The sequence below is a fragment of the Danio aesculapii genome, chromosome 10 (assembly GCF_903798145.1).
Source record: "Danio aesculapii chromosome 10, fDanAes4.1, whole genome shotgun sequence".
NCBI classification, from domain to species: Eukaryota; Metazoa; Chordata; class Actinopteri; order Cypriniformes; family Danionidae; genus Danio; species Danio aesculapii.
In genome coordinates, this window is record NC_079444.1 from 10,148,622 (window position 1) to 10,283,498 (window position 134,877).

Sequence of the window (134,877 nt, forward strand, 5' to 3'; positions counted from 1 at the left end):
GTTGTTAGCATGATAGATAGATAGATAGATAGATAGATAGATAGATAGATAGATAGATAGATAGATAGATAGATAGATAGATAGATAGATAGATAGATAGATAGATAGATAGACAGACAGACAGATAGATAGATAGATAGATAGATAGATAGATAGATAGATAGATAGATAGATAGATAGATAGATAGATAGATAGATAGATAGATAGATAGATAGATAGATAGATAAAAACTGTTGATAGATAGATAGATAGATAGATAGATAGATAGATAGATAGATAGATAGATAGATAGATAGATAGATAGATAGATAGATAGATAGATAGATAGATAGATAGATAGATAGATAGATAGATAGATAGATAGATAGATAGATAGATAAAAACAGTTTATAGATAGATAGATAGATAGATAGATAGATAGATAGATAGATAGATAGATAGATAGATAGATAGATAGATAGACAGACAGACAGACAGACAGACAGACAGACAGACAGACAGACAGACAGACAGACAGACAGACAGACAGACAGACAGACAGACAGACAGACAGACAGATAGATAGATAGATAGATAGATAGATAGATAGATAGATAGATAGATAGATAGATAGATAGATAGATAGATAGATAGATAGAGCTCACCCATAAGTATGACAGTCTGATGGAGAGCTATGAAGTCACAAAGTTTGATCTAATGTTAAGTCAATGACAGTCTTTTGCAATGGAAGTCTGTGGGACAGTTGTTGCTAGGGTGCAGTATCTGGTAGTTAGGGTGTGGCTAGAAAGTTAAAAGCTCATCAGTGATTGGCAGTTTGGTAGTCTGAGTTAAATGAGCTTAGCCATTAGTCTGTATGACAGTCTGATGCAGAGTTTTGAGCTCTCAGAGTTTGATTCAATGTTAAGTCAATGGCAGTCTTTTGCAATGGAAGTCTATGGGACAGTTTCTAGGGTCCAAAAGTGGTTGCTAGGGTGTGGCTAGAAAGTTTAGAGGTGATCAGTCATTGGCAGATTGATAATCTGAGTTAAATGAGCCCAGTTAGAAGTCTGTGCGACAGTCTGACGCAGAGTTATGAGCTCACAAAGTTTGATCCTATGTTAAGTCTATGGGATTTTTTCGGTGGTCCCGGGACGTTTTTCGGAAAACCGAAAGTCGGATCAGTCGGAAAAGATATAGCAACGCGAGTCAGAATAGTTTGGAGGTCTGGTGCGAGTTTGGTGGTCATAGCTCGAAAGCTCTAGGAGGAGATAGTCTTGCAAATTTAGTCTCAGAAGAATAAAAAAAAAAATAATAATAAGTTTAGAAAGGATAACAGTAGGTTGGCTTTGACAAGCCAGCCTAATAATAAGTTTAAGATAGAAAACAGTATGCTGGCTTTTCAAGCCACCATAATTATGCCTCATATGTTTATTTGACAGTCTTATTGACCTCTAAGATATGATTGACTTGGATTTAAGTTGCTTCGATTTAAACATAAAAATTGCAAAAATAGCTTAGATGTAGCTAAGCTACTTTTGCCATGTAGCTTTTAGCTTAGCTTGCTACATTTCCCAGGGGGTAGCTTTTAGTGTAGGTAAGCTACATTTTAAGTAGAGTAGCTAATAGCTTAGCTCACTACATTTTTCAAGTAGCTGGCCCAACATTGACAATGTCATAGCAGATTAGTGTATGGTCCATTCAGCTGTTTTCATTTATGTCAGCTTTGCCTTTTATTAAATAATTAATAAACTATTACAGCTCAGAACAAAGGCTATATTGTACATTAAGCAATGGCTTTATACCACTTTTTACATGGCTACATATCACAAAACAAAGAAAATAGACACAACTTTGTTTGGCTGACAAGCCTGTCTGGCTTTATTCTGCGATAACAACCTACTGAATGTACTTTATCCCTCACTTAAATGCACTTCACAAAGGCAACCACCCTTTTTTTCGTCAAAAATCAAGCCATCGTTATCTCGTACTTAGTTTAACAAGTAGAAATTATTGATTTTAGCTAAAACAATTTGCTTAAAAAAATTGTTAAAAAATTTAATGATCAGCAAGTCATGACAACATTTGATTTAATGTTCATTTAACTTAAAGATGACTTGTTTAAATATTAAACTTTACTTCTTTAAGACATACTAACTGATTTAATTCAGTTTAATGCAATTCATTCATTCATTTTCCTTCGGCTTAGTCTCTGATTTATCAGAGATCGCCACAGTGGAATGAACCCCCAATTATTCCGGCATATGTTTTACACAGCAGATGCTCTTCCAGTCGCAACCCAGTACTGGGAAGCAGCTTAATGCAATGTATAAGTAAAAAAAAATGAAGTTGTTCAATTGATTCAATCATTTAGGACAACTACTGATTTATTTATTTTTACAGTGATGAAGGCAAACAGCATGTTAGCTCATGCACGCTGTAAAAAATCTTGGTTGATACACTCAGTCTGTTGTTTTAAGTGTTTATAAATCATTATTAAAACCAGAGAGGTTTGACTGAGATGGCCCTGTATGGAAAACGCACGCTTATTAATGTGCTTTTGCCTTTTCAGAAATGTTCTCTATTAGCGGCCATATAAATTTGGTTTGAATTTTAACAAGGAAATGGAATGCACGGAGCCATCAAAAGAGGCGTACGTCTCCTCTAGGCTTCACTTCAATGCGCCGACAGCCAACCGTATTTGAGTCGAATCTGCTGTTCAAAACAATCAGCAATTAAACCGTGGCTTTGAAAGCAGATCACAGAGAGCCGCTATAAGAGATCTTCATTGTTAATACTAAGATTTTTTGTTTGTTTTTTCTCACTGGCTGATGGTGAAAGTGTCCCAAATGAGCATGCATGCCTCGTTACCCCAGACGGGCTTGTTTTGATGTGCCGGTTTTGTACAGAGGGGAATGTACATTTTGTCCTTACATTTGACCTTTGTGTTGCAATACAATGAGAAATGGCATTCACTAATGGAGGCAATGCACTCATTATAATCATTCATGGGAATGTGCTTGTGGAGGTACGATGGCAATAGGAATTGCATATTTCTCATGTGCATAAAAGAGAAGCAGGGAAAAATCCAATGCAAAAGTATTGCTGCTACTGGGTGTAAAAATTAAGGCCTATTTAAGTAAAACTTTAATGGCAGTTTTGGGATTCTTTAGTTTCATTGTGGCTGATTATATTCGCCGCATCATGAATGTTGTAAAAGCAAAATTGTTTTGTTTTGAGCTATTTGGGTTTTCATAACATGTCATTTCATATTAGTGGATAGAAAACACTCAAAATGCATTTCAAGTTTATTTTGTTCTACTTTTGCATCTGTGTTTGTAGATTTAGATATATTTAAAAGTTGTTTCATCAAACTGTTTTTTTGGATGCAGTTTCCTGTTGATATTCTAGGGGGTTATCATTATTATAACTCACATGATTTTATACAATATTTTATTCCTAAAATCAAGTTGTTGTTTTTTGAATGTTGAAAATATTTTTGAAAGCTTGTTTCTGAAACAGAAATTAAATAAATGATAGTTCAAACATTGGCTTTCTCCTTTAAACAGTAAGAAAGAAGTCAGAACTGTAAGATTTAACCTTAAAACTCCAAAAAACGCAGACAGAATGGGGTATATGCTAGTGTTTTTCAGTCAAAGATATTTTCAATTTCATAAGGTTCCTTTTACACAGATGTTGTATTGTAACTATAATACATTCAGTTAAATAGACTTCAGCATTCATTTAGTTGTACAAGAGTAAAACGAGATGAAAGACAATCTAGCACCATCAAGATCAGCAGGTGAGCACAGAAATTCCATTGAAAATACTGAGGGAAAAGTAAACTTACACATTTTAAAGACATGGCGGGGGGAAATGGAATTTAATGCAGTGTTTCTTGTCCGGTCTGAGACCTATTTTATATTGTATATTTATCAGGCAGTGAAGATCACTGATTTTTAAAGAAATCAGACCTTAAACATGGCAATTTTATAATGGAAAGACAGTTCACCCGAAGTGCTGAGGATGGCTGGCTGAAATTAAAAGTCTGTGTTTATATACCCAATTGTCAGAAAAAGCCAATTAAATGTGAAAATAAAAACATCTGAATTCTGAGAAATAAAAGTCAGAATTGTGAGATATAAACTCAGAATTTGTACGTTGTTTGTACAAATTTGAATTTACAGAATGTTACAATTTAGATTTTTTTCCCTTTCAAATCGTAAGAATAAATCTGAATTGCAAAAAAACCCACAAAATTTTAGTTTTGAGGTAAAAATCTGAAATGTAGGATATAAAAGTTTAATTTTCACAATTTTACATTAAGCTTACATTATATCTAGTAAATCTACGTTGTTTATTTCACAATTCTGGCTTTTCCCACCAAAATTTTAAGAAAAAATGTCAGAATTGTGAGAAATAAATAGCTAACAAAGAATCTAACAAGCAACATTTGACAACAAATAATCTAATTATCTACAAATAATCTAATTATCAACAAATAATCTAATTTACTATAGTATAATTTACTAATTTACTATAGTATACTATACACACCTGAAACTTGTCTATAGCACTTGTTCACTGCTGCTCTTATAGTTGTGTAAATTGCTTCCTTGTCCTCATTTGTAAGTCGCTTTGGATAAAAGCGTCTGCTAAATGACTAAATGTAAATGTAAATGTCTATAGCCTATAAACTATAAAAATGCATGAAACAAATTCTCCCATTTACTCTATATGAACTCAAACCTTCAAGAAACTTAAAAGGGCACCTATGATGAAAATCCTCTTTTGTAAGCTGTTTGGACAGAACTGTGTGTCGGTATAGTGTGTCCACATTCATTTTGGGATGATATAAAGACAATAAGTCTCTTTTCTAAAATTTCCTGGTGTCAAAATAGGATCCTCCCATTTTGAGGCCCACCGCAATGTGATGTAGGAGTGCGGTTTCCTCGCCCACCGAATTGATTGACAGCCCCATTTTAACATGTCTCTGTAGTAAAATGCTTAATCATATCAACAAGACAGGACATGCCCAAAGCAACCAGGATTAAAAGATCTGTTCAGCTCTCTGTGATAATCAATCATCATCAAATGTGATCAGGAAAGAGTTTTACAAGTTTAAAACGTTTTTAAAACAGTGCATGTTTGTAATAAAATAAGTTAAAAAATTCATCATCACAGCCGTATGGCAGTACAATTATAAAAAAAGACGCTTCAATGCCGGTTTGTGGATGTTAAATCAGGTTTATATACACTAATACGCTTTCGTTTTAAAATGCATAAGTTTTGCAACGGTTACGCCTTTCGTACACACTACCCCGGAGTTTTTGAGCGCTGAAAAGTTAGCTTTTTGGAAAGGCTGAAGAGGCCGTTTTAGTCTTAAAACGCTGCTGCTCCGTCTCAGTGTGGATGGGGAAAAACGGATTGGGGCATTTCCCAATATTAAGTAGCCTACACAAAGTTCAGTCTTGCATCCTCTCCTTGTAAGTTCAGACTTCGAAAGTTTGATATGGAAAACAAACACCCGAGGACACGTCAGATAAATCTTCATAGGGAACAGTGTAGGCTAGTTTATAACCTCATTCGCATCACCCTGGCTATGTTATTTCACTATCTCAACAATAAAATTAAAACATGAGAGATTTTTATTTTGATATTAACAACTTAACAGAAAAAATGTTAAGGAGTTGTGTAGCTGCATATTTATATACGAGCGTCATCTTTACTGTATGCATATTTATAACAAAACGCTGAATATGCTGAATATCAGTTTTAATAATCAATAATGGCCATTATAAAAGTATAACAGACAATAAGTCTACATGATAGGAAATAGGGCTGCACGATTCTGGAAAAAACATGAATCACGATTTTTTTTTTCTTAAAATCGAGATCAAGATTTTCTCACGATTTTATAAATGTAGAATAAAGGTTAATATGATTAGCCTATTATTATTGTTAATTGTCAAACATATGGTAAAACAACAATAATAATATTAGGCTTATGTGTAGGTCTATACTGTTGCTTAAAATGGAAAATTTTGTACAGTCATTATGGTGGACTTGAACAGACTTTCAATATATCCTGTTTGCTAATTCACAGTATGACATCAGAATATAACTATTCATAATTATAAAGTTAATTTATTATGTTTAAGAAATGTGCTTGTCATCTGTCATTGACAACATTATTAGACCATTATATTTCCATTATATATAAGCTAGAGTTGTTATATTGACACAGTAAACATTTATTTTCATCCACAACACTGTGTTTGCTATGAAAGAAAAAAACATATCAAACGGTTGTCGTCGTCATCATAACTGTAAAATCCAATATGATCATTTAAATGATTTATGCATCGGTTTCACTTTCACTGTGAGAAAAAACACACACATGCAACTCAAACCTCCCGCACGGCCCTCAAACGATCACTCTGTGCAACAAACTGAATGTTATTTACGACTTCATTACCTGTTATTCACAGCCTATGCAGGTTCTGTTCACTAAAGTAGGCGTCATTGGACGTGCATGCGCGCATTCTCTGTAGTAAACAAACAGCTGGCGGTCAGCTCACATGTTATTTTGTGGATACATCATTACATGAAGACAGAAATGACATTTTTGGGTGAATTATACCCTATAAATGCAGTTTGTGACACTTTTGACATTATTTGAAGGTGTCACTGTTGCTGTGAAGACTTGTGCGACTGCCTTGCTTCTCTCCTGACCTTGAAAATATAATTGGCTGTATCGTAGAAAAGCTGGATTAAAATCGTTTAGGGTCGAATTGAGATCGTGATCTTTTTTCGATTAATCATGCAGCCGTAATAAGAAATAAAGTTAGATGTGCAAAATCAGTGTATGTGGTTACATAAATAATATATTAATTTATCTTTGCGCTTAGCCAAAACACGTTACCTGAGAACAATAGATTCAAAGACCAAAGTCGGGACAACAAGATGAATTAAATAACACGTTTAACAAATATAGTGAGATTAGATTCAGCGTTAGATTCTTGATGAACCATCTGACATGCACAGCTGTGAGAGTTTCTGTGCTCAAAGCACCCGCTGACTGCCTGGAGCTCGATGCATGCGGGATGTGCAATGTCAACGATGTAGTGTGGACGTGGATCATTTTCATTCTAAAACACCATTTTAAAACTAAAATATATAAGTGTAAACAGAGCCTGAGGCACACTCTGACAGACACGTGGGAACGGTGGGCGGGGAGAACTAGCATTAAAGGCACAGGCCACGAAAACAGCTAAGAGTGTTCAGAGCAGAAAATTCTAGAAAGGTCTAATAAATAATATGATGGGTGTTTTGAGCTGAAACTTTACAGACACATTCTGGAGACACAAAAGACTCATCTTAAATCTTGAAAGCAGGGTAAAATAGGTGCCCTTTTTTACATTTTGTGTTGGAAATATGCTTCCATAATCTTTTATTTAATAGAAAAAATTGACAATCAACAATATTTTTTTACAGTTCTGCTTTTTTATGTAAATGTGTGTTTAATAAATAAGTTAATGCCTTATTTGACTATTTAAAGTGACAGTTTGAAATTAAAGCCTGCCACCATTAACTTAAGTTATTAGCCCCTTTCACACAGTGATACAGGTAAATATCTAGAAATTTACGGCACGACTTTATCGGTAAATTAAAAAAAGCGCTGTTCGCACAGGCGAGGACGTTACGGAATTTTTCAGTAAATTCTGACATCAACCAGAAATGGCTGGGCCTGAATTTGTAAACATTTGACTACATTGCAAAATCTGTGGATGGATCAGCATAGTGAACAACTTCTATGAAAACATATAGAGCAACACTTTTGCATGTCGAGATGTAGATGATGTGTGTGTGCTGGCGCTCACCGGCTGCTTCACGGGCACACGCGACTCGTCAAGCATCTGAAGGAAGCAGAGCTTGAAGGTAAACAAACAACGGCTTATCATAAGCATCTTATCGATAATTATTTACACTGTTGGCATTAAGATGAACATATAAACGTTATCTGACAAACTTCTAGAAGTTAAATGTGTCTGGGAAAATATTTAAAGGCTTTTATTTCCATAAATCGCGCGGACGTGAATGGGTCTGAGTGTTCTGATTGGCTAAATCAGACGTCTCACGTCAGCACGTTCTAGACGTGCACGCGCTCTTTCCGGCAATCTTCCTTTTGCGTTCACACAGCGCAGCGTTCCGGCAAATTACCGGTAATGTTACAACTTCTCTTTCCGGAAAATAGCCGGAACGAAATTACCGGTATTTCCAAAAAGGGTCTGTCACACATAAAGACCTTTCCGGTAAATTACCGGCAATTTTCCGGAAAGGTCTGTATGTGTAAAAGGAGCTTTTGACTTTCATTGTATGGACAAACATTCATCAGAACATGTACTTTGGTGCACTGACAAAAAAAAATATTCTTCAAAACGGTTGCAAACAATTTACATGGGTTGAATTTAAGCAAACAAATGAAATTTAGCAATGTTCAACTTAATTTGTTTGTTTAAAATCACTTATAACTTAGGTAAAAAAAATAAAAATAAATAAATAAAAGCGTAAATGCAAGGAATCACATTTGAATAATTTTTTCATTGTGTTCTGCAGACGAAAGTTTGTCAAACAGACCTGGAACAACATTTGTGGATGAAAACATCCTTTCAAGAGCTCTAAAAGTAACTCCTAATACCTGCGTTTAAGAAACTTTCTGAATCTCTGCCATTGCACAGGTGTGATAGAGAGCAGAGACGCTTTAAGAAGATTAACATAAGGCTGTCAGACAGACTGGCACTGGGGGGTGGGGGGGAAACACTGAAAGTTTGTCTCGCAGACAGCTTTGTGAAGTTCTTCAGACACGGTTAAAGTTTAAAGATTAATCCCAAGTGTTCCTCTGTCTGCATACTAATATTCGTCTGGGACAGCGCGAGTGAGCAATTTTAAAATGGTCTCAGGTTATTTTAGATAATGTCTCCTCGCCAGACGCAATCGCTATTACCAAAAGATGGATTTTTTTTTTCTTTCAGCAAACCTCATTTACATTTCACTCTGTCAAAACAGGATTTGTCAGTGAGATCTGAAAATCGAAGGAATAATTTTCTGTCTGGCCCCAGAAAAGTGAAGTCGCAGACCATTTTATTGTTGTGCGTAGAGATTATTAGCTGATTAACGGTGCGAGAAGAGCTGCTTTTTACTTAAGCTGTCCTGCAGCTGAAGACAAGCTAGACAAGGATGATTAATATGTTTTTGCGGTCAAGCAAAACTAAAAGAAACTTTCTTTAATATTCAGTCGAAGGATGAAAAAGTGATTGTGCTCCAGCTTGCCTCAATAATAAGGATTAGAGAAGAATGAAAGATTCACATTTGGAAATAGAAATATGACAAAAACACCAAACACTATTCATATTTCCATGGACAACATAATAATTATGTACAGTGAAACAAAAATGTTATATCTGTTTGTATTTAACCACTGAATAAATGGACAGTTCACACAAAAATGAAAATTTAATCACTGTTTATTCACAATCAAGTGGTCTTAAACCTGAGTTTCTTTCTTCTGTTATACACAAAAGAAGATATTTTGAAGAATGTTAAAAAACTGTGAGAATCAACTACTATAAAAGGAAAAACTAATACTACGCAAGTCAGTAGATGCTGTTTTTTAGCATTCTTCAAAATATCTTCTTTTCTGTTTAACCAACACAATCTCACGGCAGTTCATAAGGGAGAGCGGGGACGAAAGTACTTTTTTTTTTTTTTTTACTTTATTTTAAAAGATGATGTCTTAAGCATAACTATATATTTTTTGCGGTGGTTACTAGCTCACATGAGTGGTCTATCAAAATCAGGTGTTATTTTGTATCAGTGTAGAAAAACTTCAATATAACTTCACAAACAAAAGTTGCACATTATTACTTTTGACCCTGTCAGTAGGAACGAAAGTAACACACAGGTGGCTCAAAAGTAACAATATTTGGTAAATTTACTGGGTAAATCTGGTTTATTTTAAATATATCTGACTGTGAACTTGTTAATGTTAACTGTAAACATATTCTGTCCTTTTTTTTGCAAAAGTTATTAAACAGAATTTTCATTTTAAATTTCAGTTTCATCAAATGTTTCAAAAGCAACCCAACAATGCAACATGTTACAATATTCTATAATTTTTTATTTATTTTTTTATTGGCAATATGCATTAATTTCAAAGCACTGCAAACTCTAATGTGGAAGTAAAAAAATAAGGTTTGTCTATCAACAGTGAAACATAAATAACTGTGTTACTGTCGTCCCTGCAGAACCTCTTGCCATTTAAACCTGATTTACTTTTAAACTGAAAACTCAGACATTGCAAACTCAAGGGTGTGTTACTGCACTAAATAACCTGTAGATTGATCATTAGTGTGACATGAAAAGAGAGGCACAACTTGTAATAAGGAAAAAAGAACCGCTACAATAGTTTTCTTTTTGCACTTAGGGTGCTTTCACATCTGTGGTTCGGTTCATTTGGTTCGGACCAAGTGCAACAAATGATACAGTGTAGCATTTTTCTGCCGTTTTTGGGTCCTTTTCACACCACAATGATTGCTTTGGTCCGAACCAGTTGAAAAGAACCAAAATGCAGTCATGTGACAAAATCCACATCCCTCATTGGCCAGATGTTATTGAACGTATTTCCTGCTTGTCGATTGGTCAGAATTTACATGCGGGAAAATGCCAATGGAACTCCCGCAAGTAAAAAAACCAGCAGACACAAAATGTGGCTTTTTACTATGGAGGAACGACTGCGCTAGCTGATTGTATCCCTGGTCATAGTATACTATATAGTTTGTACACATCACTTTAGACAAACTATACATTTCGAGAATGAAGCACGGCTGCGGCTGGAAAACAATGTTTTACTGCATTGTAAACGGCGAAGGCGCATCGCAACTCACTTCAGGAGAAGGAAATCTTCCAGAAATATTACCAATGATGCATTAGGTAATGTTTTTTCCCTCTCTCTTTTTAAAATTGTTGATAAAGCGCTGTCAACAAATATTTTTCCTCCACATCCCATAAGATGGGACAGCAGCTGGATTTGTTCAAAAAGGCACAGTACTTTTTGCGGTTGGGTCTTTTAGTTCGGATCATGTTCTCACCACAAACTAACCGTTCCAGGGTTAGTTTGAAAGCGTACCGAGACCCCCTCTTCAAGGTGGTCTCAGTACGTTTTTTTGTTGCGCTTTTGGTGTGCACTCGAGTGCGATTGTTACATTCACACCTGCCCCAACGAACCACACCAAGAGGGACAGCAAACTCTAGTGTGATTCAACTTAACTAAATAAGGCAGGTGTGAAAACACCCTTAAAAACTAAAATGCAGGACATGATCCCGAAATCAGCTGATATTTGGCAGCTCCATCAAGAGTTCCATGCTGAATGTGCTGTTATAGCCTGGAAAGCAAACGTTGTCAGGACTTAGAGAAAATCACTTTGTTCCTTTCATCCCTGTTCTCCCCTATGAGTTTGTGCAATCTCATTTGTACAATTTAGTTTAAGATTTGCTCATCCCCCAATGACAGTTGGGTTTAGGGGCGGGGTTTGGTGCCGCACCTTCTTTTTAAAGGGCACATAGTTGACCTCTTTTTTATGATTTAATATTAATATTATGGTTCTTCTGAGTGTGCCAGTTTAGGTTCAGTTTAAAACACAATTCAGATTTTTTTATTATAATGTGGTAAAAAGTGTCATGTTGGGGGCGTGTCCACAGTCCAATGTAACAAGGGGGCGGGGCCATGAGCTCACCCGCTCTGCGTTTGCAACAGAGTCTGACAGGCAGACTGCGAGAAGGAGCAGGAGTGAGAGGATCCGCATTCAGTCGTACATGTACGACTCGGACACAGACCAAGCAGTGAGTACAAAATCATACGCGTCTTAGTACAGTTTTACAGATAACTGTGTGCTAGTTTTAAGTGCTGAGCTTGTACACAGAAACTAATAACCACGCACACTGAATTAACTTTGACTGAGGCACCGGATGCGGCGCTCGAAGCCGCGACACGGCACACCAGACACTCTCTGTGGTGCGGCAGAAACATAAAGTGTCCCGAATCGTCACGCCACGCATTTTAGAATTCTAAACATAGGTTTCTGCAGCGGTCCGTGGCGCCCAGCCATCGAATTGAGTGTACCCTGATAGAAACCTATGTTTAGAATTGTAAAAACGCATGCTAGTTAAGATCACAGGGAGCTTCTGGGATCACGAGAAATGCAACGGCTGAAGTATAAGGTAGACTCAATGAGAAGTACACATGTTTGCAAACCTACCTAAAGATACAACCAATAATTCAGATTAGAGCGATAATGTGGAGAATATTGATCTTGTGTTGAGCCCAATGAGCCTTGCATCTAAAAATAGAGCAAGGGTGTTCTTTTAGTGATATCGCTTCGACTCACGCTGAAAATGGCGGACATGAATCAACAATCAATATTGGTGGGCGGGGGGACCGCACTCCTACGTAAAGTTGCGGTCGGTTTGAAAACCGCTCCAATTGGTCCACTGTTTTTTATGTTGTTAAATTGAAAAAAAAAAAAAGCACTGGGTGTGCTTATATCACCCCAATATGACAGTCTATACACCATAAATGCACATATGTCTGTCCAAACAGCTTGAAAAGTAGATTTTTTACCATAGGTGCCCTTTAAAATCGTACAACAAATTAGCCACTTAACAAAGATCAGGCTGGTTCAACAGAATAAAGATACTCTTAAAGGTTTGAAACAAGAGATAGGTGAGTAAATGATAGAATGTTCATTTTAGGGTGAACAACCCATTTAAAGTTCTGTAATTATAAATGTGGAAATAATAAATATTTCCTTTGGACAATCCCAAATTAGTGTGATTATTTATATATTTCATGTGTTCACAGGGCCTCTGCAGGTTTCATCAAGTCAAATTCAAGACTATTTGAGACACTCTTAAGAGCATCATGAATGAAACTTTAGACTTATACAGGGCTAAACACTAATGATTATTTCTAATGGCCTGGTTGGGCTATTGGGATTTTCTTTTCCTTGCCATAAAAAAAATCCTAAATGCAATTATTTCTTAGCGACATACTTTAATTGGTCAAAACAAGAAAACTAGCTGTATACACTTTTTTCAACATAATATTTCTTTGTTTTTAAATGACAAGTTTAACATTGTTAAAAGAACATTTATTGTGGAGGCAATTACATAAATAATCAAAAACATATTTTTGTACACTGTAAAAATTATATCATCAATTAGTCATGATGTTTTTAGTTTATTGTAACTTATTAAACTTAAAGTTAATCAAGTGTGTTACTCAAGTTACTCAAGCTGTTTTAAGTCAGTTTAACATAATAAGTTCAATGGACTCATAGGGGTTATTTCAGGCAACCAGGTTTTTATTTTTTTTTTAACAATGTATGCTCTTGGTCCCAATGGGGTATATATACACAGACTTTTAATGTCAGTCAGTCAGCCCCAGGGCTTCTGGTTAATTGTCGTCTCATTCAAAATAGTTGCGTTTAAGATCTGATTTCTTTATAAAATGAGATACGATATAAAGTGGTTATCAAACCAAACAAGAAGCACTGCATTAAATTATATTTTTCCGTGCCATGTCTTTAAAATATTGAATTTAATTTAACCCCAGTATTTTAAATGGAATTTCTGCGCTTGCCTGTGGCTAATGACGGCACCTGCATTCACAGTCTTTCGTCTCTTTTCATGATTTAATAACCAAATGAATGCTAAAGTCTATTTAACTGATTGTTATTTAATTACATCACAACATCGATTCTGTAAAAGGAACCTTATTAAATTGAAAATAGTCACATAAACCTTTTACCAGAAGTTCATCATTGGCTGAAAAACACTAGCTGTGCATATGTGTACCATATTTGTATAACTTCTATTCAACCTAATGTGTTTCTGATATAACATTTTAAGTTTCATGCCTATTCATAAATATTGTGTCTATTCCCCCATACTTCTGTAAAGTTTCTGTATGAATGGAAGATAACATAATGGGATATATTCTTATGTTATTATAATGAGGAACTGTGTAATTGTGGAGATGGATTGTTAGTGATTGGATGGATGTCAGCCCGATTGGGTAGCTTTATTTGGACAGAGGAAAATTAAGATGTGTTTAAAGTGATTTAAGACACACAATACAATATTTCAGTGCATTTAAAACATTTTAAGACCCCATGGACACCCTGGTTTAATTTTTAAATAACTTTTTTTTTTCCAAGTACCCATAATGGTTTCAGTTTTATACATTTAGTTAACTATAATGAACTTGTCACTAACTTTGATTTTGGTTTTATTAATATTATAACACATATCATAAAAGGTATTTTAATATGCTGTTCTTATACTTGCTATAGCTTTACATTCATTAGAACAAGAATAAAATCAGCTTGGTGTGCACGATCTATCTATCTATTGTTAAAAACTAATGGTTATCTATTAGTACTGAAAAAGATTGACCATATTTCAGGACACATATAATGAAAACATCCTTTCCATACACATTTTTTTCAGTCCCAAAAAGAAGACACGTACTGGAAATAGAAGGCGTATGGTCACCCTATATGGAGGCTTTATGCAGAATGTGAAAAATGTACTTCTTGCAAAAAAAAAATAATAAATGGTGCTTATAAGAATTGATCACTGACAGGTTCTATTGTGAAACATTATGGTACTTTCGTGATGTTGGGATTTACAGTTGTTGTTCTCACTCAGTTTGGTTTTGTTTTGACATCCTCAGAATCTATAAACGTGTCATCTGGCTATTGAGCTCTAGATCTGGTTTTGTTATGCTCATATACAGAGCCACGGCTTTATTGGATTCATGGATACATTAACTTCAGAGTCTGGTTTATGGGAATCACCACCAGCCAATGAAAAGAAGCGGCCGCCATCTATTAGTTTCGAAGGTTATAAGGACAGCTGGAAACCATGACTAACTCATATACAGGGAAACACGATGACTAACTGTGATTGGTCTGATGACACACAGAGACACTGACGTTCCTCACGCTTTAGTCAGAGAAGGTCAAAGTCATCAACATAACTGAAGCTGCACAATTAGCACAAAAAAGACAGAAACACTTATTGTTAAATGGGTCAATGACATCATGATCTTATGTCTGGACCTAAGATTACGTTTACGATACTAAGGTTACATTTGTGTGTGTCTGTGTGGGTGTATACACTCACCAGCCACTTTAGTTACACCTTATTAGTACCGGGTTGGACCCCATTTTGCCTTCAGAACTGCCTTAATCCTTCATGGAGTAGGTTCGACAAGGTTCTGGAAATATTACTTAGAGATCTTGGTCCATACTGTCATGATAGCATCTCGCAATTGCTGCAGATTTGTCAGCTGCACATCCATGAAGCGAATCTCTCATTCCATCGCATCCCAAAGATGTTTTATTGAATTGAGCTCTGGTGACTGTGGAGGCCATTTGAGTACAGTGAACTCATTGTTATGAGCAATTGCATTATCCTGCTGGAAGTAGCCATCAGAAGATGGGTACCCTGTGGTCATAAAGGGATGGACAGGGTCTGCACTTATGAAGACTTATGTAGGCTGTGGCAGTGACGCAATGCTCAATGAGTACTAATGTATCAATAAGTACTAAAATATCACCCACAACATTACACCACCACCACCATTTTCTCTTGTTCGGACCATTATCTGTTAACCCGAGATGGTTGTGCATGAAGATTCCAGTAGATCAGCAGTATCTGAAATACTTAAACAACATCCATGCCTTGGCTTAGACTTTTTCTGATCCACTTAAAATAAACTACACCATATAACTATATTATATATATATATATATATATATATATATATATATATATATATATATATATATATAAATATATAGCTGTTCGCTTGCTAAATATAATCAAGTACTGATTGTATGTTATATAATTTATGTATAATCTAATATGTTATATTTCTAATATTTCTTAGATCTAATATTTCGTGAGATCAGGCTGAATTATCTGAAAATGTGCACTAAACATGCTGAGTTTTTCTAACCCAACATCAGGTGAAATATGGAAAACCCAACAGTTGGGTTAAAAAGTGTCACATGAAATAAATATATCAAAATTTATATATTCTTTTTCCTGTTCACTTTCTCTCTCTCTGAATATATATATATTCAGAGAGAGAGAGAGAGAGAGAGAGAGAGAGAGAGAGAGAGAGAGAGAGAGAGAGAGAGAGAGAGAGAGAGAGAGAGAGAGAGAGAGAGAGAGAGTGAGAGAGAGAGTGAGAGAGAGAGAGAGAGAGAGAGAGAGAGAGAGAGAGAGAGAGAGAGAGAGAGAGAGAGAGAGAGAGTGAGTGAGTGAACAGGAAAAAGAATATATAAATATATATAATTGTCCGATATAAATCAGAAAATCGGATTTGGACTGACAGTAAGAACACATGAAAATTCATTAAAGAAAATAAAAAAAATAATAAATAAATAAATAAATAAATACAATGAATCGAAAACACAATTTGTGATGTTTGTTTAATTACTGAAATTTAAAATGTGCATAATTGAAAAAAAAAACTGTTTCAATAATTAAATGGTTGCAAAACATTTTTTGGGGGTTTATCATTAATTACTCACTCTCATGTCATTCCAATACAAAAGGCCTTCTTCACAACACAAATGCACTACCCGACAAAAGTCTTGTCAGGTAAAAAAGTGTTTAGGAACAACAAATAATAACTTCATCATTTGGTATCAGAAGTGGCTTATATGAAAGGCAAAGGCCTCTAGATTACGCTTATTTTACCAAAATACAATATGATCATGCCTTGATTTCAAATTATTTAATTAAGACAGTAAGATCTGACTTTGCTTAGACAAGTCTTGTCATTTAACAGAAATAATGTACAGTATAGAATATAAAGTCATGGTGCAGAGGAAAAAGAATGAATATTTTGTATGACTCCCATGAGCTTGGAGGACTGCATCCACACATCTCTGCAATGACTCAAATAACTGACTCAAAGAAAGCGTTCTTGCAGGACTCCCAGAGTTCATCAAGATTGTTTGGATTCATCTTGAATGCCTCCTCCATCTTACACCAGACATGCTCAATAATGTTCATGTCACTGGGCTGGCCAATCCTAGAGCACCTTGACCTTCTTTGCTCTGAGGAACTTTAATGTGTAGGCTGAAGTATGAGAAGGAGCGCTATCCTGCTGAAGAATTTGCCCTCTCCTGTGGTTTGTAATGTAATGGGCAGCACAATTGTCTTGATACCTCAGGCTGTTGATGTTGCCATCCACTGTGCAGATCTCTCGCACGTGCCCATACTGAATGTAAGCCCAAACCATATTTTTTTTCCTCACCAAACTTGACTGATACTGTGAGAATCTTGGGTCCATGCGGGTTACAATAGGTCTTCTGCAGTATTTGTGATGATTGGGGTGCAGTTCAACGGATCATTCATCAAAAAAAATCTACCTTCTGCCACTGTTCCAAATGATCAACAAGAAGTCAAGTTATTATTTGTTGCTCTTACAACTGGGATTGACGACAAGACTTTTGTCAGGTAGTGTACACTTTTGTGCACCAAACAAACTGCAAAAATGGATTTAACTATAACAGAATTCTATAGCACTATGTATTATGAATGAACTGAAAACCCAAAAACTCTATTCATGGTACAAAAGTGAACAAAATAACGAAACCCCAACACATTTCTCCTTCTCCAGCCTTTATTTTCCATGTTGCTCAGTGGAAATTATGCATAAACACACATAAACACTGACAAACATGTGAATGACGCAACGCCACCATGGTAAACTGCTAAAAGTCCATCTAGACTTTTATTTCTTTCTTTCCATGTCTTTCCCAGAGACTAATCTGTAACAAATGTACAAATATCTAAATTACAAAAAGGCAGCTGAATCGGTTCGGAGGGTATAAAATCGAAGTAGATATAAATAAAACACAAGATGTTGCCCAAGTTTGACGATGATTATGCATTCGAGGTGGATTTCAAAGGATATTTGCATTTGGAAGTGATGTGGCACATGAAGGATTTGGTTAACTGTACTCTTGCTTTAGCTTCCTCCTCCATTTACATGTCTACAAACTCACCTAAATGGGATTTTGAGACTTGAGGAGGGGTGCGTATATGCAAAAAGAGAGTGTTTTACATTCAGGGCCAGCAGAAATACAAAAAACTCATCCAAACAAGCACATGGCGAGTACATCATGCATACAAAAAAATCGAAGGCTCTGTCACGATTCATTTAGAAGGATTGAATGTGATTTTAGTGTCTTTGGTGAAAAGACAAAGTCAAACCGGGTGTCATATTTTCAGTAGGGCTTCGTCAACCATTATCATCCGAAATAAAAAAGCTAGATGAGCTTTAAAATAATACTAGACCAAGTTATCAAAACATCTCCCTTCCTCATTGATCCAAAATCCAACAAAACAAGTGTTCAAAGCTTCCAATCGAGTGCGGCTCCATGCAGTTCAGAGATATTACATGACGAATTTTTTACTTTTAAGACTCCACTTTTCACTTCACAGCCACAGATATTCAAGACGGCCTATTGGAAATACATCTAAAGACGGTTTAATGTCGTGAGAACACATTGAGACGTTTGTTTTAAAAATACATTAGCACTCACTTTAAGGCTTTAAAAGTACAAACTGACATCTCTCTCTCGCAAACTCGCATTCACACAAGCACAACCGCACTCTAAGAAAACAAACTATACACTACATGACTTCCAGTTACCCTACGTGACCAAGCGCATGATTACATCATCTATTTAGTAGCGATGTGCAACTAGATCTGTGTGAAAAAGGACAGATATTACCATTTGACTGGTAACTGTGTGTCGAACGCTTGTTCTGGGTTAATAAGTGTGGTTTGAAAGAAGGTATCAAACTTCAGGGCTGAGGTACCTTCTTTTTTTCTGCAGATATGAATCCTTACGTGAGGATCTTTTTACGAAAGTCACATGATTTTGATTTCTCCATCGCTCATTTGGTTTCACCACAGTAACAGAGTTAAAGTAATGGTGACGGCCATGTGAAACCGGGATGTGCTGGCCTGTGGTGAGTTGGTGAGTGGTAGTGTCTGAAGGGGCATGTGGGATTTTTCTCAGGTCATATCCTGCCTGTCTCCTGGTCCTTCTCCTCGAGCAGATGAATGAGTTGAGCAAAGCTCTCCTTTACCGCGGTCATGTTGTCTACTGTGCTTCCCTCCAGAATCCAGCTCTTTCCTCGTGCCAGAGGCTCCAGCTCAAAGTATTTCTTTATCTGTGTGTGAAACAAGGAGATGAAGAAAGAAATTAGGCTCGATTAGGTGCAGACTTAATGCACTATTAACCTGAAATGAAAAAAAGAGCGGGGAAAAAACAACATATACAAAACAATGCAAAATCACCACCTTAAAATTGAAGTTTAATCTAGCTGCAACCTCCAGGTCTCTAAAACTGCAATTCAACGACTGGCCACTAGAGACATGCTCCAAAAGGGAGCCAAACCAATAGACTTCAAACTTCCCAAGTTACAGCCTGGTAAAAAAAAATTGTTTGTTTATATTGCTAATTTTGCCCTTCATGAATGTTGTTGGATTTTATAACCTACCCATATAAATTTTATTAAAGAAACACTCCACTTTTTTTTGGAAATATGCTAATTTTACAAGTCACCTATAACTTAAACCAAGGTAAATATCATAGGTAAACCATAGGTAAAAATCTTGAATCCATTCAGCTGATTTCACGATCTGGCGGGAGCACTTTTAACTTAACTTAGCATAGATCATTGAATCGGATTAGACCATTAGCATCTCGTTCAAAAAAATGAATGAATAGTTGAGTTTTTAATATTTTTGAATAATTTCAGCCGAACTCCCAGTCTGGCAGGAGCACTTTTAGCTTAGCTTAGCATAGATCATTGAAGCGGATTAGACCATTAGCATCTCGTTCAAAAAAAATAATGAATAGTTGAGTTTTTATCATATTTGAATCCATTTAGCTGATCTCCCGGTCTGATGGGAGCACCTTTAACTTATCTTAGCATAGACCATTGAATCGGATTAGACCATTAGCATCTCACTCAAAAAAAAAAAATTGTTGAGTTTTTATCATTTTTGAATCTATTCAGTGATCTCCTGGTCTGGTGGGAGCACTTTTAGCTTAGCTTAGCATAAATCATTGAATCGGATTAGACCATTAGCATCTCACTCAAAAAAAAAATAGTTGAGTTTTATAATTTTTGAATAGATTTAGCCAATCTCCCGGTCTGGCGGGAACACTTTTAGATTAGCATAGATCATTAAATCGGATTAGACCATTAGCATTAGGCATGGGCCAGAACACAATTCTGATGGTATGATAACCTTGGATAAAAATATCAATTTATGTTTACTGCTCTAAAATATATTCTTTTTAAATGTCTGGGTAAAAACAAAAAAAAAAAACTATTTCCCCATTGAAAACAATATATTTTATTTTTTTTGAAAGATTTAAATTTATTTTAGATTTATTTTAGAGCAGTAAACATGTCAGGCAAAATAATGAAAATGAATCACTGACTTCTGCTGTCTTTATTGTTTCAAAAACACAGATTTCTTTACAATTTAAAATGGAATCTTTGGATTTAGCATCTTTTCAGCAGGAGATACTGTTGTCCAAAAAAAAAAAAAAAAAAAAAAAGTTAATAAAAAAATCTCACACATACCTTAGGAACGGTATTACAGAGAATTTTGGCGGTTTTAAAACCTTGACTTTTCTAAACCGCGGTATACCTTGAAAACGGTTATCGTCCCATCCCTAATTAGCATCTAGCTCAAAAAATAATAATAACAATAAATTCCTTTTTTTTTTTTTCTAATTTTTATCTATTTATCCCCCTAGCTTGGGATTTGATTATCAAAAAATATTATTCATTTAAAATATAGTACAAATATATGACATTCTAATTTCTTTTTAATTGATTAAATATAACTCTTTATTTATAATTTACTTCTGAAAACTACTGCACTACAGAATGAAATAGTCTCAAACATTGTCATATAGCATTAAACCTGCATTTCATGAACAGCCTAGCATTTACTAACACAGATTATGGTGGATGTAATTACTCATTAAAGGTTTTCCTCAGTAAAACAGTTATAACACTTAATGTGGCTTAATACATTAAATCAGTGTTTTTACAAGACCAAACTCAGCAAACACATTATCATATGCATACAGCCAAGCACTAGTGCCCAGGATACAAACGCAAAGTGTTTAATATCACTCATATCCTAAACAACCATATATTTAACAGCATTTCACCCATTTAAAAACAATGGGGGAAAAAACGCAGCCAGGAATCTCTAGCTCAGTGGTCTCAAACTCCATTCCTAGAGGGCCACAGCTCTGCACAGTTTAGCTCCAACCACCTCCAACTCACATCTGCTTAATAGTCTCTAGTAGTCTTGAACACCTTAGATCAGCTGTGCTTGATTAGGGTTAAAGCACAACTGTGCAGAGCTGCACCCCTCCAGGAATTGAGTTTGAGACCTATGCGTAGCTGCACGCATGTGCCCAGTTTCGATAATATGAAGGTGGCGTGTGTGTGGACATGGTGCAAAGATGACGACAGCCGGCTCCGCTCACAACGAGGTTCAAAAATGTGCTTCACAAACCTTCAGGTGATTTCACCGACACTACTACTCCATTTCTTTTAGTCTATGGGTTTTATTTGCATTCTGATTGATTTTGAGATATTGAGCTTTTCAGTTTTTGTATTTAGTATAGCATATCATTTTTGGAGGATCAAACTTTCTAAATTAAGTTTGAAAATGTTTGTGAAACTTTACAATGTAAATAAATTACAAGTCTGATAAGACAGAGAATATGTGAATAACAAAATTTTCTGGCACAAATGTCAGATACAACCTAAATAAATTTGACAAAATGAAAAATAATTGACAAAAAGAAAATAGACATGTTGACATCAAAGGTGGTGCATCCAATCAGCAAATTTACTGGTCACTTGTCAGATTAAACAGATGTCAACATAATTATGTTGCTCACACCACAAAATAACTGTTCACATTAGCAGATAACACTGTTCTGTTATAACTGTTACTTTAAATGCTCAACCTCTTTAAATCAGGATAAATTCAGATTGATTATCAATGTTTTTATGGATCGTCAACTGAAAAATCTTTCTGAATCCGAATCAGAAAGAGCTTTATTGCCAGGTACGTTCACACAAACAAGGAATTTGTTTTCATGACAGAGTTTCTACAGTGCAACAGAATTACAGAGACAGGACAAAAAACATAATAAATATATTTTAAAAATAGAAGTAAGTATAGTGAATGTAAATATACAGATTGAGAAGTGTATGTACAGGTACAGTATATTACTATATACAACATAATATGTGCAAATTCTGAAAGTGATTCTATTCACAATCAATTGTTTCTCTATGGTATTATTGATATAGTTGAGATTTGGTCTCATTGATTGATATTTAACAAGAAAATCCGAAGTATACCCATGTATCATTACAGTTATCCTCCTTTGTATGAATGGACCTTCACAATGACTGACTAATTAAAAACAATAACAGCATTACACTAGCACTATATTAAAATCCCCTTTCAGGCCTGTAAAAATAAAACAACATGTTTTAACAAACGTTTGGCTAGGTGGTCATTTTGGAAAAAAAATTTCCCTCTTGACCAATAAGAATGCACAATAAATTGTATCCGTAAATATCCAGTCTGCAAATGAGTTCCAAATAAAAACAACAAGATCTTTATTCTACTGAAGTTAGAAATTATGCAGCATCAGCCAAGAAATTCCAATGTATCAGCCAGGGGAATATGAGGACAAATTTGTAGTACAAGCGCCAATCCTTTTCAACAGGGCAGAAACAGGAGGGGAGGCAGGAATGCTTGCACTCTAGTGATCGGTGTTCACTATGGTACGTGATGAGGAGGAAAATTTTAGGGAAAAAAAATCGTTATTTATTTACAGCAAACATGACAAGCTCAGAGACAGTAATGTCAGAGGATTGATCCCAGTGTCGTACGAGATATTAAAGGATGCTTCTTCTGGTTATATGCAGATCTGTGCTTTCAGAATTTCCAAGGCAACAATAGAAAGCAAACAAACAAAAATATTTCAACATAAGCTATTTCCATGCTTGAAGCCTTCAGGAAAGATCTACAGCCATCTTTATAGTGATTTACAACCAGGTGCTTTATACGATGGCTCCAAATGGGATTTGGATGCATTTGAACAGAACACTTTAAAATGTCACTGCATTACACTGAACTAGGTAACATGATGCAGGAATCTTTATTGAGCTATTTCTGCATGACTACAGGTGTAATTCTTCACTTCAACATATCATATTACCAAGTGACCCCTAATATTAAAAAGCAGTTTTGTTTAGCAATTTTCTCTTTGAAATGAATTCAGTTTTGCACAGTGTTTTATGTCTTGCAATGAAATTAAAAACATTAATTTGGGTATTTAATTACTTAAGTCACATTTAAATTTATTTACTGCGATCATAAAATGTGTTTACACAATATGATACGGTTGATGTATTTACTAGCATTTATTGAAACCTTATTATTAAGTGTGACCAAATACAAATGCTAGCAGGAAAAAAAAAATTAGACAAATGACGAATTCTGTCAGTGACTGCGTTTACATGGACACCAATAATTCGATTTTTATGCGATTAAGACAATACTCTGATTAACTGTGCGTTTACACCGAAAGCGGTGAGAGCGTCCAAGGTCACTCTGGATGCCTTGGCGACAACGCTGTCTGCCTTCAGCTCCGGCGGCGAGAGCGTCAAAATTCGCTACATTGATCTCGTATTTAAAGGAGCCGTTGCAGCACATAAGTTACATTCCTGCATAAAACATGCTTTCTAGCGTGAAAATGTTGCGCATTTCTTATCAAATTCATTCAACAATGGAAGATCAAGTTGCATGTGGTGTGGCTTTGCTCCACTTAATTATCCAATGTGTCCCTGAAGCAGCAATACTGTTCTGTACTGTCGCATGAGATTCCCACTTTTTTAAAGATAAATATATATAACATTAATGCACATCATTTGCACATCAGTATGCACATCAGTAACTCGCCAGTATCTTATTTAATGCATGTTCCTGTAAGAAAACATTGTAAATAATTGAAAATCCGGCGACTGCTATCATCAAACCCCTGGAAACAACTGTGGTCGAAAACAAAGTTCACAGGTATATGTTCTCTGAACTCCTCTCAAGCGGTGGACATCTTCATTTCAAATGATTGCTGCCGAACCGCGTCAAAGCTCATTACCATAAAGTTGACTTGATTTCAACTCTCCTCGAAGCCCACACCGGCGAAGATGCGCCGGGCTGTTCCTTACCGCTTATCACCGCCGGCTCTCATTGAAAATTAATGATTTCCAGCTACTTTGACGCTCTCGCGAACAGAATAAGAGTGCTCGACCCGAGAAAAAAACTCAAGCCGAGAACAACATATAAGACAAGACAGAACTAGTATCTGGAATCTGCCACCAAAACAAGAATTAACAAGACCCAAGTGGCAGAATCCTGTCAAATTCATTGACCAGCATCAAATAATTTGCCAAAATTATTAAAATCAAATTATTAAAGGTCGCGTGAAACACTTTGAAATATGCATTTTTTAATCGATGTTTGACGTAACCTCAACTGAAAAAATAAAGAGAGGGCGGGACATAGGGTAGCTCCTCCCCTTTAAAAAAACAGCCAATAGCTTTTTGTTTTATCACAGCTCTGCCAGTGAGAATGGTTGAGCTCAAGCACATCAAACGAAAAGCAAATGAGAAGTGTTTTGAAAGGGGTAAGGCATGTCAAATACTAGAGAGCGTTTGATTGGTCAAGATTTGATGAGAAACAAGTATGTATAAAAGACTGTTGATCCTAGAGCAGGGCGATAAAATCAGTATCGATATTTATTGACCAAACACCATTGTCAATAACGATGAAAAATTAACGATAAAAAAGTTCAGTATGAAGTTTCGGTATGAAGGCTATAGTTTTACTAAAATGTGGCTGCTGAGTGCGTGCCTTGGAAGCAATGTCAATAAGCTTAGGGTGTCAGTTTTTCATTTCCAATGGAGGCAAACGACATGGTGTGCAAGCAGCGGACACGTGATGCACGCACATTTTCTAGGTAGAACTAACCAATCTGCTTCACACTTTGTATTGAATGTACACATTTCAGTAATAACGGCAGACTAATTACCCCAGACAAACACAGCGCACCCAAACACTGCAGTGCTTTTTACTTTTCTCCATAAACTTGCCTCGGAGTTGCAGCAATGGTTTATCCATTTGTCATCCTGAGAAAATGATTGATGGTTGTCTAGTTACGAGAGACGCCATGGTGGTGAAGAAAATCACACGCTCGCGCTTGTCACATCAGGCCAGAATAACAACACACATGAAAATGAGTGCTGTATAGCAACAGTGAGGACATTGTAAATAAAAAAAAATGATGCAAGTATGTCGCCAGAGTGGCTTTTTGGTTTCTTTTCTTGTGCATCCCATCCACTAGCACCCCATCTGAAACATTTTTTTAGCATAGGGGTAATGTAGTCTGTCAACTTCACAATTTGTAATGTTGCATTATGTATTTGAATAATTATGGTTAGTTCCTTTTGATTATCATAATTTGTTTTGTTTACAGAGTTTGACGTTTATGTATCATTATTATTCACACCCTAAAGACGTTGATCTACCTTTAACATTGCACACACTTTGTAACATTTTATTTATCAAGTTTAAGTCTCTTTAACACTTATGTTTATTTTATTATAAAGATATCATATATTTTGTTTAAATATTTTTTGTTTTTGACTATTAAAACTATTTGCCCTATTAATGTTGGTAAATTAAAATAAAGTGGTTAAATAATTTTTAAAAATCCTAATATTCTTAAAAATGTAAAATATTCAATAATTATTGATATCGAATGATATGAAACATGACATCGTTATAATTATTTTGCAATATCGCCCAGCCCTATTTGATCCATTTAGGAGTAAGTGACAAACTACAAGCCTTACATGTTTATATCAGTTTTGCATCTTCTAAACACAAATTTTGTACCACAGCAACTCAAAGATATCCTAGAAGACTAACATACTGATACTACCATTAAAAAAACTTATTTTACTTCACTGGACCTTTAACACTTAAACATTAAGAAAGCACTTAGAATATCTCAATTTCTCTGGAGTTGGAATTTAATGTTTGAGTAATATACACACACACATACACGCACTTGCACACAGGACCCCATTAATAGACAACACAGAGACAAATGTAAAACATCTTGTTGTAACTCCCACAGGAAAAAAAATAAAGAAAACTACAAGTCACAACATCATGAGCATAAGTAAATGATGATAAAAATGATCCTTTATGTTGAAATATTCCTTTAGTAATCTAAAATAACAGCATGACGCCAGCAAAACCTTGACCTTCACTTGAACAACAACAGCAGCTAAACATCCAAAAATGTCCCTGTCAAAGTGAGTTCTTCCCTCCAGCTTCTAATTTATGTTTCCACCCAAATCGTTGACCTCTGACCTCGGGAAACTTAAAGACGCCCAGAATAAATAGAGAGCAAGCCACTGGCACAGGTGTGAAAAGTGAAGGCTGGGATGCTAAATCACTTCCAGGGCCGCGCTCACATCACGCCTGACACAAAAGAAACACACTATATTTTGCTCTTGTTTTGGCTGTGTTTCTGGAAGCCGTCCCGTCTCATCACCTGATTGGCTCAGGCCCAAACCTCCCTGTTGTGAAGAAAGACCACCCCAATGGGAGCACTTCATCAGGCTTGGCCTCCGATTCCACGTTTAAACTGAAATATATGGCATCAGTGTCATATCTACGAAAACACTAAGCTTAACTGACAGCCAGCAGGAAGGGGCCAACAAAGCTGTTGGAATTTTTCACTTCCCTTTGAGAGTGCAATGAAAGGGGGAAAAAAATAAATTAAATAATCAAACAAAACATCCTTTCAGCCAAAGCTTTCCTATTATGCCAAGAATGTTGATTAAGATTTCCCTGTGTGGGATTTCATAGCTACAAAATTACACAATCCTGCTGCTTCGAAGAGAAGAACAAACTTGAAACTCCAAGCCATATTTGTCTATTGTTTCTCAGTGAAACATATCCAGACCTAAAAAAGCAAATGTAACATTTACAAAAGACAGAATGGGCTGCCTGTGACGTTCATGAAAAATACTTCAAAAAAGATGATACAGATTGAAAAAGAGTGCTGGTATGTCTGACGAAAGCTGATGCAGCAGATTTGCAGCATCTGCACCCTGCGCAGTAGCCAAAAACATTAGGCAGAAGAGAAAGGTCAAGAGGGTTCGCTTTCATTGGTACGTAAGACTCATCAACATGTATAAGAACAATGGTAAAAAAAAGCAATTTTAATTGCTTTTTAAAAATGATTAATGCCTATTTTAACAGCAATAGTACAACAACACAAACAGTTTAAATGCTGTTACACAACCCAGCCAGTAGTAACTTTAAGAGAGAACTTTGGGATTGACTGTTAAATGTAATGTAATGTGTGTATTTATATAATGAATTTATCGTGTATGGCCATACTCCCAAAGTGCTTCACAATCATGAGGGGGGTCTCTCCTCACCACCACCAGTGTGCAGCATCCAATTGGATGATACGACGGCAGCCACAGGACAACAGCGCCAGTGCAATCACCACACACCAGGTATAGGTGGAATGAAGAGTAGGGTTGGGTGATGTTAACTAATTTGGCATAGTACAATGTCTAATGTGAAATATCGCGATTGACGATGGCATTGTCATCGTAGGCATGGTGAATTATTTATTTATGAATAATTAATTAATTTATAACAAATTAATTATTTGTAGCCTACCGTTTCAACTACCTGACCTGCATGGTCTTTGTTTTACCCATAACCAAATCATAAAGGTGCACAAACAACAGGAACCAACCAACAGTATCTGAGGTTTTCGCTAAAAACACTAAGTACAAGCGTGAAAGCGAAAGATTGAAGCGGTGTACTGATACTGTGACACGTTTCCTGATAGATTCAAAAGACCGAAAAGTCATTAGATAGAGACAAGATTTATTAAATATCATGTTTAACAACTAAAGTGAGACGCGATCCAGCGGTACATCCTTGATAGACTGTCTGATATGCACTGCTCTCTAGGGTTTTGTGTTCAAATCACCCACTGACAGCCTGGAGCTCAGACGTGGGCATATGCTGCAGCGCATGCCAGAGAGAGAGAGAGTGTGTGTGTGTGTGTGTGTGTGTGTGTGTGTGTATGTGTGTGTGTGTGTGGGGGGGGGGGGGGGTCACGTCATTTTCAGTGGTATAGTGTGGACAGAGATCTTTTCATAAATGCTACATGAAATGCCAGTGTGGATGTGAATCGTTTGTGTTCTAATATGCCATTTTAAAACTAAGATGTATTAGTGTAAACGAGGCCTAAGTGTGTATTTTTTGTAAAAGGGTTGCTGCTGCGACAGGTGCGGGTGGAGGATCGGGATGCTGGCTCAGCATTGTAATGTCTATCGGCCATCGACCCAACCCTTGTGGAGAGATAGTGAAAGGGCCAATTCGGTGGACGGGGATGATTGGGAGGCCATGATGGGTAAGGGCCAGTGGGATTTTTAATGACCACAGAGAGTCAGGACCTCATTTTAACGAGGAAAGACGGTGCTCACTGACAGTATAGTGTCCCCTTCACTTTACTGGGACATTAGGACTCACACAGACCACGGGTTGAGTGCCCCCTGCTGGCCTCACTAACACCACTTTCAACAGCAACCTATTTTTCCCAAGTGGTCTCCTATCCAGATACTGACCAGGTTCAGCCCTGCTTAGCTTCAGTGAGTAACCAGTCTTGGGCTGCAGGGTGATATGGCTGTGGCATGTGGTATGTATATGTACAGTATACCCTTAAACATTAGTAGTAACCACAGAAACCCAGTGACTCAGGCAGAGCCTTCAATGCTCTGTGTAATCCCAAAGACACATTCTTCACCTGGGAAAAAATACATTTGCAGAGGTAGCAAACACATGTTACTATGAGCTATTAGATATGCTCATGTCATTTACACGCACACAGACAATCTCGCTCTCTATGTCTGCATGTGAAAAAACAGCCTACTAGATCTAACATCTTATAACGAATGTAAATTCAGTCAAACATTGCACTCCAAAGATTAAAACTAGTTTTCACTTGTTTATAACTAGGCAAAAGACCACGGCATAAGCAGAATAATCAACAGATTTCTGTGCTTTAAAGGATTTGTAAATGTACCTCATAAAATGATGTACAAAAAACACAAATAAAAAGCTAAATCACTAAACAGTTTCAGCAGATGTTCTCAGAAATCAGATACTGGTATTGGCATGCAAATTTGCTTTCACTAATATAATTGTGCATCCCTATCGAAAAACCTTAGGCAAGCCCAGGATGAAGCGAACCTTATGTGTAAGGCTCACATGGCGCCAACTAAATCTGCACGAACTCCAAACACGGTTGGCTTTTATACCTGGTTTACTGCGGATCTTTCCCTTTCTGGCATGTTTGGATATGAAGCCTTTCCGGTGTTAGTGGGATAAAGCCTTACTGGAGACAAGCCGTGACTAAATCACTTTGTCAGAGACCTGACTACCGATGCCCCTGCGCAAAGTCAGAAGCTCACAAGTTCCAGGTCAGGGGCCGTGAACAAACCTCTTGGCCTGTGTGCTTTCATAGTCTGTTTGCCTGGTCATAGAGCAGATTTACAGTAACTCGATTTGGGTAAGCATTGGCAGTTCACATCTGGACTTGCAACACGATAAAACAGAGCTGGGATTGAGATAATTAACTGCAGCATATGAAGGATTGCAAGGGCTCTTATTGGTCAAACTATACAACCACCAATCAGTTGTCCTTTTGCCCTGTGCATTTGTGTGGACTGACCTTCACTTGAAGAACTCACCCACTGAGAAAGAACATGCACGCACCCCCTCAGGCATAGACAGGTGACCTGCTGGCAAGCTCACATCAACAAACCCGCTCAAACTATGATCAACAAATCCATCTGATCTTCATCAAACTCTGAACTTTGAATACTTAACCACACACACACACAGACCCACCTGCAACTCTGCTCCCCAAAAAGGGAGAAACTTCCCAACGGAAGACCTAATTTTTTTGAGCATACTGCAAATGTTACCAACGGGAGAGTAATTTCGGGGATCATATCACCACGAATTTCTAAAGATAGGAATGCGTAAGCTTCATGACATTCATCAGTTTTGAAGAGAATAACATGAAAAGGTTTTCGGGCCAAAGATGGAGATGAAGCTAAGAAAATGGTGGGGAGCACACCTCCCCAATAGCTGTGACTCTGTCCAGTTGTTTTGCAAAGCTCTAGTTTCTGTTATTCATGTGTTAAATCAGGCTCATTCCACTGCAAACCACAGCAGTTCCATGGGCCCCCTCTATTCACATGCTGGAGGGCTGCACTCCCTTTCTGAAGAGATTTCCTCATATTAATAAATGGAACAGTATTTCATGCAGGGCAATGAAGGCCCTGTCACTGGGGATTCCTCAGTGAAGAAACATTCCTGACAAAGTAGCTCAGAACAAGAGCTTCGGCCAAAATCGTGTTCAAGTTTCAAAACAAAAAGTGCTGGCCAAGCAATACGGGTATACATGTGCATGTATTCGAGGTGTATACACATGCGTTGTGTATTGCTCAATCTTTCTTGACAGAAATGTCTTTGCGAATCTAAAACAAGAACAAAGAGAGAAAACTGCAACAGACAGATAGTTTACACTGTTAACTTAGGTGCATGGTGAGATCCAGTGAATGAGATGCATTTTGTTCTGTACCAGAGATGAAAAAGCACCATCTGCTCTGATGCCATGTCTCCCCCAAACAACATAACTTCCTGTCGTCATGACTAGTGCTGGTAGGCTCTTATGTAAGCATGTGTTTGAGTTACGGTGGTGAGTGAAGAGTAGTTCGAAGTTCTCATAACTCAAGGAGTCTGGCTCCAGAACATTGGAAACATATTAAAAGGAGTTGAACCTGCCCCCTGGATATCTTCAACAGCACTTTACCCAAACATAATCCCAACCGGGAGCCCCAGGCCATATCAGCAGTGATTCATAGACAAAGATCTAAACCTTCATAACAACCCAGCAGACAGTCAGCCATATGCTATTTCCTTACCCATGCTATTTCCTTTTCCTTATCATGTGTTCACACCCTGCTAGTGTGACACACTCAAATGCATATGTTAAGCAAGGTCTGCTGTTCAGACACATGGGACTGCAAATCAAATTGGTTAAAATACCTGATTGTAACAGTTGCTGCTCATGACAAAACTGACTTAATTAGAGTCAAAGTTGCAGGTCAAACAGGGTCTGCAGAGATAAAAATAGTCTATTACGTGAAGTGCAAGCCTCCCTTTTCCATTTCTTGCTTGCTCTTGGGCAGGTGCCCATTCTCAAACCAATACCGATTAAAAACTGTCCCTAAAAGCTTGTAAGTCTTGAATCAGGAGCCATCAATATCAAGTTTTCCAAACCACAATGGCTGGCTAGCTACCACATTAGCATTTGGGTTAGAGTTGTTTTAAACAAAATCTATACAAGTACAAGTTCATAGAACCTTTCCCTAACAAGCTGATAATCTTACTCAGGCTTGTTAAGTGAGGTACTGGATCCCAAGAATCATGCCTGACAACCATTGCTTTACGGAGTTTGAAAAAAAATTGAACTTGACTGAACTTGAGATTAATGAAGAGATGCGTCAAGAAAGGCCCAATGTCAACAATAATCTTTCAGTCAGACATTAGCACTCAGTGTACTAGTCATTAGAAATGCAGGCAGCTTGCAATAAGGCTACCAGATACCACCGGCCAAGAACCAGCACCATCTCTGAATAAAACCAGTATGGGGTAATATTTGGGGTTCGTCCTACAAGATGATTTGTGGCACAACTGAATGTAAAATGCGTCACACACATGCCCTGAAGCTCATCATCCGTCAATGCTTGGGTCTGGCCTATTGCAAAACTGTCTTGCTTCTACAGTCTGTCCTATACAGACGGTGGGCATCAACTGCCAGACAGCAAGTGACATGTCTGCTTAGAACGCAAAGGAAAGAATACTAATTGCCATCATGAAACCATAAAAGATGTTCCAGCACATGATGCTACCCTGTAATATACTTTGTACACCACAATAAATGATCTGCCGTGATTTTTATGAAAACATGCCATTTGGTTTGCATGCTAAAATCTCAATACGGTACATCATCCAAAAACCGCACAATTGGACTGCAAGAATTTGGATACTTCAAATGCACCATCCTTCCAAGATCCATGACCATATGGTCCACAAGCAGACGGCTGCTGGTCATTCGGACATCGGTCACTGCCACCAGACAGAAGTACTCCATGTGGCAGCACCGGTGACCCCTCTCAGCAGAATGCCCTGAATCAGGCTGCCAGCCGAGCTACACAATAACGTCTGGCCAGCATGTTTCTTTCAAGGCCAGACAGAATACAGAGTCCACCCAGCCAGACAGTTCTACCACAGTTCAGCCTCCTTCAGGCACACAAGATGGCCTTTGTCTCCATGTCTCAAACAAATCTTTCAGGACGAGGAAAAAATTCCTCTCCCAAAAAAACATTCAATTGATGGCGCCTGATGGCAATGAGGACTTCTCTAAGATTTTCTTCGCCTCTTTTCTCCCATGTTTTTCAGGGATTCACAACAAACCACTCAGGACCACTTACACAAAGTGGCGTAAGGTATGTTGTACATCTTATTGCTCAATGTTGATCAACATGTTTAGATTCAATTCCATTGTGTAGCTAAATTAAGTTAACAAAAACCAATGTCCAGGAATGAGAGTATTCTTGAGCAAACATGGTGTGAGTAGCAAAAAGGAGAAAAGGGTCAAGGAGGGCAGTGAGGACATGAGGAGAGCAGATAAGTCCAAGAACAAATGTATTTGCTTTCCCGCTTTCTGTATGAAAAGTGATGCAAAATGGTACCTCTATGCTTTAATGGAAATACTATCATTTTAAACTGGCCCAGTGGTCTGAGTGTATCTCCCACTCATGTTGGTTCTGTGTAGATCTATCTCCATCAGTCATAACTTTATTACAGCCAGATGTTACGGGTGCCCTGTCAACTTCCAGATCTGTGGTAATTTTATTATTACTCTAAATCACAAGCCAGTGAGATCAGCCGCAGGAGAAGGGGAGGGGGTGTAGGTCATGCAGGGGAAAATCAGGCGGTTCTTTTAAAGGTAAGACATTGACCCCTTCCATTACAGCATGGGGGGAGCTGCTTCCAAAGAGCAGATGGGGAGACGGGGGCAGTAAATTACAATGGTGACTGTGACTGGGTAGAGTTTCAACTCTGCCAAGCCCTTAAAGCTATAGGGCTATAACATATATCAAAGACATACATACACATATAAATATATATAAATATATATATATATATATATATATAAATATATATATATATATATATATATATATATATATATATATATATATATATATATATATATATATATATATATATATATATATATATATATATATATGAAGAGTGCAGATGCAAGAGCCGCTAAATGCCACTTGCCTTTGACAGCAAAAGACGCATTATCCCAATGAGGACAACCAATCAGAAGACGCGAATCGAATTATATGTTTTCAATGTAGCATCATGCTGATACGTCAGCTTTTATGATGTTTTATTCCACTTTCGATTTTAAAAGACAGAGTTTGAACTGGATGAGCCTGTCTGACTGTCAGTGAATGGCAAATGAAAACGTCCCTTACCTCAAAACTCTGTGCATTATAAGAAAAAGAAAACACACCGTTCAGTCGGAAATGTAGCATACATTCATAATGTTTTTTGCAAAGATATTTTATTTTCTAGCTAATAACCTTATCATTACATATAAAATGAAACTTCTGAACCTAATCAGTGGAGCCTGATAGAAAATATATATATATATGGAAGGGATTTAAACGTACATGCACACCTGTAATGTAATGGTCAAAAGAACCTTAATTAGATTTTTCCCAAGTCGCTAATTAGACAGCTATCAATATAGACACTAGTGGGACATTTCCTGATTCTCCATTAATTAATCCCTAGGATGGTCCCCCAAACTAAGTTTCATGATTCTGGAGCTGAAATGTAGACATCAATTGGAAAGAGCAAGTGAAACAACTGCAGAGCTAAAGGAAGAGCACAACACTGTGTAAAATGTATGCTATTCATTTAGCCAATCACAGTATGCCTGTGTCACCGATTGTTCTTATTGTGCTATGTTAGATCCTACTAAAAAGTAGAAAGCAGTTTAGTTACCCCCGAAACAAAATAATTTTAGCTCCTGTAGTGCAAACCTTTAACTTGTTAGGTCCACCAATAGTTACAGGAACTATTAATGACTTTTACTATTACTGCTTACTGATTGTACATTAAGTCTCAGGCAATGGACTTTGCAAAAGTCACCATTTTAAATGGCGTTTACATTTTGTTCTGTGCACACTGGCCAACCACAACAAAACACTCAAAATATAATGATTATCTCCCAAAACCTAGCGAGGAGGCAGTCTGTTCCTGCTCATAATATAAAGAGAACCTTGTTGGGTTTTTCTCTGAAATATTAATAAATTATCGTTAAAACATTTAAGTGTTTGATTTTATGGACATTTCTGTTTACTTTTGCACAAGAAACTATTTTGGCATTGTGCTGGATTGCCATCTAATGTCAACCTGAATCTTGAATCTAGTCAACAGCCATTGGTCTAAACCATGGGGTTCATTAGACTCCAGCATCTTTGCATAATTAAAATGAAAGAGAGAGAGGGACAACAAGAGCAAAAAAAATGAACAGCACAAATCTTTCCCACAGCAAGTAACATGAGAGAGCGAGGAAGGGGTGTAAAGCCAGACAGACACCCAGACAGTGGAGTGAGTGCGTGTGCGCATGCAGTATGAGGGAGAATGGTGTTTCTCCTGCTGATCAGACATTGGCCTTGGCACCCAGCACTGAAAACCATGCCAATGTCGGCTGAGCAAATTCCAAGCCCCCAGTGGAAAACAACAAACGGGTCTCTTGTTCGGACCCAGATTGCTGTGTGACCATGAAGGACATAGATTCCAATTTTGCACCGACTGAACCGAGCTGGTCTCTCACATCACTTCTTGGATCTAGTCTTTTGTTAACGTACAAGCTGAATGGTACAAACTGCATAACTGGCTTTTCTCTTTTAGCTCTTCATTAATTTTGTCACAACTTCTCCCTCTCAGTTTGGCTCTGAAGTTTCAACAGTCCAAAGATATGCTTACCGATTTCCATAACTGTAAGAAAAGAAATTCTGTTTAAATTTCAATCATCAAAATTGGCTTTAGCTTGTTACATCTGTCTCCTTAAGCAACCTTAATTGCAGCCTTTGGTTAACTTGGCAAAATTTCACACACAAGAAGCAGAGAATTAAGCATTATTTTCATATGGTTGTTGAGATGGTTTGAGTTGTGCGTTGGTTTATTCAGTTTCAGTACAATAGATCCCCGCTGCCACATTTTTAACCACTTGTATTATTCCCACATTTAAACATCTCAACAGATCCTAAATTTACTTCTGTCTCATCTTCACAAAGGCAAGAAGAAAACACTATAAATCTAGTAGTCAAACCAAATGGATTCTCTTGAAATTCTCATTTACAGGCATACAAATCACAACCCTTTCCTCCTGCATCATATTTCGTAATAAAGACTTTTTACTCTTCTTGACCAGTTTCTTTTTACTCTAGTCCAATCCAAACACTGTTGAGAGCTGAGTCCTTATAAGCTGAACAAAAATATTCTCAAGTTTGACTAGTTTTTGGGTTGGCTGATTTGTCACTAATTAAGATCAGTACAACTTGGATAAACATGAGCAACAATATTAAGCTATTTTAAATAATTTCCTCATTTTGTTTTTTATTTTCTCTTAATATATCATGACCTTTTTTTGTGCGTCGTGCATGAATAAATTTCAAAACTTATTTTTTAAATTTCTTTTTCAAAACTTTAAGGGCTCTATTTTAATGATCAAGGCTAAATCACATGATGCAAAAGCATTAAGGGCATGTGCGCATCAACTTTTGCTATTTTAAGGATGGAAAAATACGCTTTGCGCCATGACGCATGGTCTAACAGGGTTATGCTTATTCTCTTAATGAGTTATGGGTGTGTTTTGAGCAGAACCTGCATTAAATTATTCAGAGTCTCATCTCCCATTCCCTTTAGGAGTTGTGTTGTGCCTTGGCGCATTTGCTATTTACATGGCGGACTTTGTAAGTAGAAAAACTGAAAGCTGCACTAGCGAGAAAACAGTTAAACAGACCATTTGCAGCGAGAGGATAAATAATGAGCCTTCTCAGTTTGGCCTCTTTACTTACTCTTACTCTTTACTTTACTCCTTTACCTTTGTGGATAAGGAAACAGCGTTGTACGCACTTCACTGAAGACATCCAATTGCCTACATAATTAATTTTGTTTGTTAAGCGCAAAGATTTGTTTCAAAACTATTTCTAATTTTCAACAAATGAATAAACGAACAATAATAATGAAGTGTGGTAAAAAAAACTAAGATATATCAAAACACACGTCCTATTCTTATGCCCCATATAATGATGCATACGTCTCCAAACCTGACAAACTAGTTTTTATTAAAACAAATATAAATATTTGAAAATAATATTTTTTGTAAGATTTTACTCCTTTAGTTTTTTCATATGTAAAGATATTTGTGTATAGCTGTACATCCTGTGTGTATTAAGCAATGTGTACATGTTTTGAACCTGCATAGGTGCACAACTAACACGCTCTGGCTGGACTTTAGACCAGTTTTCAGTTGGTCAATGGCGCGGCCTACTTCAATTCCTCAAAATAGCAAATACCTCCTTTTTAGACCAGAACACCCATGAGTCCACAAAGTGGCACAAATGGATTTGCTATTTAAACAATGTGGCACAAAACATGAAAATTAGGGCTACACTGGTCTGAAAGTAACAACAAATCGCGCTAAACGCATCTTGCGACTTATTGCGCCGGGTGTGTGATAGGACCCTAAATTAAGATAAACTTGCACATCACGGTAAGCAACAAAACAGTTAAAGTAAGGCTAGACAATCATCCTACTCAACCATAAAACATAAAAAAAAAAAAACATGCTCAATAGTGTGTTGTTATTCCAATGACACACTTATGAGTTCACATTTCTGCATCCAGGACACCAGATGGTCAGATCACTGCACATGGGCTCAAAGGGTGCCTTTCATTTTCAATTAATCTTGTTACCTGCTGTACTGTAAATCAAAGTGTTTATGTGCAAATGTACACTGAGACGCTCAATATAACAGAAAAACAAAAACCACCTAAATGTCCTGTGACCAATCTATAAACTCTTAATCAAGAACAAAGATGCTTGGATTGATACTTGCTGTTCAGAAGAAGTGAACCAGGTGTTATAACAAGTCATCGCCATCGGGCAACCTGTGGCAAACAATCACGCTAGACTTATTCAAATCTAATGCACCCTTGATTGAGTTCAGTGCTCAATAAATGGAGATTAAAAATGTTGATAAAACAAGCACAACATGAAAAAATACATAACATGATTATTAAACATTAAAATTATTAAAGCTGTTAAATATTATAATGTGAAATCACTAAATATTAAAGGTGCCATAGAACGAATTAATGCAATATGTTAAATTGATCTCTAATATCTAAAATAGAAGATATTTTTTGAATGGTAGGGACTTGCCCTAATATGATATGATTGGTTTGGACATATTTGGAAGGATCACGAATATCAATGAGCTCTGCTCTGATGCTCCAGCAATTCATGTCAGTTACTTTGGTGTGGTTTGAATGTTTTTGAAACCTCCACATAAACAGATGGGTTTTTAAAGTTTATTGGCACCCTTTCACTCCAGAAAAATGGTCATACTTTACAATAAGGTTTCTTTAGCTCATATATTTACTAACATGAACTAATTAAGAATAATACTTGTAAAGCATTTATTAATCTTAGTTCAACATTTACCAATTTATTATTAAGCTCCAAATTCTGGCTTGTCAAAATTAGTTATATTCGGTTCGTTTAACGGTTTTTGGTTTCATTTGGTTTTTATTGTAAAAATCCCCTATTTTAACACTTAGACATGCCATACTGTAATAAATGTATTGTTGTACTGTAATTGCATCAAGTAACATTCCCTAAAACAACCTTATTGTAAAGTGTTATCAGAGAAATCAAGAGCTATGTGATATGACATGATGCATAAATGTTCATTAAACACTTATATTCAGCCATTTAAATGTGTTAGTTGCCTCACTACAAACATGTGTGTCAAATTACATATAACACACACTATATACACATTAAACATAGCAAAAAAAAAACATTCAAACAACTTATGCTAAACTTTCCTGCATTTTGCATACTGAGTGACCAGCAACTTTGTGTTGTGCAAGGCTGTCTGCTTCACAGAACTGCTTAAGCCTGTATCAAATCAATCCTAATAAATAGTACTTTAGTAAGCAATACTGCATTTGCTACTAACAGTATAAATGAGTCTACATGAAAATATGCCTGTATTTTACCAAAGAGGTTCTTCGCAAGCTGGGGGTCCCTGGCAATAACATGTTTTAAACCCTTAACGAAGGAAGATTACTTAGTACCCTTAGAAATATCGACATGTTTACTGGATTCAAATGCATTGTGAAACTGGCAAGACAGATGATCCATCACAGTTCACACCCTGAAATATAAAACAAAACAGGTTGATGCTTGCGTGAAGGGACACTTCCATGCAAACTAGAATGCAAAGCAGACCGCCATATGATATGAGCAATTTATATCCGGCAAAAATGAATAATGATCTGACACATCTCCACAGACTAGCATGCGCAGATGAAGTGGTATAGAGGGACGATTGTATTTCAAGACAACATTTAACAGCAAGACGGTTTTGAAGTGTTGAGAAAAAAAAACGTATGGACCACATATCCAGCAAATGCAGCCCTCCGAAAATGTTATATACTACTAACTGCCCACTTTATTAGATACATCTTGCTAGACCCCCCCCTTCTTTAAGAACTGCCTTAATTGGTTAAGGCAATGATTCAACAAGGTACTAGAAACATTTCACATATACCATTTTGACAAAATAACATCATGCGGTTTCTGTAGATTGTTAAGCTATACATCACTGATGTGAATCTCCTAATCCAGCCCATTCCAAAGGTGCTCTACTGATTTGACATCTGGTGACCGTGGAGGTCATTTGAATTAAGTAAAGTCATTATGTAATTTTAAGGAACCAGTTTGAGAGCAATTGAACTTTGTGACATTGTGTGTTAACCTGCTGTAGGCATCACAAGATAAAGGAATGGACAAGTCAGCATCTATTTTCAGGTAGGCTGTGGATTTTGGCCAGCCTGGGCATTTTAAGGTCTACCTTGTTCTAAAGCTGTAATCTACGCTTCCTGAACAAGGCAAAATGTAAAACGGGTCACACACTGGTCAAGATGAACTGGATCAAATCGCAAAATGCAAAGCCAATTATGGTCAATTCTTTTTTTTTCCCCTACAATTTTTATTTTCTTCAAACTCAGCAAGATTCATCATACAACTTTAATCACAGATGACTGAATAATGATAAAATGATTGATAACATGTACTGTATATGCACATACTCCACAACCCAACATACAGCAACTCTAAAACAAACACACAAACGCCATGGTCATGCAAATGAATTTGCACAATGATATCACAGGTATACAAAATATTATTCAAGATGAAGTCAATTATTAATCTAAACTTATTAGAAAAGTATTACTTCCAGAGGAGCAATATTTTCAGTATTTTAGAAACATTTCACTTGAAATAAACTAGAAGAGGACCACAAGTTTTATGGAAATCACTAAAAATTCCTTTTATTGCCTGTCTGATTTTATTCTAGACCAGAGATGCTCAAACTAGAAAGTTGGCCCATGGTAACATATGATTTGGTCCAACATCCCATCTGAGAAGAGAGGAAGAATACTGGTGAAGGTTGGGGTAAATGCCTTCAACAGAGATCGTCATTTCTAATTTAACATAACCTTATGTTTGTTTCAATGTTTCAATTAAATGTTGTGAATTAATCAGATTTTTTTAAAGGATCATAAAAGTCCTAAACACATTTTTAAGATGTTAACATATACAATATATCGTTGCTAAAACCACACTTATAGGACACATATATTTCACTATCAAGTGAAAAATGTTAATTTTTGTAAATAAAAAAAGCATCGAACACTATTGTGTTATAAATAAGATTATTTATGGTTTTATAGTATTATAAGTAGAGTATTGAAAAAAAAAATTCTATTTATTTTTAAATATTATTAAATTAGGAAGTTACCATAACAAATAATGTAATACAGTTTAGTATATTTAGCTTTGGTCCACTATCGTCAATCAAAAGAAAAGATTTTGGCACCTCTGTTCTAGACAAAAAATGGTGTAGGGAATTTCTAATTTAGTAAAACTGAAAGTCTGTGATGGATTGATAAGGTATTGGAGTTATTAAATATTGAACTGGTGTGTCTAAGATATGTTGTGGTGTGTTCTGTGAGTGTATAAATCGATATTATAGCAGGCAAATGTGATGTCTTGAGGGTACATTTTCACAAACAAAAAAGTTAATTATACCATAAGAATTTGAGAAATGATTTTAGTTGGCAGAAGAAAATGCTGAAATTATATTTATTTAATTGTTTTACTAAAAAACTGCACACAACAACACATATTAAGCACACATTAACATTGACAATGATATTATTTAATATTTATTTTCAGTTATTCTTCTTCAGTTGCTCAGTGATTAGCACTGTCGCCTCACAGCAAATAGGTCGCTGGTTCAAGTCCTGGCTGGGTCAGCTGGCATTTCTGTGTGGAGTTTGCATGTTCTCCCCGTGTTCGTGTTAGTTTCTCCCGGGTGCTCCTGTTTCCCCCACAGTCCAAAGACTGCGCTATAGGTGAATTGAATAAACGAAATTGTCCATAGTCTACGAGTTTGTGTGTGTGTGAATGAGTGTGTATGGATGTTTGCCAATACTGGGTTGCAGCTGGAAGGGCATCCGCTGCATAAGACATATGCGGGAATAATTAGTGGTTCATTCCGCTGTGGCGACCTCTGAAATAGAGACTTAGCCAAAGGAAAATGAATGAATGAATGAATGTTCTCCTTTGTACCTGACACAATATGCAAAATCTACATCAAAATATCATCCCTTCTTAAAAATGAAAACAAAAATTCATTGCCAGATTCAATAAAAAAAAAAAAACATTAATGGCTGCAACCTCATCTCATCCATTATAATGACCAAAAATATTTGACCAGTTCTGTTTTCTTGCACTGTGGATCTTTTCTTTCAACAAAATGCCCATAGGAGGTCCAAGAGATCTGATCCAGTTTGAAATCGATTGAGAGCAATTTAATGGAAAACAAGCTGGTCAGGTCCGATCTTGTGTAACCCAAGTTGTATCTCCAGCAAGGAGAGCGAGCGTCGCTGCCAACTGAAAAGCCCCGTTTTGACACACATCAGTGAACTGGGATGTGTTATTCTCCAAAGGCAGATATTTACTGCTCACTCAGGACCACTTCTTGGCCAGTTAATTAGCGCTCTGTGCATTGGGTGATACCCTGCAGCTCGCGGACCGATTTCTCCACTCGGAGCAGATGTGCGCGCATGCATGCTAACACATGGACACACAAACCAACGCGCATGCGATCAGCCAAATAACACACAGACACCAAATCATTCAGGAAAAAAAACGCACAGGCTGAGTAACTCAATCCTCCAAACATAAAAGTGACAAGGGGACCATTAAAATAGAAATGTGACAGCAGAGACATGCCACACATTCCAACTGTTTGCCATTACTAACAGCAGTCAGCAATTCGTCTTAATTTTGATGCCACTCGCTTTTGAAATGATTTTTGAATGAATCTCAAACGCAGTGATCAGTAAAATGAATACACTCTTATGAGATGGGACAACAGCTGTAGTGTTTCTCCACACCACCAGTATTTTTGGGCTCCCAACAACACAAAGACTTATTGTCAGGAAAGCCTGAGAAAGTGGGTAAGCTGGGTGCTGCAGATCTGTGGGAGAATGTCTTGTGGCCTGTCAGTGTTTGCAAACAACAAGCATATCCTCCAAGAATAAAAAACTGCAGCCGCTCAACACCACCTCCTCAACTGAAGCATTGTACGCTGGCGTTATTGTTTAACATCTACATTCTCAAAGTAGATATGTGCGATTTTGACCAAACATATAATATGCTTTTTTTTTTTGCATAATGAAATCTTAGCTGACTGTTTTTTTTATATAAATAATTATGGTACTAAAACTGCTAGTAGCTGAAAGCACATCTGTTTTATTGAGTGATTCAATGAAATATTAAAATAAATGATTTGTCTGAAACATTTTCATTTAAGAAAGAAACACTGAAGTGTTGAGACACAAATGATCAATGAGACAAATGTTCTCTCTGAAAAATAAATTAATAAAAAAATATATAATTATATATATATATTTGTTAAAAAAAACTATTCTGTGAAAAGTGTTGCACTCTTGAATAAAATCACCTTTGCAATTGTTCTCATGTAGTAATATTTAAAGAACACTCTACTTTTTTGGACTTAGAGGTACCCTAGACCCTAGAGGTAAACAGTTGAGTATTACCAGTTTTAAATCCATTCAGCTGCTCTGCGGGTCATGTCGGGTGCACTTTTAGCTTTGCATAGATGAGGAGCAATGATATTATGCAGCACCAGAAAATAGTCCCCAGCTTGGTAACTTCCAATGTGACTGGTAACAGGTTTATGTAATTACTGAGTTGATGGAAGTTAACCGATTTTGAGGTGTTCTGTAATATCATTGCGCCAGCTGCAGCTTTGTTACGGAAGCAAAGTTCAGAATGAGTATAGTTCCTAGCCACATCGACATAAATATTAACAATCATTTTCCGTCTGTCTTAGTACACCATGCAGCAAAAGAAGAGTTAAGCTTTAAATAGGAAAATGGTGGTCTGATCTGATTCAATGATCTATGCCAAGTGCTCCCGTCAGACTCAGAGATCAACTGAATAGTTTGAAAAATGGTAAAACACAATTGTTTAATTCTAGGAGAGTTGTTTTCAGGAGAGATATTTTCAAAATAGGCAAGTGTTAGTTTCAGGAAACCAGAAGGTGTGTGTTATATTACTTAATTAGTCATTCTAACTGCCTTCTAATAGACTTCATCATTAAAGAGCCTCTATTACGGGTGAAAATGATCTTCAATGCAGTGTGTAACACAGCACTAAGTGAATGAAAGCGTCCAGCTGAGGTTTAAATCTGAAAGTGCACCGCGTTTAAAACTATTGATTCTTTAACGAAATAGTCGACTCAGAGTTGAGTTGGGTTCGGATCTTTTGCTTGAGCGCATCGACGTTGATATCGTAATTAACTAAATATAAAGTGCTGGATCCTGTAAAATGTGAATGCACTTTGCCTTCAGACACTAGTGGAGTGTGGGTGATCACGGGACTGATCATGACACGAAGATGATGATCACTTACAGATGGAGATTTGGCTGTGGGCAATAAAGGGTTAAAGTTCATTTTCACAACAACGCCACAGTATAGCCAACCTAGTGCTGTGTTTGTTCCTGTAATTTTTCTGATGTTTGATAGCTTAACTTATGCTGCAACATGTGATTTGTCGGCTGTTTGCTATTGAAGGAGCAGCAGAAACTATTATGTTTGGGACTTTGTCAGTAACTGTTACTGTTCATATGGACCAGTTTCTTCTCCCTCCGGATCATAACATGTAAGTGTAATTAAAGTTTCTGCTTCGTTTTGCGTAGTTTGCAAAATATGTGTTTAATTGTGTGTTATAAAACCATGTTGAAAAAAGCGGCGCATCCTTCTTCCTTTACCAATTTAAATGGGTTTCTGAACTCGCGATCCTCAGCCATTTGTCTTTGCTATGGCCACCATCAGCTGTTCCTCACGCGGCACGGTCAATTCTCAAAATAGCTTAACTTTTGCCACTGTGTGGATTAATACTGAATGTGTGTCGTTGTTATTACTTGGGGTTAGGGTTAAGAGTGGAGTAATATGCTGGAGTTTAACTGCATTGCTTTAATGCATTCTTGCATTGGGCTCTCACATACTCTCTGGCTGCTACTTCATAGCCGTGGTGGGCATTTCTCTCTGTCTCACGCTGAACAATCAATCAGAACAGTCAATCAAAACACAATGGGTCATTGGTCCAATTAGCGCAGATTAGCTTCATGCTAAAGAGGGGTTTGGGAACAAATAAATCACTGAATGAATCATGTGGGAGTCAATGGGATAATTAGGTAAAAAAAAATCATATTATAAGACAATGAAAGTGTTTTGTTGACCTTGCATGCATATCAGCCTGTTGTTGGAGACCCCCAAAACCAAACTATGACCTTTTATAATGCAAAATAGGGGCTCTTTAAGTGAATGATTTTGAACTGCAAAAACGTGTTTTATAAGCAATAACAATATTATTCTTTAACAAGTTTTTCGATTTCTGTCATAGTTTATTGTTGCTGAGCATGTATGGGCTAAATCCAGTAATTTCAGTTCTGAGTAATTTGAATTTTGCATGAGAGTAAAAGATTTTCAAATTTCACACACTGGCCACACAAATTTGCTATATTAAGCAGCAAGAAGCTGTTTGATTTTAAAGAGGCTTTCATTTGAGGTGTGCTTAATTCATCGCTGTACTCCATTTATAGTACTATTGTTATGAGACAACAATAGTATATACAGTTGAAGTCAGAATTATTAGCCCCTCTGAATTATTAGCCCCCGTTTATTTTTTTCCCCCAATTTCTGTTTAACGGAGAGCAGATTTCTTCAACACATTTCTAAACATAATAGTTTTAATAACTCATTTCTAATAACTGATTTATTTTATCCTTGCCATGATAACAGTTCATTATATTTGACAAGATATTTATCAAGACACTTCTATATAGCTTAAAGTGACATTTAAAGGCTTAACTAGGTTAATTAGGTTAACTTGGCAGGTTAGGCTAATTAGGCAACTTATTGTATAAGGATGGTTGTTCTGTAGAATATCGGGGAAAAAAATAGCTTAAAGGGGCTAATAATTTTGTTCCTAAAATGTTTTTTAAAAAATTAAAAACGGCTTTTATTCTAGCCGTAATAAAATAAATAAGACTTTCTCCAGAAGAAAAAATATTATCCAACATACTGTGAAAATTTATTTGCTCTGTTAAACATAATTTGGGAAATATTTAAAAAAGAAAAAAACTCAAAGGCGGGCTAATAATTCTGACTTCAACTGTAGATACACAGTATAACAGTAAAGATATTTTTACTTAGAGCTGTCAAACTGAAAATTTTGTTCTGTCCAATAAGACCTGACATACCAAAATCATTGACTGTCAGCTGGCTTTTTGCAGTGCAGATCCTACATTAATTGGACCCCTTTGGGTAATTATTGGAAAACTGAGTATGTTGAATAAGCATCTGTTAGTGAGAGAGAATACTGCTCATTTTATGTTCACTTTAGCAAACAAGTAAGTGCACAATAATAAAAAGCCACAGTGATGAAAGCAAGCAAAGAGTTCATGAACGAAAGTAAATTCTGCTAAATTCATTCATGCAAAATGTAATTCCAAACCTGTATTTATTTCACTGGAAAACAAAAGCAAAACAAAATTCAGTGTACTTTTAAAAAAGCTATCAATCTTTGGGACTCTGCTATGAAGGTTTGAAATGACATAAGAGTCACTAATATTTGAGAGAACCACAGCATGACATTGTGGTAGTTAAAATCTAAATGATAATGCGATACACAAAGTGAGTATTAAGTTAGCTCATGCACCAATTGGGCCGCAGACTTGTCCTAGTGTTTGAGCAGTTTGACGATGGGAAGTATTAGGAGAGTATTAAGTGAGTGCAAAGTTACTGCTTGTACAGAGCTGGCGGCAGGTTTGTTTTGGCGTTTGGCCAGGGTGAGGAAGAGAAGTGTTAAGCGAGTATTAGGTTACCTCTTGTACAGAGCGGGCAGCAGGTTTGTCCTGGTGGTTAGCCAGAATGAGGAAGGGAAGCGTGCAGAGTTGCGGATGCTGCAAGGCCGAGTGGAGCTCTGTACGCGCCACCTCCAGATCCTCCTCCGACGAAGCGCTGTCCAAAACAAACACCACCCCCTGAGAGCCCTGGTAGTACCGGCTCCAGTACTTCTTAATTGAGTCTGCTCCTGCAACACAAAACACATAAATTCACACCGTCACGATCGCAGCGAGGAAGTCATAACATTTAATACACACATTAACCCCTTCACCGAAAAAAAGGTGGTTTTCCTGCAGGACATAAATCAGATGGTGCCCATGGCGAAAACAACTACAAAAAAAAAAGGACAAGGAGAGGTTCAAGAAAACGTTTGGCAACTACGTGAGAAGCGTGTTTCGACACAGTATCAGTTCGAACATTGCTGGAATGCATTTGGTGAGGACCCCGACCTCCTTTCAAAAATCATTGCGGATATTGCATTATGTATTTTTATGACTTCAAGAGCGCATGCCAACTTGCACTCCCGCTCAGGGAGGCCTGTGGGAAAAGCCGTGTCCAAATGAAGAGCGTTCAACGCAACTGCGTTTCTTTAAAGTCGACCCTGAGAGCATATTAAAATGGTTTCTTCTGATGGCCAGTCTACAGCACAGTTCAAATGGGCCCACTTTTACAGTGAACATATGGTTTCTCTTGTGCACAGCAATTTGGGGGTACAAAAATGTGGCCACCAAGACACACAAGCGCAGCATGGCTTTGGTTAAAGTGAGTCACTGCGGGGCCTGTACCCTAACCGTGAAAAAACAGAGCCCGGTTTGTCTATACCTCATGCGCCTGTGAGTTTTCTGAATGGAATTCGCATATTTATTACCAGAGCGCTGCGTGTGCATCATCTCCTGTGATGACAAGCCCAGAAAAAGTAGCTCTGATTGCATCTCAAAGCGTGAAATATTAAAATCAATGCTATTTGAAAAGGTGGCATCTTAAATCAATGCCAGACAGTAATCGACAGCTTTATTCGAAGCTCTTGAAGTTCAGCCAAGACGTATAAGCTGTTTGCCTGACACTAAGCAGCTGTGCGATCCCCTCGCTAAACACACTGGACGTGAGTTTAATGGTTCCACTTCCAAACTTCTGAGCCTTTGTCACACCACAAATTGAGCTCTTAGTCATGCCTCGCCAAATTATCGACGCTGAAACTTGTTCTAGAGGTCTCGGTTCAGGCTCCACCTATCAGATTGAGTTTCAGAGCTCGACGATATCATCGCTGTGTCTGAATGTACAATGTAATGCTTCCAGTTCTCATTAGGTATTATCCACTGCGGTATTCAGCAACAGCTTTCCAACCGCTGACATGCGAGCCTGACAGCAACAGCAAACACACTTTGCGATAGCCGGCCAAAGAAATAATAATGTTTTCCGCAGATGTTTAGACAATTTGTGACTCACAATAAATATTTAGGATCCTCACAGACAGGCCATGTCCGAGGCTGACTCATCTAATTAACCAGCGTTTGATCTGTTGTTGCCATTTGAGCAAGCATTATTAAATATTAATGCACAATGGTTTAGCTTGATATTTCTTTCCTATATGGCCTGGCTTTTCCAAAACACAACAGTCATTAATGTGCGTCAACACTGTTATTAGCTCAAAGTCTCCATCTACTGGCTGTGAAAATACCAAAATCAAAACACTGGGAGGTCTGGGGGAGCTTTGAAAAGCAGCGGTGTACTTTCATTTCGACTGCGTAAACATGTGGATTAAGACCAAAACAATGTGACGGAACAAAACAGCATTTATCAGTAACGGGCCGGTGCATTACAATCTCATGTGATAATGCAAGTAAAGCACATTTTCGCAGAAATCATTACATCATGGCTGGGGTCCAGAGAAACAAAGAGAGAGAGTGTGCTAAGTGCTTTCAGATGGCCGAAGCGAGATGGTGAATGTGAGCATGTGGGGCTCCCTTCTCTTGGTGCGCCTGGCAGATCGCACAGAGTGTCATCGTGACACTGACGGGAAACGCACACAGACAGCGCGGCGCTTTGAACGTCTTCCTGAGATCACTCACGCAGACCCAAAACACGGGCCAGACGGGCAGACCAACCAATAACATACGAGAGGAAAAAAAGGTAAACCGTCTCAATGGCTGTGGCGGAAACGATGGGAGAGCCGGTGTGTCAAGCCGGCATACAACCTCCATCAATAAAGTGTGACATGAGCCTTTGCGTCAGGTTCAAGGTTAATGTCCCAGCCGTAACCCTACACTGATGTTTTGGGGGAAAAAGCGGTCGCGCTCCGCAGGCCCCTGACACCGAGCTGAACTCGTCTGAGGTCTGGAGGAAAGGTTTCCAAAGTGCTTAAAAGGAAAATAGGGCATAATTAAACCGGTTTTCAAGGTGATTTCAGAGGTTCATCAATTTTAAGACAACTTTCCAATGTGGGCTGTTTCTCACCTAAAACCGAGTCCTAGTCTTAAGGTCTGTTCACACCAAGCACGAAAACTTTAAAGATAAGGATAATGATAAGGTTTTAAAAATGGTTTTGAATATAAAACAACAAGAGTTAATAAATGCTAAAATGCTGACAGCCAGCCAGCTAAAATCCACAGAAAAATCTTTTAAAAAGCTTGTGGAATTTAAAGCTACACACAACATTTTGGAATCTAGAAAACAATTTGTTATATATCATAGGAAAGAATGATAAAAAAAACACACAGCAGTTATACAAGCCAGGCTATCAAATCGAAGTATAATAGCCTGTTTCCACTTAGTGGTACTTTACTGTACCACTTTTTCGGGAAAACACGAGAAAGGGTGCGAAGAGGCGGAGCTAGACACGCAGCTGAACGCTATTGGTTTACAGATATACGTTACTCTCTCACGCAACAAGCCAGAATGAAAACAAAGGCACCGCCATGTTTTAAATACACAGCTGAGAGATTACAGTGGAATTATATATACATATAATAACGAGCCATGGTCGACCCGGGCTCAAACAAACCTTGTCGTCGTCTTAATGAACAGCCACAAAGCCAAGAAGAAGAGCAGAGTCTACCCTGTGCCCCGTAGTTTTTTTAAGAGCCAGTCTGAAGCGCGAGCAATTTCGCTTTCTTGCTTGCGCTCGCCGCGCGTCTATATTTGAAATAACAAACTTCTTGAGCTCATGATAATAACCGTGCTTTTGATGTGCTTTTGAAACCCGATCCTGTCAGAAACTGACAAAGGAGAAGCCGGAAAAAAAATTTGCACATTTTTTCAGCAAACGTGAACAAACTGCCATCTTTAACTATTATCATCACCTTTTGGACTATTATGAACTTGGAATGATGGAATTATTCTCCAACAAGAGGTTACATGGTAGACACAGATGAGAGGTCTGCTCTGACTGTAGGCTATATTTCATGCTGTTTTTGAACCTAAATAAGGACTAAATGTATACTGTGTGTAGTTTTCTGTAGTTGGTAACATATCGGAGACTGTAATGGGGCTGTATGTGTTCATATACAGTATGTTGCATTTATTTATTTATAATTACAGACGTAACAGTAGGTTATTTTGCTGCCTTTTATTTTTGTCTGATCTGCAGTTATAATAACTCATGTTCATACAAAAGTTAGTAATAAACATTTATACACAATTTTTATGTGTTTAAAGCATCTGTTTTGTGAGAAGTGCTTCTCATATGATAAGTGAATGACCTGTACAGCTTTACTGTTCTCGAGCGAAAATGACGTTGACTGAAACATTGTCGTACACCACGCCCACCAAAAGATTACCATTGGTACCCTTTTAGCAGTGGAAACGCAAGCCTGATAAAGGTGACCCGTACCGTACTGTACCAGTCAGTGGAAACGAGCCATAAAATTAAAAGTACTTGTATTTGTATTGCCTGCTTGAAAAATATGAGTGAAAATTTGCTTTTTATTCCAATACACCGACTGCATTCGCTAAATTCGTTTGATTAGATTAATATTATTTGATTAGATATATTACAAGAGCTGGATTCAATGGTCAGATGTGCTAGTAGCACACTGAGGACATCTGCTGGTTACAATGGCATAATGGCAAATAAAAAGCATAAACTAAAATCAAAAATTTTTATATTGTGCATCAGTGTGGACACAAATATATTTAGTGTTATATTCATAGCTATCGTGCTTGGTGTTAACAAATATCCTTTATGATGCATGAAGTGAAACTTAAATGAAAAACTTTTTTTATCTGCAAAAGCCTATAGACAGATTTTTAGGTAAAAGCCCTTTTTTTGCTGGAAAAATTAAAAGGATATGATGTTTACAAGCGCTTTTTATACATTCAGCTAAATTCAATGTGAAAGTTGTTTGGATGTTTGAGAGTTTATCTTTTGTGTTTAAGTTTTTCTAACTTCTTTTTATTTCTAGACAAACAGCAAAAAAAGAGGGTCAGACTTTATCTTGATGGTCCATTTGTTGAATTTAAGTTACATTGCATCTACATGCTAACTAATTCTCATTAGATTATAAGCAGACTGTTATTTTGGGTTGGGGTTAGGGTTAGTGTAAATTTACATGTACATTGCAAAGTTTTCTTTTTCTCCTGTTGAAGGAGCAGTATCAACAGATATTAAGCAGACAGTCTACTAATACTCAAATGGACCATCAAAATAAAGTGTTACCAAAAAGATACTTCAATAAGAACAGTACATCAGGCTCTGCATCACATTCAGTCACTTGAATGCTACTTGTGTACAAAGTATGCTGTTGTCCGGTGCCACTAGTGTTTCTGAATTCTTTATAAAGCATGCGATTGCAAATGCTATACATCTTTACCTTACAGCCTCCCTCTCATCGGTCAAATTCAGTATGGTTGTGCATTTGCAACTGGATCTGCAGGTGTTCATGATCACTATACTGCACATGCAGACTTTGACTCAAAATATAAAGTATGAGGCAAGGACATTTTGAGTGCATTATTTTTAGGTGGAATCTAGTTTTTACTATGAAATACAATTAAGTTTTTTATTCCACAAAAAACAATTAGGAGACCACTTAACAACGGTTGTCAGTATATCTTTTTTGCATAAAAAGGTGCCATGATCTCACATGTTTTTACTCATTTTAAGACACCCATACCAATGTTTTAACTTTAAAGGGGTTAATAAATCAATACACAGCAAAAAAATGCTTTTCTTACTTAGATTTTTTGTCTTGTTTCTAGTCTTAATATCTAAATATTCATGTTATTAATATCTAATATTATCAATATCTAAATAATCAAGAAGCGTTTTTTAGACAAGCAAAACTTATTGTCTTGGTTTAAGAAATAATGTGCCAATATTAAGTGAGTTTTTCCTTAAAACAAGCAAAATAATCTTATTTTAAGTAAAAAAAAAAGATTATTTTGCTTACCCCATTGGCAGATTATTTTGCTTGTTTTAAGGAAAAACTCACTTAATATTGGCACATTATTTCTCAAAATAACACAATATTTTTTACTTGTCTAGAAAATGCTTCTTGATTTAAAGATTTGCAGATGTTTGGACTAGAAACAAGACAAAACCTCTAGGTAAGAAAATAATTTTTTTGCAGTGTGTTTGGTGGGATATACCTGATTTTCATCAACAACTAATGAAAACATTAATTATTCTGACTAATTGTATTTTTATTTTTATTTTAAGGCCTCTACATGGCAGTATTTTTATATGAAATTCAAAAGAAATGCTTTCACATCTTTATAAAATAAAACAAATGTTAACACTGAACTAATATTTACATTTTCGATAAACTATCCATTATAAAAAAGTGGCATATACTTTTCTTTAACTTCATGTTTCAATACACATGGCAAAGGTGGAAACAGCCCCCTATGAGAACCTCATCTCCAGGAGTTATGAATCCAGCATTTTCGGTTTCTCCTTACCCACCTATGCCTCCCTTCCCCTAGGATTCCCAGCATCCCCAACACCCTCTTGTTCTCGTCATCACTCACTCATTTTAAAGACATATTCAAAGCTGCAGCCCATCACTCATACGAAAAGGGGAAACGAGGGCCAACATGGTTCTGGGTTCATTGAGCGAGTGACATCTGAAACATTTCCTTTGCGTGCCGCATCCAAGCACTGGTGTTTCCTGGGGTTTCAATTTACCTTGAAGAAAAAACTATTAGTCATCAAAGAAATGAGCTTGTATCCTTTCTGGTGGGGTCCTCGTGTAACATCTGTGTCAAATAACATTTATCTTCTTCGTGCTGTGTCAGATGATGCATTGCCACAGTTTGCTTTTTAAAAGATCACATGTGAAACAATGGTTTGAAATGCAGCTACAGATGTGTTCGCAGATATTCGATAATGGGTCAATGACATAATGCTCAACTTTTTTGGCTGGATCTATTCATTTATTCATTCGTACAGTAACTTGAATGCACTTCTTGCATTACAAAAGTCTGGTATCAGATGGACTTTTACTCCATAAACACATATTAATTTGATCGAAAGTGACAGCAAAAACATTAATAATTCATAATAATAATAATAAATTTATATAGCGCTTTTCTGGACACTCAAAGCACTTTGCACATTATTAGGGGGGAACTCCTTATCTACCACCAGTGTGCAGCATCCACCTGGATGATACGACGGCAGCCATATTGCGCCAAACCGCACACCACACACCAGCTGATTGGTAGAGAGGAGACAGAGTGATGAAGCATCTGATATAGGGATGGTTAGGAGGCCCGTTAGGATGGTTCCATGATGGACAGAGGCCCGTGGGCAAATTTGGCCAGGATACCGGGGTTAAACCCCTACTCTTTTTCGAAGGACATCCCGGTATTTTTAATGACCACAGAGAGTGCGGACCTTGGTTAAAATCTCATCCAAAAGACGGCACTCACTGAGCAGTATATAGTCCCCATTAATATACTGGGGCGTTGGGACCCACATCAAACACAGGTTGTACGCCCCCTGCTGGTCTCACTAACACTACGTCTGGCAACAACCTAGCTTTTCCATGTGGTCTCCCATTCAGGTACTGACCAGACGCAGCCTGAGTTGCAGAAAGCTAGCTGCCGGATAGCTAACATGTGCAATATTACTAAAGACTTGAACTTCAAAAAAAATGCCGGTTTATTTGTATCTGAAAAACCTGCATAGTTTCCAAAGAACATTAAGATGCATTGTGAATAATTGTGATAATAATAGCAACAAATTCTAGAGCCCATAATATTAGAATGATTTTTGAATGACAAATACAGTTTCAATTTTAAAATTTATTGAAATAGAAAATATTTACATTGCAACAACATTACTGTTTTTAGAGAAAATTAATGAATCCTTGGTAAACATAAGATACTGACACTAGAGCTGCACAATATTGGAAAAATTTGACATTACGATATTTTTTCTCTCTGTGATATATATATATATATATATATATATATATATATATATATATATATATATATATATATATATATATATATATATATATATATATATTGCAATATATAAATAGTATAATACATTGCAATATAATTTAACCAGACTTAACTTTAGATTGATTGGGATGATTTTACATGGCAGTGAAATATAAATAAATATAATATATTTTTATGTCATTTATTATATACATATAATAAACATAATACATTTATTATATACATAAATAAACACAATGGAGCAAATATTTAAAAAAATAAACAGTAATTTATGGTTTTCTGGGGAGGGTCTAACAGTATTCGGTTACAGAAACTGAATAATCAAATGTAAATTAACAATACATAGCCTTCATCATAAAAATTGTTCAATAAAATTGATCTTTATGCTCTACTAAAATGCTTTGAACTCTCTTAAAATGCTTACATAGACTTAAAAACACATGTGGACAAGTAACTTTCACTCTATTATGCTTAAATTCTGCAGTCTCCACAATACTCATGTGTTTTGACCTGTCGTTCTTGGTCATCTATAATCCGCACTCAACATTGCATATCTTGCAATGTGACTATTGCGGAGGCACATAGCAATATCGATGCTCAAATGATATATTGTGCAGCCCTAACTGACAAGTATGAGATTTTTAAAATCATAACGAATCCATAATTTGAAATGGCAGTGTAGATGATAAAATATTTTAACAAAACTTTCGTCCAACTATAATTTTACATTAGCAAAAAAAATAATAATAATTAGTTCAGGTTGTAAACATATATGTTTTGTTATGTTACTCCCACCAATAATACATTTATATTATAAATTATATTTAAATATTTTTTTATTAAATATATTTTTAATAAAGTTATATAGTTATAGTCGTAAAATAGTTAAATATGTACTGATATTTTATAAAGAAAATGTTTTATTACTTTTACTTAAGAGTTATACTACATGACAAGTTTTTATTAAGGTTCAAATTCATTGTTTTCCATCTTCTTTACTGTGCACATTATTTTTGTCATTGACCCATTAATAATAATAAAAAAAAAATTAATAGTATTCTCATTAACAACAGAGAGCATTTACCTCCGAGTTCCTTGACATTTAAAATGGCATTCTGGAACGGGACAGCTTTAATGCTAAAACCTGTGAATAAAAGTTGAACAAGATTAGCAATCGCAGCTTTGAATATTTCACAAAAGGAAGTCATTAAAACACCTACATTGCTACACACAGACAGAGATTTAATCAAATACCCTTTACAAACAATCACAAGGCAAAATCTAAGGGGAAGGGGGGGGGGGGGGGGGGGGGGGTTTGGTTAGAGTGTTAGAGTGTTTGGCAAGGAAAAAGTGCAAAGATCTGTGTTTGTGTTTGCAGGACATGTCTGGTATTGCTCTATTATGGTGGGCTGACCTGTGGTAGGGATGATGTTGTCTGTTGCCTCACTGCAAAGTCTGGAGAGCAGGCTGGTCTTCCCAGAACCCGTCAGACCGATGCAAACTACGTCATATTCTGGTCTGGGCGGAGGAGGTCCTTTACAGCACAACGTCCTGAAACACTGAAAGACGTGACAAAGATGGAAAGGGGAAAAGGGGGGGAGAAAGGCCAGTTAGAAAGGTTATAACAATTTAGACTAAAAACTTTCCACTCGTGTTTGTGTTTACGCAATTTTTTCGCGATTCTCCAAGAGAAATGCTGTGGGTGTATGCGTGTGTCACTCTAGAAACAGAAACACATCTCAAAGCCATCTGACATCTGTTGACACCATCTGGTTGAGAAAAAGTTACTGCGAACGAAAAAAACAAGTCTACCGCACAGTGCCTCCATTGAAATCATATGGGCCGAAAGTCACCACAGTGTTCTGGGATATAAGCAAGCACCCCAATATATTTCCTCCAAAACAGCCCTGTTCTCTGTAAGCTGCTGTCAGAGCCCTTCGGTTGACGTCATGACATTGAGTGATAAAAGCAAATAAAAAATTGGCCAATAAATTTCAACAGAGCCGAATGGGACTAACCGCCAAAGCACACACGCATAAAGAAAGACAATAATACTGCTTAAACCAATCGCGTCGCTTCACAGATCAAATGCTTCCTACTTTACAGTCTACGCGAGGAAGATCAAAGCATGTTTGACATTGCTTCACTTTACATTAGAATGGTACGGGTAATACGGTTAGGCCCCTTCTGAGTAAAAACAAACCTAGCGACAGTGGGTGCAATATTCTGCATTAAATTTTTCTCATCCTGTCTGCCTTTTTTGAGTTACAAAGCACATTTCACATCTGAAGGTCTTTATTTGGTTGGCTGCGCGTAGCTGTGTCTTTACACAGGAACTCTTAAGCTCTGTTGCAAAACTTTCTACTGCCTACACAGCATCCTGACCCAAACGGACCCTAAAAAGCAGCTGATTTATGGCACTGTACAGAGGCCAGAATAACTTGTTATTAAAGGACTTTGACATTAGCGTGTTGCTATGCTAATAAAGTGAAACCCTACCAAGTGTATCGTAACATATAAAGTAAGACAATGCATTTAATTTAAGTGTTGACAATACTTTTTCATATGAAACATTTACAATCAAGACTGCACTTGGCTTTTTTTGCTGAGCTTGTCACAGCTTCTTTTGCAAGTTGCTAGTTCGTCTCTTGAGGCCAGAGGAGTGACAGCTTATACTAGTTGGCCTCTCTTAATGCTGACTTAAGGCTGATTTATACTTCTGAGCCAAGCACACGTGTATACTCCGGCGCAGCCTTCACGTGGTTGCATAGCCCTTGCCCCGGATGTCACCTCTCAAAAAACGTAACTACACGTCGCGACGATGCGTAGCGCAAGCTCTGTGATTGGCCGGCTTGGTAGCGCTGACGAGTGTGGGTGGGACTGAGAGCCGCGCAAACTCGTTGGAATGAGTGTTTACAAGTGTCGAGTCCCGTGAAGGAGCTCCAGAATAAAACTTTTGTTTTGTGTTTACCTTATGATTAAAGTTGTTGCACGTCCACCGGTTCCTGCATCAGAATGAGTGAGTTTGATCTACTTGTAAATTAAGGTAGCTTTCAGAAAAAACAAAACACCAGCGAAGAAACTCGACACAGAGGAATATAAAAACCTACTGCCAGCTAGCGTTTCGGAAGTGTTATGGCAGAGCAATACAAACAGCACGCAGAAGTATAAATGCATGGCTATGTGCAAGGCATGGGCCGTCACAGACACCTCGCCGTAGCTTACGCTGACCTCCGCGCACCTCTCAAAAAATATAACAACACATTGCAATGACGCCCAGCGCAAGCTCTGTGATTGGTTGGCTTGGTAGCGCTGACAACTGTGAGCGGCGCTGAGAGCTGCGAGCCCGATGGAGCGAGTGTATAGAGGAACTCATCACTCGATACAGAGGAACATAAAAACCTCACTGCCAGCTAGCATTTCGGAAATGCTATTGCAGAGCAACAGAAACAGCATGAAGAATTATAAATGCACGGCAATGCGCAAGGCAGACACCGTGGGTCACACAGATCACTCGACGCAGAAGTATAAACCAGGCTTTACACTCACCTCCCTAAATAAGAATCCCAATCAGGTCAAGCCACCTCTGTACCCCCACCGGTCCGGAGTTTGAACCAGCATCTCTGGCATGAGAGACAAGTATTGTAACAAGGATGTTACAGACCTCTAAAATCAATAGAACATTTTAAGAGGTTTACTCTCACTATCTGGCCTTTATTACAACCATCACCCCTAAACCTCACTCAAATCAGGGTAACAGCGCCAATTTAACCTCAAACTGTTGAAGTGAGACTCCAAAGACTGCTTCCAGCATAGAGACAGGTAAACTAAGGATAATCAAGACTGTTAACGTCAGTCGATAGCATGTCTCACTAAAATAGTCAACTACCCAAACGTCCATTCAATCCTGCTCACGACACCAGTATAACCTCTCCAGTTCTACTCACCTTGCTTCGAGCAGGATTGTAAACCAGCATCTCTGGCATAGGGAACAAGCGCATAAACAAGGATGACAAACTTTTACATGCACCTTGAGGTCAGAGAAGTGAAGTGTTCTCACACTGTTTGCATTAGCTGGTCTCCTTTACGCTCACACTTCCTAAAACTCAATGATATTCAGCTCCAGTTCTACTAAAACCCTTCCAAATGGGATTTCAACCAATGTCTCGGGACAGTGTCCAACAGCATGAAAGGCAAGTGTTCTAACAAAGATGGTAATGAAAGACCCCAGTCTCTAGTGTCAATCAAAAATACGAAGAGTTGGGTAAAAAAGTAACAATCTTACTCTTTAAAAATAAAATGCAAAGATAGCATGACAGACACTTTCACATTCCTTTCCTTTAAAAGTAACTAACAAGTTTAGTTTCTTTTTAAACAAGTGACTTAAGATTTTAATAGATTACATTTTCCCAACACTGCTAGCATCTCCCTTGAGCCTTTCATGTCAGTCACACGGGCACCTTTAGTAATGTTTCACCTTCTCTAAATCTCACTCACATCTGGTTCATGGCACCAATGTACCCCCTACAGTTCTACTCGTCTGGCTCTGACCATCTTTTGGCCCTGTGTCTTCAGCATGGGAGGCAAGTACTCTTAAAAAGAGCGCTGAACTCAGCAACCTCTACTGTCAATCACTAGTCCAACTCTAGAAGTCAGGTGAGGTGGTTGGTTGCACATTTCCTACTAACTGTCCTCCAGTACACTCAGACCCATCCAGGTCACGACACCAATCTCTTCAGAGGAGTGAGGTTTACTCACAAAAGGTTTTACTAGCTCACCCCTCAGATGTATTCACCTAGCTCTAAGTGAAAAAGTAGGTTTCAATTAACATCATAAGTGTTGAGTGCAAAAATTGATTGAAAAATTGTTGAGACATTTGGTGGTCCTCAACCACGGGCCGTGGATCAACAAGAAATCATTAATTATTTCCGTTTTATTTATTATTTGAGTCTGAACGATCTTTTATTTTGAAAAATGACTGTATTTTCGGTCTCTTGAGCACCTAAATTTAATCCACAAGCAGCAAAATGAGTAAGAAACAGATTTCTTTGTAAAGTTTCTTTGTGATAGGGGAAATCTCATGTGAAGGATCATCTCATGAACACTTGATGATAATAATTGCCAAACCAACATCACTACTTGCTATACACTTTTATACACATATACACTTATTTAACAACACACTTTACATGCCAATTTGCACATAACAGCTGCACATATAACGTTGTATATAGTAATAAACACGTACATACACTTGTCAATCTGTATATTTGCACTCACTACTTACTTCTATTTTTTTTTTAAATATATTTATTATCTGTTTTTTGTCCTGTCTCTGTAATCCTGTTGCACTGTAGAAGCTCTGTCACGAAAACAAATTCCTAGTATGTGTGAACATACCTGGCAATAAAGCTCTTTCTGATTCTGATTCTGAAAAAGCCCTAAAGGACCCACAAACTGCCAAGGAATGGATCCGCAACCCATTTGTCAACAAATCAGGTGAATCCACCATGTCTGTGCAAGAAGATCAACTGCTGGAGATCGCAAATGACGGTCGTTCGCATATCGCGTTTTTCGTTAATGCGAAGTTCATTATTTGCAATGGAGGCATGCGGCTTGCACACACAAGCAGCAATAAAAATCAGCTGAATGAATGAGGCGAGCACACCGCGAGTCACGTGACAAGAACTGACCATTCAGCTTAGCTTGTATGGAATATACAGATTTTTGTAGACTAATTATCTCAGACAAACACAGAACACTCAAACACTGCATTAGTTTGTAATTCTTTTCATAAATAAAACTTGTATCAGAGTGACAGCTTGTCATCCTCTGAGAAAATGGTTGATGGTTGCTTAGAAACCTACGGACCTACGACCCACCACCCGGTCCGTGGGAAATATTGTCAAGCGTTGATCTTTCCATGGTGATAAAAAGATTGTGGTTCTACCTTCTCTGTTCAGAGCAACTTGAACCAGCATCTTCATTGTGGGAGGCAAATGCACAAATATGGATTTTTAAGACCTTGAGCGACAGGGCAGTGAGCCCTTTTAACTGTTTTTTTTTTGTTACAAAATTTCAAGCACCCAGTACTAAAAGAGAAGATTCTTATTTTCAAAAAATTATTCTTCAACTATGTTCTGCGCAAAGTTTTCCTATTTCCTATTTTCATTCCTACGAACCAAACAAACAAGCTACAAGGTGTATCACATCATTAAAAACTTTAATTTGAAGCAAAAAACTGCAGCGGTACAAACTGGTACAAGACAGTGTATTGAACAGCTTTAAAGAGAGGAATAGGGTATATGCACCGCTAGTGTTTCTTTCCATACCGATAAACTTCCGGTGAATGGTTAATGTGACTTGTTTTAATTTTATTCGGTTCCTTTTACAGCATCGATGTTGTAATTAAAATACAATCAGTTAAAGAGACTTCAGTATTCATTTAGTTGTTCAAGCGTAAAACAAGATGAAAAGCACACGCACACGCTGTCAGGATTAGCATGCTAGCGCAGAATCTCCATTAAAAATACTAAATATTCATATTTTAAAGACATGGCATAAAGACCCACTTTATATCATATATCATATATCAATCAGGCAGTGAATATCCTTGATTTTTTAAGAAAACAGACCTTAAACGTACCAATTTTGTAACGGCATACAGTACACCAGAAGCGTTTGACCCAGGATACTGAAAAATTTAAAGTCCTACTGCTTACTTCTGCATATACCCCATAACTACCCATGCAACATTGCAAAGACTATCAAATTAACAATGGAGAAAGATGCACAAACAAATACTTAAACAGTTCGAAAGACAGAATTACTTGTTTAAATCATACTGAAAGCATAAAACAGCACTTTTGGTTTATTTTTGCTTGTTGTGATCCTCTAATTGATGGAGATTTCCTCACAGAATCATGAGTAATGTTGTTTCTCAAGAGGAATTCCACTGTTAAACCACTGATGGCTTCAACAAATGACTACATCATCAATTACGAAAAACGCGCTTTAAAGGTTTGGAAGCTATAGTAAAAATCTATTCTCCGAAAGAGAAAATGAATGGGATTTCACATTTTCAAATCTTCAACCATATGGTTGTACTTTACGAGGCTGACAATTCATCTAACTTGCCTTGTGAGAGAAATGAGGATGAAATCCATGTGCACTGCATTATGAATTGCTCTCTGACAGATTATAGAACACAACGTGTGAAATCAAGCAAACCAGATGCTACTGACAAAAAAACAACTTCATAGTAAAATTAGAGTGAAAAATCTCTTAATGAAAGAGGGAGACACCCCATTAGAACTTGGGATTCCTTCTTCACACATAGGGTGGAAATATCTGTGTTAATTGCATTTAAGTTGTCATGTGACAGTCAGTCAGGCTGAGCCCAGATACTTTAGAAGAGAGTCAACCTTGACCAATGCAGTGTGAAATCATGATAACGTATGCATTAGTTCATTCATTCATACTTCATAAAGCCTGAACATGTGACTGCGAGGAAAATGTGAGGGGGGTATGGTGCACTCACTCTAAATTAAACACAGACTGCGCGTGGTTGTATGGCTAGTAAATACTGTCCTCTAGTGGACACACAGCACATTACATAGACACAATGGACGATTTTCTTGATTCTCTGACCACGGGGCATGTCTATACTGATGTTCCTTCATAAAAATAGTTTATATCCCGATTAATGTTTTTTAAAGCAATCATATTTTATGTCATTATGGTAGCTTTTTCGTTGAATTAATATGTGAATTGAGTAGCAATAAGCAATGTTGGATGCATTCAGGTCAACTAAATTTTACTCTATATTACATTTTGTCACCTTAGAATTATAAGGTTTTATCTGACAGTTTTGTCAAAATTGAGTTATTGACATATTCTTATTAAATAACAACTTATTTACATTATGGGATGCTTTTTTATATAAGTTATTGACATTTTAAGACTTTTTATTTAAAAAACAAATGTAACACACATACTGTTTGCTGAAGCTCAATATCTCAAAATCATTAAGAACGCAGAGAACCTTATAATTCAAAAGGCACTATGAAATTTGAAGTGACCCTTTATACTTCTTTAATCCGTAATAACTCTATTGCGCTTGATGATAATCGCATGTTATTCCACAATGCATGTTTACTACACAATGTACTGTACAAACAGAGGCTGACATCACTCATCTTGTTTTTCACACCATCTCCACCAACCACCTGATTAAGTTTCACAATCCAATCAATTCCCAATGGGTAAAATCAAGTCTCGCCCTACATTGTTTTTTTCCAACGAATATCCTGCTATTCTCGGAAATAGTTCTCTGCTCATATAAACAAGGCCGAGAAAGCAGGGACAATAATATTGCTAGATTCTAACATGATCAGAAGGACTATTTAAAAAATAAAACAAAATAAAAATGAGATATAGCCTTTGCAAAACTGCACTGCTTCTGGCTAAATAAACTCTTATAAAATCCTTATTAAAGGAACAGTTCAATGAATATTACTCCATAATTTACTCCCCCTCAAGCCATCCTCAGTGTATTTGACTTTGTTTTGTCAGATGAATGAAGTTTTAAAGGAATTTTAAATTGTATCCTGGCTCTTCCATGATGTATGGTGTTGGACAGTAGCTGAAGCTTTCAAGCTTTCAAAAGCACATAAATCTATTGTAAAAATAACCCATAGCCCCTATGGTGGTAAATCAAGTCTCATGAAGCAGACTGATGTGTTTTTGTAACAGAAATACTTCTTATCATTCACTTATTACCTCTTTTCGCTGACTTCTGTCAGTGGCTGAATGCATGTTATGTGTGATTGACATATACAATAGGCTTGCCATGATATCTATTTTTTGTTGTACGATATATTGCACCAAAATATATTGCCATAAATGATATTATTGTCCTTTTAAGACGTTATATAATGTAAGAATGACAATAAAATAGCATCATAACGCATCATAATGCAAAAACACTCAAAGAACACATCATATTTTATTCTTCAGAATATTTCATTTAATTCGTGTCATTTTAACAATGTAAAAGTGAGGAATTGGAATCAGAATGTGAAAACGCATATCCTTAATAAATAATAATAAATGTTAACAAAAAAAGTGCAAGGTAAAAAAAGTAACCGAGGCTGTGATATCTGCTATCAGATCTATTTTCAGTTGTCAGATACCCACATGAAAATATACAACAGTAATTTATAATAAATACTATAGTGTTTTTTTAACCATACTGACCTATACACCTCCAACAGAGAGGTTATGCAATCAACTAAAATGTTGCTAGAATTGATTGAGGTCATGTCCATGTGTTGTGCGATAAGTCGCTATAATGATTATTGTGACAGGTCTAATATACAGCATAGAATGAATGAGGTGAGATGGATAGAAACATATAAAAGGTGTAGAAAAAGTAATATACAGTACTGCATTTGTTATACATTAATGCCAAGCCGACTTCACTAAACAAATTTGCAGGTAAGTGGTTCCCACGAGACTTAATGTGTCTTATTTATATTTTTTAAAACAGATGGCTTAGATAAGAAAGTCCCCCTTTTCTATTTTTAGAGAGACTATTGAGAAGATTCTTCACCAAAAATAACCATGTGAATGTGAGAATGTGAATTATGTTGGCAACATACCTGTCAACTCTAACGTTTTAACCGGGATTCTACCGTATTTTACAGTTCTATCCCCCTTTCACCCAGTAAATGTATTTTCCCGTATTTCTCCTGTATTTTCAGTCTTTCTCTGAAGAGTGGCAAATAAACATTGAAGACCCGAGCCTCCCTATACGCAACCCATACCGTCGAACCACCAGGGGCCGCCCCTTGCTCTTAAATGTGAGTCTGTTCTGTGCTTTCACTTTGTTTATGGTGGGATTCCCTTTCCTTTTCATTACAGGTGCCGTCTCCCCTTCATAGAGACACTGCTCGCTGCAGAGCCACTTGAGCTCCAGCGAGGGGCAGCTTGAGCCCTCGCTCCTCCTCCTATAAGCTGTTTTAATGCATACAAACACCCCACCCCTAACCCCAGTGACATCACTCGTGGAAGAAGTGCAGGGAAGGAGGAGCTGGAGCTCAAGCTCCCTCAGCTCTGCCCAAGTGGCTCTGCAGTAAACACCACTTACTTGGGGGCCTTCATATGCAATCCTCAAAACAGTCATACAGTGGTGCATGACCGTCAGCTGCTGCGGTCCATGGTGATAAATAGACGCTGGTTCCCAAACGGATTCTGTATACGCGATTTTAAGCAGAGTGAAAGTCTGGGTTTAGGGTGCGTGTTTGAACAGACATACACATAATTAATAATAATAATAATATCTAAAGATGTCGATCTTAGTAGGTTTTTTCAAACAACTAATTTCATCCTAAATGAGCATAAAAAGTTAGGAAAGCAATCGAAAGCTTTCATTATAATGTTAGATCTGTGCATTTTTAAAGTGACACCTGTTATTTAACAGGTCTTTTTTGATACCTGTAATACAGTAAAGAAATGGCTAATGAGATTTGATAGCTTAAATCTTAAAGTTAATATCCCTTATTATGGTGGCATATCCCTTATTTTTTATGGCATATCCCTTATTTTCACATCCCTATGTTGACAGGTATGGTTGGCAAACAGAAGGTTATCATAAAAATACCTGCAAGCTGTTATTTTTCAATGCAGGTACATTAGAATCTATATAAAAAGTCTAAAAGAATGGAAAGAAGCATCAGAAAAGTTTTTTCAATCTATAGTTCTATGGGCATCCTGAGTAGGTAGTGCTGTCGCCTCACAGCAAGAAGGTTGCTGGTTCGAGCCTCGGCTGGGTCAGTTGGCATTTCTGTGTATAGTTTGCATGTTCTCCCTGTATTCACATGGGTTTCCTCTGGGTGCTCCGGTTTCCCCCACAAGTCCAAAGACATGCGGTACAGGTGAATTGGGTAAGCTAGTAAAATTGTCCGTAGTGTATGAGTGTGAATGAGAGTGTATGGGTGTTTCCCAGTGATGGGTTGCAGCTGTAAGGGCATCCGCTGCATAAATGTGCTGGATAAATCGGTGATTCATTCTGCTGTGGTGACCCCAGATTAATGAAGGGACTAAGCCGAAAAGAAAATGAATTAATGTATGAATATTAAAAGTGAGGAAATATTTTTTGTCCATTTTTGGCACATCATTAGGTATATATACTGCCATTCAGCTTAACAGATAACAAAATGAGACGGACTTATTCTGATCTGTGCTTATACATGTTATAGATATGCAAGAAAATGGGAACATTCATTTATTCTCTCTTCAATCTGGGCTCGCCACAGAGGAATGAACCGCCAACTTATCTAGCTTATGTTTTACGCAGCGAATGCCCTTCCAGCTGCAACCCATCACTGGGAAACTTGGACTTGTGGGGGAAACCAGAGCACCCAAAGGAAACCAACATGGGGAGAACTTGCAAACTCCCCATAAAAATGCCACCTGACCCAGCCGAGGCTCGAACCAGCGACCTTCTTGCTGTGAGGCGAGAGCGTTACCCATTGTGCCACCATGCAGCTCCAATATGGGAACATGCTAAACATAAATTATTTGAATTTCCTACAAAACTCTTGTTGAAGAATGAGTTACTTTTAAAAGCAATGTTACAACCATAAGCCTTATCTTACTACTAAAATATGAATGAAAAAAGAACATAGCACACTTTCACATCACGTTCCATAAAAAGTTACACATTTAGTTTTTTAAGTGACTGAAGAATATATTATATTACTTTTTGAAGTAACTTTACCCAACACTGAACATTAAACATTTAAAGTGATAAATAATTATTGATAAAATAATTCATTAAAATAATTAAATAAATGATTATTTTAAGGCTGCACTCTGATCCTTTTATTTGTAATCAGATGATTCTTGCTGACACTATTTTTAGGCACATAAACTAAATTACATTAAAGTGTGAGTCTTCTCTAAGCCATCAAAAAAATATATTTTTTACTCTGAAAAATTCAATGAAACGGGACACTTTTAATGTTCTGGAAAAAAATAAAGCAGAATGTTTTTTTTTTCAATTTGCATCCTATTCATATCATTTTAAAGGTTGTTAAAGCCATGGTTTTAGGTGAACAATTTCTTTCAACACTACTCATTAATTATATCACCGTAATACAACTACTGTCTCAACATATTTCAGATAGAGAGGGTATTAAGAAAATAAAATACTTAAAACCTGATGTGCTTTTTGGAAACGGAAGCTCCTTAATGTAAATACAAGCAATTCAACATCCACAAGATGGCAGCACAAACAATTCCTGTCTAGTTCAAATGGGTGTTTTGTCAATCTTCTGACTAAGCACATCAAATAATTAACAAATAGCATTAAAAGCAACTAATAAGCAAATGTTTACATTAAAAATAATCTCTGTAAATGCAGAATATCCCTATCATTCAGACCAGCATATTAAGAATATGTTCTGATGTAAAACAGGTTCAACCTGTAACTGATCTAGGTTTCAGATAGCAAGTAGGTTATACATTGGTAATTCTTCATCTCCTATACTGTATAAGCAAAAAGTTGATCCAATTCATTTTGTCAGCATGAGGATAATAACTCCTTTAATTAGTTTAGATTCTCATTAATATCAGCTTATAGATTTCATTAATATTAAGCTCACAGGGTTCAATGACAAATTAAGTCAAAGTATGATGTACGAAATGATATGCAAACTTTTCAAATATTTGTTAAGTAAAGTAAAGTAAGCAAAGTTACAAATTGAAATGGCACTTTGATTAAAGTTTATGAGGAAAAAATCCCTCACAGACAAAAAAAAATGCAAATCATTGAAATATCACTGACAATAAATCATAAGTACTTGCAACAATAATTACAAAAAAAGATATTTCTATTTTATGCCAACTTTAAAAACACCCAGAATGGGGTCGCTCATTGTATGGATCACATTTTTGAAGAATTGGTTATTTACAAACGAATATATTTGCACCCCCTTTGCTGAGTTAATCATGCACAGAGCAAATTACACAACTACAACAATGGCCTAATCTTATACTGTTAGTACAAGTGACTGTCCTGATACATTCCTGATAATTCCCATCGTATAACAGCAGTGCAAAGGGCCAAATCTGACTGGACGCTAAGTCACAATAAACCAGGGTGGTTTCATATGCTCCACAAACCTGCATAGGCATCTTCAACTAGGGGACATGGCCACCTATGCAACTGACACTCATTTGCCTCCACATTATGATTGGGTTTCCAGGTAAATACAGGCCGGGCACATTGCCAGCTGGAAAGGGCCAACAACAGGAAACAGGAAGGGCCAGAACTATGATGGATGCCACAATCTGAGGACTGGGAGGAAGAGGTTGACCCATGCTTGAAATGCACCAGAGACATGCTGGCGCACAATAAAAGCAAACGGCACCTGTTTGTTCAACGATAAAGTTATGGGAATGTGGAAAAATTGCATCACTGATACGAGGGTTCAAAGACACAAGTTTCATTGATGACTAGCTTAGAAATTGTTCATTTGTTAATATCAATATATAGGGGCGCCGCTGGCCGCCATGGGTGGGGGATTGGCGCGGGCCCTTGATAATGTCTCTGGGGCCCCCCAAAAATGTATGGGCCCTTAGAATCTTCCTAACTCCCCCCCCCCTAGCAGGTCAATATATAATATGTTAAAATATTATATATAAAAAAAACAGCAACTTAAACCAGAACAATTTTTTCCAGCCAATGCTGTTAAAATAAAATTTCAGGTTAATATCAATAACGTAAAGTTACACAGCCATTAACAACAGAACACTGTGAGCAGCGGGGAAGCACAGTGGTGCAGTGGATAGCACAATCGCCTCACGGCAAGAAAGTGATTGGTTCGAACCCCGGCTGGGTCGGTTGGCATTTCTGTGTGGAGTTTGCATGTTCTCCCCGTGTTTGTGTGGGTTTACTCCGGGTGCTCCGGTTTTCCCCACAAGTCCCACAAGTCACAAGTTTAGAATAAGCTAAATTGGCAGTAGTGTGTGCAAGAGAGTGTGGGTGTTTCCCATTGCTGGGTTGCGGCTGGAAGGGCATCCGCTGCATAAAACATGCTGAATAAGTTTGAGGTTCATTCTGCTGTGGCGACCCCAGATTAATAAAGGGACTAAGCTGAAAAAAAAATGAATGAATGAATGAATGAATAAGAGCAGCAATATTAATGGTTTTCTATTTTACTATATTTTCAAAAGTTATTTACTGGGTTATACATCGCTGATCATCACCTCAAGGTTGCTTTGGAAAAAAGCATCTGCTAAATGACTAAATTTAATTGTAAATGTATTCGTTTGACAGCTGAATTGTTAGCAATAATATTCCAGTTGTAAATACATGAACATTCAGCAATCACCATATGTTAGAAACATGTATCATTATTATTATTATTAATAATATTATTATTATCAAAGTTTAAAAAGCTGTGCTGGTTACTATTTCCATGTAATCCGCATATGTTTCAGGAGCCTTTTAAAATGTTTTCCACAGAAGGTACACCGCAGCTTGGAAAAGTCAAGGTTTTAAAACCGCCAAGATTTTCTGCTCTACCGTTCCTAAGGTATGTGTCAGATTTTTTTATTCATGTTTTTTTAGGACAACAGTATCTCCAGCATGGCAGACAGAGCATTTTAAATTGTAAAGAAATCTGTGTTTCTGAAACAAATGAACACAGCAGAAGTCTATGGTTAATTTAGCCTGACATGTTTACGCTAAAAAATATAAATGTTTCTCAAAATAAAATATATTGTGTTCAAAGGGGAAAAAAGTTTTTTGTTTTTTACTAAAACATTTAAAAAGAGCTTATTTCAGAGCAGTAATCACAAAACTGTGAAACCATAATATTTTTATCCAAGATTATCATACCATCAAAATCTTATACCGGCGCATGCCTACTGTCCAACTGGTGGCACTAAATGCACCCCAACACAGACTCGGAAGTTACGCCAAATATGTTTAAGGTTAAGATATCAGTATTTTTTTTCTACAAAAAAACATTGATTTGCTACCTGAGACCTACAGAGCACAATTTCCATCTCATGAGAATAAGCACTTCCTACGAAACAAGCATGATATATCAACAATATGCTTAAATGGGGGAAGTACTGTAGCTCTTTTTCCTCCACAGCAAATGGGCTGACCTCAAGAAACCCAATAGATACTTGTCATGTTATCATCTGTCTGAAGCTGGATAGTATACTCAATGTTTGGGACCAATTGTGTCAGACAACTCTAAAGTAAATATACAAAATAATTCTGATCATGTACATTCTGTCAGAGACATTAAGATTATTGAAACAACATTTGAGATTGTGTACAATTGATAAGGGTGTGCTGGTGAGTTCTATAACACTGTTTTTTTTTTGTAAAAATCACATATACATTAGCTATGTTTCTATCCAAAAACGCGAATCAACGTAATGCGCAAAACTGAAATATTGCATAAAAGACGTGCGGATAAAGCAGCGTTTCCATCCATCGAGTCAAAGAGAACAAAACCGTCACTTCCTAATTAACTGCAACCAAATATTAACAGTAAAAACAGAATTTGCTGCAGTATGAGAATCTTTTCTTCATTTAATAAATGACTTGCGCCTCAGAAGGCAATCCTGACATGCAGTGAATGCCCGGTGGCATTTGAAGGCATGACGCAGAGCACAGACGCTCTTGATTCTGGAGGTAATTAATAATATAATAACAACAGTACTGAAATGGTTACAGTGTTTTAGAATGACCAAAACAACAGTTCAGATGTTTTACAGTGTGCTCAGCCTGCTGGTTTGTCCATTCACACACATTTTTCTCATCACATGATCTCTTGTTTTATCAATCACATGACCTTTTTTATCGTGCATACTGGAATTTGTTCGGTAAAAGTGTTTCCATCGTAGTTTATGCGCATCTTTTCATATTGAATAAAAGGTTTATACTGATTCCATACACAAACTACATAAGTTACATATTTTTGGTGATCCAGATATTTTATTCAGTTTCTATGACTTGCTAAGGTCCAATCCCAATTCTACCCCTTAGCCCTTACCTTTACCCCTACCCCACGTTTTGCCCTTCCCCGTGATGGGGAAGGAGTGTCCCAATTCTCTTTAGCTCGAAGGCGTCAGGCTAAGGGGAAGTGCTAGATACCCCTTCAAACAGAGATTTTTCAGGACCACTTGAAACCAAGGGGTAAGAAAATATCCAGGATACACCAGCCACAACGGAAGGATCGCTGTACCCAGAAGGAGATCCACAAATTAGTATTTTTTGTCATTATTACAAATTTTTACTACAAAAAAGCACATGATTTAATTTATTCATAACCGCGTTCGTGTTTTACCGTCATGCTTTTAAAAAAAAAGCTAAAATAAAAACTGCTAAATTTCGCAATCTATAATCCATAATCATAACTCCTGTAGAGCAGTCCCAAAACATTCTGACACTTGATGAGACTCGAATACCCTGTCAGAAAAGTCTAGTGGCTGGGAATGACCTTTTCACAGTGTTTGGCATAATGTTAATGTTGTTTTCATGTGTTTACATAGATTAATATGGCCACGGTGTAAACACACAGTACAGTTACGATCTTATTGCCACATTATATTGTTATGAGAACATAATATATGCCTTCAGTGATTTCCTGAAGAGAAATACCAAAAAATAACACAACTGGAATAACTACAGCAGTCGCAATTGTCTGATCTCATATGAAGCAAGAGATCACGATGATATCTGATGATGTGTGCAGGTGCTGTGGTGGTGTCCCAATTCCTAAGGGTAAATTTTAAAGCTCTTCCCCTTCACACTATGTTTTAAGGGCCGAGGGGAAGGTGTAGGGGTACAAAAATAGAATTGGGATTGGGCCTAAGTCTCATATCTAGACAGACACACTGACTGATAGACAGACCGTTAGATAAATAGACAGACAGGCTGATAAATCGAGAAACCACTTTAATTATGGATTGCAGTAAAGATGTGAAAAGACAACCAAGCAAATTTGCCTACCCCAGCATTAAGCAAAGATTAAAAGCCAAGGCTCAAAAGTAAACTGAGAGCTTTCACTCGGCTACTAGTGCTGATTCACTGAGGTGAGACACTGAATATCTCCCATATCACTGTAGCGGAGTTCAGAGTCAACAGAGCACAGGGGGATTTGCACAGCATTAAAACTATAGCGGGATAAAAGAAAGGGGCTCAACAATGCCCAGTTAAGCTGGAGCTCCCCCCGCTGCCCCTTAACTGATGGTGCTAGGCTATAAATCTAACCCCTTAGCAATGAAACATGTTGAATAACAAGCCATAATCTCCAAACATCAGATAGAACTCTTCAGATAACAATTCTATTCTCAGCCTTTAAGAACACATCATCCACAAGGTCAACCCATGCCCTAAATAACCAGTGAATGGAGATTCTTTTTGACTGGCCTATGGGCGATGGCTTGAGTTATGGCCCAGGATCTATAACGGCCGGGGGAAGTCTATAAAACCAGTGCAGTGAGAGCTCATTCAGGAAGTTTCTTTTTGTTTTCCAATTCTGAGCTGATTTACACCCAGTTCCCACCTTTGATGGGTTGTATTTGGAGCGGTATCCTGTTTGGGCTGATGAGGCTTCCAATTCCCAGCCGCTCCTGGGTCCCACTAGCCATACTGGACTGTGGGATATTCCCCCGCTCCAGAGGAACTCTGCGACCTGACTGCCACATCCTGGCTTATCAAAGCACGGAAGTGAAGCATGCAGAATACATGGTTAGAGTCTCCATTCCAACACCAGCCAGACTCCAATGTGGGCCGCCGTCTGCCAGAGAAGTCATCCACCCTCTTACTGTACCATGGAAGTGCACTGGCTAACAATGTGAGTGAAACTGGTTTTGAAATTACAGCTGTGCTGGTGGCATTTTAGAAAACTGACAGGTTAACTAAATAATTCAAGTCCAGACAAAGACCATGCGCTTCTTGAGACTTGTCTTGTCAACTCAAGATCATATAGTTCTTGAAGTTCATGTCATTCTTGAATCGAAGATCATATTTTTATCTGGTGTGTCAGAAATTATATACTTCCCTAATATGCACACAGTACACCACAAGTTCTCTTTCGAAAATGGATAAATATTATATACATACAGTGCATCCGGAAAGTATTCATATCGCTTCACTTTTTCCATATTTTCACATACAGCCTTATTTCAAAATGGATTAAATTAGTTTCCTTTCTCAAAACTTCTACACACTATACCCCATAATGACAATAAGGAAAAAAAACTTTTTTAAATTGTTGCAAATTTATAAAAAATAAAACATGAAAAATGTACTACATATTCATAAGTATTCACAGCCTTTGCTCAATACTTTGTTGATGCATCTTTGGCAGCAATTACAACCTCAAGTCTTTGTGAATTTGAGGTCACAAGCTTAGCACACCTGTCTTTGGGAGTTTTTGCCCATTTCTCTTTGCAGTACTTCTCAAGCTCGATCAGGTTGAACCGCCATTTTCACATCTCTCCAGAGATGTCCAATAGGGTTTAGGCCTGGGCTCTGGCTGGGCCACTCAAGGACATTTCCAGAGTTGTTGTAAAGCCACTCCATTGATATTTTGGCAGTGTGCTTTGTGTCATTGTCCTGCTGGAAGATGAACTGTCACCCCAGTCTGAGGTCAAGAGCACTCTAAAGCAGGTTTTCATTCAGGATGTCTCTGTACATTGCTGCATTCATCTTTCCCTCTAACCTGACTAGTCTTCCAGTTCCTGCTGCTGAAAAACATCCCCACAGCATGATGCTGCCACCACCATGCTTCACTGTAGGGATGGTATTAGCCTGGTCTGGCATTCACTCCAAAGAGTTCAATTTTTTCAAATTTTTCCATTTGTTTCAGATGCCTTTTGCCAAATTCCAGGCGGGCTGCTATTTGCCCTAAGGAGTGGCTTCCATCTGGCCACTCTACCACACAGGCCTGATTGGTGGATTGCTGCACAGATGGTTGTCCTTCTGTAAGGTTCTCCTCTCTCCGCAGAAAAATGCTGCAGCTCAGACAGAGTGACCATCGGGTTATTGATCAACTCCCTGACTAAGGCCCTTCACTCTCGATCACCCAGCTTAGATGGCCAGCCAGCTCTAAGAAGAGTCCTGGTGGTTCCAAACATCTTCCACTTACAGATGATGGAGGCCACTGTGCTCATTGGAACTTTCAGAGCAGCAGAAATTTTTCTGTAACCTTCCCCAGCCTTGTGCCTCAAGACAATCCTGTCTCGGAGGTCTACAGACAATTCCTTTGTCTTCATGCTTGGTTTGTGTTTTGACATGCACTGCCAACCCTGGGACATTATATAGACAGGTGTATGCCTTTTCAAATCATGTCCAATAAACTGAATTTACCACCAGTGAACTCCAATTAAGCTGCTGAAACATCTCAAGAATGATCACTGGAAACAGAATGTACCTGAGCTCAATTTAGAGCTTCACGGTAAAGGCTGTGAATACTTATGTACATGTGATTTTTCAGGGTTTTATTCTTAATAAAATTTGCAACAATTTACAAAAATCTTTCTTCACATTGTCATTATGGGGGATTGTGTGTGGAATTTTGAGGAAATAAATTAATTTAATCCATTTTGGAATAAAGCTGTAACATAAAAAAAAATGTGGAAAAAGTGAAGCGCTATGAATAATTTCCGGATGCACTGTAAATTCAATAAATCAAGCACGTTCCATGATGCAATAGTCATGTTACTTTATTTTACTGGTTTCTACAAGAAATTAGACTTTGTGGAGGAATGAATGCTGATTAAGGGGCGGCGTGGTGGTGCAGTGGGTAACACTGTCGCCTCACAGCGAAAAGGTCACTGGTTCAAACCTCAGCTGGGTCTGTTGGGATTTCTGTGTGGAGTTTGCATGTTCTCTCCGTGTTCGTGTGGGTTTCCTCCGGGTGCTCTGGTTTCCCCCACAAGTCCAAAGACATGTGCTATAGGTAAATTGGGTAAGCTAAATTGTCCGTAGTGTATGCAGGGTTCGAAATTGCAACCATTTTGGTCGCATATGCGCCCTAAATTTGATCTATGTAACCTCAAAATATATTTGGGAGCATTTGTGCGAGTGCATAAATTGATGCTGTGTGATCAGTTTTCACTGCAAAATGTTCACAGCATGCGCGTATTTAGGAGACATTCAAGCAGAATGCATCTTTGCACCAAAAAAAAAAAAAAAAAAAGCCAAAGCAGCGCTCAGGTAAAGTTTAAAACAGTTGACATGTCAACTTGACAGATTTTGTTTTAGAGACCACCTAAAGTTACAAATAATGAAACATCTTATTGGTGATCATGTGGTGAATATTAATCCACCATTTACACTTTTTGAAGAGTGGATAAAAGACTTCCAGTGGGTTAAAGTCCGCTATGAAAATGACTAAAGCCATTCACCGTAAAGCCGGTGGGACGGAGTTTTCTAATGTTCTAAGTTTATGCTCTGTTTACCAGTGATGGGTTGCAGCTGGAAGGGCATCCGCTGTGTAAAACATATGCTGGATAAGTTGGCGGTACATTCGGGTGTGGCGACCCCATATTAAAAAAAGGAACTAAGCAGAAAAGAAAATGAATGAATGAATAAATGAATGCAGATTGCTGGAAAGAGAGTGGAATATGGTGCAATAATTGTTTTCTCAACATGGGGACAGATTTTCTACGATTGAGGTCAAACAAATAGAAGCTCATTTTCGTAATGTCTATTGTGGCACAATACAGGCAAGCAGCAAGCAGATTCAACAATAAAAAAGTGGAAACCCACCCACGTGGAAAGTGGGATGTCTGGGTGCTGAATAATGGCACAAATACCAGGAAGTTGACTGCCAAAAACTGCAGAAATTGCATTGATTCATTTTAATCTGAAAGGGAAACATCTACAAACACACATGAATTTAAGTTACCTGAGTCCAGGCCATTTGCGTGTTAATACTTCACAGTGTGTCTCAAGTAAATCTTGACAGTTTTTTAATGCCACAAAAAGAGTTTACACAGATGTAAGATGTTAGTAATTCTGGCCCAGAATCATAAACTTCAAAACCAAGGACTCAACCCTCTTCTCTATCTTGACTCTGATGAGAAGAATAAGATGATCACAACATATTGTGTAATACTCTGTCTATACTGGTGCGCATTGTGTTACATGAAGTAAAAGGGCATCAGCAGTTTCTGAGATACTCAAATCATGGGTTCCGCTACATTCATTCTTCCATGGCGGGGCGCCATGCCAAATTTCATCCTGCCACGGCTACATTACAGCTTCTCATTCAAAACATTCAGTTGCTGTTGTTTTTTTAAATAGTGGGTTATAATCGCACCAAATCGTATAAAAAATAAGTGAATTATAACAGCGCAAACTTTTCTGTAATCGAAGTAGTGCTGTGTGTTATTTGTTTAATCCTTTAAGGTGACATGCTGACTGACTGACAGGGCTGCGTGAAGCGTGAGGCCAGCAAACACGACATATCTTTCAGTTAAGATGAACACAGTTTCCAAAATTATACTTTATAGATAAAGGTCTATGGTTCTGCATACAGTGGCTTTTTCTTGCTGGAGTTTATAGCCATTTCACTTTACTTCAGGACGCATTAATGCACCTCTGTAGGTCTATTGGAGACATTCACAAATATTCCTTGCAAATCTAATAAATGTTGGAGACATACTTGCTACAAAAAAGCCCTAAATCGCACTTCAGCAGCGTTTATATGAGAGTGCACAAGAAAATCAGCGCTTGAGCAGTGTATATTTGAGTTCATGCAAGAAGTTTTGTGCACAAACAGGAAATCGGCGTGCAAAGAAAGAGATTTGCATGCTCATATTAACTAATTGTGATCTCGACTTGTAAAACTGCGCTCAAGACATTTGTCATTGAAATAACGCCATAGGTAGTTGGTAGAGCTGTGTAAAAGGTCTGCCACCACAGCTGGAAAAAACCCCAGAGGAAACACTGCAAATGGTCCTTTATGGCACCAACAATCACTTTGCAGTCAACATCACTTGGATCACATTTCTGATCTATTCTGATGTTTGGTTGCTAAACCAGGCCTACATTTTTTGATGGGTTGCATACGTGTATGCTTCTGGGTATATAAACCACTTTAACCTAACTAAGGTCATTTGATGTGCAAAGTGACACTGAAAACACCACCAAACTGGTTTCACAAATGCAACCACAGCTAAACAAAAAAATAGCCCAAGTAGGGCTGCTTACATTGAGTATGCGCTCTAATTGCTCCAACTTACTAATTAACAGCAAACTGTCAATTATCTGACTATTCTTTCTATGGAGCAACCCGGGGTAATTGGCCTTGTTCCAGGGTACATTGATGATAGTGTGTGGGGTTAGACCCTAGAAAGGTTTCTATCTTTTCTATCTTAGATCCTTAAGAACTTTGACAATACAAAACTGTTTATGAATGCTAAAATAAATAGAACTTTTTCTTTTAAAGATTTGACATGTCAAAGAAAGCCAATCAGAGTGAAACATGCGTTTTGCACAATGTCTGTTTGTGGGTGGTCTGTGGAGTTTTTGTGGCAATGGGTTTCTCTGGTACAAATGAATGCTACACTTTTTTTCCCTCACTGAAGCAGTGAAGCTTGTCATGGCCTTTAAATCAAATTGTGCTTGAGCCTGTTGAATAAACATGAGAGTCACTGTGACCAGTGACCTCGAAGCAACCATTAAGAGATCAGTCTGATAAACCGACTATTTAACACACCATTAGCACTAAAACTAGATCACACAGGGCACAAATGACCCACATTACACAAGCTTAAAAGGAGTTTTATAGCTTTTAGTGTGTTTAAGGCCAACTCCATGCTTGTGTGTGTAGACTAAATTCACTTTTAGCAGATAGGTTGATGTAGATTTTTACAGTATGCATACTTATGTACTTACAGTGTACTATACCTAAGAACACAAGTGTCAAACTCAGTTCCGGGAAGGTCGCATCCCTGTACAGTTAAGTTCCAACCCTAATTAAACAGACCTGATCAAACTAATCGAGTCTTACAAGCCACGGTCACACTGCACTTTGCACCCCAATTTAAAAGTGAAATCAAGGCTACGGTGGAAAGAAACCCGGAAGTATCGCCTAAAGTCACACAGGAACTTTGTGTACCTGGCTGTATATCTTATCAGCAAAGAGAAAGTGACACAAATTTATAATTTCACTGTCCTCCGAGTGACCCCAAGGTCCATTCTGAATGGATAGTGAAAATAAAAAGGACATCAGCTAAATTAAGGGAAATGGCACTAGTTAGCTAAAGTTTTCTTGAGATGTCATTTTTCAAACTCAAGTTAATGAACTGATTCTTTCACTATTTTAGACTTATATATATTGGTAACAATACTGAATTTTGGTATTGAAGTAAAAAAAACATAAATTTCCTGCAAAAATTTAAGCACTGTTGAGCACATTCTTTAAAGACTGCTGATTTGCCATTGTGTTCACCAGCGCACAACAAAATTGACTGTAATTAGCCGTAAAGGTCATCAGTTCACCGCACTTTACCGATGTTTACCATCGAATAATCAACTGATCTTCGCGGCTATAAAACGCTCCAGTGTCCCTGTATTTGTGTTGCAATGTTTACAGTGCTGATCCTATACTTCTGGGTTTCTTCCCACAGCAGCCTCGCTTTCATTTTTTAACATTTCAGTCTTGTGAAATAAGCGTATAGACTTCCATTCATACGCATGCAAATGCGACAGACCGGAAACGCAAGCTCCTGCGACAAGTTTCGCATGTTGCTGCGTTGCAAAGTTCAAGCTTGGTGAACCCTATCTGTACTGAAATGTAAAATATGTAGCAATGATATGGATATGGGATATGGGTGCTAAACAATGTATGTATGTGCGCACTAACAGTTCATTCAACGAGTGGAAACACATAGCTTTTTTTTGCAGTCAACCTGTCAACGATGCTGGTGTGCTAGCGTTTTCTTATTGTGAAAATGTCTAGTACCTGAAGCCGGTGAACTAGAAGGAAATCACCTTATGGCCTGCGCCTATGTAGAGCGACATCACTCAGCTCCTTTTGTTGTGGAAACCGCACATGGTGTCAGGCAACTGGCAACTCCACCACTCTCAGCCAAACGTCTCTCTAAGCGCTCTTAAAAGCAGTCACTCTTCGCTTGACTCGGTCACCACCGGCACATTTGTGCAGCCACTCGCTTTTTAGTGTTTACAACACGTCATTTTCGATCAGAACCAACTCATTCGACTACTGTCTGTAAGCGGTGCTCTTCCGCGTACCGTTCTCCTCACTTACGCTTTCTGCTTTTTCTCCCGTCTTTTTGCATCCGTCCAGCCATTATTAAACCTTTAATAATTTTTCTCCAGGTGGAAATTTGGAACCTAATTGTCACATGCTTGCTTTATCAAATGTCTAATCCTCTTGTGTAATCCCACCCCTTTTCACAGCACCAAACGACAGAATTTCGTATGCTCAAACTCTAGTGTGACCACAGCACTAGGCTTGTTTGAAACCTACAAGTAAGTGTATTGAAGCAAGGTTGGAACTAAACTGTGAAGGGCAGTGGCCCTCCAGGAACTGAATTTGACACCCGCCTAAGACATTACTGGTTTATGCAGGGTAGCTACATGAGTTAAGGCACAGGTGTCAAACTCAGTTCCAGGAGAGCCACATCTATATGCCTAATTAAACACACCTGACCAAACTAATTGAGTCCTTCAGGCTTGTTTTAAAACTCCAGGTAAGTGTATTGAAGCAGGGTTGAAACTAATCTGTGCAGGGCTGCGGCCCTCCAGGAATTGAGTTTGACACCCTTGGGTGAAGGTAAGGTTGGATTGGTTTAAACAAAGTAACTAAAGATTAACCAATTTAATTGGAACATTCAAAAATATAAATTTTCCTCTCCTAAGCATATCCAAACTTTTCATTCATCAGAGATTTTGGTCCAAAATTGACATTCCAAAGGAGACTTTTCTGCATTCCTGGCTTGAAAAAAGAGGTTATTTGAGTTACTTTTGCCTTTTACAAGCCTGGTTACTGATATGATGTAGTGTTATTATGTTGTCCATGATTGTCTATTCGGTGCGCGTTCATTACTTCAGGAGGTGTGGCATTGCATTATGGTTGGCATTAGGGCAGTGCGATTTGAGGAAAATATTTAATTGTGATTTTTTTTTGAGAGATATTGCGATTTTGATTTGATTTGCGATTTAATTTTGTAGTCAAGCTTCAGCTCAATCTGTATCAGCTTCTTACTGCTAAAATGCAGTGAGTGTTGGTCAAAAAAGGAACTTAAAAGATATTAACTTATATTAGCAAACATCTCTGAAATTGTACTTTGCTGTTGCTTACTACTAGATTGAGTGTCACTGGCAGTACTTAGTTGACTTTTTAGCAAGACGTTCCTCATATAGCTGCCTGTGGTGCTTTTTAGATGCTGGTTGTTGTATTTCCTCGTTCTGCGACACCTGTTTTTGTTTGGTGTCTGTGACTTTGAAACCAAAATATTCCCATATTACCGAAGTGCTGTTTTTCTTTGATATTAATTATTCTATTAAGGCTTAAGCAGCAGATGCCATCATCTTACATGTCCGCGCTGTCCTGTTTGTTTTATTGTGAGCGTTGCGCACAGTTCGGTTGCGCAATTCTGATTGGGCAGAACTGAAGTGTGCTCACTCAATTGGCTAGTAAGACTGTCACACACAGACGGCAGTCACGCTTTTGCTCTGGGTGAGGAAAGTTAAATAAAATATATTTCATATCGCATCCTCTTGCGTTTAGATAATCGCAACATTTCAAAGCGTGATTGCGCTTCGATTTTGATTAATCGCACAGCCCTAGTTGGCATGCAGGTAGATTTGTGCGTTTTCAATGCAACAAGCTAACGTTAGCATCTTCCTAGGTCTCCTACTGCTCCTTTAATAATAAAAATAATAATTGGTCATTAAATGTGTCCATATTTTTCCCAAACTTCTGGAAATTTGGGATCAACTCGGCATTCTTTACTTAGACACTAAACTGACCATAACCGCCTACAACTGAGAATGCAAAATTAATCAAATAAGAGTGACAATAATTAAACAAGTCCTGACTAAGAGTAATGTCCTTCATGCTGATTTTATCAGTGGGTGATATAGGGGTCAGATCTTTGCAGGTCACCTCCTGACAAAACATAAAAGACAAAAACTCTCACTACTAGCAAAACCATTGGAAATACTGAACTGTTTTCTACTGGTTTATTTAATCTCCTTAAACACGTACAGATGGATTTACAGATTCCCGACAGCTACACTGACACCAATGAAGGCAGCGGAAAATCTCCTACTGTGGGAAGAGCCCAGAGAAACAGAACCCTAAGGGAAGAAACCGCTACATATGTAACATGATAGAGCAGGCGTGAAGTGGAAATGCAAAGATGCCTGGAGAAGAGGACACTCATGTTCCACTGCCCCAATGACATACTGTGAGCAAAAGCCAGAAAGCAAAACCACCAGCAAGGCAGATAATCAATCGGGACGAGCCGGGGTTTCTCCACCTGAAAGTATAAACAGAGCTCAAGAGCTTCTGTGTCAAACCACTCAATATTATCCAAGCTGTGATAGTTTGAAAACACACCAGGGAGTAGGTTGCTCTAATTTTGGAGTGCCTCAGAGTTTTGGAAACTTAATACACTGAAGCTAATTATAAAGCATTTAGGAAGAGCAGAAATTGGTCTCTGGTGTTATAGATTTGGAGGTAAATTGTTCAGTGGATGAATTGCAAATGAGTGAGATGTTTGCGGTTGGTTTTAAGAAATCAAAAGATGATGCAGAAATGATTGTTTAATGAGTGTAATAAGTGAGTCTAAAAAATGTAATCACACAATAACAAGTTCAAGTGTAAGATAGAAGATATAATAGAGAGTATAAATATTTGAACAGAAGATCATAAACAGAAGATTAGATTTGGTTTATTATTTGATCATTATTATATAAACCACTTGAAGAAACTGCTGAGGTTAAGTTATAAACAATTCTTTGTTAAAAAGGGTTATTAAATGGTTATTACATCTTTCAATAATGTCAAATACCAAATGATAACCCTAGGATGATAGGACTTCATTTTGTCCTTCAGGAATGTTGCCCCAGTTAATATATCACCACAGAAGGGATATACAAGAGGAAGTGAGGTGTTATTTTGATTACATACAGTTGAAGTCAGAATTATTAGCCCCCCTGTTTATTTTCTGTGTTTTTTTCAACACATTTCTAAACATAATTTAGTTTTATGAAGTAAAGTGAAACATTAAAAACGTTTTAATAACTCATTTCTAATAACTGATTTATTTTATCTTTGCCATGATGACAGTAAATAATATTTGACTGGATATTTTTCAAGACACTTCTATACAGCTTAAAGTGACATTTAAAGGCTTAATTAAGTTAATTAGGTTAACTAGGCAGGTTAGTGTAATTAGGCACGTTATTGTATAACAATGTTTGTTCTGTAGACTGTCAAAAAAAAATATAGCTTAAAGGGTCTAATAATTTTGACCTTAAAATGGTGTTTAAAAATTAAAAACTGCTTTTATTCTACCCGAAATAAAACAATTAAGTCTTTCTCCAGAAGAAAAAATATTATCAGACATACTGTGAAAATGTCCTTGCTCTGTTAAACATAATTTGGGAAATATTAAAAAAAAAAAAAAAAATACATTAAAAGGGGGGCTAATAATTCTGACTTCAACTGTATAAGGGAATGTGAACTGGAAAAAGACAAAAATTAATAATGACTTAAATGGATAAATCAATTATAATAAATACAGTCAGCAATATGTCAAAAATAAGAATGGTAAATGTTGGGGTTATTGTGACTTTAAATGGCGATTCTTTGGTGGGGGTCTGTCAGACTAGTTTGTTTGGTATGTTTCACATGTTCGTTCTCGCCGGGTTCACGTCAGAGGAAGTTTACCCTAATCAGCAGAGAGAAGAGAAAGAGAAAGAGAGTGCTCTGATGGTTGTTCAGCTACGATTCAGAGCATAAGAATTAAAGGGATGAAACTAAGCCGACAGTTAAAAGGGAACACAGAAAGGCCGGCTATCATTTCGTCACATTTCTTAAATATTTGCAAATGATATGGATTATCATACATAATTTGGACAATATAAATTCCTCTGTAAATAGCAAGAAGTACTGTAAAAATGGAACATACAGTTGAAGTCAGAATTATTAGCCCCCCCTTTGAATTTTTTTTCTTTTTAAATATTTCCCAAATGATGTTTAACAGAGCAAGGAAATTTTCACAGTATGTCTGATAATATTCTTTCTTCTGGAGAAAGTCTTATTTGTTTTATTTCGGCACGAATAAAAGCAGTTTTTAATTTTTAAACACCATTTTAAGGTCAATATTATTAGCCCCTTTAAGCTATATTTTTTTCGACAGTCTACAGAACGAACCATCATTATACAATAACTTGCCTAATTACCCTAACCTGCCTAGTTAACCCAATTAACCTAGTTAAGCCTTTAAATGTCACTTTAAGCTTTATAGAAGTGTCTTGAAAAATATCTAGTCAAATATGATTTACTGTCATCCTGGCAAAGATAAAATAATTTAGTTATTAGAAATTAGTTAATGTGATGAAAAAAAACTCTTCTCTCCGTTAAACAGAAATTGGGGGAAAATTAAACAGGGGGGCTAATAATTCTGACTTCAACTGTATATGCTACTGTTTATGATTTGTATGTGTGCAGCACTAGTTCCCCTTTGTGCAATGACAATACTGACTACCGCCACCTGCAGACATCGAAAGAAACATCCTCTCCAGCAGGTGCAGAACATATGTTCTCATTTCAGTTGGCTGTTGTCCATTTGATGTGCTTATGTATGCAGCTTTCTGGTCCAGACAGGACCAGACACAGCTAAGGAAAAGCGACGACACATTGCCACTAGATCTTTGACATGGTTTGGTGCGTGCCGGGCTTAAGAATCACTCAGGAGAACAAAAAGCATCCCATCCAGAACATATCCTGGTTCTCAAATATGCTTGTGTGTTTGCTCTTTTAAAAGATTCAATCACAGGAAATCAAATACATCACAGTACTTGCAACAGCAAATAAAGTGTCTCTATAATGGTCAATCATTGGATCTTTACCTCTAGTCATTGACTTCCTCATTGCATTGCCTGACTTGCTCTCTCTCAGTCGAGCTCACAACTACTGCTGTTGCTTTTGGCAGTTAAACGCAAACCAAAGCTTTAATGCTCACCAGGGTGAAAGTCAAGCAAACAATTCAAACACAATGTTCCAGAACACATTTTTCCGTGAGCTAAAATGATTTTTCTCATAAAAATACAGCCATTAACAATGGATATACATGTGCGTGTGTATATATACTTTCACACACTAAAATATTCCATAAGGACAGCAGACAGTCATTATTTTCTGTCATATCACTAACCATTAACAAAAAATCTATTTGCCAGATACACTCACAATATGTCCACAAGCTGTGATGATAACAAAAATCCATTCTACAAGAAGCTGTATCACTCTTCAGGATGCAAAAGATTTTTCAGATATTATTGAATAAAGTTGGATGCTATGATAGGTAAAAACACATCAGGGATAGTAGAATTAGAGCTCCAACTAATCTTAATTTAAAAATAAATACACAAACAATATCTGAGTTGATGATTTTTTTAAGTGTGTATTTTAAAATAAGTTTCACAACAAGGCTGCAAAAATGTCTGTACTACATACTTGGTCAAAAGATACAGTAAAAGCTTTTTAATGTAATTTATTTCCTTCAAGAAACACTGAATTTCCAATATCAGTACTATAACGTAATTCAGATTAGAAATGATTATATGCTAACGTGCTTCTCAAATTATTACACTTATTGCACTATTATTATTATTATTACACTTATTAACTATTATCATCAATTATTGCACTTATTATTTTAATTAATCTTTAAAAAATATGTGCTGATTGATTTGTATGGGGAAAAAAAAAACAATAAATATTTCAGAATGCTTTGAATAATAGAAAGTTTCTTAAAATGACATTTATTTGAAAAAGAAATCTTCTGTAACAATGTAAAAGCCTTAACTGAAACTACTGCTCAAATAAATGCATGCATATGAAAATAAGGAGTAAAAAGTAAAATGCTTTCATTAAATTCGCTTTAAGTGACTTCCAGATGATGCCAAGGGTAAGCAAAAGGTCTAAAAATTAGTATACAATAAAAGTTAATTTACAAAGGCTATTTGAAGAACTGTTACACTATATTACAGTAAAAAAAACAGAGATTAATGTGAAAATGCTGAACCAATTATAAGGGAGAACTTGCTATTAAGCAAATTAAACCTGTTTTCCAAAGATTAACATTACCAGGTATACACGTTAAACTGGTTCAGAAACTCAAACATACAGTCAGAATGGGGAAGAAAACTGATTTAAGCGCCTTTGGTGATGGCAAAGATGTTGGCTCTACACATGGGCTGACATGAGTAATTCAGAAAGTGCTGATCCGCTTATTATTCTCATGCACAGACTTTTCAAGGCTTTACTGGGAAAAAAAAAAATTATATTCAGTGAAGCCTTGATACAGATAAGCAAGAATAGCAGCAGAAGAAAACACCAGCGTCGCTCCTGCCAGCAAAGAGCAGAAAACTGGGACTAAGTCACAAGCTGACCAACATTTTGCAATAGAAGATTGAAAAAAGGTTGCCTGGTTTGATAACTCTTGATTTGTGCTGTGACATTCAGATGGTAGAGAAAGAATTTGGCTTGTTAAACTTTTTATAAATCAATGAAAAATTAGGCAAAAAGTACTAGCAAGGTGTACCTAATACAGTGGCCAATAATGGATTTTTAATAATAAAAATATCAATAAAAAATATTGAAATGAAATCTAAAAAGTTTTAATAAAATCTAAATTTGTTAACTGCCCAGAAACTAGTAACTTGACCTACTCTGTGCTGATGTCTGACCTCAGTTAGCCATTAGTATCCGGTTTGGTTGTAAATTAGCTTGCTTGCTCATAAAAATGAACATATGAATGGATTAAATGAATACAGCAGCAGTAAGTGATCCAGCTTTATTAAATGAATGAGCCACCAAACAAGGGCTGTGTAGGACAAGTGAATTTTAGCATTGAGATTCCACTCACAAATGATCACAAAACCCAGTACAATAGGATCATTGTTGCTCCCATTCATTTCTAAATAAGTACAGCTTGGACCAAATGAGGCCAGATCCATAATTAAACTGAGCTAAGATTCGACTGTGCCCTTCAATAATAGAAAACCATGGGGAGCCCAAGAAGAATGAACTTCAACCTGAACGGTTATTGAACAAATGTTAAAACCATTGGTCTCAGACATAAAGCACATAAAAAGCGTGAAGGAAACGCACTACTTTAGAAAAACATGCCAGAAATGTAGGTACAATGATCTGGTTTCCATGCCAACTACAAAAAGCACAGATTTAGGCTCCACCCATTTTGGGGAGAGGGGAACCAACTATGCATGCCATGAATCCCAAGAGCTGACTTTGAAAAAGCTTTCCCTGAGCATGCTAAAACCTTTTTTCCAAGCCCACTGTAGATGAAAAGGCCAAAAACAAAGGGAAAACAAAAAACAGTGTTTTAGGGACAGCTCAAAGATTGAGAAAGATAAATAGAGAACTATTGAGAAATAGAAAACTATTTTATTTTTATATAGCTCGTGGTGAACAACACTTTTGAAAATCAAGTATATAAAAAAAAAAACTTACAGCTGAAAACATTTATTTACTAGTGGCTCCCGACAATACATTGAGGTCCAGAGTTGGGTGTAAGTGATTACTTTTCATTTTTAGGTAATTAAATACTGTTACTTATAATATACTTGCCTTAAATCCTGATACATAAAGTCAACATTTCTATATGAATTAATTAACTGAAGCAGAGTAATACTTTGCAGAATAATTCTGATTTTCAACTAAAGAAGAACATTTAACCCTCTTTTGATGCTTGGATAAAAAAAGTGTTTACTAGAATTGAATTGAAAAAAATAGAGTAAATATCAAATACTAAAAATCACTTACTGGTTCTTTAGAGCCTTTTTTAAATTGTGGTGCCCCTTTTTAGATTATCTGTTGGCTAACTCTTTTGAATCTTAAGCTGGGAAACAATATATGAATACAAAATTATTATTCATTTTTTATTTATTTAACTTTATTTTTTTTACATAATTATGTTTATTTTGTTTTTTCAACGGGAGGTTAGAGATTCAGAGGGAAGTGTTAAGTATGTTGGGGTAGTGTTAACCACAACAAGGAATGATAATTATAAAATGAATGTTTTCCTAATAAAAGATATTTGAAATAAAGAGGAACATTTATCATTTATCAAGACAACAGCATGTTTAAGACAAAAAATATTACAAATTTAGATCATGACGATCAATTTAGGATAAAAATTCTGAAAAATGGTAGTAATAGTATTGTATATCTATATATATATGGCAGCATGGTGGTGCAGTGGGTAGCACTATCGCCTCAAAGCAAGAAGGTTGCTGGTTCAAATCCCGGCTGAGTCAGTTGGCATTTTTGTGTGGAGTTTGCATGTTCTCCCCATGTTCGCGCGGGTTTCCTCCGGGTGCTCCAGTTTCTCCCACAAGTCCAAAAACATACAGTATAGGTAAATTGAGTAAGTTAAATTGTCAATAGTGTATGTGTGAACAAGTGTGTAATGGGTGTTTCTCAGTACTAGGTTGCAGCTGGGTAAAACATATGCTGAATAAGTTGGCGGATCATTCCGCTGTGGCATCCCCAGATTAATAAAGGGACTAAGCCGAAAAGAAAATGAATTAATGAATACATACAGTTGAAAAATTATTAGCCCCCTTTTAAAAATGTCTTTCTTTTTCAAATATTTCCCAAATGATGTTTAACAGAGCAAGGAAATTTTCACAGTATGTCTGATAATATTTTTTCTTCAGGAGAAAGACTTAATTGTTTTATTTCGGCTAGAATAAAAGCAGTTTTTATTTTTATAAAAATCATTTTCAGGTCTAAATTATTAGCCCCTTTAAGCTATATATTTTTTTGATAGTCTACAAAACAAACAAAAAAATCGTTATACAATAACTTGCCTAATTACCCTAACATACCTAGTTAACCTAATTAACCTAGTTAAGCCTTAAATGTCACTTTAAGCTGTATAGAAGTGTCTTGAAAAATATCCAGTAAAAACATCTCCATTAAACAGAAATTGTGGAAACAATAAACAGGGGGGCTAATAATTCAGGGGGTTTAATAATAATAATTCTGACTTTAACTGTATGTGTGTGTGTATATATACATATACATGTTATTTGTTATTCATATATTTTGCAAAACATATAATATAGTTTAATAATAAAATATAATAATGATACATATAATTATACATTTAAATAATCCATATAATAGATTTTTTCAACTAATAAAATATATATATTATATATATATTTTATTTAGACGAAGTCATTTAAATACAATTGTATTGATATAATTACTATTTAATTACCTTTTTTTTTAATTAACTTACCCAACACTGCTGAGGTCAATAGTAAACTAACACCAAATCTTCTTTTCAGCTGAACTACCCCTTTAACTACACAGATATGTTTATACTGTTGTGCACATGTGGTTTGTTTTACTCCGACTCAGGTTCCACATTCTAGTGAAACAAAAACAAGTCTTACCTTCATAAAGTAGACGTTTGTGGGCCCCATCTATTTTATGATCTTTCAACTAGAAAAACCTGAACCTCATTACAAAAGAGCTCTGACGCTATCCTCTTGTCCCTACTAACCCAAAGTTAAAAGTAGGCTTTATCTGGACAAAAATACTTTCATAATCAAGCATGCTCTTATTCCTCACACCGCCAGGACTTCCAACTTTGTTTCTTGAGGAAATGGTTCTATTCTGAGAATCCTAACCGGAACATCCCAAAGGAAACACCCCTGTGACCTCCCCGCATATGTCCAAGTCAAGCATCAAAGCAGTGAATGTGCCAGAAGTTTATTGGCTCCGGAATTAAACGTAGTCACGCCGTGGAGAGGCACCAATTCAACATACTTGTGAAGCTGTTATGATCACACACTGAATACTGTAAGCAAACTATATAGCACAAATGGTGCAAAAAAGGACTTTGAAAGATTTCACAATGAGGTCAAATAAGCTGATAATAAACGTAAGATAATCACAACACATGTGACTGTTGATGTGCTCCTATGATTTCCAGATCAAATGTAAATGAATAGATCCGTTCTCTTGGTTTGTTTGGTCAAAAATGTAAATCATACATTTAGTTCTGGTTCACTTAGTGTTCACACTGTTATTTTTAAGACTGAACTTAAAGATACGAAAGACAGCAAAAAAACAAAAAAAAACAGCTGTGTGTTTGTACAGTACATCTGAGAAGTCAAAACAGCACCAGGACTTCCCGTCACACAGAAACAAAGATCTGCTACAAGGCGATGTGTTTTCAACTGCTGTTTCAAACTGAAATTAGCCGCACTGTGACTATGATGAGGGAAAAACAGGCATGCTTGAGCATTCTGCCTATTATGGTCGCATCTTGTGACACTGTGCCCAGTTTTTTATATGTTCTGATGGTCCATCTTATATACATTCATTCATTTTCGTTCCAGCTTTGTCCCTTCCGTTTTTTAACCATTTTTATTCTTTGTTTTTATTTTCTTGTTTCTTTTATTCTTGTTTATGTAAAGCACTTTGAATTACTGTTGTGTATATAATGTGCTATACAAATAAACTTGCCTTGCCTTAATTAATCACTGAGTGGACCGAGATATATCTGTTGTACCGCTGACTAACGGAGCAATTGCACCAGATTTTATTTTAATCAAGCCAAACCTGCCAAATGTGAAGACATATTGGACATATTTGTAAATCTCTGATTCTGCGGATAGCTAAATATATCAACAATGTGTGTTAGGGATACATGACATTGGAAAAATCTAGCATTGCAATATTTTTTTATTTTGCTATATATATTGCAATAGGAATACAATTTCACCAGATGACTTAATATCTCTATTTGGAAAGAATTTATAATGTTAGATCAAATGGGATGATTCTGCAGTGGGAGTGCATCTCTATAAAATCTAATAAACAATCTATAAATTTCCCAGACATATTTTCGTTGTGGTCTGTGCTATTTGCAGCGCATTTCTGTATTTGCACATTTTGTGAATATTTTCATGTATAACAATCTATAAATAAAATATAATCAAGAAAAAGATACAATTGAAATAAAGTGTTTTATCATTTCTGAAGTCTAAAATTATTCAAATACAGTAATTGAATGATAAAAATACCTATAATTCAATAAAATGAATCGTTGTTAAATTCACAAGTGGTAAAATTTCTTATGCCTGAATGCTTCTTAAAATCATTATACAATCACAGGCACCAAAAACACATGCAAATGATGAATTATAATACAAACTCAACATTGCATATATCTTATGATGTGTCTATTGCGAATGATCATACTGCGATATCAATGCTGAAATTATTTGTCAGCCCTAATGTATGGCTTCAAAAGCAGTTCACATGACATTCATGTCATCATTTACAAAGCCTAATCTGTTTTGACAGCTATAACTGTCAAACAACAAAAGAAGACATTTAGCAGAATGTCCAAGCTGCTCTTTTCCACAAAACGAAAGTGAAACCGGACTGTGTTGTCATGTTCTACAAATGACCAAAAAAAGCATCATTACTTTTATGAAGCAATTGCTGCTTTGTAAAAAAAAAAAATTAAAAATGAGCTAACTACAATATCTGGTTTGACAACCGCAGTTATTTCCAGTTCAGGAAATTAAATAATGCCATTCTGCTATAAATAACTGTGTTCGTGTTCAGTGGAAGTCATGGATTTTGAAAAACATGAGGGTGTGTAAATAATGACAGCGTATTCATTGAGTGAACTGTCACTTCAAATGCACAGGTTTTAAATTACATATCAAAATTTTTAATAGGTCTTCCCTGAAAATAAACTTCAACTGTACACTTATCAAACTGCATTCATAATTACTGTGGTAAAGTTGGTTTTCTATTCACACATTCGGACGTTTTCCTTAATAATGTATTATTTGCACATTCTAAATAGTGAAATCATATTAGCAGCCAGTGACTATCAAAGTACAACATGGTTCAGAGTCAAATAAACAGTGCTAATGCTGGTTTTTAAATCATATTTGCATGTTATTTCATATTAAATATTAAAAGTACCATGGTAAACAATATAAGGAGCATGTCATAAGTTGTCACTGAATGAATGTGCGAATATAAAACCAACTTTACCTTAATTTCATAATTTTGGAACAATTCACTTTATTCCCAAAGCAGAATTATCATTATCACAACAGAGATGCCCCCAAAATGCTGATATAAGAGAAGGCTTTTAACTGATATGTTTCTGGGAACCCCATCTACACTGGCTTAAGTTAGTTTGTAAGTAAAACAAACAAGAAACTGTGAGTGACATCGCCCACATACTGACTATAAAATAAACAGTTACATGATGAACATAACTACACTTCAGAAACAAGACTGATAACTGTGGGAGCAGCAATGGAAACAAAACACCTGATCCGACAGGCTCTGGCCATCTTCAGAAAGAATAATAAAGACTACTCTACCAGGTAATCCATGTAATTCCTCGATAGCTTCTTGCTGTTTTCTCCGGAAAACAAAATTCCCGAGTTAAGGCGACTATGAAATGAAACGCTGCCGTTGATTGAATGCATCCAAAAGTCTCGATTTTTTACACGGCTTTGACTTTAGATTCCCCGCCTCTCGGATGTCAAAAATAATATATGAATAAAGCGGCTAGCAGCGTTAGCTCTGTACTCCTCTTCCTCCTCTGTAAGTCCCACGCACGATTATGTAAATAAAACAAGTCCTGATAAAAGGTTTTAGGCTTACAATACATTCAAAACATGACTATTGGTGATTTTAAGTCGCGATAATTCGGACTCAGACGTGTAGTGTGTACGGCTGGTGTAGCGAGTGCAATACAGTTTAATGGTGTGGGCGGAGTGAGGCGCTGTTTGTTGTGTGTTCAGGAGCCACGGAGGCTCGAGCATCACGACTCTGACGTGACGTCACAGTCACGCTGAATATTACGTTCATTCATCCAGCATGAATAGAAATTAATTATAGTTTTTACTTCTTTTGATAGTATAAACTTTTCTCTATACAACGAATTACTATTCTGAAGATGTTTCATGTCTGAAAGCGTTTGTTTAACACTAATGACGACGGAGTGTACGTGCTAGTTTTGCGAATGCGATCACGTGATAGTAGATGGTATCTAAAAGCTGTGAGGCTACAGGTTCCTCTGCATCACGTGACGAGGAACTAACTGTGCCAGATATTGTTTGATGGTGACCTCTGCTGGTTAGAATAGTGCATTGTTCTCCAAGAAGTTTGACAGGAGACCCACAGTGAGTGAGTTGTGTAATCTGAGATCCGTTTCTTTCATAATGGATGATGGTTTGCGCTTGCCTTGAATTATACACGACAAATATTTAGTAATATAGCTACTGAGCAGTATCTGTGATGTGAAAAATGAATGGAAAAATAAGTAAAACACACAAATGAATGGGGTTTAGGCTAAACAGAATAGTTTTTTATTTTCCCAACATTTATAAAATATGTTATAGTTATAATAAATATACCACACACACACACACACACACACACACACGGTCGCACATATGCACTCTGCATACATATCTCGTTATAATGTACTTCTAAATATATAAATTTACCTAAATTAACCAAATAAACGTATGATGTTGACACAATTATGAGGTTCACAGGATATAGTCCTAAAATAAATGATATCATATGCTATTATTTTATAATAATACAAAGAGAAATAATAATTTCACCTGTTAAATCATTTTAAAATATGTACAGTTGAAGTCAGAATTATTGGCCCCCCATTTATTTATTTATTTTTCCAATTTCTTTTTAATGGAGAGATTTTTTCAACACATTTCTAAACATAATAGTTTTAATAACTCAATTTCCATGCTCTGTTAAACATCATTTGGGAAATATTTTTAAAAGGGGAAAAATTAAAGGGGGGATAATAATTCTGACCTCAACTGTATATGTACATATGTATTTAAGTACACAATTTTTGGTATATTATTATTCAATGCTATTTGGTTATTTGTTTATTTATCTTATTATTAGCTAATAAAATGAGGCTGAAACAATGTGCTAATAATAATATGCATTGGCATGTAAGATAACATTTTGTTCATAAAAGACTGATGATTAGTCAGATTCTTCATGAAGGGGCATTTGGGTTTATTCGTTACCCCAGGCTGATTATTCTGATTGGCTCCACCCTCGATTATTCTGTCCCGGACCGCAGAGCGCATTCAGCGAGGAGAGGCAGGCGTACCCAAACCCCACTTTTTCAACACGCTTCTGGGAGGAATTTTATACTGCTTTGACGGGATAATGTCTTTAAAAGTTTTCGACGTGTTTTGGTAGAAAACAAAGAGCGTAAATCCACGAGAAGGCTGGTTTAACGGAACATATTGTAACTTTGGAAACCGAGTTTACATAGCGTTTCCACAACTATGGCGCTCAGAGCGAGAGCTTTATACGACTTTACCTCAGAAAATCCCGGAGAAATATCTGTGACAGAAAATGAAGTCCTCACTTTATGTAGTGAAGAGGTTGTCGATGGTTGGCTGGAGGGCACTAACAGCAGAGGTGAGACGGGGCTGTTCCCTGCATCATACGTGGAGATTATAAAAACTGACACATCACTGCACGGTAACGGGACGTCCGCCAGTCAGGACTACTACTATCAAAGTAGTCCTCAGAGGAGGGACACCTCAAACGAATCAACACCCACACACGCTGTATACCAGGGGCATCTTCAACAGCAGCGACTCAGTTTTCAGACGAGCCAAGGAAGTGACGAGGATTGGGACGATGACTGGGATGACAGCGGGACGGCGGAGGAACACGGAGGAACACCTGAAAAACGCGGGAATCCTCAAGCGGGATACAGCAGCACAAACCCCTCAGCTTCTCGACGTGGTAGTGCACAACAGTCCAAAAGCACAGGAACAGTAGGGAAAAATCTCAATAGGTTTTCGACTTTTGTAAAGTCAGGCGGTGAGGCGTTCGTTTTGGGTGAAGCATCAGGTTTGGTGAGGGATGGAGACAAAATATTTGTAGTTATGGGTCAGAGTGGTCCAGAATGGCAAGATAATCCATATGCATTCACTTGCACTATTGATGACCCTACAAAACAAACCAAATTCAAAGGTATGAAGAGCTATATGTCCTACGGACTCACGCCGAGTCATACTCAAAGCCAGGTGAATCGAAGATACAAGCACTTTGATTGGCTTTATGCGCGACTTGTTGAAAAGTTTCCGGTCATTTCGGTCCCTCACTTACCTGAGAAACAAGCCACAGGCCGATTTGAGGAGGATTTCATTTCAAAGAGAAGGAAAGGTTTAATATGGTGGATGAATCACATGACGAGTCATCCTGTTTTATCCAAGTGTGATGTTTTCCAGCATTTCCTCACCTGCAGTAGCACTGATGAAAAAGCCTGGAAGCAAGGCAAGCGAAAGGCCGAGAAGGATGACTTAGTCGGCGCTAACTTCTTCCTCACAATCTGTCCTCCAGCTTTACCGCTTGACTTACAAGAGGTAGAAAACAAAGTGGAGGGCTTCAAAACATTCACCAAAAAAATGGATGAGAACATCATACAGGTCAACGTCACTATTAACGAGTTTGCCAGAAAGCAGATCACTGGTTTTAAAAAGGAATATCAGAGAGTTGGACAGGCTTTCAGTCTTCTAAGTCAGGCTTTTGAGGTCGACCAGCAAGTATTCTCATCTCCGCTGAACAAGGCCATGGCAAACACTGGAGAAGTCTACGACACCATTGGGGATTACTTTGCAGAGCAGCCTCGTCAGGATTTGGAGCCAATTTCTGATCTTTTAGCGATTTACCAAGGACACCTCGCAAACTTTCCAGACATTATCCATGTTCAGAAAGGTTTGGGAATTTTCTCATGTGTTTGCTCAAATACCACTTGTCAGAATGGCATGCCATGAAATGTGGATATAGGTCAGTAGGTCATTATTTTATGTGCATGCCATCAGCTTAAATAAATGACACACACCATACGTCAGATTAATATTTAAGTAGAAACCTAAATCAGCATTAAAAATGACTGCTTCTTGAAACTAAATAAAGCATATTTTTCACAGTGAAAAGGAAGCATGGTGTTCTAGCAAAGGCAAGCAGCTGACGTAAAATAGTTCACTTTTTAGATTCATTAACTTTTTATATCTAATAGCAAATGACACATCGCAACAGGCTTTCGGTGGTATGTCAGATGTCCCCATTTCTCTCTGGTGTAAGAGAGAGCATATGGGGCCTGCAAGTTCTTGCAGCTTGAGATGTGGTATGGTGGACAAATGCCAGCCGTGTTGTATTTTCCACTTCTCTTTTGTGGGGGAAGTGTATCTGACTAATCTAATTTTCCTTTACTGTGAAACAACACTGACTGATGTCATTGTTCAGTGTAGAATCATAAGGATTTTTATGGCGCAATTTGTCACTGTATTTTTGTATGAGAATTTGTTTGTCTTCATAAAACCACTGATACTGGGAAAGCTTTTGTGTTGAAGGCTCTAATCCTAAGCTTTGGGCCCCAGCACAGGGTAGATGTGAATGCTTACAAAACATTGATCTACAGCTTAACTCACAGACATAGTTATATTGAAGCCCCTAACACAGAAACACATCCAGTGTGGACATTTTTTATGTTGTCTATGAGAACTCAAAGTCAATGCAGGCCTGTATCCAGCCTGGTAAAAGGGATGGTTCTTTTTTTCTCGAAAAGTGGACTTTTTTTTGCAGTTATTCATCTCATTTTCTATTTAACTATCAGGCAAAAATATTCCATTCATTGACATTTTAAGCACTATTCTTAGCTGGATTGGGTTGTCGAATAGTCATCATAACCACACTTTTTGATGTACCAAAAATATTTCCTAAAGATTTAGAATAAAGAAATATGAAACATAAATAAATACAAATTTATTACATCATATATCATTAGAAAAAAATGGTAGCCTATTGTCATTTAATAGGGAAACAACAAACTGCACATTCAACTTTCCTCAGTCAGAATTTGGCCATTTGAATAATAAACAATTAAAACATAAAAATATTAATAATAATAATAATAATAGAGCCTCGTGTTTTTTTCTAGCCTCTCTTGTAAAAAGTACTTTTGATAATTTATGGATGACAACAGCAGCCCAATTAGTATAAAATTAACTTTAACATGGTCAATTTTTTAATAAGGTCCAAAAATTAGAATAAAAAATACTTGTTTTCTGTATTTAACAACAATACAGTAGGTCAATAGTGAAAGTTGACTTCACGGACGTCAGATTCTGCATGGTCTTAAAGCCTTTGATGGGTTATTTCCACAATTTATGATGGCATAGCAGTCAAAATAGGACAAATGCTCATGTTTGGGACAAATTTTGGACTTTTGTCAGTGGGGGGTGGGTCTTTCGAACCATCCGAACCCCCCCGGGTACGGGCCTGCAATGTGAAGTTCACAAGCATGGACCATGCCACACTTTAAGCTAGACTTTATTGTAGGGATGAAAAGGATGGTAAGGGAACAGTGGGACGAAGGGGATGGGATGTAAGAGGAGAAACAGTGAACAGGTAGGTAGGTTGATCGGGCATCCTACGATGTTGCCCAAAAACTCAGAGTGGGGATACCATCTCTGTAATACTTTGGTAGAGTGATTGGACCCCCCGATTTAACCTAGGAGTGAAGAGAGGTTATAGGATTGTTAATGGGAAGCGAGGAAATGGAGGGAAGGTGGGTTCGAGAGAACGAGAAGAACAGTGCTAGAGAGCTAGTCTGCCTTAAATAAGTTTTTAGGGAGTAGGTGATTGGTTAAGAAGACAAAGTGAGGCGTTGTTCCGCCGCCAAACCTTTGTTAACAAGTCAACTCCATTAAATTTTTGCAGGTTACTCAGTTTCCATATGTACACATATCTTACCATGAAATAGGATATTTTAAAATGTATGCTCTTATTTTATCTGTCTGGAATTGACGGGATTTTTTAAAATAGGCATAACACACCTCTATATGTACATTAATAGTGCATAGCAAGATATGTAACATGAATTTAGAGAGTTCAGTGCACAGGGAATATATGATTTCTCCTTTAGAAATTCCAAAGAGATCTGTAAGCCATAAATCAGATGTCTTGACTGGTCTGAGCTTGCATTTTAATGTGTTCAAAATGGAAAGTTTCTCAGAGAGTGCATGTGTGTGTTTTTGCAGATGTGATTGCTTGTTTTTTTTTTTTTTTTCCTTTTAGATTTAATTCAACTCTTCTTTTTTCCTTGTTCTTTTCCTTTCCGTTTACCTCTGTTTCTCCAGGAGCCCTCACTAAAGCCAAGGAGAGCCAGAAGCATGGGGAGGAAAAAGATGGCACTGCAGGAGGAGGCATCAACGACCGCTGCAACATCATCTCCTGCGCCACACTAGCTGAAATCCAGCACTTTCATTGCATACGTGTGCGCGACTTCAAGGCACAGATGCAGCATTTCTTACAACAGCAGATCAGCTTCTTTCAGAAAATCACAGGCAAGTTAGAAGAAGCCCTGGACATGTATGATCAGGCATAGGAGATTCAATGCTACACTGCTTGAGAGAAATGAAATAAAATACAAATAATCAATTTATTACAGATTATTGAAATCACAGTTAGCCTCATAGAGGGCTTTTCACATTAGGCCTAGTTAACCCTGGCACATATTAAACCCTGGATAAACAGAATAGTGGGTTAATCTTGTTTCACACTGCTTATAATTTACCCTGGGTTAACAATTAATCTTGCATATTCATATGCTGAAGTTTCACAATTGTATTTCTACAATAATTTCAAATGTCAGCATCATTAGCTATGTTTCCAACCAAAGTTGTGAATTTACGAACAAAATTAAAATATCAGATATAACTAGGCATGGGCTGGTATAAGATTCTGACAGTATGATAAAAATGTCATAGTTTCACGATATTGTGATTACTTCTCTAAAATAAGCTCTTTTTAAATGTTTTATTAAAAAACAACAAGGTTTTTCCCTTTTGAACACAATGTATTTTATTTTAGGGAACATTTATAATATTTTGGCGCAGTAAACATGCTCAATAATTCAAATATATCATTGACTTCTGCTGGCTTCATTAGTCTCAAAAACAGATTTCTTTACGACACATAAAAATACAAAAAAAAAAAAAAACTCTATATACAGTATACCTTAGGAAAGGTATAACAGAAAATTGTTGCGGTTTTAATACCTTGACTTTTCCAAACCACGGTAAACCTTGAAACCGGTTATCATCCCATCCCTAGATATAACATTTGCAAATAAAGCACTTTTTCCATTCCATGTTCTGAACATAATAAAATCCCCTCTTCCTTGGGAAACAAACAATGTGAATATTATAATAGTGTGAATAGAATGTAGTGTGAATATTCATTCATTCATTTTCTTTTCGGCTTAGTCCCTTTATTAATCCGGGGTCGCCACAGCGGAATTAACCGCCAACTTATCCAGCACATGTTTTACGCAGTGGATGCCCTTCCAGCTGCAACCCATCTTTATGAAACATCCATACACACTCATACATTACGGACAATTTAGTCTACCCAATTCACCTGTACCACATGTTTTTGGACTGTGAGGGAAACCGGAGCACCGGGAGGAAATCCACGCGAACGCAGGGAGAACATGCAAACTCCACACAGAAACGCCAACTGACCCAGCCGAGGTTCAAACCAGCAACCTTCTTGCTGTGAGGCAACAGCACTACCTACTGCGACACTGCGTCGCCAGTGTGAATATTACATAACAATATATGTACTTTTATGTAAGTGAAAGCACTGTATCTTTTTTTTCTCCATAGTAAATTAATTGTTTTTAATAGATGTCTAATAGACGTCTAAACATAGTCGTCTTGGCTAAAACAAGGCTAAATTTGGGCCGTCAGTGAAAATCTAATAGATGTCTAAGAATAGGCCAAAACTAGACATCAAATAAGCAAAAATGAATCATACACTTATAAAGTCTGTCTAATCTGTCTATTTGACGACTAGTCTAGTTTTTGGCTATTTTTAGATGTCTATTAGATTTTCACTGACAGCCCAAGTTTAGCCTTGTTTTAGCCAAGCTGTCTATGTTTAGATGTCTATTAAACACAAAACTATTTGCTGGGCATCGTCTTATGAACCAAATTCACATATCTGATGAACATCAAGCAATCTATACTGTAAATGTGTTTCAATTGTTTTTTATTGGATAAAAATGCAGATCGTGGTTTTTCTTTTCAGCTATTTTAATGAAATATACAAAATGTGCATTATAATATGTGAATAGAAACATAGCTATTGATTGGACAATCACAGCATGTGACCTGTTACATAAATTCCGCTATTGTGCTTTTTTTTTTTTTTTTTGACGATTTTACATTTTGGGCGATAAAAGTAAGTATGAAACATTCTAATTTTCAGTTGACATCTTCCATCACGATTAGACTTTTTTCCCCCAAACTCTGTAATGACTGTTTATATATATATATATATATATATATATATATATATATATATATATATATATATATATATATATATATATATATATATATATATATATATATAGTTGAAGTCAGAATTATTAGCCCCCCTTTGAATTTTTTTTTCTTTTTTAAATATTTCCCAAATTATGTTTAACAAAGCAAGGAAATTTTCACAGTATGTCTGATAATATTTTTCCTTCTGGAGAAAGTCTTATTTGTTTTATTTCCGCTTGATTAAAAGCAGTTTTAATTTTTTAAACTCCATTTTAAAATTATTAGCCCCTTTAAGCTATATTTTTTTCTGATAGTCTACAGAACAAATCATCGTTATACAATAATTTGCCTAATTACCCTAACCCCCCTAGTTAACCTAATTAACCTAGTTAAGCCTTCAAATGTCACTTTAAGCTGTATAGAAGTGTCTTGAACAATATCTAGTAAAATATTATTTACTGTCATCATAACAAAGATAAAATTAAATCAGTTATTAGAAATGAGTTATTAAAACTATTATGTGTAGAAATGTGTTGAAAAAATCTTCTCTGTTAAACAGAAATTGGGGAAAAAATAAACAGGGGAGCTAATAATTCAGGGGGGCTAATAATTCTGTCTTCAACTATATATATATATATATATATATATATATATATATATATATATATATATATATATATATATATATATATATATATATATATATATATATATATATATATATATATGCATATACTATAACTATACTATTAAATAAAATGTACTATTATGTAGGGCTGCACAATATATCATTTTGCCATCGATATTGCAATGTGTGTGTCTGCAATAGTCACATTGCAAGATATGCAATGTTAAGTTGGGATTATAGTGGATCAATAATTAAGTATACATGAGATTTGTAGAGTCATTGCAATGTATAACAATAACAAAGTGAAACTTTATCATTTGTTTTAAAGGCATTTCAAGAAAGTGTAAAGCATTCGGGCACAGTAACGTAAAACATTTGTAATTTTAACAAAGAAACATACTGATTTATCAATACAATGAAAACTATACAGTGTTATTTTACATTACTAAAATTCTGTATTTGATTACTGTTTGACTCCAAAAAACCATAGAGAACTGTTTATTTACTTTTTTATTTGCTCTATTGTAATTATTCTTGCAATTTTTTTTTATACCTGATTCAACTCTTAAAAAATAAACCTAACCAATCTAAATGAATGATTTTTCACAAATAGAGCTATTCAAGCCATCTAGTGAAATTGTTGTCATATCGCCATATATAGCGCAGCGAACCAAATATCACAATTTCAGATTTTTCCAATATCGTGCAGCTCTACTGTTATATATATCTCTATCTATCTATCTATCTATCTATCTATCTATCTATCTATCTATCTATCTACTGTATCTATCTATCTATCTATCTATCTATCTATCTATCTATCTATATATATATATATATATATATATATATATATATATATATATATATATATATATATATATATATTTATAGATATATATATAGCACAGTGTTTCTGTGACCTTCCAATTCACATCAATACGTACGAAGCACTCAATGGCTTGTCAGATGTAAAGAAATCAATGTTTACAAATGTTTTACAATTTTTACAAACGCTTCATAGCCTTAGGTAAAAACGGATACAAAATCTACTTTTAAATGACAAGTGTGAAACATACTTTTTACCCAGGGTTACATCCAGTGTGAAAAGCCCTTAGGAGTGTTTGGAGTGGCTTTAAGTGCCAGAGATTGATGGTGGTCTTTAAAATGTAGACTTCACTATTATTATTGAGTAAAATACTATATAATCTGATTATGCATAGCAGTCATAATTGGTTTCAGTTACCCTGAAACCCTTGAAATATAACCACGGTTTTAAGTTTACACTTTAATCGGCTTAGTAGTAAAAGTCGATGTAAACAACACAGATTACTTATATTCGAGTGCCTGTACTGAAACGCTCTCTGTCAATGGACTCATTCCACGAACTTGGACTTGTGGTGATGCTAAATAAGAGTAGACTTGAAGGCATTTGTGTCTCTTGTCTGATTGAATTTTAATACAGACATAAAGAAACATTATGCACTTGAATGTTTATTTGTGTTGCTTTGTAAAGTACAATCATTCTCAGTCTGTGCAAGTTTTACTCTTATTAACCTTTATCTTGATCTACTCTTGAGGGAGAGGCCTGGGTCTGTTTTACATTAGGAGCTCGCAAGAGTAAGACGAGACACAGTTTCTCAGCCCTGGAGGAGAAGTGCAGAGAACAATGACCTAGAAAACATGGGTTGAACTCTCTTTATCTAGTAGACATTCCAGACGAGGCAGAGAGGATCACTCACGTTACTAGTTTACAGGCACATTTATCATTCAGTTTAGATCTTTTTTAACACTTATTTTAGTTCAACTTTAGTAAATGAAACTGCAAATTGTTGGAGTTTTAACTGTTAACAACTGTTTAACAGCTGTTTGTTCAAGAAACTTGAAGTGAAACCTTAAAAATAGTTTTGTTGTTGTCATACTCTGGACCATATGGCGGTCTGTGATGATTCAGTTATTGTGGTAGAAAAACAAAAACAGACCTAAATTAAAAGAAAATATTTGACAAAAATATTGACTATAAATATTAAATCATTTATAGAAAAAAATGATTATAGGTTGTAAAGCATGTTATCTTACTTCAAGAACTTATATATTAAATATTTATTTTAATGTATATGTAATATAATGTTCTGTATGTACACTGTAAAACCCAACAGTCAACTTTATCAAATGAAATGAGAGCAGTTAACTCAAAATGTACTGAAAGTTAATTCTACTCATTTCAAAATTGTTTTGAACTCAGTGTTGAAGGGAATGAGTCAATTAAATACAGCATTACTTCAACTAAGTTGGACTAAGTTCACAGTACTCAGATTAGTTTTTTAGCTCAAATAGTTGGTAGCAATCGGTTTCCTCAATCAGTTTGAGTTGCCCTAACTTATTGGGTTTTACAGTACTCATTTGGAGTTCTCCCTATTTATTGGGTTTTACTGTGCTCAAATTGCTTCATTTACTCAAATGTATTTAGTTCACAGTACTCATTAGGATTCGTTTTTGAACTTAAATGGTTTGTAGCAATCGGTTTACTTAAACAGCATAGTTACCTTAACTTATTGTGTTTTACAGTGTAAGTAAATGTTAATAGCATTTTTGAATAAAATATGGAATTCAAACTTAAATATTGTTGGCTTTTAAAGATTAAATAATAGTCTAATAATTTTAAAGGACAAACTTGTTGAGACAAGATTTGCATAGATAGATTTGGTTAAAAGTTATGTTTCATTACTTATTTATTGCTTTCTAAAAGCCAATTCACACTGCACCAACAAACCCGAAGGGGCGTGGCCAGAGGCATTGTAATGTTATAGCAGAGAAAGCTAAAATGCCGTCCAAACGCTGCTATATCCACAGAGCTTTTTCTGTTTCTGTATTTGGGCATCCAAAGGACACGACACAGAGAGAGAAGTGCTTACAATTTAATTTTAATTATGTTAAGGGAATTATAAAAAATATAAAGCTAGCATTTGACAAAGGACAGCTTTCAGAATCTCTCTCTGTTCAGTGCTGGATTCGGTTAAAACTCCTGCAACAGACGAAGCTGTGGATTATGAACCACAACCTGTAAGTATTTTTATTTGTTAAAAATTCATCTATTACATGCACAGTTTCTAGCGTTAACCATATGTTGTAGCGAGGATGTAAACAACAAGAAATGCTGTTTGGCACCGCTAACAATTTAGCTACAAATTCATATTTATCAGTCAAAGAGCTGTAAACAGCCACAATCTTTAGCAGCACTGCAGTGTCTCTCTATGCGGCCACGTCCTACATCTCAAATAATGAACTTACAAAAGATATGACAATGTTTTTTATTACTAACACATGCTTATTCCAAATATATATAAAAGACACTTGAGTCAGATTTTATTTTAGAGTGCAGGCGTGACGTTCAGCTGTGTGCTGATACAGCTAACAGCTTCTCTGTTTACACTGCGCAAAAGCGCGTGCTTGTAGGAGTGTGACGTGGAGCCAATCCGCGAATCACAGTACATTATGTTAGCTGACCAATCAGAGCCTTTTGAGGGTGGGCCTTTCAGAGGAACTAGTAATATGACAGTGGTTTTCACGTAGCTGTATAAAATCAAGTAAGATATGAAAAATAACGTGATTTTCTACAAGTGAAGCATAAGCACACATTGCTTTGCATCTTATAAACTTAACAAAATACACCGTGGGCCACCCCGTTAAAATGATTAAATTCCTGCCTTTTCGTTTTAAATAAATCACAATTTTATGAATCTCCAAGTACCCCTATTTCAACTAAAATCTTTAATATTCTACAAAAAAATGGTTATGGCATAAGGCAGAGTAAACTAAATATCAGCAAATTTCCTTTTTGTGAGTGTTACATCACCAAAACCTAGAAAGAGAAAAAGAAAAATAATCGACAATTTAAGGAAGCCTCAGAGTTCCAATCAAGTGACCTCTTGAAGGAGACCGTACCATTAGTAGTTTGTGTGCTTACTAGGGGGAAAATCCAGAGCTGTCAATCTCACACTCCACTTGAATTATTTATAAGAGCTAAAGTTAGGCTTCTCTTTCCACACACTGCCTGCTTCTCTTTTCACATACTCAGCTCCTTAATCATGAAGAATTTATTCCCACACCCCGATCATTAACAAGCCCACATACATTGTACATGAAACAGTACTAATGAGAAAATACTACAACATCTGGTTTCAAAATAACTGGAGCCATAAGAATGATGCGATGCAACACAACTAATAAATATATTAAAGGATCCTTGTGCACAAAGAATTGTAGAAAAAGCGAATATTTTATTAGAATGTGCATTTATACATGAAATGAAATATAACAATATTTTACATGATTGTATCTAACTTTGTTACACACAAAATACATATAAATATTCATAACATTTTAAATAAGTTAAAATTATTTCACTTATAACAACTAAAATGTATTGCATGTGGGTTCATTAAAGCAATCTAAGCATCTTGATTGTATAGTTATTAATTTTTATAATTTATTCTTTCAGTACAATTTTTCTGTTGTATTTCTTGATACAATTTTGTTTGTTAGAAATGCAAATTTGCTATTGCAGTATTATGAGGGTGGATCTGTTTTTGTGGTCAGCACAGTACTTTAATTTTAGACACTTCCTTAAAATTTACCCACAAGTAGTTTCAGTCCTCTGCTCAATTTCATACCATTACAAAGATTGGGTGTACTGCAAATGTGACAATATAAATAAATGTAAGGCATTATCTTGTAGAAGTATTTATCTCGCACTTTATGTAATAACGTAATTATAATACAAGGAATCTTTAGGTTCTCTTTAGCTGTAGGCCTAAACATAACACCAATACTTTAGCTTGTGGTTTTTGCCCTCTAAATTTTGGATCAAAATTCTTTCAGTTTATCTTTATTACTGTGTATATATTGAACTGAAATAACTATTTTAATTTGTTCTTACTTACAAGAAAAATATGTTTTTTAATTTCCTTTAAAAGTAGTTAGTTTCCTTAGGATGTTCTCACACTAGATGATCTGAATCATCCCTGAACATGTTTTACTCCCAAAGTCCAGTTCTTTTGACTAGTATGATCACTTTGAATCATGCCCAAGCCCTTGTCTTCAAGTTGTTGGATTTTGACGCAGTATGTACGTACATTTAACTGTGGTGTATTTTTTTTCTTATGTTTGTAGTAATAGTTGGTTTGTAGTATGTACTGTATATAGTAAAACCTTGTTAAGCTGCGCTTAATTAGGCTGCAGCTAAACCAACATCTATGGAAGACATCTATGACAATACACAGGGCAATACACTTTTTCAATGGTAAGTAATACATAGTCTCTTATCTCCCTGTAGTTCTTATCTCCCTTCCTTGTGCAGGTTTAAATACCTGATTTAGACTTTTTAGATCTTATTAGGTCTTATTAATTCATTTTCTTTTCAGCTTAGTCCCTATATTAATCAGGGGTTGCCGCAGAAGAATGAACCGCCAACTTATCCAGCATATATTTTATGCAGCGGATGACCTTCCAGCTACAACCCAACATTGAGAAACACCCATATATTCTTGCATTCACACACATACACTATGGCCAATCTAGCTTATTCAATTCACTTATAGCGCATGTCTTTGGACTGTGGGAAAACAGGACCACCCGGAGGAAACCCACGGGAACACTGGGAAACCATGCAAACACCACACAAAACTGCCAACTGACCTAGCCGGGGCTTGAACCAGCGACCTTTTTGCTTTGAGGTGATCGTGCTACCCACTGCACCACTGTGACGCATGTTAATAGGTCTTATTCTCACCTTATTGATTAACAGGAATTGTAGCTTGTCCGTTTTTTGAAAACAAAAACTTTTTGTGATGTAAGCATGGTCAGGCACAGAATGCCAAGGTGCAATGTGAGTGCAGGAGCTTATCTTGTTAAGCAACTATGCATCACATCCTTATTTACCCCTGAAGGGTACATTTTTGTACCCTAGTTGCTAATAGTGTGCTAAATGAGGTACAAAAATATTTCTCTGAGCACTCTGACAAGCTATTTTCCCTGACAGCATATAATGGAATAAGTAACTGCAAAATACGTTGACCCTGTAACAACAAAAAAATGGTGTCCATTTGTATGAAACAAAACAATAAAATATCTAAGCTGTGGCAGGATGAAAACTGGATAACATTAAAAAGTTGCGCATTAAAATTATAGTTATTTGGTTATCTTTCCTTTGATAGAAGTCAGAAGACCTTCAGTGTACAAGATTAAAATCCAAATGCAATTGAAAATACAAGAAGATATTTAGGTTTCTCTTATGCGTGGTATAAAAGTTCATTTCTTCTACCAGTAATGCTAAGAGTTGGCTCATCATGCACAATGACAGTTCACAAAATTGGTTCAAGAAACATTTGGATGTGATAAAAGGAGTTGAGTCAAACCCAGTGCTGGTTTTGTTTAAGGGGTGGTGTTGCTGGTGAGCATTGCTGGGCAGAATCAGGGTCAAGTGGGCTCAATGTGCAAAGGAGAAATGGAGACACAGATCGTTCCATTGCCGGCACCAAGGCAGAATCATGTACTAAAACAGGGCTGTCGGGGCAGCTTGGTGTGAGTGGGGTTACTATAACTGACGGAACAGCAAAACTTCTCTCAGGCTGACCCAGATATGGGCCTCTGGCTAAAATATCTTCACTAGGGTTCCCCGTCAGCCCCTGTATCATTGCCGGGTGTGCCCGTTTTTCCCTGCGGTGCCGGAAGACAAGAATGAGAACCACAAGAATGACAATCAGGAGGAGGCAGGCCAGAAGTGGCAGGATGATAAGCAGTGGATCAGATGCAGGTCTTGGAAAAGATTCCAGCCTCACTAAAGTATTTTTTGGGAAGGGGTCCAACTTGCCCATTGTGGTACGGGGCACATGTGGAACCGCAGATCTACTTCTTGTGTGATTTCCCCAATGCTTTCGAGGTTTCAGCTTTGAAGCAGTTCTGTGTGGTCTACTTGTTGGATCTATATGAGATGGAGGGTACATGGGTGACATATTATTTGTTGTTATGTTGAAAGTTGGCAGCTTGGTTGGCTCTAAAAGTATATGCTTCCCTGTAATGGGATCAAATGGTAATACTAAGTACACAAACTCGCCCATGGCAGGCTGAACATTGGCTGCCTTTAAAAGGAAAACAAATGAGTCATTAAGTGGATGGACCGTTGTGACGTTGTACCTGGCTGCTGTTGTGTTACTATAAATGGCATGAAAGTTTATATTTTCTACAATGGCTACTCTCCCCTGTTCCACATCCCGAAATGAAAAGGACTCAACTGAGTGGGGGGCTCCTCCGAGGTCAAATGTGACCTTGACTAGTTTGCCATGTTTAGGTGGCTCAAGGATTTCAAAGATGGGATCGCTAGCACTAAGGGAAGCCAATTCTGTTGCATCCAGGACGTCCTTTCTTAACTTAACTGGGATGCCATCTGGGATCCGGACATGCTCTCCAATGTGAATCAGTGGCCTGACTGTGATGTTTACCACCTGGTTGGTCAGGTTACTCTCAGATGTAAAGACTGTGAACTCAAAGCTGTCTTGAGAGGATGATAGATCAGTCATGTGATAAAATACTCTGCCAGTGTGCAAGTCTTCTTGTTCAAAGTGTGTGACAGACTCTTCCATAACCATGATACTCCCATGATTTGGTTGCACTGTAACTAAATATCTAATGGATGCATCCCTCTCATTTGTGACTGCGGCCAGGTGCTCAAATGTCAAAGTCACTGTGGTCTGACCTTGCAACAGAGTCAGTCCAGTGTTGTTGACCACACTGATGGTGATATTCTCAACGTCTATGCTGAACAGCTTATAAAGTGGTCTGTGGAATCCATCAGTAATACTGAAGTAAATGACCCCGGATGAGAGTTCCCCTTGTTGCACAAAATGCACCTTTCCATGATTTACATCAGCCTGGGTGAAATTCAGTGTGGACTTGTTAAGTTGACCCTCCAAAGTGAGGAAGCCATTTTTAGGCCTGCTGATTACAGTATAGTAAATCTCCTCAGGTGGAGTGTCTTGGTCCTCGACATAAAGGTTCTCAGTGTCCAAGGTCACAGTGTCCCCTTTGATCACTTTGAGTCTAGGGGATCCTGTCTTGAGCACAGGAGGTCGGTCATTAACAGGGGTCACAGTAATATTAAATATTTCAGATATTACCTTATTTGCATTCTGGGGACGTTGAGCAAGCTTTCCTTTGGGGTTTAGCCACACATTAAAAGTGAAGTTATCATGAGTGGTCTCCGAGTCGTCATGCACATAGATGATTCCATGCTTGTGGAGGTTGATTTGAGAGAACTTTGGTCTTTCATGCGTCAAGTTCTTTTCACCAACAACAATTGTACCATGGTGGGGTGGAGAGATGATTTCATACCAGACCTCATAGAAATTACGTTCATCTTCATCTAACATTCCCAAAAGGTTGGAGCCATCCAATTTTGATTTATCAATGAGAACACTGCTACCCTCAGCGACAACAGCTCCTAAATAACAAATATGAATGATTTTATAAAAATATTAATAGCATAAAGGCAATCATATTAAATGAACTAAGTAGACAATAAACTTCACCAGAAATTACCTGTATTTGTATGCAGTGCACTCCGATGCTCCTGGTTAGTGTTTTCATAAGAGATGTGGATATTAAAGGTGTGAGCTTGAAGGAAGGCCGGGGGGCATGACGCTGTGAAGGTAAAGGAATCTGTAGCAGCCCATGCAACAGCTTTAGTCTGTGCATACAGCACAGCACTTTCTTTCACCTGAAATAAAATGTTATTTGAATTGTTTTTAATGAGAATGATCACATAAATGACATTTAAAGAGGCCATGAACTGCCTTTTTAAAAACGTGTACTGTTCTTCTACGTTTGCTTAAATTTTACATAAAAACTGTTAATATTATAAGTAATAGGCTATTTTATTTTCTAGTTTGAACCCTCTTCTCAGAACACTCCATTTGAATTGACTTGACAGTTTGTAGAATTAACCTAACCTCTCACTGTTATGATTTGTGTATATTTAAAACTTGTCATTGCTTCTAAGATTAGGTCCGATAGGGACAGTTGTGTGCCCACTAATGTAAACTACATGTACGTTTGACATCCTTCATAGATGAACATAGAAGTGATTTCAGATAAAAACACATAAACACTGCTCATGTTATATCAAATGATTTGTATTAACAGACAAAGCAGTTTAATGGTTTGGTAAATAGTTACAACTGTGAGGTGGAAACTTAAAATCAGACTCAATATAGTCGACACAACATTGTTTTTGTTTTCGAACTTTCTGTAAATCCAACATCAAATTGTGCCTTGATTGTAAATGCATCTGCGGTAAAATTTATGTAAAAAAGGACCAAGTTTTTCCTGAGACCTTCTGTGAATTTATAAAAAATAACATTTATCCACTTCTTCCAGATGTTGGACCAGAAAGACTTGGCATGGCAGAGCACCCTGTTTTTTTCTGAGCCATGTTTATTGTTTGTTTCTGCATAGCCCTAAATTTTACTCTTTTGTCTTTTGTTATTTCCATATTACCCCATAAATAGATGGGCTAAACAGGAAGAGACGTAGAAGGAGGCACTGATCCTCTTCTATGGAGCTGATGTTTAGCCACACTATTACCTAATAAAGTGGCAGATTCTTTTTCAAGTGTCTTTTTGCCAAACTGCCTTCAATATAAAGCTTTTAGACTAATGAGAAAGTTTTGAGCTCCAAGACCTACCAATTTTTTTATAGTATAATGAACTCTTCATGTCAAAAAAAAATCAAGAAAAATTTGATTTCTCAGTTTGTGACCCCTTTAGTTGTGACATTATTACAATGACATACAGCCGTCATATACAGAATTGTACAGCTGCGCATCGATGGATTACTCTTCAGTGTTTGGATTCTCAGCAGTGAATATTAAAACACACCAAACTGAACTAAACTGAACTGAACTTAAACTCTGAAAACTGAACTGACACTGTTTCAATTCACTATAATCTTCTATGTGAAGCTGCTTTGACACAATCTACATTGTAAAAGCGCTATACAAATAAAGACGAATTGAATTGAATACAGATTTGTTGGGGGAAGTAAAGAAAAACAGAAGATCTCCTAAATACCATGTTCTGGGTGAAAGACGAGATTTCTTGTGTGGAATTTTCTGCTTGTTTCCAAATTAGGCTTCCCAATCTTGGAGGTGAAGTTATTGTGTAGGTGATGGTGCGATTTCCATAAATATCATCATAGTCATTTGTGAGAATCAGCAGCTCATCTTCAGAAATTAGTTTTGAAGAACCTGTAGAAGAAGACAATAAATGCATTTCTATATATCACACAGAAAATCGTAGGATAGTCTAAGCTTCATTTCCTAAAAGCTGAGCCAGCTGCTGCAGTCTGCAACAGCATCTGGTCCTTTGGTTAAGCTACCTCTTCATGTGAAAGACACCCTAAATATACCCTTCCTACCAAAAAAGTTTTTAACTTTGAAAACTAAATATGTTTTAGTAGAAAGGAACAATTTAGGTTTAAGTTGAGAAAGCAACATGAAAAAAGAAAGGCTGAAAAACAAACCTGGGAAAACTCTGAGCTCTTCATTTTTCTCTAAGCTAATGATCAGAGATTGTGCTGTAATGCTGAAGATTTGCCTTTGAGCAAAGTTCAAACCATCATTGACTTGAAAGTGAAATCCTCCAGACAAAGCACCTGTCAAAATATAAATACCACAAAGTTACTGAGAAGTCAAGCTAAATGAGTTCTCAAATTGCATGAGCAGTTCCGTATTGGCAACTGAAAGATAATTTATCAGATAAACTAACCATTATGTACAAACACCAGCTGGCCATGATTGATATGCCCTTGAGTGAAGTTCAGAACTGGCCTAGAGGGGGCATTTTTCAGGGCCAGATGCCCATTATTTGGTGGAGTGATGATGAATTCTAGGCTTTCAGGAGGAGAATCTGGATCCTCCGCACTGAGGTCTTCATTAGTTATTTGTGTCACAGAACCTTCCCACACCTTATAAGAGAAATAAGATGTTGTAATGTAGAGTGAGCTTTAACATTAATAACTTTTTTTTAAACAGCAGAAGCCATTTCAGAATGTTTATTGAGCCTCCTGCTGGTAGAAGTGGGCATTTGAAGTCTATGCCTCCTCACAGTTAAAGCTGAGTTCACCAGGAATCTTTTAAATAATCATTTCATCATGAAATTACTCTAGTTTCCTCTAGCATTTTATTTGGCACTGCTGCAAGTAAAGCAAACTGTACTGGGCATCTACAAAAGTTACGTGTTTGCTATTTAATCTGCTTACACATATTAATGGGTTTGAATTAGTTAGTTAAGACAGCTCAAAGGTACACTTTTGTACGTTTTATGTACTATATTTAAGTACCACCACAGTGAATGCACTTGTACTTTTATTTCTGAGATTGTATGTGTGTAAGGTACATACTATTGTAAACACTTACCTTGAGAATCCGGTTGACAGTTATAATTGGAGATTCATCATTTATGGGTGTTATATCGACATAAACCACAAAAGGCAAACTTTGCTTCCGAATATCTGTATCATTGGCCACCACTGTAAAATTATCAGCCACTGTCTCACTTCCATCATGGACATAGAAAATGAACCCTTGTTCAGCCTATGGCAACACAAAAAAATACAATGTGGTTCTCTACCAAACATTTTATAAATACACTTGTATTATTGTATTATAATATATTTTATTAAAATATATGAAATGTATTAAAGGTATATGGTAAGGGATATCATAAAATGTAAGACAAAGGCAACAGCACACTAATGCAAACAAAATGAACCCCTGTGGCTCCTGGTGACACTTTGAGGACTTTTAAATCAAAATGACTGGCCCTTGTAGGAGACTGGACTTTATAATACCTAAAAATATTTTCAGGAGCAATGGATATTAATTTAGATTTTTCAGTATGTTCTTTTTTAGTACTCTCTAAGTACCAGTAACTGTAGATTTACATTTTATGAATCTAAGGACCTGAACATTTTCATTTTTGGATGAAATATCCCCTAAAAAGTGTTAAAATGTGAAACTCACTTGAGCTCTTGTGAAAGATGGAATGGGTACACCAGGGATTCTTGAATGTTCAATTCGACCATGATGGGGCCCCTCGGTTACAAGATAGAAGATTTGGAGTCCATGAAAGTGTTGGTTGACGACTTTGATAATGTTCTGAGTGAGAGCTTTAGAGGAACCCTCAATGAGGGTCATATTGGACACCTCTAGTGGGATGTGCAAGGGGATAATGTCCACTACTACTGTAAGATCATGTAATGTTAGAATGCCATTGGTTACATCGAGTGAGAAGGAGTCATTGACAGACCCTTTCTCTGTCTGAACATACTGAACATGCCCTTCATTAATATCACCCTGTGAAAAGCTCTCTATGGGACTCTCCTGGCTGCCATGGTAGTGACTTTCTTCCACCATAGATATCCTCAGAAAACCATGAGTGGGTGCCACCTTCACAGTAAACATAATCTCGTAAGGTTTGTTATCCTCATGAAAAACCTGAAACAAACCACATTAATTATACAATAGTCTACATTTCATAACCAAATTATTTGAATATGTTTAAAAGCAAAAGTAACCTGGAGAACATCCTTGGTGATTTTAACAGGCTTTCCTTCCTCCACCAAGATTAGGTTATTGTGAATGACTGTTGGGGGCTGCTGATGACTCTCAAGATACACCTTAATGTCCACACTTACATCCAGATGCAGACCTTTCACCTTGGTGGTAATGTTAAAAAAGTCCTCCAGAATTTCACTGTCATCATGGTGATATATTACATGACCCATCCTTACATCATGTTGTGTGAAAGTATTTGTTTTGATTCCATTGCAGTAAAGAGTCCCATGCCTTGGTGGTAGAAAGACCTCAAAGACCACTTCTTCATTATGCCTGACATCCATATTAGTGGTAATACTGAAATTAGCAACTCCTAAAATGGCGGCCTGCCCTTTCTGTACCAAAAGACCCGTGTTGTTGGCCACTTCAACAAATGGATCCTGGGCTGACACTTCAAGTACTGTTGATGTGTAGTGTTTGCTGTCTGATATGAAGAGGACAAAGCGACCATAACTTGCTCCTTTGTGAATAAACAGCACTCTCTTCTCTTCTAAGTCCCTCTGATGGAATTGATAAAGCTTGTGTGTGGTGTCATTTATCAGGACTAGCTCACCCGTGGGGATCTTTCGTCTGGTATAAAGCAGATCTTTGTCATCAAAGTCTGTGTCCGGATCATGGTAGCACAAGTCTTCCAGTGTAAGTAACCGCTGGCTGCTATGCACAACATGGAAGACTTTATCCACAACACGAACCGGTTTCTCATCATTAACCAGCTGAATGGAAATGTTAAATACACCCTCTGTGCCGAGTGTCTTATTTTTTAGAGAGCCAAAAGAAGCCACGAACATGAATACATCCTGTGTTGTTTCACTATCGTCATGGACGTACATTATGCGTTCATCCAAAATGTCCTGATTAGTAAACTCTGTTATGGTGTCATTGCTTGAAGAGGAATTGGAGAGATTTATTTTCTGCAGCATCCCATGTTTAGGGATGTTAGTAACAGTGTAGTGTACCATTCTGGAGCTGGCTGTCTCTGAGAAAAGCATCGTCTTAGTAATGACCTTGCTCTCCCCTTCCAAGACAGAAAGTCCATGATTACTTAAAATTATATCATGAATATCTGCTTTAATGCTAATTTTGAACTCATGAATCCCTGACATGGCATATTTTGAAAAAACTTGAAAGTGAAACATGTCCCTTGCATCATCATGTGCCTTTTCTAAGAGCTCATATTGTAACTTGTGATTAGTAATGTAATCTTGGCTGAAAGTAGAGTTCCTTTTTAAAGTCTTATTATCAAGAAGAAGATGTCCTTTCCTTGGTAAAGTCAACAAACGAATGTGAAGGTCTTTTTCTGAAAGTCTTGCACCCTTGGTGACAACATGGAATTCTTGAGGTGTCAATGTGACTTTTTGTTTACCCTCAATCTCAACCTTATTTTTGATGATTCTGTAGCGTATCCAGCGTACTCTAATCAGATATAAAAACTCGTCAGTAATGACTGAGCCAACTGTGGCCTTGCATTTGAAACTGTCTGTAATATTACTTTGCTGTGTCCCATGGAAGGTGCTGAGATATCGGAGACGCTCCTTTTCCAAAAGTTTCTGCGTGAAGGTACTAGTTTGCTTCCACTGCCCACTTGAATGTAGCCTTTGCAGCTCACCATAGACTGGTGGCACTGTGATGTCATAGCGAATATCCACTGCTTGTTTAGGTACATTCACTTGAATAGCAAGATTTTTGTTACTAATAAAGGTTGCATCACCTTGGATTACCTCTACTCCAGTATTGTTGGTGACCTTGTATTCTAGGGGAACAGCAATGATCCTGAAAACTACAGTGTTGCTTACCTTGTCCCCATCACTCACTCTAAGTGCCATTCTGGAGTTTCTGACACCTTTGTGTACATAATTCACTTTACCCTGCTCTAGATCACTTTGGGAAAAGGATTTCACTGCTTTGCCTGGGCGTTCGTCAATTTCTAGAAACCCTGAGTTAACAATTAAGTTTCCAAGCACTGTAAACTTGAGATCTGTAGAGTTAGTGTCAGGGTCAATGACTCTGAGGACATCTGTGCTCAAATGACGTTTTGAATGCTCCACCATAATAAAGAGACTGCCTTCAGGAAGACTAAGTTCAGGAGCATCATTGACAGGTGTTATACTGATGTTGAATCTGTGCAGGCGGTTCCCTTTGAGATAGCTAGGCACTTCCTTTTTGCTGCTGGTCAAGATAGAAAACATGAAAAAATCAAATAGGTCCTCAGATCCTCCATGGACATACATGACCCTTTTGTGCCAGAGGTCCAGCATACTAAAGGTATTCTCACCCAAATCAGAGTCAACATCCAGTCGGAGTTGCCCATGGACTGGCTGCTCCTCAATACGAAACATAATCTGTGACTGACGGATCCCAAGCTTTCGGAAATCTAGATTAATCTTTAAGTGTTTAGACTCAAGTGGTGCTCGACCACCTTCAAAAACCTCTAAATCTTTGAGTAAAAGAAAATTCCTTTTGTCCAGCTCAGCTGCAACATCTGTAAAATTCTCAGTATATACGGCAATAGTTGATGGACTTGTAGTGGTAGGACCAAATAGCTTTTCTGATTCACAACCAACAGATATGTCCTTGGTAACCAATGCTTTTGGAAGGCCCATCCTTTGGTAATTAACTCTGATATTTCGAAGACAGCCTTTAAATGACCCTCCTGCTATACGCTTGCCTAACATAGACAGCAGTCCATTCTTGCGAATGTCTGTGTAAGTGTTGGCATCCACCCCTCCTAGAAAAAGAGGCCCATTAAACTGTAATGCACTGGCATTTATCCCAAAGCTAGAATTATGCATCTCCAAACCAAGAGTAAACTGAAGATTCAAAGGAGACAGATATAGCCGCAAAATGTGCCATGCCCCATCATTGATGATCATCAATGAACGCAATACTGTTTTGGTTGCACCTATTTTTAGGATGGCAACAAGGTGACCCTTTTGAATCTCAAGGGCAATGTAGTCTCCTTGGCCCGCAGAGCTGTATAAAAAGATCCCCTCTGAATATACTGTCCGAAGTTCACATTCAAATACACCTTCTTGGGGTACGTCCCACATTGGCAATGACATGTACGCTTTGGAACTAAAGAAACTTATTGAATTGTTGACAGTTGCTGAAAATTCTGGACTGCAACCAAGTGACACTTCATGAATCGTTTTGTATCCAGAGTAAGGCCTAAGGGACGACAGAAGGTTATGCTCATTGAAAAGAACCTCATCCACACACCCTCGAAAGCCAAAAGAAGAATCATCTGCTGAGAGGTAGGGTTTTTCCAGATCTCCAACACCTCCAACAAAAAGACCATCCTGCACATCCAGCTTAAGGTCAGGCCCTGGCATCTTTAGAGTTGTTACAGAGTTTTTGTCTACAGTCAGTGTAATGTTTTCATGGTCATGCTGAAGTTCTACTGCATGCCAGGTCAGATCATTTAAAGGGATACCCTTCTCAGAGCGAATAGTCCGTTCCCCAGATCCAAACTCAATCCGCACCTGACAGAGATGGACAAGAGATCTTAACATATAATAGGAAATAAGTTTTAATTCTGTATTGCTAAGAAACTCATACTACTTTAACTGCAGGTGACAGAGACACCATATCTGTAGTGCTCAGCATGAAAAGACTTGTCAGCACAGTGATGCGAGTGAAGGATTAGACTGTGAACAGGCTTTTTCTGTCTGGAAGCAACAAGAAATCACTTGCCTTTTGTTTTTGCTAAAGGGCAAAAATATCTGTGCTGAGCAGTAAAAAATGTTTTATCTGTTTTTGACTTATCAATTAAATGATTATACTTATAAAAGATTTCAGACTCTTTTTTGCCAAATGCATATGATTAATGTCAAACATATTAATAAATATTGCAAAACATGAAATTACATCAAATTAAGTAAAAAGTATATAAAGACCTCTATTCTGCCAGAGTGCAGCATGACCCAGAGGAAGTCCTTCTCTCCGGCTGCCAAGAACAGCAGTCCACTGGATCCAGAGGTTCGAAACCGTACATGGATAGACGTCTGACTTGACAACTCAACTGTTTTCAAATGCACAAAACCATCTCCATAGAAAGAAGCTACAAAATAACCAGTAGATGTATAAAGCATGATTCTGTTTAATATTGTATACAGAACACAGCAAATACATCACATCACACATTTTCCCAATTTTGGACAGTTTCAAGGACAAGTTCCTCTGAACAAAGTGCCAAAAGATATGATGTGCCAGTGCCAGAAGATAAAATGTTCAGAAAATATTAAAGCGTAGTTTGCCAAAATGACTGACACAAATAAAATATCATTCTTTTAAAACATGGATTCGTCTCTCCTTCTATGTGCATGGACTAATTCAACATACAGTAACATGCCTGCTAATGTGCCAAGTAAGTTAAGAGTTTGAACAATTTTGTGCCAGCTAAATGCCTAAAGCAGTTTAGACTAAGTGCTGTTGTGACCGCAGCCCTCTAAATCTTTATCAGAATTCAATTAATGCATTTGAATGCACTGAATGCCTTTTAAGAGCACAATAGCACATGTTAATTTATAAAGCACTGTGTCAAAGTCAATAGGAATTAGCACAGTGACTGGGTATGAACTTGTTCATAAAAATGCTAACCTACTGAGTTTTTAGCAGTGGGTAATTTGCAGAAGTTATGTCCAAAGCATGTCCAAACTACTGAATAAACTATTAATGCAACTGACAGTAAACGATAAACGACCTAATGCACCTTTAAGAAGGAACATAACATGAAAGTTGTTGCATAACAATTAATTATATTTTACCTATTCAAATAAATTAAACATCTAAACTTCAATAGGAAGACAAATACGCACACAAAAGAATTACAAAATCAAAATCACTGATCATATTTTTGCAATGCTTACAAAATATGCATTGAAATTCAGCTTGCTGTCTCTTTTTAGCTTTGGACTACATGGGGGATCATTCATGCAGCAGGTAAACAAAATTAACTTGGACTGATCGGATTATTTCTAATCCCATATCAGACATGTGCAGAAGTGACTTTGTACAGTGAGGTATTAATTACTCCTACCTCACTATATCTACAAACCCGTATTAATATTTTCTGAAGTTAGTATAAATAATTGTGCCATCTGAACTAACTAATTTGCTGATAAAATTATATTTGGATGATAATACAGATGTATGAACTACTGAAGCTACAACAAAACCATATTCGGCATGTTATTATTATTATTATTATAATTATTATTATTGCTATTATTAGTCTTAAATGAACACTTATTTTAAGTTAAATTACGCTATATTAAATTGAAAAATGTCAAATTGTGGTGTACTGACACTCACCTCCGAAAGCCTGTACAGCAGTCCAAGTGAGGAGCAAAAACGCGCGCCACAAAAACTTCTTCTGAAGGGGAATGTGAATCCACATGTTTTATAGCATTTCGGGTCGATTTATAAGTCTTATTGGTCTAATATTCTCCGAAATACCTCCATTGTGCAACCTTAAATTATTGTTAACTTAAAATCACTACCTGCAAATCTGTCCACACTAGAACGTCATGGGCGTGTGACAGGTTACTCCGCCCCGTCCATTCATATTCATAAAGCTCAGCTCACGCAATAATTACAAGAAAAAACACTATAGTCCGAAATAGTGCTGCCTCGTTATCAATTATTCAGTATGCTTGCACTTAGCAAGGTTTTGAAATCTTTTAAAATCTGAATCTGCTGTTAGGATTTGTAACTTCATCATCTTTACCACTTCACTCCACCATATATTAGTAAACGCATATTACAAAATAAGCATCGATTTAACATCTACATTTACTAATGAATTTGACTTTATTAACAAAACTACCTTTTGCTGGTCAAAATAATCTAATTATTTCTACAATGACCACTAGAGGGCGCAAGAATACTACAGACTACAAAAACATTTAGATTCATCATTTGGAGATTTAGGACTGATAACATAATCGCTTCATTGGTAGCATGAAAATAATTATGTAGGCTACGTATGAACGTCTGACTGTTTTATTGTTTTATTTTATTGATATAGGCCTATCGCAGTGTCATTTTTTTTTTTGAGAAAACACATTGTGAGTGAAAGATTATCCGGCAACACTCAGTCATTTGTAGATACGCCAATAAAAGCAATGATAAGAAGTAAGAAGAACTCATATGAACATTTTAGGCCCCGTGAGTTACAGTTTGGCGTCTGTATTTAAATGCTCGAACTCTTTGAAACAGGATGAATTCTGAATGGCTGTTAAATTTACTTGTTTATAAAGTATTTATTTGTATTTCATTATTATTACTATTACTATTGTTATTATTATTATTATTATTATTATTATTATTATTATTATTATTATTATTATTCATTAGCTTACTAGCACATGTTCTAGGTCAACAATTAATCTATGTAAGTAAAATTCCTCCAAATTGTGATAAATTTCAATTAAAGTTTGACCTTTTTTATTGACTTCAATATCAAACATACAAAATCCAGTCTTACACACAAAAAGAGTAAAACAAACAGTAAAAAAAAAGAAACAAAAGAGAAAAAAATAATTGAACAGAGATACATAAATAACACAAATGCAGAAAGAGTAAAGGACTCGTGTATTCATTTTATTTCCAAAATAATTATCATAATAATCCAAGAATTTATACATTTTCTTGTTTTTAACTAGTTAAAGAAATGTAATAAAAACATCAATTTCAATTTAAAAATGTGAAAAAGAAGGCTGCGAATTCGAGACTTTTTGTTTGTGAATTAAATATTTTCCATTCAAAATAAAAGTTAATAATGTAGTTCTCTGGTATATCAGTTTTACCTTTATAGTAACAAATAATATCTTGTAGTTGAAAGGGGCTGGAAGAAGCAATGTAATTACCTATATGAAGATATAAGCTATACCAAAAGCTTTTTGTGTATTCACACTGAAAAGTATGTGAATCAGGGTTTCGTCTTCAAGTTTACACAATGAGCATGAATCAACCTCCATATTGCCAAAGTACTATTCACTTGATATATTTTATGAGAATTTTAAAATGAACCTCTGTTTTTTTGGGAGGGAATGCAGTACTTCTGAGGTAATAGCCAGGCTTTTTTCCAGTCTATTAGGTCAATGACAATTTGCTTTCCAGTGTCGGCCCTTCTCTGTTGACGTCAGTTTGACGTCTTCAGTCACAATATTCTTAACCACACCCCTTTAATGTTTGTTTATCGTTCACCAGAGGTTTTAAAATGGCTTTCAAAGTGACTCCACTGATATTGTTTTTCTGCATCATTAATTAGCCAAGTTTTGGTGTGGCTGTTCTGATACATATAAAACAGTAGGCTTTATTAAGTATCATTATTGTTAGTTAGGCTACATGTTAAATATAGGCAGGATTCCCAAGGATGATGAAATTTCTGAATAATCATGTCATTTTAAAAGGTCTAGCCCATTCCAGACATTAAAAATCTGGGAAATGTTATATAGATTTTTGTCCAAGTCATGGAACAACAGATTTTTTTTTTGTTTGTTGGTTGGTTTAAATTTTAGTTTTCATCAAAACTTAAATTTTAAATGCTCCAATTCCAACCGAGTCATCCATTTTGGGAGATGGATCACTTGGCAGCCATACCAACAGTAAATAGGCTACCTCAGATTTTATTTTATTTTATTTTTTTATTCTGATATACGTTATCCATTGTTGTTTTCATAGTGGATATTAAAGTCATAAAAATTTGGTATTAAAAGTGACAGCATAGCTTTGTTTTTTAATTATGGACATCTGGCTTTGATGGACCAAACACACTAAATGGCTATGGCTACCGGTTAGCAACATTCTTCAAAATATCTTCTTTTGTGTTCAACAAGAGAAAGAAACTCAATCAAGTGGAGATTTTTTTTGAATGTTCACTTTGCAAACTATCTTGAACCAAGTTCATTTAATAATCAGGGGTTGCCACAGCGGAATTAACCTCCAATTTATTCAGCATGTGTTTTACACAGTGGATGCCTTTCCAGCTGCAACCCATCACTGGGAAACGCCGAAAGTTAAATATACTCTCATTCACCCTCTACAGACAATTTAGCTTATTTAATCCATCTATAGCGCATGCCTTTGAACTGTGGGGGAAACTGGAGCACCCAGAGGAAACCCACATTAACACGGGGAGAACATGCAAACTCCATACAGAAATGCCAACTGGCCCAGCTTCTTGCTGTGAGGCCACAGTCTACCCACTGCACCACCGAGCCGCCCACTATCTCAAACTACTCAATCAAACTCCATTTTAGCTGGATTTTGTTCAAAATCACATCACACCATGTTCATTCTTTGATTTCACTTGAAGTATATTTGAGCCTTTACACCCCTCATAATTTAGTATTACAAAACAACATGATGGGGCTCCGTTTACCTTTAACACACACACAAAAACACACCCACAAAATCTGTTGCGCTGCTGAATCATCTTAACACTTATAAATAGCGTCCAGGGAAAACATGTTTGTTATTGCCAAAGCTTTAAAAACCTGTTGTTTGTGTGAGTGCCGGTGAAGTGGCCGGGAACCAGATGAAGGGGCAGAGAACACAGTAGGTCAGAGAACAGAGAAACACTGTTGACTGATTCGCTTCATTTTGAATGTTTATAATTGTTGAAAATGACCACGAGCCAGGCCTGTATCCTGTGATATAGAGCAGTGTGTTCTTGGCCATGTGTTACTGCCATTAATTTGACTGTGGTGGGTGGAGATCGGCCTTTTCAGGAAAAACATATGGATCATTCTGACAAATGTAAATATGTCTTCAGTTAAGCTTGTTCTCAGCTACACTAATCTTACAAGGAACTACCTATATGATAAGACACCCTGAAATGCACAATTCAGATTTTTTAATGCACCGTAAAACCCAACAGTCAACTTTATCAAGTGAAATGAGTTTAGTTAACTCAAAATGTACTGAAAGTTAATTCTACTCATTTGAAAAGAGTTTTGAACTCAGTATTGAAGGTAATGAGTTAATGAAATATCTCATTACTTCAACTTAAATGGAGTAAGTTCACAGTACTCATATAGATTAGCTTTTTAACTGAATTTTTTTGTTGCGATCAGTTTCCCTAAATGGTTTGGGTTGCCTTAACTTATTTGGTTTTACAGTGTGGAATATCACTAATTTGTGTTTTTTATTAAATAAAATATAATCTTTAATCTTCTTAATTGATTTAATTTAAAATTAAAATTGTACAAGAGTGACGCGGTGGTGCAGTGGGTAGTGCTGTTGCCTCACAGCAAGAAGGTCGCTGGTTCAAGCCTCAGCTGGGTCAGTTAGCATTTCTGTGAGGAGTTTGCATGTTCTCCCCATGTTCGTGTTAAAAATTGAACACTATAAAACCCAAAAAGTTAAGGTGCCTTAAACCATTTGAGGAAACAGATTGCAACAAACCATTGGTTCATTCATTTTCTTTTCGGCTAAGTCCCTTTATTAATCCGGGTCGCCACAGCGGAATGAACTGTCAATTTATCCGGCATATGCTTTACACAGCGGATGCCCTTCCAGCTGCAACCCATCTCTGGGAAACATCCATACACACTCATTCACCCAATTCACCTGTACCGCATGTCTTTGGACTGTGGGGAAAACTGGAGCACCCAGAGGAAACCCACGCGAACGCAGGGAGAACATGCAAACTCCACACAGAAACGCCAACTGACCCAGCCGAGGCTTGAACCAGCGACCTTCTTGCTGTGAGGCGACAGTACAACCTACTGCGCCACCGCGTTGCCTGCAACAAACCATTTAAGTTCAAAAAGTAATGAGCACTGTGAACTTAATCCATTTGAGTAAATGAAGCAATTTGAGCACAGTAAAACACAATCAATGAAGAGAACTCAAACCAACTGAGTACTGTGTGTATAGATAGATAGATAGATAGATAGATAGATAGATAGATAGATAGATAGATAGATAGATAGATAGATAGATAGATAGATAGATAGATAGATAGATAGATAGATAGATAGATAGATAGATAGATAGATAGATAGATAGATAGATAGAAAAATACACATTTGGTGTCTGTTTTGACAAAATCATAGGAACTTCGAATGTTAGGTATATGACCCTTGATTTTGTGTGTGTGTGTGTGTGTGCGTGTGCGTGTGCGTGTGCGTGTGTGTGTGTGTGTGTGTTGTAAAGTGCATATATCTAAACCTAATCTAAATCTAATTTCTGTAACTTTTTATTCAAAAGTTAAAGGTATACTACAATTTAAATCTACATATGCAAATGAACAAAATGCAACAAAAGAATCATTAAAATTGATATCTACTCTGCACTTGGAACGAACCAGATATATTTTAAAAGGCAACATTGGACAATTTCAGAAGATTTGGGGCCCTTTCTTTTGCCACTTGATGGGGAATTCTTCCCCCCAAAGCAATGTGTTGTAACTAAAAAGTTGTTTTGATTATCACTGTATTGTATATTTACAGGCTGGGCTTGGGGTGTTTGTTTTTGTTTTTGTTTTGTTTTCGTTTGTTTTTGTAAATGTGTGCATATCAGAAAAAACTAATCCTGGAATCTGTGATTATTGTAAGCTTATTCAATGGCCAAATAAAAAACTTATTTGACAAAAAAAAAAAGAATCATTAAAATTGTATTCCACTAGTAGGCATGGGCCCGTATATATACTGTATACCCTTGGATCAAAATATCACTGCTAACACGGTTTCACTGTATTGTGATGACTGCTCTAAAATATATTCTTTTTAAATGTCTGGGTAAAAAACAACTCTTTTTTTACCCTTTGAACACGAAATATTTTATTTTGAGAAATATTTATAATATTTTGGAGCAGTAAACATGTCAAGCTAAGTAATGAAAATGAATCATAGAATTCTGCTGTCTTCATTAGTTTCAAAAACACAGATTACTGGACAATTTAAAACGGCATCTTTGGATATCTTTTCTGCTGGAGATACTGTTGTCCTAAAAAATTAAACATAAAAAAAATGTAATTTGGTTTTAAAACCTTGACTTTCCAAACCATGGTATAATTTGAAAATGGTCGTTCCATGTCTATCCACTAGTCCTAAATTAAGCAGTTATGGAAATAACCCAACTGATAATTGCTTTGCCTGTAGCATCTTGCTTTACCAGTAAATATGGTTGTCAAACACAACAGTGACTCTGAAATGGTTGCATAATGATAAAAAAGATACATGATACATTGTATACCCCCCCCCCCCCCCCCCCCCCCCCCCAAAAAAAAAAAGAAACTACTTATTTAGACTTTCCCAAACATGCAATGTCCCTGATCCTGCTCCAGAACCCACAAGTTTTGATTTGACAGATCAGTGTCGGCCCTCCAAACACTCTTAATTATTCCAATATGTAGCGGATGGAAAAAGCCTGGATTGGACCGAGTAACTAGGCTACATGCATACTTTATTCATGGATCATGGTGTAGGCTGACACCAGATTGCATAACAATCCACTTTTTTTTTTCAAGCTCCGACTGCCATGAGACAGGCTGTATCCGGAGTGTATGTAGACAGCAATCCTCTGGAAGAAGTCTGGGATTGTGCAACAAAAAAAAAAAAAACAATTAAAACCAGAGAGCAAACGCTCCTGCTGATGCTACTAACGCTGATTTCTTTTTGAAAATTTAAGGAGAGCAAAAAACGGAGTTATCGCGCAGCATTTGATTGCCCTTCAGCGATGGCGTGCAAGGAATTAAAGGGTTATGCTTCACCCAAAAATGTTATGTTAATGTATTCACCCTCAAGCCATCCAAGATGTAGCTTATGTTTTTTTCTTCTTCAGTAAAACATTAAAGGAGATTTTGAGCTGAAACTGTGCTCCTTGGTGATTCAGAAAATGTGAGTCAGCATGTACCAGCATTTTAAAAGTGAAAAAAATAATGCACACAAAATGAATACGAACACACTTTTGATCATGTGCTGAGGCTGTGGATTAAAGGTAATAATGTAAATCATTTCAGTTCTCTTTTGACTCTCAAAGTGCTAGCAGACGCTGTCTTGATTGTATTAATAACTTAGAAATGCAAAAAAACTGTATAAATTACTCACCCTCATGTCATTCCAATCCCCTGAAACATTTGATCATCTTACACAAATGAGTATATTTTAGATGAAATCTGAGAGCTCTCTCATCCTCCTGACAGCCGCGATCCTGAAATCTTCAAAGTACAGAAACATAAGCAAAAACTGTCAAAACATTCTAATTTTGTTTTAAATTTCCCTGTAAAACTAATTTTTCAAATATATCTTCCACATCAGATAAGGGTGTGTGTTTACTACAGGCTATGTAACACTTGCATGTTGTGCTGCTGACTTTAAAGGGCACCTATTTTACCCCTTTTACAACATGTAAGATAAGCCTTTGGTGTCTCCAAAATATGTCTGTACAATTTCAGCTCAAAATACCCATCAGATAATTTATTATAGCCTCCAGAATATGCCCATTTTGGAGTCAGGGTACATTGTAGCTGTTTTTGTAGCCTGTGGCTTTAAATGCAAATGAGCTGCTTCTCCCCGCCCACCGTTTCCACAAGTGTGTCGGCTTTTCATCATGCATTAGGTCAGATAAACAGCACAGTGACTCGGATGAAGCTGAAATACAGCTCATTAGTCAAAAATACCAAGTAAATTTATTTCATGTATTTGTGGAGTTTATTCAAGCCTTTCTGAAATGATGAGACTCACACAAACATACACACAAACATATTAACGTTTATGAATATCATGCGGTCGTGGTGATTATAGCAGTTAAGAATTAGAGCTTTTACTGTCTTTATTAGAAACACGCTCTGTTTTAAAAACTTTTTTTTAAATAAGTTGTAAAAATAAGTTGTAACAAATATATTAATCACAGTTTATTTGCAAAAAATGTTCTGTGGGCATTCTGTGTGTATATGTTATTATAGAAATATGGCGTCTGTCAATCAATTCAGTGGGCAGGGAAAACTGCACTCCTACATCACGTTGCAGTGGGCCTCAAAATCACTGCGATTGAGGTCCTATTTTAACATCAGGAAATTTTTAAAAAGAGACTTGTGTTTCTATCACTCCAGTATAATAGTAGACACATACATACAGACAGTTCTGTCCAAACAGCTTACAAAAGTTGGTTTTCATCATGGGTACCCTTTAATGGCAATGCATCATATTACCCATAAAAACACACCCTGACCTGATACCGAAGTGAAGACATTGGCAAACAAAATTTATATTTACAGTTTTCTTGGTGTACAAAAGTGTTCCTTGAGCTTTATAAATCCTTTAATCTTAATGGCCTGAGTGTGAGTGAACTAACAGTAAATTTAAGTCTTGGGGTAAATATGAACTAATTTAAAATCAGCTGAAAAAAGGGGAAACAACTTAATTTTTTATGTTCAATCCACTTAAAAGTCCCATGAAGTGCTTTGAAATATATATTTTTATTCAATGTTTGATGTAATCTCAACTGAAACACAAAGAGATTGTGGACAGTAGCTCATCCCTTTTTAAAAAACTGCGTTTGTTTTATCACCGCTCTGCCAATGAGAGAACTTGAGCTCAAGCGCATCAAATGAAAAGCAACTGAGAAGTGTCTTTAAGGGGGCGGGGCATGTCAGACACTTGAGCGTTTGATCGGTTATGATTTGATGAAAAAAAAAAGAATTTTGAGGTGAAGTGAATAAATCCGTTGATTCATTTGGGCGGAAGTAACAAACTACAAGCTGTACATGTTTATATGTTTTATCTCTTATAAACGCAGATTTTGTCACTGTTTTGGAGCACACTAGCTTATAGATATCTTAAAAACTAACATTACTGATACTAACATCTAAAAAATTTTATTTTAATTTCATGGAACCTTTAAATTCAACCCAGGCTAATTCTGAAAACGTATCGTTATATACATTACTGGAGAGCGCCAAATACATTCTAGCAGCTACTTTTTTTGCAGTTTTTGTTTTCGTGCATTCACCTGATGTGTACGCTTTTTCAGATCTCAATTTTCTCTCGCGAGTGCCATGTGTGCCTGCTGTTCTCTCATAAATCCACCAGAGGCCGCTGTCAACTGACTGACAAACTGAGCGATCGACTGAACCACCCTCCTCCTTCCCTAAACCCAACCAATAGTGTTTTCAAAAGCACCGACTGACAAGCGCCCACCCATTTCCCTAAACCCAACCGACAACTGAAGGCAATCCAAAAAAAGAAAACTCAGATTTTTACCAAGTTTTTCGATTTTACTATATTTTCAACCTGTTATTTACATGTTTATTTTACTTTTGGCTTTTGTTTTTGTCTTATCTGATTTCTTGAACTTTTCTTCACCAGGCTCAAACCCTGTAGTCATGGTCAACTCCTCTCTGCATCTCAAGTCCACCGACGTATATGGTGAGGTACTGGGCAAACTGGTAACAGTGGAAATACAAAGGTAAGCAGTCCATACAAAGGTAAGCAGTCATCTGGTAAGCGCGAAAAGGAACGACATCTTACCGCCCCGTAGCTTTCGTTTTAAAGACGAAATGGAGCCATGCGTACTTCTGGCTACATAATTCGCATCTCCAGAGATGTACATAAAGCTACTTTTTCAGAATGAACCTATGTTGTTGAAATTTGTTACAGTAGGTAAACTTAATCAGTTTGTTTTGGGACAACATGTACTGTATGAATTGTGTGGAACCCTGCATTTTTACAGTGTCTCTTTAAACATCACAATTCCTTAACATTACAACAAACAAAGGAATGTACAACATTATTAATGTCACATTGACTGAATTTAATCACATTTGTAAAGGCAACAGAAGAAAGGATTTACTGTTTGTTTTTATGGTTTGTGCTGCTGTGCTTGGATTCCATTATTTTCTTTTGAAATACTAAACAGGCCCTTTAGAGCTGAATATTTCTTGAATTTCTATGGTTTCATGGTCTCTGCGTCCAATAATTCACAGAATAAAATGCATTGTTGGTGCAAACTGTGTTTGTCTGTGTTGCAACTAAATGCATTGCATGGGAAGCAGTATTTAAAGGAATAGTTTACATAAACCTTTTATGTAAAGTCTTATAGGGTCAAAAAAAGGCATCGCATTATGGAGTCCACATCCAATGAAATTAACAAAGAGATTTAACCTAAATAGAAAGCATATGAAATGCCAGGAAAAAGAATACTTTAAAAATGAAAATGAAAGATAGGCAGCACGGTGGTGCAGTGGGTAGCACTGTCACCTCACAGCAAGAAGCCCACTGGTTCGAGCCTCGGCAGGTTCAGTTGGCATTTCTGTGTGGAGTTTGCATGTTCTAGATTTCCTGCGAGTGCTCCGGTTTCTCCCACATGTCCAAAGACATGCTCTATAGGTGAATTGGGTAAGATAAATTGTCCGTGGTGTATGTGTGTCAATGAGAGTGTATGGGTGTTTCCCAGTGATGGGTTGCAGATGGAAGGGCATCCGCTGCGTAAAACATACACTGGATAAGATGGCAACCCGTGATTAATAAAGGGACTAAGCCGAAAAGAAAATGAATGAATAAATGAAAATGAAAGATAAGTGAAAGATATCGTAAAATTCCCCTAAAATGTATTTACGTTTGCTGACTTGCCTGCAACCTAGTCACAACAGATCTGTGATCTATTTCTGATAATAACTGCTACCCTAAAGCCTTTAGCAATGCTATGTCTACAAACAAACAAAAATGTAAACACAATCTGACTGATATTGTAGACTGCATTGAGATTCAGAATCAGTGTGGATCTGCATGCCTGCCAGCCGCTGCAAAGGATGATGGCTTGACTATCAGCCTGACTTCAGTGCTCAGGGGAATTTCTGATATCTGATCTGCTCGAACTACATGCTTGATGGAGGAGAGCGACAGCTGGTGACTATTGTACATCCATGTCAAAGTGCTTGAATGACACTTTAATTGACATAACACTGAAGAGAAATTTGGGTAACTTACACTATAACAAATGCTGGGTTCCGCATAAATGGTTTGTGTTGGGACAACATGAAGGAATTAAATTAACATTGATTTTTACAAATTTAAGTGGATTGAACATAAAAATGATTACCCAAAAAACTCAAGAGTTGTGTTTTTTCAGCTCATTTTAAATAGGTAGTTTGATCAAACAACAAACATCCTTTTTTTGATTGTAGAGCCAGGACAAAAAAGATTTAAGATTAGATTTTATTTCATGAATAGTTTTGATCAGAGCCAGAAATTAACCAGACAGAACTCAGGACAAAACCTCAGAGAATTATATGTGATTCTGGATCAAAAAAAAGAGTACACATGAACTACTTTAAAAACAGAGAAAAAAAATCTTTCGGCTTAAAGAAAAGTTCTGCGTAAAGACGACGGTTGTTGTTAAAAGGATCCTTGTTTACACAGATTCGCAAAAAAAAAAAAAAAACTCTGGTGTATTATTCATGCCAGGCCAGCAGATGGCGATGTGACTTTTTAAAGAAACACCCCTCAGGTTTGTTTCAATGAACAATTCAATGGCTCACTTGTGAAGTCTTTACTTGTTTCATTGCTGAAAGCAGTGGGAAAAAAAGTTTTGGGGGTACTTTTCTATTGTATAAAGAATCTATTGAATAAATGATTCAACAACAAATGAAGAGTTCAGATGCAAAAGCCGCTAAACGCCACTTCCGCCAAAAATGAGCTAATGTCCGATTGTCACTGAATGGCAAATAAAAACATCACTTACTTCCAAACTCTATAACTGCATTATAAAAATGAAAACACAATATACAGTCAGAAGTGTAGCATGCATTCATAATGAGTCCTATTTACTATACAATAAACGGCAACACCGTTTCACGAAAGACGAAGTTAAGATAATGTTCTTTTATCCCACATGGATGCTATGAGGATAAACAAGAGACGAAAAGAGACAAAGACCTTGAGTATGGTGAGAATGAATGAGTGACAGCTTCTGAAATTGTCTGAGAGACATCCTTTTTTGCCCAGCAGGCGTACCTTGTGTTTTATTTGCTAATGTAAGCTATTTTTAAAAGATAAATATAATGTATAAAACTATACATTATTTGTATTACTTCATATTACCTATACGTCTGACAAGCTTTTTATATCAATAGACAATGCACAGATATTGACGTTTCACAATCTTTTACACAACATTATTTGAATCTAACAGGCTTAGTTTACAATGTTTGTCCCTGGTTTATCAGGGGTTACCTCAGCGGAATGAACCACTACTTACTTGACAGATTTATATATTTTTAATTTTAGGTGTTTTATGTTTGGTAAAATAATTTCTAGTTGCATCTTTAGTCATTTTGAACTAATTACACTGTCTTGTCCCAATAGGTGGATTTAGAGGTTTTTGCAAAAAAAGCACAAGTGGATTTAGCTGGTTTTGATGCAAAAGAAAATCTACCTTGTTAAAAACCAAACAATTGTCAAAAATTTACATTTTTGAAAAATAAAGTTATTTTATTTACTAGCTAATAACCATAGAGGCCTGATAGAAAATGCTCATTTACAAAAAAAAAAAAAAAAAGAGGATTTAGAGGGTTTTGCATCTGAACTCTTCAAAAGCATTTGCATTTACTTATAGATTACTTTTAAAAGGTAATTTACTCTGTTTCGCTACTCCATATGATGCCACAGACATCAGCGTATGTTTCCAAACAAATCTTTATCACACTACTTGATTTTTTCTATGTTGTTTAATACATAAATGATAATATATTATAATATGACTTTCTAGGGCGACATGGTGACTCAGTGGTTAGCACTGTCGCCTCACAGCAAGAAGGTGTTTGCATGCTCTCCCCGTGTTCATGCGGGTTTCCTCTGCGTGCACCGGTTTCCCTCACAAGTCCAAACACATGTGCTATAGATGAATTGAATAAGCTAAATTGGCCGTAGTGTATGTGTGTGAGTGAGTGTGTATGGATGTTTCCCAGTACTGGGTAGCAGCTGGAAGGGCATCCTCTGTGTAAAACATATGCTGGATAAGTTGGCGGTTCATTCCACTGTGGCGACCTCTGATGATTAAAGGGACTAAGCTGAAGGAAAATGAATGAATGAATGTCTCTTCAGTTTAGTAGCAACAGAAACAAGGAAACACATATCTGAATAGTTGTGGTGGACAGAAACAAGTATTTTTACTTCAATATTTTAATTAATTACATTTTTAAGTAACACAAATGACACAACATTAATAATGTTAATGCATTTCCCTCTGCTGTGTACTTCTGAAAATTTGAACACATTTTGCCCTGTCTATTTCATATTATATGCTTATTTTTATCAGCACATATTTTGTTATATACTGCCTTATATTTTGTTATTTTCAGTTGTTTGTTGTTGATTATCTTTACCAATTGTAGTTATCAGTGAATGACAAGCTTTGGTAACAAAATGTACCATCTTCATGCAAAAATAAACATTCTTCTCTAATACTTTCACTTAAAAAAAAATAAATACGTTGGCACTTTGACTCAAGTAAAATTTGGAACATCTGAAATATTTTACTGGTGTGATATTTTATTACGTACCTTTACTCAAATATTAACAGATTGTTATTTAGAATGGGTATCAGTGATTGAATAGAAATCACAGTCTTCATTAAATGTGCAGGATACATGAAGAGTTCAGATGCAAAAACCTCTAAGAGCCATCTGAAATATTATTTAAAAATATTAAAATTTGATATTTGATATATAAAGAATATGGTATTTTCATCACTTTTAATATGAAATAACTGAACATAAACATAAGAGGCTAAGAAAAATGCTCATTGGTTTTTGCGTCTGAACTCTTCATATACACTGTACACACAAATGTATATTTGTCAATTCCTATTTAACCAGGATAACAACATTAGCTGCGAGATTGGATATTTAGTGGTGTGGAATATCACACAAATCCCCCATGAACAGGGGTGTTTTTGTGTTTTTCGTTTGCCGTCTGTGCGAGTTGAAAGGATGTGTCTGTGATTGAGAAGGGAAAAGCTGATCTCTGTGCTGATACTAAAGGGATCTGATGGAAAGGAGATTAATGAAAGCCCCCATTTGTCTATTCCCATACCCGCCCACAAGGTGAGTCTCCCCCCAGCAGTAGCTAGTGGAGGATTACAAGTTTTAATCCCAGGGGCAGAAGCAATTACACTGTTTAGACTGAAAGAAATGTGCAAGATGGAGGCAATAACAGGTCTGAAAGCTGTATTTATGGATGGTGCTAAGGCATTCTTACTTTCGTTAATGTTATTGTAATACATACTTTAACGCATAACGTGTCCCAGCTTGTAGAGGAGAAAAGAGCTGCTAGTTTTTTTAAGCTGATTTACAATATTCATATTTCTTGTACATTAACATTAAAGGAAACCCAAAATCAAGGATCACAATATTATGGAGATTTGCGGGATAGGCTTCTGTCTGCAATCATCTTAAAACTAATAGTAATTCCCTGAAACACTTAGTGACCCAGAATATCCTACAAACCACCTATTGTGAGAGTAACAAGTTCTAAGAATCTCTAACATGAACCAAAATACACTAGCAACACCCTATCGACAAACAATAACTCAAGAAACACCTTAGTGACAACCCAAAATGGCCAACCAACTGGTCTACATGTGATGACAGCTGCAGGGCTGTCTAGCCCATAGCAACCGCCGTGAACATCCTAGCCCGCATGTGAAGTAGCAACAAGTCAGAACACCACAGCAACATTTATTTTACTACTTTAGAGGTTACACTCTAAGAAATTCTGGGTCGTTGTAAACGAATATTGAGTCAAAAATTGCTAAACCTAATGTTGGGTTAATTTTTTTCAATAAAATTTAAACTACACTTTTTACCCTAATATTGGTTTACAACAACCCAGCAATTTTAGAGTATAATTACTACCGACATTCTTAAAAACATCTTCTTAAGTGTACAACAAAACAATAGAAACCAACCCAGGCTCATTCTGAAAATGTACCTCTATATACATTTCCGGAAACCCTCAAAATACATCCCAGGAGCTACGTTTTTTTTGCAGTTTTTGTTTTCACGAATCCACCAGAGGCCGCCGTGTACGCTTTCTGAGATCTCAAATTTCTCTTGTGAATGCTATTCGCACCTACTGTTCTCTCATAAATCCAACAGAAGCCGCTGTCGACTGACTAAATGACTCACTGACCGATCTACTGACCCACCCTTCCCTAAACCCAACCAATAGTATTTTAAAAAGCACAGATTGACTCGCCCACCCCCTTCCCTAAACCCAACCGACAATTTTAAAAATCAATTTAGAAAAATAATCCCTCGTCTGATTTTTTTACCATGTTTTACCACATTCTCACCCTGATATTTACTTGTTTATTTTATTTTTTGGCCTCTGTTTTTGTCTTACCTGCTTTCTGGAACAGTTCTTCGTCATACTCAAACGTCGTCATCGTCGTCAATTCCTCTCTGCGTCTCAAGTCCACTGACATACAAAGTGAGCTAACTGGACAAACTGGTAACAGCTAGAAAGCCGTCCATATGGAGGTAAGTGGTCAGCTGGTAAGCACGAAAAGGAACGGAGACATATCGTCCTGTAGTGTTTGTTTTAAAAACGAAATGCAGCCATACATACTTCTGGCAACATAATTCAAAATCCCCAGAAATGTATATAGGGCTACGTTTTCAGAATGAGCCTATGTTGATAGAAACTAATGTAGATTTGGTACCTCATTTTAATTTAGGTTCCTATTACTTTAAATAAATCAGATTCATTCATTAATTTTTTTTCGGCTTAGTTCCTTATTTATCAGGGGACGCCACAGCGGAATGAACCGGCAACTATTCCGACATATGCTTTACGAAGCGGATGCCCTTCCAGCCACAACCCAGTACTGGGACACTAAATAAAACAAATATAGCTGCAAAACTGTAGACAGAGCAAAATGCCACATGAAGTATTATAGATTACTAACAATTATAAATGATTTGCTGATATTATAAGCTGTTTATCCCAGCTGAGAGGATGTAGAGGGATATTACTGAGCATAATCTCTGCTCTGCTGATTTTGGACGGGTACACAAAGAAAAACAGTCTGTCTGGAACATTCAGCAAAGGATGATCCAAGCTCTTTATCTCCCTGAATGTGTGTGTGTGTGTCTTTTGTCATCTAAAATCAGGTCATACGCTGATTGATGCCCGAGGTCTTCCTAGATCGAGAACCAGGCAGACTTTAGCAGAGCAGAAAACAGAAAGGGAAGACAGGAAGGGAGTGTTTGACAACCATACCGGGAACAAATGCCACATTATGATAACCACCACCTGTAAACCGCACTTCCTGAAACACATCTAACATCCTTTTTTCTAGAAACCTTGCAATGTTTTTAACCATAACTAGTATTATCCTGGATTAAGCTGACACTCCATTTGATGTCCAGTGTTTGCAATTTCTTTGTCTTTTATCTGAGCGGCTAAGACAATAGAGGTCTGCCACAGCTGTGTTTACCACTTTGGCCCCATTTCCACCTCTCAAGGCGGGCTGCTTTTAACAAGCCTTTTCAAAAACATACAGAGCCCCAAACACACGCAGAGACGCTCACCAGGGAAAGCTAACGCACCTTTCTTAGCACAAACGTCCGTTAATGAAGTAGCACATTGTCATAACAAAGCCATTAGCATTAGCCTACAGTATAGTGGACTTCAAGTACTGGGGCTGGACAAGTGTTCTGCCATGTGAGGTCATCTGCTGTTTTTCTTGTGTTCATCTCAGGAGGTTGTTTGTTTTTGTGGTGATTTGGCTGGCAGGAGCGCTCTGCGGTAGTCGCTCTCTCAGCTTCTGTGATTGAGGCCCACATAAGGTTAGCAGACTGTCTTGATGAGAGGATGAGATTTCAAAGGCGAGCAAAAGAGCTTACTGTAAATGTCTTGGTAAACTACCTGTAGTAAAATGATCAACAAAAATGTGTTGTTGTACAATTTTAGGTTTAAAACAAAATGAAAAAGACAGCACATATTATGTAGACTAGAGCAAATGTGAAATGAAATTTTACAATGTTTATTTTGCTAGCACACATTGTTATTCTTTAGGTGAACGATTAATCATTTCCTAACTAAGGTCGCAAGTTGCATCGTTACCAACATAGTTTGTTTATTTGGCATTTCCCAAATCCATCGTTCCAACGAACATTCGCAAACTGGGTCACAAACTTGTACGCTTGCGACTACACTTCTAGAGCTGTAGTTAGAAGCATAGTTCCTGGCTGTGTTTTATTCCCATACCCCCCCTCCCCAGTGCCCTATTCCTTTTAAACGTTCAAACACTTAAATTTGAAATGATTAAAAAAAAAATTAAAGTCAACTCTTACGTGTAACTTAGTTTCAAAGTATTTTTACAGGTCAGTTTCTGAATTGTCTTCATATTGACAATTGCGTTCCTTTCTTAATGCTAAAAAATTCTTTGAAAACATTTATGCCATTTTGAACACAGCCATGGCTCATGATGAAAGCTATAGGAGACCTATTATTTAAAAGCGGGAAAGAATTTTATGTTTTGTCAGTTTAGTGGCTAATTCGTACAAGTTCAGTTGTTCGAAAATGTAAGATTTAAAAAAAAAGTCATTGGTGATGAGGAAATCGTACTAAATTGTACTAATTAGATCATACAAATTCATACCAATTAGCCACTAAATCAAAAAGTTACGAATTGCCATGAGATTACGATAGTTTGATGGCTTCAGCCACAATACTCTTAACAACGCCCCGCTTACTGTTAGTTTGCTATGACAAAATTATATGCGAAAAGAAAGTCCCCCCTCCCCCCACTGCTCAATATTCCATTTCAGTTGGAAGCAGGGCCGTGCACAGGGAGGTGGCCCGGTGGCTAGAGGCACTGCCCCTTTGCCCTCATTGGCTGAGGTGCCTCTCTTGCTCAACCCCTCCCCCCTCCCTTCACTTTGCGATCAGCAAACATCCTCCCTTACTTTGCGATTACCGCACATCCCACCCCGTCCCCCCGCTCTTCACTTTGCGATCGCAATAGTCACACAAAACATGGTATTTTGAAGAATTTTGCAAATCGCTAGCTATTGACATCTAGTAGGAAAAATATATTGTGGTAGTCAATGGGTACAGCCAGGTTTCTTTTAAATATCGTTATTTGTGTTCAGCAGAAGAAAGAAAATCAAACAGACCTGAAACAAGTAAAGAACTTTATTTTTGTTGAACTATGCCTTAA

General features: G+C 36.8%; 3 protein-coding genes across 4 annotated transcripts; 1 reads left to right on the plus strand and 2 right to left on the minus strand.

Annotated features, from left to right (window-relative positions):
• Positions 1–17,723: 17,723 nt before the first annotated feature.
• Positions 17,724–90,788, minus strand: arl15b (ADP-ribosylation factor-like 15b). Of its 2 annotated transcripts, none has more exons than XM_056466355.1 (5): positions 90,380–90,788; positions 55,091–55,235; positions 54,761–54,820; positions 46,242–46,450; positions 17,724–19,303 (listed from the first exon to the last, which is right to left on the minus strand). In XM_056466355.1, the coding sequence occupies exons 1-5, from the start codon at positions 90,485–90,487 to the stop codon at positions 19,151–19,153; spliced, it is 675 nt and encodes a 224-aa protein (XP_056322330.1). In that variant the 5' UTR covers positions 90,488–90,788; the 3' UTR covers positions 17,724–19,150. The 2 variants fall into 2 exon arrangements, with proteins under 2 accessions (XP_056322330.1, XP_056322331.1); XM_056466356.1 differs by lacking the exon at positions 90,380–90,788 and adding an exon at positions 87,413–87,773.
• A 1,339-nt stretch (positions 90,789–92,127) lies between these two features.
• On the plus strand, positions 92,128–98,390 carry snx18b (sorting nexin 18b). The gene is made up of 2 exons (XM_056466354.1): positions 92,128–93,785; positions 96,212–98,390. Exons 1-2 carry the CDS (start codon positions 92,342–92,344, stop codon positions 96,457–96,459), a joined length of 1,692 nt encoding a protein of 563 aa, XP_056322329.1. The 5' UTR covers positions 92,128–92,341; the 3' UTR covers positions 96,460–98,390.
• Positions 98,391–103,466: 5,076 nt separating this feature from the next.
• Positions 103,467–117,175, minus strand: LOC130236506 (chondroitin sulfate proteoglycan 4-like). The gene is made up of 10 exons (XM_056467230.1): positions 117,013–117,175; positions 115,596–115,759; positions 111,663–115,181; positions 111,109–111,582; positions 110,503–110,679; positions 109,853–110,051; positions 109,608–109,739; positions 109,157–109,332; positions 107,628–107,805; positions 103,467–107,529 (listed from the first exon to the last, which is right to left on the minus strand). Exons 1-10 carry the CDS (start codon positions 117,095–117,097, stop codon positions 105,443–105,445), a joined length of 7,191 nt encoding a protein of 2,396 aa, XP_056323205.1. The 5' UTR covers positions 117,098–117,175; the 3' UTR covers positions 103,467–105,442.
• Between the last annotated feature and the right edge of the window lie 17,702 nt (positions 117,176–134,877).

Bases quoted from the DNA above. Each gene is read 5' to 3' on its own strand.
- LOC130236506 (XM_056467230.1), bottom strand. From the start codon at position 117,097: ATGTGGATTCACATTCCCCTTCAGAAGAAGTTTTTGTGGCGCGCGTTT. The intron at 115,182-115,595 runs GTCTTTATATAC...CATCTCTGTCAG, and splicing joins TGCACTCTGGCAGAATAGAG to GTGCGGATTGAGTTTGGATC. The intron at 110,052-110,502 runs GTAAGTGTTTAC...TTCTCTTATAAG, and splicing joins CTGTCAACCGGATTCTCAAG to GTGTGGGAAGGTTCTGTGAC.
- arl15b (XM_056466355.1), bottom strand. From the start codon at position 90,487: ATGCATTCAATCAACGGCAGCGTTTCATTTCATAGTCGCCTTAACTCG. The intron at 55,236-90,379 runs GTAGAGTAGTCT...CACGTCTTTCAG, and splicing joins GGAATTACATGGATTACCTG to TGTTTCAGGACGTTGTGCTG. The intron at 46,451-54,760 runs GTAAATGCTCTC...TTTGTGTTGCAG, and splicing joins AAATGTCAAGGAACTCGGAG to GAGCAGACTCAATTAAGAAG.
- snx18b (XM_056466354.1), top strand. From the start codon at position 92,342: ATGGCGCTCAGAGCGAGAGCTTTATACGACTTTACCTCAGAAAATCCC. The intron at 93,786-96,211 runs GTTTGGGAATTT...CTGTTTCTCCAG, and splicing joins CATTATCCATGTTCAGAAAG to GAGCCCTCACTAAAGCCAAG.